The 133,962-nt window shown below is 39.8% G+C and overlaps 5 protein-coding genes and 2 non-coding genes across 18 annotated transcripts; 3 read left to right on the forward strand and 4 right to left on the reverse strand.

Moving 5' to 3' along the window:
* Nucleotides 1-2,737: 2,737 nt before the first annotated feature.
* On the reverse strand, nucleotides 2,738-22,348 carry ZDBF2 (zinc finger DBF-type containing 2). 5 transcript variants are annotated; one of them, XM_030017304.1, is made up of 7 exons: nucleotides 22,253-22,348; nucleotides 18,868-18,979; nucleotides 18,230-18,281; nucleotides 17,646-17,697; nucleotides 16,933-17,038; nucleotides 16,000-16,127; nucleotides 2,738-10,153 (listed from the first exon to the last, which is right to left on the reverse strand). In XM_030017304.1, the coding sequence occupies exons 2-7, from the start codon at nucleotides 18,889-18,891 to the stop codon at nucleotides 7,447-7,449; spliced, it is 3,069 nt and encodes a 1,022-aa protein (XP_029873164.1). In that variant the 5' UTR covers nucleotides 18,892-18,979; nucleotides 22,253-22,348; the 3' UTR covers nucleotides 2,738-7,446. The 5 variants fall into 5 exon arrangements, with proteins under 5 accessions (XP_029873164.1, XP_029873165.1, XP_029873166.1 ...); XM_030017305.2 differs by lacking the exon at nucleotides 22,253-22,348 and adding an exon at nucleotides 21,803-22,148; XM_030017306.1 differs by lacking the exon at nucleotides 22,253-22,348 and adding an exon at nucleotides 20,606-21,796.
* On the forward strand, nucleotides 22,278-47,963 carry CMKLR2 (chemerin chemokine-like receptor 2). 7 transcript variants are annotated; one of them, XM_030017313.1, is made up of 5 exons: nucleotides 22,724-22,846; nucleotides 30,555-30,585; nucleotides 31,190-31,331; nucleotides 33,803-33,945; nucleotides 45,107-47,963. In XM_030017313.1, exon 5 carries the CDS (start codon nucleotides 45,123-45,125, stop codon nucleotides 46,173-46,175), a length of 1,053 nt encoding a protein of 350 aa, XP_029873173.1. In that variant the 5' UTR covers nucleotides 22,724-22,846; nucleotides 30,555-30,585; nucleotides 31,190-31,331; nucleotides 33,803-33,945; nucleotides 45,107-45,122; the 3' UTR covers nucleotides 46,176-47,963. The 7 variants fall into 7 exon arrangements, with proteins under 7 accessions (XP_029873178.1, XP_029873173.1, XP_029873175.1 ...); XM_030017311.2 differs by lacking the exon at nucleotides 22,724-22,846 and having other exon boundaries at nucleotides 29,190-30,585; XM_030017312.2 differs by lacking the exon at nucleotides 22,724-22,846 and having other exon boundaries at nucleotides 29,190-30,585; nucleotides 31,195-31,331.
* Nucleotides 47,964-50,978: 3,015 nt separating this feature from the next.
* EEF1B2 (eukaryotic translation elongation factor 1 beta 2) lies at nucleotides 50,979-55,163 on the reverse strand. Its single transcript, XM_030018076.2, has 6 exons — nucleotides 54,966-55,163; nucleotides 54,425-54,547; nucleotides 52,926-53,049; nucleotides 52,480-52,546; nucleotides 51,698-51,823; nucleotides 50,979-51,169 (listed from the first exon to the last, which is right to left on the reverse strand). Exons 1-6 carry the CDS (start codon nucleotides 55,043-55,045, stop codon nucleotides 51,015-51,017), a joined length of 675 nt encoding a protein of 224 aa, XP_029873936.1. The 5' UTR covers nucleotides 55,046-55,163; the 3' UTR covers nucleotides 50,979-51,014.
* On the reverse strand, nucleotides 52,068-52,201 carry LOC115343434. The gene has a single exon (XR_003924130.1). It is a non-coding gene; the product is annotated as a small nucleolar RNA SNORA41 (small nucleolar RNA).
* On the reverse strand, nucleotides 52,622-52,698 carry LOC115343433. The gene has a single exon (XR_003924129.1). It is a non-coding gene; the product is annotated as a small nucleolar RNA SNORD51 (small nucleolar RNA).
* Nucleotides 55,164-55,453: 290 nt separating the features above from the next.
* NDUFS1 (NADH:ubiquinone oxidoreductase core subunit S1) lies at nucleotides 55,454-70,103 on the forward strand. Its single transcript, XM_030018075.2, has 19 exons — nucleotides 55,454-55,779; nucleotides 56,523-56,590; nucleotides 56,828-56,919; nucleotides 58,384-58,491; nucleotides 59,294-59,370; nucleotides 59,463-59,544; nucleotides 59,648-59,778; nucleotides 60,511-60,696; nucleotides 61,171-61,305; nucleotides 61,725-61,839; nucleotides 62,839-62,984; nucleotides 63,587-63,715; nucleotides 64,932-65,061; nucleotides 65,554-65,714; nucleotides 67,299-67,453; nucleotides 68,055-68,230; nucleotides 68,976-69,110; nucleotides 69,304-69,376; nucleotides 69,744-70,103. Exons 2-19 carry the CDS (start codon nucleotides 56,527-56,529, stop codon nucleotides 69,833-69,835), a joined length of 2,187 nt encoding a protein of 728 aa, XP_029873935.1. The 5' UTR covers nucleotides 55,454-55,779; nucleotides 56,523-56,526; the 3' UTR covers nucleotides 69,836-70,103.
* Nucleotides 70,104-79,702: 9,599 nt separating this feature from the next.
* On the forward strand, nucleotides 79,703-124,168 carry INO80D (INO80 complex subunit D). 2 transcript variants are annotated; one of them, XM_030018073.2, is made up of 12 exons: nucleotides 79,703-80,147; nucleotides 81,516-81,585; nucleotides 89,464-89,559; nucleotides 89,666-89,912; nucleotides 95,557-96,305; nucleotides 99,439-99,547; nucleotides 104,958-105,182; nucleotides 107,202-107,311; nucleotides 109,197-109,330; nucleotides 110,771-110,988; nucleotides 111,388-111,545; nucleotides 112,528-124,168. In XM_030018073.2, exons 4-12 carry the CDS (start codon nucleotides 89,695-89,697, stop codon nucleotides 113,694-113,696), a joined length of 3,090 nt encoding a protein of 1,029 aa, XP_029873933.1. In that variant the 5' UTR covers nucleotides 79,703-80,147; nucleotides 81,516-81,585; nucleotides 89,464-89,559; nucleotides 89,666-89,694; the 3' UTR covers nucleotides 113,697-124,168. The 2 variants fall into 2 exon arrangements, with proteins under 2 accessions (XP_029873933.1, XP_029873934.1); XM_030018074.2 differs by lacking the exon at nucleotides 79,703-80,147 and having other exon boundaries at nucleotides 81,030-81,585; nucleotides 112,528-113,720; nucleotides 114,154-124,168.
* The last annotated feature ends 9,794 nt before the right edge of the window (nucleotides 124,169-133,962 follow it).

A 133,962-nucleotide genomic window follows, 5' to 3' on the forward strand; every position in this document is an offset into this window, starting at 1 on the left:
CCTTTACAGCTTCCATGAAAAAGCAGAGATGTCTATGAAGGCATAGGCAATAGCTACATAATTACATAAAACTATATTCATTATACAGCCAAATGACACTCATCACACCCTACTCTGAGAAAATAAAGATGGAGAACTCTGCATTGCAGATGAATTCTTATTTTAAAATGGAGGAGTGTGAGGGAGAAAAAAAGAATTTGCTAAGCATAGAAAAAGTGAACAGTCTCTGTAAAGTTGGAAGTAAAAATATGTAAAATAGTTTCATTAATGTGTTGTCTTTTAAGCTCTAAAAAGAAAAAAAAAATTGTGCTTACCAATGCATTTCACAAAACACTAATGTCTAAAATAAGAAGAATATAGAAGATAATTCTTGATAATATTGAACAGTTGAGTTCTTTACAGCCACAAAAAGTGCTGTATGAACATTAACTAATTGTGGTAGGTGAAAATATGCTGACTTTGACTCCAACATCATCCTGACCCCAGATTCAATCAAAACTATCACGTGTTGGCAATAACTCAGGAAATGAGAATTTGCTAGAACAGACTGGAAAATTAAAGCATTTGACACATTTGGAAATCTGTAAAATATCTGTTACCAAAAAATCAGTATGTTTATTTTTAATTGTATGCAGATTGAATCTAACACCATTAAAATGAAAAGCACAAGTGTTTCCATCATCATTTGGGTAACTGATTGATTAGTCATCATTAGATCAGAATTTTAACAGAGCTCCTTTCGATGTACGGAGAAATCTGCTGGTAGCCACATACTGCCTTACAACTTTTCTCTTTAGCCTTCAAAAAGAAGCACGTGCACAACCTTTTTTATAATCATTTTTCCCCTCTTAGCAGTAGCTGAAAGGATCAAAACAAGCAGCAGTAAAGAGAAATATTATCCATGTATTAAGCAAATAAAAGTAACATACCAGAAGAATGATGGATCTGAGCTGAACCACCACGGGAAATAGATGGATTTTGACAACTGTTTGCAAAGGTTCAGACGAAACAGAGATAAATACTAAAAAACGAACAAGAACTGAATATTCATTGGTCTAGTTCCAATCCGTACTACATCTTTAAGTCTTACTCCTCACTTCTACCTCCCTCTTCATCTTAAAACTTTAGCGCAATAAAAAGCAAGTCATGCACATGCATTGCATCACCAAGGGATGCAACATGTATACTGAGGACTACACCTACCCCCCTCACTGTTAATTCTTACAGCACAATCTCCAGGTCAGCAGTGTCTATACTCTCTGCATGAGCTAGCAGGGGTATATTTTGATTCTGCAACTTAGTCATTATTAATACTGTACAAACAAGTAAGCTATAACCAACACTTTTAGTTGCACCAGGGCCAACATTAACGCAGTATGACACAGCAAATACAAAAAGCTGGCCAGCTTTAATACACTAAAGTACATTTTTATTTGAGGGTGCGAGAGAGAGAAAAACCTGTTTACGAATGCTAATATTTGGGAAGAACTGTTTTTCGGTTTTCCTTAAGGAAGGAACACTGACAAAGAAAAAGCCTAGGTTTAGAATTGCTGACACTGTTAAATCACATAAGCTATAATAATGATCTGTGTTCATAAGTTTCATCAAAAACGCTTCTGCAATTCAAGAGAATCACTGTGACTTCCAGGACCACAGAAACACAATAATTTTGTGCATCAAACCACTAATCACTCCAATGAATCCAAAGCCAACTAAACCCAAGCTATTAATTTCATCATAGCTCTCAAATATTCCAACTTGAACTGGACCTCCATTGTACTTGACACTCTATAAGCATATCATTAATTGCTTATATTTCCCATGAAAGATGCAGACACCAGACTTAAAATTTGGTTACAGTATCATGTCTCTAACTCCAGGTTTAGATGGTTGAACAATATGTCTTTAATGAATAATTATTTGACAGCACAGTAGTAACTTCATTCAGCCAGCTGCATAACGCATAGCTATCTTCAAGTATGGGTTGAAAACTGCAAAGCATGTCCTGAAATTTTATGACATATTGAAGCCTCAGGAAACAACATGCCTATGCCTTTCAGCCATTTATTGATCCAAACTGACACATCTGTGTGCATTGCTCCTGCGAAAGATCACGCTGGTTTAAACAGGCACTGTTACAAACAGCAAATGACTACTAAATTTAAAGAACAAGGTATTCTACACAGAGTCCTATATTGTTCACTCTTAAAAGGATTTTTGCACACAGCTTTGAAGACAGTTCTGCATGCATTGTAAGATCATGATCAGGATTGTTTTGGTCTATGATTAGAGAAGCCAATCCATTTTACAGAAGTAGAAAGCTACTTAACACTATGACACTTCCAGCTCCTGCCCTCATTTATCAAGTGCACATTCTGAAAAAACTGTTCACGAGTAAGTTCTGCAGGGATCTGGCTTGCCATGTGGTTGGTTCTTCTTGGTTTCCTGCTGCTAAAATGCAGTTAGACACCTCAAATACATCTGATGCTTTTTCAATGCCATCCTAGGATGTCATTGCTTCAGTTGCCACAGGATGGGATGAATCTTGGCTTCACTGAAGTCAACAGAAGACTTCACTGGGTCAAGATATCATACAGTTGTGAACAGCTGTTTAAGTGATGACTGGCCTTCTTCATAGTAGCTTATTCCACAGCATTCTATGGTGTTCTTTCCACAACAAATTATAGCAAATAGTTTCAAGTTAAATTCCACTTCAAGAATAAAGAAACTACAAAAATGCAAATTCAGTCTTTATTTTATTAAAACAAGATTTTTTTCTGCTGAAGGAATGAATAAGCTCATAACTGGAAAACATAAGCAAACAAGGAACAAAACCTTTGCTTCTGAGCATGCTCAGACCTATGCTACTACAAAGTTTTCTGAAAAAAATTATCGGCAATGCTGTGATTCATAGCAGATACATCATTAAAGACAAAAATTCTGGAATTTTAATTGCATTAGCAAGTGAGATACATTTTACTTTTCTTATCTGTCCCCAAAACATCAACAGTTGAAACACTGTTCTATTTCCAGAATAAGCATGAATTCAGATTACTCCATTCTCAGGCAGAGTTACTCTAGGGGAAAGAGAAAGGAAGACAGCTAAAGAATCAAGAATCATCATCCCACTCCTGATTTGCACTACTCAGTGAAGTAAGCAGACTCCCAAGCACAGGAGCACATATGCCACCTTGTCCTCTGCATTTCAGATCAGGACATCATCAGTTTCTGTTACCTGTCACTGATTTACTTCCAAACAGAATATCCTGTCCTGTAATTTACCTCTTCACAACATTAAAAAAAAAAAATCCAAACGCATGACTGAGGAAAAACATGGAAACAATAAATCTGAAATTAAATGAGCTGAAGATACAAAGAAAGAACATCCAGCAATAGCACTGCACAAGTTTGCTAATACCACTGTATTCTTACCAACTCACACTGCGTCAAATGACCACAGACAGTAGAGACAGAGAAGCAGATAAAAAATTACAGCACCAAGCAAGAGTTTTGCAAAATACATTACCAATTACGAGAACATGAAAACCACAAAAACACATATTCTCATTTGGGCACAAATTTAGCATGAAACTTAAACACACCTTCAGATTAAGTCATAGTCTCATTATAAATACAACTAAATACCTCATTTTATCCAAGCCCCAGAGAGGAGAACTTTCATACTACAATTAAAAGAAATGGATGCAAACTTGTCAGAAAGAACTAGAAAGCAAAAGATTGTATGAGAAAAGGAACTGAAGAAGTGCTGGGTGCAAGCTTCAAACATCTAATGTTTTGGGGACTTGCTATTCCATGTTTGGTTAGCACCTGGCACAGTATGAGTCTGGGTCACACTCAAGGTTCACAAAACAAGTGAATAATAACAATCAAGCTGCTTAGAATGAGATTGTTTTAAAAGGTTGAATGAGTACTTTGAGGGAGGAGAGACTTTTAAAATTATGAACTGTATAAAAAACGTAAGTATGAACTTGCAGAAGGTCAAAATCACATATGCATAGAAGAAGAAACAGTAATATTTTTCTCAACTACTATAAAATATCCTGCACCTATCTGCTGCAAATTAGATTCAAAAAGCATTACTTTATTCCTCTTTAGAGAAGCAAGAAAAGATAACTGGACTAGATTAAGACATGCAAACATACTGAACCATCTTTGTCCACTAATGTTAAAAAACAAAAAAACAAATAACCCCCCCAACCCTCCCATCAATTTCAGTGAGAAAGTATTTCAGCTCTGCAGTTTTCCATTGGTGTAGACTTCACAATCACATTTCAAAGTTTCAGCCATGCTGCTAATGAAACAACATGCTATTCAAAAATGGTAGCAGAATCTGTATCATTTATCTAATAGGGAAGTGTTTGACTAATTCCTCAAGACCCCAGAAAACTTCTCTTTTCTCCTTCATGCACATGATATTAAGCATCTCTGCATTTTTTTATGTTTTGCACATATCTTCATCAAGTCTCTTTCCAAAGCAGTTTCTACATTTACTTCTCATATCACAGTCTTTCCTTTTTTCTACTAGTCATTGAGCATGCACAGAAGTTTCTAAACAGTAAGAAGTGAGGCACAGAATAACATCCAAGCTTACAGCAAATCTTATTTTGACAGTCAACCACAGAAATGTTTCCAGACTTGTAACCCAAGTCTTATTTTTTATAAAAATTGTTACATTTCATACTTTTTTGGTTGGTTTTTGTTTTGTTTTGTTTTAAGGAAAATATATAGTTACTTACAATTTTATTTAAATATAATACATTTTTCTTTTTAAAAACCCAACCCTGACAAGGGGGTCTACTATTTACAAAAAAAAAAAAGACATTACAGACTAAAAATATTAGTCATTCTGTAGTCCTCAAGACATTTTTTACTACTCAAGGTTTCCAGGAAAAGTTGTGTGCTGAAGGAACACAAGCTTGCAACGAACAAGTATGGAGAACAGTATTTTTGGCTGTAAACAAATATGCACTAGTGATCTTAAAGTACAATGTGCATTAAGCCTTATTCACACACAAAACAATTCATGCTCTTCATGTGTACAACACTGTGAAAAATACGATGGAAGAAGTTAGATAGGAAAACATTCTTGTATCATAAAAATATGTTAGAATGGGAATTATCTATAGAGTTAATTTAAAGCTTTGCTTTAAAACACACTTTATTTAAAAATCTTCTTTTGCTTTATCTAAAAATTACCCTTTCTATAAAAACCATGCCTTTAAAACTTTGCTTTAAAAAAATCATTTTTATATTAGACAAAATACTAAATTATACAGGCACAATTAGTTAAGAGGACTATAAGAACTCATATTATAATCCTTCATTTTCCAGTGACTTGCAATATGGTCATAAGGTTCTGTGTCTACTGACAACCATAGGAAAATACATCCACAGAAATCAACTTTTATTTAAAAAATAAAATAAATTAAAAAAAAAAATCAAAAATCTGTCAGACCATTTTTGACTTGTAAAGGAACTTAGTTTCCAGCTGGCTTAAGTACATGCACATCTTTTCTTTATCCTGGGAAATACACGCATACATTAAGAAAATCCCCAAATTTTTTTTGAACAAGTGGTTTATGATGACAGTTTTTATATTTCCTTCAGATACTGTATATTAAAATAAAACATTTCAAAGTCCACCTTTATCTTAACCCAAACCAGTGACCCTTGACACTTCAGAAAATGAATCAAGAATTATTTTGTTTTTTCAGGGGAAAACACACAGATATTATGCTCAATGGCAGAGAGAGCAGGGCCTGGTCTTTTCTATGTTTTTCTTGTGTTCTGAAAGATGTATTGTACCACTATAGAATTTACAAAGACCTTTAAAGTAAGACAGATTATATAATATACCAAATTGCAGATTTACAAACCAGAGCCCTGATTGTGATGATGTTTAACTATATGCTTAGCTTAATACAAATGAACAATTAATCTTGGATTTTAAAGCATAGAAACATCTGCAAGACTGGGGTTTATATCTCCTAAACACATTAAATAAGCTGTCATCATAGCTATTAAAAAAAAAAAAAAAAAAGAAAAAACTAAACCAAACCACTACGGTCTTTTTTGCCATAAAATCACAGTAGTTAGAGCATCAGTGGCCAAACATGAATCACTATGGAACATAATTTTAATTCAACTAAATATTTTAAGAGAGATATTTAAATATCTGTTGAAACAGATATTTGAACTCTAATACATTTAGATGGATGCTACTTAAGGTTTATTTAAATATTTTACTGAAAGTTTAAAAAGAAAGTTTCAACTATAGTACGTAAAAATATAACCAATAGTACACCCAATTAAAAAATGAAAAAGCACAGAAACTCCAATTTAAGGTTGAAATTCTAGAACAACTCACTGCTATTTGTTTGTATTATAAGTTTTTCATCCCCCCACTAAGGAATGCGAAATTCACCTATAAACTTGATCAATAAGCTATTTAAAAAGAAAAACAAACAAACAAGCAAAACCCACCCCAAACCCTAAGCCTATATTTCTTTTGGAATTTGAGATTTCACTTTAGCCACCACCATTTGAACAGTGCCCTAGAGAGACATATTTCCTTACCAGCATGGTCCGTTATTGCTTGACAAGAGCCCACAGTGACTTTTTGTCCAAAATAACTGCTTTGGACATGGTTTCAGGAAAAAAAGTCAATATAAAAACATGTACAATTATATTTCATTTCAAGAAAGCACGGAATTGATCTGAATTGTATCATACTGTATTAATTTTAATGCCACTCCATAGGCAAGTATATATTATGTGTTGAAGGACGTGTGCATATACACGAACACAAAATACATACGCAGCTCAGATTAATGCATCTTCATTTAATTTCTAGCATAACAACTGAGTCATTTTTTGCACTTTAGAATTATGTGGAAAAAATGAGAATAGGCACAATTAATTACTACAATTTCTAATTTACCTTATAGTGCACTATTACGCACTGATAAAACCATAAAAACAATATGATACTATTCAAGCTCATTTTTCTAATGTACAGGTGAAGTCTAGTAAATAGGATTCTAAGTGCTTTTTAACTCAAATGCACAACTTCTGCAGCTTTACACAGTAGAACAGTGCAATACATTATGTCCCCATATTCCAGGAACAAAAGCTGAGTTTACAGTTGTATTTGTTTCACATTAGACTGGCTTTACACTCTGCAACTCTAGCACTTCAACTGCTTCATCTATGACCTCCTTTTGTTCCCTTTCCTCTTCCTCAATCTTTCCCAGGTGCTGGCTGTTAAAAAAAAAAAAAAAGTTCTTTTGGTAGCTAGCTCTCACCTGGTAGAACATGACAGTTTCGAAGTAAGGGTACAGCAGAAATTCTTCAAGAGGGTCGGTTCACAGTGCTAGGGTGACCCTGATCTCCACTTACTTCCCAGTTCCTGACTTTGGAAGAAGCTCACTCTGGCTTCTTGGGAAAAGATTCCGATGTGACTTTCTGCCTCTTTTCAGGAATCCCTGTGACAACCGTTGAGTTCAGAAAGGTCCTTTTTGGTTTCCTCCTCACCTTTAATTTTTTAGCATCAGACTTTTCTTTCTTACGGTGCTTTCCCACTGTAGTTTTCCTTGTCTGGCACCTGTGGATGGAGAAAGCAGAAGATTTCTGGGCACGAGGACAAAGTTTCCTTCTCATCCCTTCTTTTTGCTGTTTTTTAGTTCTGGAAGTTTGTTTGCCTGCAGTTACTCTGTTTCCTCTCCTCCCAACAGTACATCTGACAGACATAGGTCCTGCAGCCTTTCTGGAAAAAACTGGTTCTTTATTACTGCTTTCTTTTCTCTTCCATATTGCCTTTGGATTTTCTCTCTCTAACTGCTCACTCCTGATGGAGGTCAGAGGAGTTTTGGTAACTCTACTGTTAAATGGAGTTAATCTAACATCTTCTACCACAGACTGTTGAGAGCTCAAAGGTGAAATGATGAGGTGTTTTGAGTTCTCAGACTGACCAGATACCCAACAATCTGTTCTTTCTGTGGAAACAGAAGATCCATCTGCCTTTTGGCTTGAGGCTGCATCATTCCCTTTACCTGGATCTGGCAGGAACGATGCTGAAGATGAACTATAGAAGTCTGACCAATTCATTGACTTTGATGGTGTGCTTTCTCTCTGTGCATCAGCTAGTTTCTTCATGTTTGCGTCAAAGCTGAGACTTCTGAAAAGCTGTCGAACGTGGGAGGGCTTTTTGGCTTTTTCACCAACTGTACTCTTTGGAGGCATTTTCAAAATTCGATTTGTTAGTGGGTCATAATACTTAAAAGAACACTGTTTGTATTTATACCTTACAGAGTCCTTGCTATCTGTGGAGTTACGATTTTTCCTCATTTTGGGAATATCTATAGGTTTACCTTTACACTGTTTTATCTCTGGGCATGAAAGTACATACACCACTGTCTTGGGCTGTACAGGACTCATAATCTTCCTATAGGACTCAGGAAGTTTAAGGGCACATAGTCTAGTTTTCATGTTTGGAGTTTTTTCATTCTCCGGCCACACGACGCTTGCTTTCTGATCAGCTGGATCAGATTCCCTTCTAGACATTTTTCTTTTTGCTACAGGGTAGTTCAATAGACTTGTTTGGGTGCCATGGCTGACTTTAACCACCTGGCATCTTGAAGCCAGGCGCCATGTTCTTTTCCTAGGCATTTTAAGAATTTGTGGGTTGCATAGTGTATCTGAGGCTAAAGATAGGTTACCAAAATCAGAGCCACCACTTAAGGCATCATTAAATTCTGGCAATGCTTTAACTGATGCACCTTCTGTTCTATTACCCTCAACAATATTGTTCTTTTTTTCATCCTTCTGCTTTTTTTTCTTCATTCTCTTTCCTGTACAGTTGGCTGTGGATTCACTGTCAAAGTAGCAGCGAAAACGACCTTCCCTGAAATCACGCACAAGTTTTTCAATTTTTATATCATCTTCATACATTACTTGAGACCAAGTCTTTCCCACAAAAGAAGGAGGCACATGAGGCAGAGCTGGAAGAACTGGTTCTTCAGTATGAGCTACAACATCCTGTTTCACTGCTTTTGTTTTCTCTACTGACTCACTTTTTAAAACAGAAAAGAGCTGTGTTCCATAGTCTTTATCTTGCAAACTTACTTGGACCTCTTTCAGGACTTCTATACCTTTTATAGCTGCCTTGGGTAAGTCTGTTCCTGCCTGAATAGGTACATCACAGTCAAAACTCATTTCAGAACCCTCTAAATGAGTATGGTCCAGAAGTGATGAAAAAGTTAAACAGGGATTATTCTCTTCTTTGAAACGAGTTTCTTCAGATGTAGTTCCATGGCAGTATTTCAAAATAACATCTTCAATAGTTTCATCCACTGAACTTTCATCACCTCTGTTTGCCTTCACATTTTTGCATTTTGCTAGTTGTGGGGATGTCCCAAGATCTAGGGAGCTGGTGATACCCACAGTATCCCTGAGATGGAAATCAGACACTAAAGTTTCATCCTGAGTTCGTAAACCACCTCGTTTTGAGAGAGATTGACCTGAGGTAATACATAAAGAATTGCTGTGGCTGCACATAGGTTTCTGATGAGAAACTGAAGGGCATTTTGGGTGAACCAGTGCTGGAGCAGGATTCAAGCATGGGTTCAATAACACATCACTATTGCATACCTCCATTCCCGTTTTATCACATCCACTATGTGGAATCAGATTTGATGCTGCCAAATTCCTAACGTTTTTTCCTGGTTTAGGATTAACAGAAGAACTATGGATTAAAGCAGTGACAGAAAAACGCTGAGGTACAGGGCTGACAGCTATAAACTGGCCTTTGTGTCTATGATTTGGAATCTGTGCATCTTTCGGGGTATTGCATTTCTCATTGCTACAAATGCCTGTAGACTGCTGGGATATTCTTACAACATGTTCCTGCCTTCTTTCTCGTTTTTGAATAAATGCTTGTGTTACCAAAGTTTTCTTTGTGCCCTCATCAGACAGGCATGGAGCAGAAGAGCATATTTCATCAATGGACTCCTGGTCTTGGCTGGAAATCTCCTGTCTGTCTCTGTTCCTCTTTTTCTCCATCTCTTCTGGGGACAGGCAAGCAATCCTAGCAGCCTCTGGAGTGACAGGGAGTGGCATGTCATCATAGCTTGGTCTAAAGTGGAGGGAAAAAACCCACCTTATATAAATACTTGAAAAATCTCAAGCATATTTACAACAATATTGTGTCTTTAAAAAAAAAAAAAAAAAAAAAAAAAGAGTAATCACCTAGAGTGCATCACACCTAATGAACAAACTCAAGTTACTAGCTCTGCTACTTTAGCAGAGATACTCCATTTTTAAAAAGAGCAGAGGGGGATGGGGGAACGTTCCACAAAGCTAAAGATAACAATTTGGGCATTAGTCAGTTACCCTCTTCATGCAAACACCCATTAAGAATGGCCAAACACACATTACAATCCTTTTATAAATAGAGCAAAGCAAGAAAAAGTAAAGGTATTTCCTTTGTTTGAAGCTGTGAGCTTATAAAGAGGTTATTTCACTGGTAAAACTATCACTAATTAATATTGAGCTTTTGTAGAGAAATGGAACATTAAAATATGGCACAGTGTAAAAATACTATTGAGTATAAATGCCCGTTTCCCTACAAAACATGGCTGCCCAACAGGAACTCTGCACATGTTGCCAAGGAATTCCGTACTCACTGTTTCTCACACACATACCACAGCTTCTGGCTCACTTCTATAAGAGGCCAAGTTATGATTGTTCAGTCTCACTGTGACAGCAGCAGATTTTTATATATTGTGTAACTGGCAGTTCTGTCTTTAGGACTGCCTGAAATACAAGTGTTTATGTCTTGCAGAATTAACAGAACAGACAGATATGGACTATTTCTCTTACGCAACACAGGAATCTTACAAGGCTTCAATGTGTAACAGCTGAGCAAATCCAATGAAAATAATTTTTTAAAAAGTAAATATAACTGAAGAGAGAATATTATGTTTCATTTGAAAGTTATAACCAGACCTTGTGAGACCCAAATGGATGCTTCCTTTAATACAACACGGCAGACAGTCATGCACCACTTATGGTGCATTCACCTGCTAACAGAAGTACGTGAATAAATGTTATGGTAATTTCCTTGGTTATAAACATTCAGCTTCCACATTTATTGAAAGTTAAAAATCAATCAAAATGTGCAGAAGATAGTCAACGTGTGCAGAAGTCCTTGAAGTACTCAGACATTAGTTATTAATAAAGCCAGCTGATATCAAGCAAACATGTAGTAAGTATTTCTAACTAGCTACTTCGCACTGAAAAAACAATTACAAGAGAACGTATCTGAATATAGCTATGTCTCAGCCTTTTACTGAGAGATGACAACTAAAAGAAGAATTCTCAGCTTGGAAGAACTGTTTTTACTTGAAAAAAATGATAGGTTTGGCCAACGTTTTTAAAAAAAAAAAAAAAAAAAAATTAAAACTGGCATTTGAGCTCTACAGAGTTAACAAGATTTAGTCCAGAAAAGCATACCTCATAAGGATCACCACCAAACCAAACAAACAATACTCTCCACCCCCCCAATAACTCATACTTGAAAGCATCTACTTTAAACCTCAGGAGAGGGCTCAGTAATAGGGCTCATGATCCACCATTAGATTTTGTTCTCCCTCTCTCTCTCTCTCTCTCTGAGCCACTAGCAATTAAGAAAAGTTATCCAGCCAGCCACATATTCATTTCATCACCATTTAATCTCCGCATTTTCCTTAGCTTGCTTATAAACCTTATACAAGAACATGCCAAAAGCTGGGCTTTTGAGAGGTGGTATGATAGATGCAACATGACAAATGGTACCAAGACAGATGATTCTCCTGTATTGACAAGGTCTGTTACCCTGTCAAAGAAGGAAATTTAGGATGGCCTGATGTGATTTTTCTTAACTAAATCACCAGTAACCATTCCTCATCACTTCATTGTCTTCTAGATTCTTATGAACAGTTTGGTTATTCAGTTTTCAGGGAAACACTGTAATTCAAGCAAAGAAGTCTATAAGGAGATCCTCTCTCTGTCCCTACTGATAACTGACAATCGCTACATTTGTTTTTTCCCAGTCCTTCTAAAACATCATACATTGTCTGTGGCCTCTCAAAAATAACTACTAACAGCTCCCAGACTGCCTCACAGAGTACTAAGTATCATGAGTGCTGAAAACCCTATTTACTGAGGTCATATGAGAAGAACAAGAGTCACTAACAGTCATAAACAAACCAAATTTTTTAATGCAAAATAGCATGGAAATGAAAGTTATCAGAAGACCAAGACCCACAAGGTATTTCACAGTGCAGGGACTGAAGCACTGTCCATCAAACAAAAAAAAGCCTTCCAGGTAAACACAAGGGAAGTCATATGAACATCCTGTAGATCAAAGTCCCCTCCAATCACTGCAACAAGTAACAGAAATCACACTGGCTACATAAAAAGTGATAAAGCACTGCATGCTCTTCATAATGAACCAACTTACATTTTACTTTGGCTACTACCATATTATCCTTCATTCACTAAAGTGATGTACACATCAAATATTGACTGCCAATACTTGATCTGAACTAATGGTGCACGTTGTATTAACACACACCCAAAAAAAGATGTTTGTTATTACAGACTCACTACCTGTGGTTCCACAGGTAAAGTCAAGTCCAGGTTTTTCATGAGTCCAAATGCTAAATGCTGAAAAATTCATGTTGCAAAATTTTACCTTTGTTTACTTTCCAGAGGCTAGAATATAAAGGCCACCATGCCTATCTAACTTGTTATAATTTTACACAGTGTTCAATAGCATATACAAGACATGCACATGTTCCCGTATCTGCAAAAACGGTGTGTGGGGAGACTGTGTGTGTGTGTAGGAGTGAAGTATGTGTGAATGCATATACCCTTACATATTGTAATAATATGCAATTCAAGTGAAAGTTAGGAAACTAAAGTAGTAGCTGTCATGGCTCATGCATACCAGAAGCAGGAATCTTGCAGAAGACACGGCTGTCTTGGTCAAAGGAAATAATAAAACAAGAAATTACATAACTGAGATGCCAAATTATATTTTACCTCCTTACTGTAAAGGAAGTTTAACTGATACCTGCCACAGACCTTAGTTTTATTCCTGGCAATGTATATGGAATACAATCACAGGCTGAAAGTTTGAAGAAAAAAATGCTACAACAAAACTTTTCTATTATAAATAATTACAGTTACAGAAGACTGGAAAGTGGTAAATACGATGCTAACGTTTAAAAACATAATGAAGTTATAGGTGGCAACACAAAAGTTTCATAGCAACTAAAAGCTCTTAGCGCTGTAGCTGGCAAGTTAGCTCAAGTAACAACAATTAAAATAGAATAAAATAGCTGGAAGACTATAAGATCTAGTCACCATCAAGGTTTCTCAAAAGGAAAAGTTGCATCTCACTAGTTTCTGGACCATGTGTTAGGCAGTGATAAAGGAGCAGATAAACAAAACATTTACTACTTTGATATGCAAAAGGCTTCCATTAAGGTCCCTGGGAGTCTACTAAAAAGCTAACTAATAACTGGGGGAGGAAAAAAACCCCAGTAAACACTCCTCCCTGCTCAAGATGCATTATTTTAAAAGAAAATAAATAAAATTTTATGATACAACCTGCAATATTCCTTATGTACTCCAAAAATACAATTTTCCTCAAAAGCATATCATCTTTTGGAATACAGTGGAATTCTGGTTATCCAAGAAAAGGGATAGAATTCATCAGAGTACAGATAAGGGTTATAGGATTGACTTAGCAAAAGGAGAAACCTCATATAATGAAACATAAAAAAAAGAGGATAATTTCTATTATCATATGAATGCAATGCAATCAAATACATCAGATGATTAAACAATGCCTGTCAGCTGAACTGCTGTGCCTTAGTGCTGCATGCATTCTTGGTCCACCTAAGCTCTGAGATAAAGCACCTTTGTTCAAACTTCAAAATCTTACAGATCAGAATTAGACCTAAAGAGAAGGCCAAAGGCAGTAGAAGTAATCTTTTAACTTTCTTACTTCAGAGTTCTTCTACCTCTGTGTGAAAAACCTGGCATCTGGATACTGCTGGAAGACTGAATATAGGACTAAATGGATTTTGGTATGGATAAACTATAGCAGATTCCTAGGCTTCTAGTTCACTTAACAACCTATATACAATTTTTTAAAATTACTTATAAGCATATGTCTCTGGGTTGAAGGGAATAGAACTACAGTTCTGTACAGTTAGGGACTTCTGACAGTTTTGCTACAAATTAACCTCAAAAGCAGAATGAAGATTTACTCTCTTAAACGCTCAATGTTATTTCTTTACATGAAAAACTTCTACACTAAGAGTTTGGAGGAAAGAATGATTTTTTTGGTTTGTGGTTGTTTTTTTTTTACTGGGGGGAGGGGCAGAACACCAATGTCCTTTGAAATTCAGTATAAGGCAAAGCTCTGATGAATTTTTTCCTTTTTCCACATCACTACTAGGTATACTGGCTCTGCAAAACAAATCAAGTCTCACAAATATTTCTATCATCCTTTTAAATAACACTCTTAAGATCCCTTGTGTGAAGTCAGCTAAATAGTAAAAACAGGCATTTAAGAACTGAGTGAAACTGTGTATCAATCCAAGTGTTTTACATAAGAAGAGAATCCAATTCTTACCTCAGATGTCAGTTAAGAACATGACTTTTTTTTTCAGTCATTTCTCAGAGCAGTATCGCAACATAAATCTATTCACACTTTCTTTTCCATCTTTGCTTTTCTTCCTTCAAACTCTGTTTAGATTTGGGATTACTCCTCCCCCTTCTCCCTCCAACTTCATCTAGATTTTCTGCATTCTTTTTCTCATTCCATTCCTTCTTCCAACAACTTAGAGGAACATGGGTAGCTTGTTTTTCCTAGTTAGCAGGTTTCGTTGACCAAAGGAATAACCTTGTATTAGCGACACCTCAAGAGAGGGCTTCTTTTTGTTTGAGTGTTGCCTTAAAGTGAATCCTGTATTTTCTCCATGGCAAAAAAATTGTGGATGTTCTTATCTAGAAGGATTAAATTCTTATATTTAAGATGGAAGGATTGATTTATTTATTTGTAGTGATGCATATATGTCCTGGGCTAATTTGTCATAGACATGCCTATTAGCTTGTTCTGTCACATCCCTGATAATATCACTATGACTGCCTTCAGACAAAATACCCTTCGACTTGTTTGTCAGATCTATAGCAGTTGTATCAAGATACACTGTACTGGGTTCAGACTGGGATTTTTGTCTGCCTTGCAGAACATAACAAACAAGGAATGAGATTTAATTGATTTCCCTTCATCTACAGAGAAAAACTTATCTTATCCCTCTTATCACTCTTAAACATGCACATGATAAATAAAGAAAACATTTTTCAAAATCTGAGCATTAATAAATTGGCCAATTAATGTAATTCATGTAAGTATTAACTGAATGTGTGAACTGCAAGGATAATGAAAAAATAAACATATAAATATTCACCTGACATTATCCACAAAAAACAACAAAAATTACAAACTCTTTCAAAACATACCATAAAATATACTGCTAAATATAAAGCCCAAAATTAAAAGAAAATATCTATAAAGCCCAAATTATAAGAATTTGTAAATACATGTCAGACTGTACAGTCTGCTACTATACCCACTAACACATATATTCCTTCTTTTTTCAGGTCTTCACATTTAATTGCTATCAGTAGTGTTGTATCAAATCCTTGAGTAGTGAAACAAAGTTTAAAAGTGCAGAGACAACACAAAAGCAATATACTTGGACAATGTTTATATAAACACACTCCTTTCTACATTGTCTTCAATGTGAAAGTTTCACTTCAAATGGGCAAAATTTACTGCTCAGCAGTGGAACAGAAATAAGAACTCGTAATACTTGCATTCTACCAATACATATTTAAAAACAAAAGCCAGCTGTATTATACCTGTTGTCATGGTATCTGTGGGGATGATGCTGTAAAACATCTTGCAGAAAACGCTCCATCAAGCTACTGGTACCCATACGATTCCTACAGTAGGTGGTAAAATGTCTGTGCTGGGAGCTGAAAACATGCTGGTGAAAGATAAAACAGGTGACTAGTTTAATACTACTGTTAATGCACTGGTCTGTTCCTAAAAATTACTTCCCAGGTTAAATATTACACTGTTGCTATGAAAATATTTAAATAGAAAGAAAAACCTTCAGCCTTTTCTGCTTTCAAGGCCTTGATTCAATAAGCTTTTTAAGCATGCTTAGGGAGTCTCAAATAATACTAAAATGTATTGAAACACCTTTCTGAGTTAGAACCTAAATTAGCAGCTCTGACAGCTGTGCACAAGTCTCTTGTAACTAGTACAAATACTCTAAATGTATCTATAAATTACTATTAAAATATTCTTGAACTTCATGTGAGTAAACATCCTATAATTTGCTCAAATTAAGGAGAATTTTCATAAGCATAGAAGGTTAAAATATCTTTCTAATTAAAAAAGTCTAAAAAAGACAGGAGACTGACTGAGTTAAAGAACAGAAAAGAAAATAGTTGATCAAATGTCTTCAGTCTTGATATCTAACATATTAACCCTAATACTTCACAATATATACAGCCACAGATATAAATCTAATGGATGCAATGCACAGCAGCGTGCCACTTCAGAAAAGCAGACAGCAGTAGCCATGCCGCTCCACCAGCATCTTTTTACCGGTAAGAGATAAGAAGGGTATCTTCTTCTCAGGTGCATACACTGTGCAATTCACAAATTGATTTATTTTTCATTCAGTATTGGGTGTTCAGTGTAGAGACTGATATTTTATAAGCTGATAAAGCCTTTTGGTACTCCTTGCTATCTGTTGCTGAATTATGCAGAAGTCTTCTCACCTGTTCCAGATTACTGTAGTGTACATGGCAACAGTTGCAGTATCCTTGTCTATTTTGCACAGTGGATACTCCAGGCTGAGGATGTTCTTGCCCTCTTGTGCGTAAACTGAAAGAAGGTAATATTACCAAGACATGCTGGGCTGTTGAATTCATGTTCTTAACATGGAAATTCTAAATATCTATCTTATTATACAGCTGGAACAAACTTGCAAGATAAATGTTTCTATTTCAGAATTGTAATGGCAAGTAGGACCACATATTTTAATGTATTCCCAAGCAAATTTCACTAAAGAACATTTTTCTTAAATGCAAAACAAAGGATAACAGGTTAAAGGCACAGCTAACACAAACGCTAATATCAGCTGGCTGAAATCTGAAGAGACCTGTGTCTCCAGAAAAAGGCAGTCATCTTTTCAGTCTTCTGTTTTTCAGTATTTTGAAATAAAATAAAAAAAATAATAAAAAAACCCCGACCAAAGACAAAGAAATCTTGACACCCACACATTAGTTTTGGGCATTACAATGCACCTTCCCCACAGTTTTTAATAGTATGTGGGTACAAGATAAAAAGGACCTCCATCATACACTTGATCTATATTGCATCACGGTCATCCATTACACAAGATAATAGGTAACGTTGAAAAACAGATTCTTCCTGTTTTACGTTGTGTAAGCAGTAAGCTAGATGCCAGTTAAGTCATCACCTAACTTACCTGCTATTGCTATCCTGTCGTAGAGAGCCTTCAGCACCATGTCTTTCAATTCCTGTGGGGGGGAAACCAAACCAAAAACCAGAATATCAAAGAGATGGAATAGAGTTCTACCTGCAATTAGTTACTTCTCTTACATTGCATTTGTCAAAACTACTATTTTAAAGGAAGATAATAAGTTTAGTAAATTCCAAGAAAGCATGTAGAGAGAGATCCTTTTGTCCTCAAAATTCCTCTAAAAGCTTCATAAAATAAGCTTTACTCTTTCATGGTTGAGGTGAGTGGGAATTTTTCTACTGATTTGTCTGGGATCACGACTAGGCAATCTACATTTATATTGCTACATCCACGGTCACCGAGATGAAATGTAGCATGTCTTAAACAGCTTATTACAGGACAAGAAAACTACACCTACATGGAAACTGTGGATGATTCAGAAGTCACTACTTCTAAGTTCCATAATGAAATTTAGGAAATCAAAGTATGCAAGTAGTAGTACACTACAAGGTGAACTAATGCTTCTACTGTTAATTATTACATTAAAAGAAAAATAATTGCAACAAAAATATCTACTTTAAATATCTCACCTTGTGCTGAAGAAGCAGAAGCTTCATCAGATGGTTTGATTCTGTCAAACATCTGCAAGTAAAAAATAAATTAACTGAGAATAAAAAATAAGAAAAACCCACAGTAAAGCCTACGCACAAGTTCATCCTTCAGTCCAAGCTCCAAGCTGTTCAGAAGCACTATATTGTTTCAGCTATAGACCAAAACTTCACTTAAATGAAACTGCATTGTAAAAATAAATTTCTGCTTTACTACATTACCCTAATATTATATTTAAAAATGCATATTAGCTTTGATAGAAGGGGCTAATTCCTGATCTAATTAACAAAGTCAAATACTATACTTATGAATACAGCTTAGACTCTGTTAGGTTATTAACCAATAACATTGTCAAATTTCCTAAGTTGCCTTTACAATAAAGATGAAAGATGTATGCTAATAAAAAACATATAAGACCTAAACCACACAAACTAATTATCCAGGCTGGAAAAGTAATCCTTATTGCTCAAAGACCTGCAAACCAATACTGAATCCTACAATTTTTAATTAAAATATGACTGCAGCAACATGGAGTGCCCAAACACAAAGGGCTTCCGCATTTCACACAGTACTTCTACATTATGGAATGCAAGCATAAAATCAGCTTTCTAGTACAAACCTTAGAGGCATCAACCTTCTTCATCCACCAAAGCTGACTCCAGACTAGCAAAAACCAAATGTCGAACAGGAGGCCATTTGCAGTGCAGGACACTTATCTTTTCTCATCCCATCTGGCAACAATGAAGTTAAAGAGCCTTTTAAAATAGAGTTAATAATGCATGTTTTCCGTGCCCTACGGCACGTAAATTTTTCTGTACCACTTTGCAAACACGTCAGTCAATAAAACAGATAAAACTCTAAGTCCGCAGTACGTCCTTCTTTTTTATTATGGAAGTTGTTTTGACAGTCTTTCCTACATAAATGCTAACCATACCTTCTGGAATAACTTTGTTCCTTCTTTTTTCCTCACAGTCCCTATGTATCAAATATTGTTGTCATTTTGGATGCTAGCACTCAAAATTAAGTATACTTCTACAATAACAGAAAACAAATTCCTCAATGTTAACCAAATTGAAATGAATCTATTTTGAGCATCTTTCACGAACCTGCTCAGAAAGACAATGTTTCGTTTTGCTTATGTTACATAAACTAGTTAGAAATTGTATTAATATATTAACTGGAAATTTCACAGTAGGTTGGATGTTCAAATAATTTTATAAATTAATCATTATATACTCAATGAATACACTATTATCACTATTATAGTATAATATACTATAATCACTAGCATTACAGAAGGAAAACGGAAAGGCCACAATAATTTGCACAATCGCTGTCACCAGTGTCACAGTGAAACTATCACATCCTGTCTCAAAACTCAGGACTTAGCAATTCTTAGATCTGCTCTTGGCTTACCATTTATGTAATTGTGAGATGACAAAATTAAAGTTTAAAATCAACTACTTTTATTTCTTATCCTTTATAAACTGTTTTTATAAGAATCATTCCTTCCCTTCTCCTTTCCTGTTCTCATATATGTAGAAAATATGCTCCTATATGAGGGTACATACCATCAGCTTTGACAGATGCAAGATGTTGTTTGTTTTCTTTAAACTTGCTTTGCTCTTCCTCTGACTATGCACTGCTCATTATAAAATAGCAGTTACGGTCAGAAGGAATATCTTAATATCTCAATTCAAAAAAAAAAACCCAAACCAAAACAAAACCCCAACAAACCATCCAACCAAAACACCAGACTCGTTCTCCTTCCCATAGTGTGTCAATTCATGTAATAGTATTTAAAAAACCCACAAAACAAAAACGAACCCAGCTGCTTTTATAAACCTTCTCATCAGGCAACAGAGAAAAGCTTTCTTGATAGATCAACTGATCTCAGTCACCCTGTTCAGTGTCCTATACACAGCTGGGATCCAAAAGAAAGCCAAGGAAAAACCCACAAGACTATCTTTCATGAATGATGCGCTATGGAAAATAACTTGTTCCATGTGCTCCAGGTCAACTTACCGATTTTTTTAAAGTCCTGATATATCTATCTATATATAGATAGATATAGATATATTCTAAAGATAAAGCTACAGATGTGAGGCAACCGCAGAGGCGGCTACCCCGTTGACATGGCGGCCAGACAGTCAGCAGGGGGCACCGCACCCATTCATCCCCGTCCACTGCCGCAAAACTGAACTGAAGCACCTCAATATACAAACACCCAGTCCCGCCTCAGAGACGCCAGTCAGCGGCAACTGCAGTATGTTGCAGGTTAACTACTACAACGGTTCGTTACTTCCTTATTTCAAGGAATAATTTAAATGGTGGTGTGCTACTGAAGGTTCACTCACCTGCAAGTACAATTCTGTAGATTACACACCCAGGTCGAGACACAGACTCAGGCACATTTAAACCGAGCTAGGAGTGTAGTAACTTTAAACAGGACAGGATTGTGAAAATATCTATACTGAATTACTCCAGCCTGGATCTCCTCGTCACCTTTCTACAGTTCGAGGAGATTCGATGGACCAGATCTTCTCACTGGAGGAGGGGCGTGTTAGGTAAAACTTGTAAAAGCCTGGCTATGGCTTGGTAACTGACAGGAAAACATCTCTGAAAGATCTTCTTCTGATACTTAGTTACAAAGCTGACCAGAGAAAAACCTATTCTCTTTATCTCAGTGTTTTATAAGAACCCTAGTGTACAGGACAAAGAAAAAAATCTGAACTCAAACTACATACAGCTTGCTTACCATCTGAAGTCAAGCTCAAACCACAGGCTAGCAAAGTAAAGGAAATCTGCTATGTAGATGCCTTATGTTGCCAAAATCTGGGCAGTCTAACTGCAATCCTCACTTTACCAAAACAGGAACTACAGCTATAAATCCACAAAGAATTTTTCAGATGTCCATGCAAAGCCTGGAAAATTCTAGTCTAGTTAAGATACTTCCAACTGTAAATATCTTAAACTGTTGGATTAAAAAAGTAAATTATATCTGTACAAGCTTTAGCATAAACATCTTACCACTGAAAAATCATGTAAATTGTAACAAACAAAAACAACTGGCTACGTACAGAAATGTTTGTGGTAAATTTGTAACTGGCTACTTTAGCTGTCACTAATGCCAATGCTTCTTTTTGGTTTTACCGAATTACTCTATGTACAGCAGCTAAAGGATGAAAAGCCTCAGACAATCCCATTTAACAAGCGAAATCCATAAAGAGGCAACTAAAAGGCACGAAATGTACACACACACACACACAAAAATCAGTGGTGCGTTCTGGATAGTATATAAAAGCATCAAAGGCATCAAAGAAACTCTCCAGACAGTATCACTCTTACACTGCAACAGGTAATATATAAATCAAAAGGGGCCAAAAGGCCAGTCAAAACTGCTCCTCCAAAAACACCTCAGGAAAACCTCTACCGCCCCTTCACCTGAGAAGGTCTGTGCTGGGCAGACAGAGAAAAACAAGGGGGAAAACTCTCCCTTCAACAAAGTTATGTCTTCCAACAGCATTAGCACCAATAGGGAGGCGGTAACTTACTTCAGGAACTGCTTTTGCCCCACCACCACACACCACCAGCGCTGGCTCCAGCCGCCGTCCCTGCGCCGCCGCCGCCGCGCCGAGTCCGCGGTTCCCCCCTCGTCGCGTCTCACCGCCCAGCCGCCGCCGCCCGGGGCGGAGCCGCGGACAGCTCCCGGGGCCCGCCGCTAGCCGAGAGGCGGGAAGGGCCCGCTCTGTTTTGAGGGAGCGGCGCCACGCACAGCCGAGGCGCCCGCCCCCACCGAAGAGGCTCCCCGCCGCGGAGGGGGCCGAGGAGAGGCTGGCGGCGCCCGCGCGCGCGCGCGCAAAGGCTTCACCGAGCAGCGCGCGGACCCCGCCCCAACGGCCCCTCCCGCTCGCAGCCGGCCCCTTCCCCCCGCCCGGCCCGGCCCGGCCGCGCAACATTCCCCCTGCTCCCGCCGCCCGGCTCCCTCCCCGGGGCCGTCTCACCTCCATCACTTCCCCGTGAGCTCTTCCGTGGCACGCTGGGGTCAAGGGACGCCATCCGCTGCTTCCTGCTCCGGGTCGGCGCGGCGGGGGCGGAGCAGAGGGCTGCGCTGTGGGTGGGACCGGCTGTTTCCCGCCCAAGCGTGAGGGGCTGCGCCGCCGCTGCCCGCCCGCCTTCGGGCACCCCCTTCCCTTCAGCGTCTCCCTCCGCCCGCTCGGGCCCCTGCGCGCCCCTGTCTCGGGCCTGCTGCGCCTGCGCTGCGGGAGGCGAGGCCGTGCCGCCGGGCGGGAGCCTCCCGCCAGCCCCGCGGGAGCCTCCCGCCCCTGGGCGGCCGGCTGCCGGCGGCCTCGGCCCTGCGAAGGGCGGCAGCTGTCCCTCGCGGCGGCTGCCCGAGTGAAGCGGGGAACTGCCCGGCGCAGCCTGCCGCCCTTTCGGCCCGGGCCGTTTTCTTCCCCTGTCGCTGTGTTACCACAGCTTGAAGGGAGGGAGCCCGAAACGCTTTGCTTTGTCCAGCCAAGGCGCTGGAAACCGACTCCAACAAACCGGGGGTCTGCGTCTTTTTGTCAGCTCCGGTCGGGATTTTTCTGGTTTGGGAGGTAGCGTCTTTGATAAGTTTTATTTCAACAACTACGATAGTTGCTTTCTCCTTCAGAACACGTTATTTCGTACGCTTGAGAGCGGGCTATAGGGTTTATGCTCTTTTCGTTTTCTGTCATTAAAAATAGCTTGCTTTTCATGGTGTACCTTGTTTAGGTAGATTTTATCAGAAAGTGAAAGGTCTCGGTTGGACTTTTTGATTGAATTACTGCTAGATCTGCTTTTCTTTTGCTCAGAAATGGGTTTAAGAATATGACCTTAGTTCAGGTTCTTTTTTGTTTTCAATTGTAGGGTTTTTTTAACGTTTATCTAATCTCCCGTGGGAAACCAGCTATTGCATACTTAATTATGCTGAAGCAGCAGGATTTTTTAAGCAATCTGTGCAGACACAAAGATAATCAACACTCTTATGTGTGAAGACAGGTGCAGATACAGGCTTAGATTGTGCAATGGGGGGGGGGGGGGGGGCACGCAGATCTTGAATGCACCATAATACAGAAAATTTATTGGAGGCTGCTGTAAAAAGGCGCTGTTGTGTGATTATGAAACCATAGCTTAGAAATGTCCACCCACGCTGAACAAGTAATTGAACACGAATCTCAAATGGCAGAACAGCAGGAAAAGACTTCAGGAGGGGACTATCTTAGTTGCTGTTGAATTATTTTGGTATGTGCATAGATAGGAATATGTTTTTATTGCCAAAAATTAAGTACTTAATACAGAACTGAAGTTGCCTGGTGATATTTTGTTGCCTGGTATAATACAGAACTTGGCAAAACTGGAACTCATTTAAAAAAAAAAAAAAAAGAGGAGGGGGGAGAATTTTCAGTTGTCTGGTTATGTATAGCATAATGTTTCTGCCTTTTAAAGCTGATGGGATCCCCTAGTCATTCTACACTCATTTTAGCTATATTTATTTTGTTGGAGATAAGTGAATAAGATGATGGCTTAGTTGAGGCATCTTGGCAGACATAAGATTTCAATACAAGTATACGTGGGGGAATCAATCACTTCGGTGACATGGAAAGGATTTTTGAATTCAGTGTTGGACAAGTGAAAACCTAGTTTTAGATGGAATCTTATGGGTAGGAGTGGAGATTTGTAAGAAGCAGTCATAAAATTTTGCAGATGCAGTATTTCTGTGAAGATTTACGTGCGTGAAAGCTCAGGCAGGTGCCCAAATTACTGCATGTCAGCAGAGCTGCATTGTTTAAACACATGGCAAACACACTTTGAAACATGTTATCTTAGGCTAAAATAGTTTACCTTTATGATGGCTTCTAGCAAGCTGAATGAGTTACTGTGGCTCAGCTAACCCTTGTAACTTGTTGAAACAAAGTAAGCTCGGTTACATAGCTGAGGTACTGACGTTTCTTTTCCAGAATGGCTCATGTAAAACAGAAGTCCTTCTTAGCAAAGAGAAGGCTATAGAGTCTGTCTTATAATGCCATATAACTTGTCCTTGGAATGTTCCTGAATATTTTTGCAAGGATAGAATGTAATATTCTGTCTTTTGGACTGTCATTCAAAGGTAGCAGAACTTAGGCTTGTGTTGCCAAGTATTTCTTGGCTTTCAACTCTTTCTGTACTTATGAACTTGCAGTTACACCTTGATTCAAGCTCAGGTAAGGCATTGAGAGATATCCCTTTCCCTCAGTCTCCTCTTCCCCCCTAGGAACCTACTCCTCACATATGTGCAGGAACACTGAGCAGGGCTGACAAAATTCCTTTCCCCTTTTAAAAATTGTTCTCTCTCCTGGTCTAAGCATCAGACTTTTTTCTCTTTGCCGGTATCTATACTTGTCTATTCAATTTCCATCAACTGTCCCGTACAGGTTTCACTGCTTTGCTTTCTACTTTTGCTTTGATTTGCTGTTTGTCCATTTCCATTGGCCAAATATATGTCAACCTTATACCTATGAAAAACATTAAGAAAAACTGACAAAGGTGAACAGCAGCTATTTTCCTAAAAGGAGTCACAAATTTCTTCCAACAGTTGGGTTCAGATTGCAAAGAGAGAATGTGACAAAAGAAAAACAAGGTTGGTAAAACTAGCTGGCAGAAAGCTCTTGCCTAGATTTTTAGTTTGTTGCATATGTGCTTTGTACATTCTAATTTTAAAAGCCTAATTTATCATTAAATTGTTGTTTTGGTAAAATTCATCAGAGGATCTGAGCTAAGCATTGACTGACTGACAGCAGTTGAGGGCTGGGGTTTGAGCCATGGAGAGAGTACTTTTGCCAAATGTCCATGACAATGGATTGCTAGATCTAGCCTGGATTCTAACAAGCACTGCAACTTTCAAGACAGTCTGAGCACATGTGTAGATTTTATAGCACTTCACATTCTGAGTAAGCTTGGGAAAGGAGGATCTTTTCAACTTTATAGCAGAAGGGATGTTCCGTAATGCCTGGCACTACATTAAAACCTTTAATTACTAAGAAGTGTAAAATTCTCTTAAAAGAATTTTGTTGTCTTTCTCTGAGCAATCTGATGCTGCCTACTGCCCAACATCAGATATCAGATGAATGGAGCAATGATCTGATCTTCTATGGTATTTCAATTTTTTCCATTTAATGTCAGTTCAGTTACATTTAATAATAAGGAGTTTCAAAGTAAAAGAAAATAATTCCTCACCTGTGTAAAAGGCAAGGATAATCTCTTCTCCAAACAGAGCTTCTTGTTTTCTTTGGTCTGCTTTACTTAGACTGTTTGCTGGGGTTGGCAGGTTGTATATTTTCTCTATTATAAGCATTTTTCTGATTTTTAAATGAAAAATATATGTTTTTTAAAAATAATAATGATCTCTTATTTACTGTGGTATGGCACTGGAATTAAATGCAAACCAAAAAGAAAATAAAAGAAAGAGTCCTATCTTACAAGAAGGCAAACTTATGGGCATTCTGCACTTTCTCACTATCTAAAACTGAGCTTTCTTTTTTTGTGTTGTACTGAAGGTTTTATAAATTTTATAATAAGAGCTTTACCTGAGTTAACAATAAAAATATCCTCAATATATTGGATATCAGCTTAACCCCCAAACTTAAGCGATAGTCTAATGGTTGTTCTTTCTATTTTTCATTCTCTTGCCAGAATTACCTTCTTAAGATTAAAAAATTGCAACTTAAATTATCATTTTAATTGCTTAATGATTTAAACAACCAAAAAGCTTAGCAGTTTTGTTATAATTGAAACATGATTGGATAGTGACCAAGGAAGAAGTTTAAAATACCTTTTTAAACTGAGAGGATTATAAAAAGCATTTTTCAAATGCATGGACCAAGAATTTTCTCCTAAAAATATTATTTTACTTTCATGTAATCAGATCTTTTATTCTTAAAAGGTTACTGGAAGTACTTCACCATTTGAATCTTTTTGCATATCATATTAGAAGCAAATCATCCCTAAGCCTTTTTTCGACTATTATTTGAAGGCTGTGCTGCTGCTTTCACGGGGTTATATTTTCTGAGTTTGTGGGGTTTACACTTCTTTTTTTGCACTAAAATTGTTCTCAATAATGTATTTCTGTATACATGTACTTTGGAGAATACAGAGATTTTGATTCTAATAGTGCTGAGCAAAATCCTGAGATACACTGATCACAGAGCATTTTATTACTGCTGTTACAGCTGCTGTTGCTGTTCGTTTGCTGGAAGGTCATCCAGAAGGAACAGCTGATGAGACAACTCTAATGTGTCACTTTAAACAGTATGGCTACAAAATTTATCCAAATACAGTGTTTTCAGAAAGTTTCTGCTTGATGGGTTACTAATAATGTTCTTACATTGATTTCAAATCCATATCCTAGCATTGCTGCAATTGTTTTGAATCTGTCCATTAGCTTAAATTAACATGTTTTTAGTGCTTTCTGTTCTAAAAGAAAATGCAAAGAAATTAAATCAGCAGCTGACAGGTTTGTATGCCATGGCTCTAACACTGCATGAAATTTTTCTTTACTGGACCAAGACCAACTGTGCTGTACCTAAGACAACATGGAGAAAACGTGGTCTCCATGTCCAGATAGCCCTCTTGCGGAGCACAGTAAAATTCACTTGAGTTAAAGCAAAGGGGAAACTCGTCTCCGGATCCTTTTTCCTGTTTGTAACCTGAAAGAGCAGTCTGCTTTCAGAGAACACGTCTTTCATCATAAAATGCTGAATAGTTTACTGTTACATTCACAGTCACTTCTGTTTTCTGTTCATGATTGTTCAGTCAGTTCATCTCTCTGAAACAGCTATGCCTGTTTTTTTAGGGAAGTGACACAAAGAAAAGGTCTAGGTCAGGAAGTAGGTTGGGGGTTGCCTGTAGGTGACTGCTCATGAATTGGAGGATATTCTTTGACCTTCATGTTGTGCATGGAATTTTTTTAGCTTCAAAAATAACAGTCCCTTAGAATTGCTGAATTCTATTTGCCATTGTTTCATATTTATTTTAAAAAATAACACTGATTTTAAAATTGTCTGATTTATATAGTCAGATCAACCCTTGAGAATTGGCTACGTTTTCAAGTATATTTGTTCATTACCAAATTACTTGGAAATATACGATAATTTCTGACATGTATGTGCTAGAAAATGCAGCGGAAAGTCATAAAGGGACTCCATTTCCCCATGCTGAAGGGAGGTCTACAAGACGAGGGCCTTCCGCTATGGAACAGAAAGACTAATAGGTTCTTGTATTAACCGTGGTCAGATAACATGGCTGAAACACTTAGAACAGAATTATTTTCATCTGCATGGCAAAATGTTTTGATTAGCATGTTTTAAACCATCCTTCTTTTTATTGTTATAGATAAGGTACAAAATTAATGTGGATTTTTTAATCAGATGTTAATGTGAGAGTCTTTAAATATTTTAAGTAAGTATAGTAGATGACTATTACTCCCTTCTAGCCTACCTTACATCCTGTCGTAGTAGGAACTCCAAAGCATTTTTGCGAAAGTAAATATTAATTCCCATTTCTCCAGCAGGGAATAATGTATCTCTGATACAGAGAGGTAATGTTCTCAAAGCTTCTTGGAGGGTTATTAATTCTGTTTTTTAAGAATTTTCAAGCTTCCAGCAGTTGAGAACCTGCCTTGACCCCTCAGAATATTCTGAATTAAATGTTTGTATCTATAAATTTTGGTGGAAACTGTTGTGGTTTTAAATAGATGCAGATGAATGTAAGGTGATCCTGAATGTAAAATACGTCTACAGCTTCCTTGTCTGTAGTGTAATTTGTAGGAGTCAGGGAGTTCCAAATATATATACTATTATGTTGAGTCACTGGATGTTCTGCAGTCAATTTAAGATGGGGTCAAAATGTATTCCCAAGGTAGTTAAGTAAGCGTTATTTTCTTCTGCGCTGGCTGTTCTAAATCGTGTTAATTTTTTTCAGTGTTCCCACAATAAACCGCATAAGATATTTTCTAACATCTGAGAGCAAGCAGACTCTCTACCTGGCTTTACCCTGGGAATAATTTAAAGAAAGATTTCTTTATCCTATTCAGGAATGAAGCAGAAAGTTAAACAAGAGAAGTTTTGGGTTTTTTCCAAGGACAAAACTTAATTTTAGACCAGCAATGCTGATAAGCAAAAACATCAGCTTTTGAAAGAAACCTCTTTCTCTCATAGTTTGAAAATATAGAGACTTTTTCATGGAAAATTTTGGAAAGAGAGAAAGAGAACTTTTGAACAAAAAGCCTTTTATTTGATTTGTGTTTCTTCAGCATTTCACATACTATTACTGGAACTGCAGTAGTTCTTTGGATCAGAGTTTAATCTCTCTCTTTTCTGGTCCATCAGTAAAACCGGAAGTCTCTTCCACGTTGTTGGATGTTCTATGTTTCTAATACTGAAGTAATCAGTGTTCAGTTTCTGGTTTGCACTCAAGCTACATAATAATTCCCCTTTGCCTAGTTTCCATCTTGAAATGGAGAAGTGGATGTTTCCTTCTCCACAACCCCTTCTCCTTTTGCAGGGGATTAGAAGGCCTTTTCAATCTCCCTGTTTGTAGTGTTTAAGACCAGCTCTATCACAGTGAGCACAGTAGTCGAGAGCAATAGCCTAGCTGCAGAATAGTGAGGGACTGGAACTTGTAATTGTCTCCTCCCTGCAGATCTGCTTGTTTTGTCTGTTGTTGTTGATCATGACAAGCTTCAACAACTTAGCTGTGAATTGTTAATAAATGAATGCAGAACATGAAACTTAAATACCTCTTGGGTCATTGTATGTAACACCATAATATAATCCTACTTGAACTGTGGATTTGGGGTTTTAATCAAAAGACCTATTACATAAAAGATGGATGACTGAATCTCCAGAGTTTATACTTTAAATGAAGAATAAGATCTCAGTTCTTTGAAAGAATAGGTGTAGGCAGCTGAAGTCCTGAAGACGTGTGGCTCAGGTTCATCTCTGTGCTTCAGGTTTCTGTGAACCTAGGCTGGTTAGGCTTTGGGCAATTTTTGAGACTTCTGACCCAATCTGTATGTTGTAAATTAGATGCGTAAGAGTAAATTCTGGCTTCCCTTTTGAGGGCTTCCCTCCTAAGACCTCTTGAAGTGATTCTGTAGTTCCTGGTAATTTGTGAGGTGAAAAAGTACAAATTGATTAATCCCTATAGCAGTACTAAAGATTGTGAAATATGTAGTGAAACAACTATAGTTTGCATAGCCACATTTTTGTTTCTGTAATCTCTGTAGTTCTCTCTGAATTTTTTTTTTCCAAACGCTGGCATTCCTTTGTACGGGAGGAGACAGCACTTTGGCTAAAATGGAAAAATACTGTTGTCAAGTTGGCTGTTCAATGACTATAATCTTTAGCACTCAGTGACATATCAGAAGGTTTGTTGTTAAGAGACGCTCTGAAAATTCCGTGGTTTTCAAGTGTTATCTGAGCAGCAGCTATAATATCTTTTTTTATTGTCATATGAATACAAAATGTGAATAGCTGTGGTCTGAAAGTTATGTAGAAAATCATTCCTACTTATTTGTGAAAAATGAGAAAAAATGCAAGTATAAAAGCAAAATCTATGGGGAAAAAAAAGACTATTTCTAATAGTATTTTTTCCAGGTATCATTCTTCATAATAAAAAATATATCTTTTTCTTTCCCTTCCTTGTAAATTATTCTCCAATATTCGTGATTTCATAGAATGTAACACCCTGCTGACTTTGTTTGTAGGAGTTACATGATGTGCTGCTTTTAAAGATCCTGCTTGAACTCCTATGTGTATACACTCATATATATATACATATACACATATAGCAATTCATTTTTATGTTTGTGTGTTTTGACCTGACTAAAGTAATAGATAGATGAAGGATTTAGACTTCTGCAGAATTACTGAATTTCTTGAACACATTATACATGAAAATCTTCAGATTTCTAATATCAGCATAGAAAGAGGATGTGGGCCTGCCTAAATGAGCCAAGCCTCCCATCATCAGGTGGTTTGGTTTAAATGTGTTGCTGAAGAGTTTTGTCGTAGTTGCTGACTATGGTATATAGTGGGCACTTAAGCCACAAGTAAACATTACAGCTTTACCAAAAGGATAGGCGTGAATAGTCATTCGTTTCACAGGAAGGGAGGGAATTACCCTTTTCCTGATTGTCAGGTAGTTAAACTCTGTCTTTCCAGAGTGGATTTTAATCGATGAGGTGTTAATTCAAACAATGAGGACAAAGGAGCAGTGAAGATTTTTTCTTTTTTTTTTTTAAAAAAGAACAGACTGTAAACAGCTGAATCCTCAAAAGGTAAGTAATTTCTTTCTTGTGTTGTTCCGCTTAAATTAACCCTGAGAAAAACTAAATACCTTTTGTTTGACCTAATTTGCAAATTCATGGTTGGTACAACTTAATTGAATTAATGCACATTGAATTTAGTCTGGAGTGTTAGTGCTGAGATTATCTGCACACACTAATAGGCAGCTTGATAAGATCCGGTGGTCCCAGCAGCGGGAAATAATTATCAGAACTAGGAAATAATTATCAGAACTGTCAGGCAATTGTTGGTAATCCAGGTAAATTAAACCTACTTTGTTTTTGTTTATTGCTTTGTAATTTGTGCTTTGGTTAATACTGGTAAAGTATTTCTGAGGGTTTTTCCCCTATATCTTTTTTCCATACATCCTCTGCCTTTGTTTTGTTTTATAGGGTTAAAAATACCACAAAGCATTAGAAGTGCTTTTAAAACTCATTTGCTTTTCAGTAGACCTAGTTTATTCACTGCTGGACAACCCAATATCTATTATTTGTATGAAAATGCTCTCCTTTGTTCTTTTTCCGGTATAAAATAGTATTTCTCTGCTCTGCAAGTCCCACATGCAGTGTATGTTCATGAATGTATGTCTGTCTTCAGTATAGCTCTGGCATATTGCCATACTTAATGTAGAGTAAAAACTGCAAAACTTCATTAACTTACCCTGTTGGAAAAGCACAAATGACATGGCAAAATAAAATACAACTTCCAAGTAGAAAAAGAAGACATGGAAGCAAACAAGGTACATTTTTGTTTTCATTAATTTTCTTCCAAGCATATAACTTCCGCAAAATTATCTGAAAAGATCACACTTGTAAAATTATGTCAATGGTTAATGGGTTGCATGACAGTGTATATTAAAAAGCCCTGTAATTTGGTAGTCAACCATTACAGTTTTACTGTGTCTGAGCATAGAAGGAACTAAAACAAGGAAAGGTTTAGGGCCCAAGCTTACATTCTTCAGGGACTTATGACTCCCACTGTGGTTAATCAAAACTGTAGAAGAATAAAATGCTGTATTTAGCTCTAAACAGAAAACAAGCAGAACAAAATCCTTTCAGATTAAATGCAATTTTTTCTGTAAAATTCTGTTCTCTTTTTTTTTCTCCCAGATACATTACATATGCTGGTTATACTGTGCAAATTGGGTAGCTGCTCATCAGAGCAAAAGTCCCTTTCAATTGAAAAGGAGCAAATGTAGGTAGGACAGATTGGTAGAAAATTCTTTTAAATGCAGTAATCTGCTGTTCTTGAAAAAAAATCTCATTGCTATGAAAACTTGTCTCCAGAAAATGCCTTCTGGGTCCTTAGCAGTTGTGATTTCGTATTTGGTACAGTGGTAGGAAGGGTGAGGAAAATTGCTGTGTGAAGTTTAATCCTCCTTTGGTTCTGAAGGATGGAGGAGTTGAACTATCATCCCCAGTACATGTTAGAGTAGTCCCAAGCCTGCTTCAATTTATGGTGAAGGAAACAGCCCCTTAAGGACAATTCCTCACTACTGCAAAATGGCTAGAATCCATTGCACTCTCCAGAATGCTCCCTTCACCAAGAAGGTGAAGAGCATCCGGCAAATGTGTGATTCTGAAATGTGTGATTCTGATTTGCTTGCTGAGTTTTTTTTCTTTTACTGTAGATCATGTGTGAGGGTTATCTACCCAGTAATTTTGTCTTTTGTCCTACCGAAACAGTACTGAGCAAGGCCTTGAATTAACTGCCTTACAATAGCTGTATTTGGCGAAGTACCTAGAGACATACAGACTCTGTGCCATTACAAGCAAAAAAACCTCAGCAGATTGGCTGTTAAATGGTGCCTATATTTACCCTATCCCAATATTTACAAAAGATAACTGCTATTAAAAGAGCTTTTATCAGTGAAGGTTCACCAATCAGTTACCTAGAGAAAACAGAAAATCTTTAAAATGCAAGAAATAAACAAGTGAGGTGCCAAATTATGAGGTCCTTGAGTCTTTCCATAATTTCTCCTCAGACAATCCCCCTGTTCTTCTCCTATGTCATATATTCACAGGACTCATGCCCCCCTGTCCTTTTGTCGTGGTCTAGGGCTGTGTCCCACTGTAGCATAATCTCCGTACTCCTTTCAGTCATAGTTTTTCCCTGTCATGTACAGGCTACCAGCATTTTAAGTTTTATTGGCAGAACAGGAAGAGCTATCATGGAGGAAAGATAAAGCAGGGTAGTTTTGCTGGAAGGAGTTTTTGGTTCCTGTTAAGAGAATCTGTGATCTGTGGACCATAAAAAAGGTGCTTAAAACTGGTAGCCTTGCTAACCAGATACTGAAATTTCAGGTTTGCTGCTTCTCACTAAACACTTCTGTCTTCCATGGTTTTGTTTGTTTGTTTATTTCTTCCTAATTGTCACTGGAATTGATAGAGTTGATATCTGGGAAACTTGGAATAGACTGTATTCAATCAGTGTTGAACATTTTACATGTTTTGTATTAATGACAGAGGAGTGCCACTGTTAGATTATTGCTTCCACTAGAAGATTTGATTTTTGGTAAGGGTAGACGGACATGCTCAGCTGATTTTAAAATGGTATAATGAGTGTGGTACCATCAGAGTCGGGTGAAGCTATGGTGTGTAGATACTAGTGGAATAATATTCCCATTTTACTGAGAAACTAAGGAACATGAAGATGAGGCCTGGCCACAAAAACTCAGCAGTCCCTTTACAGAACTGGGAATCCAGCCAAGTCTCCTAAAACCCAGTTCAAATTTCAGACCAGTGTTGCACTGACTGACAGACAGAGGCACTAATTAGTGATGTTTTGTGGAGCTCACTTCTCTCTTACACAAAAGGAGATTAATCTACTAATCATAAATACAAAATGAATGTATCTCACCATACGGTTACAAAATTATGCTTTCAGTGTGACTTTTTAAGCATTTTTCTGCTCATTCAACATGACTCTCTATACATGAGAGTGCTTACAAAGAAACACTGTTCAACCTCTTCTCTGTGTAACAAAAAGCAGCCTACAACTGTAAGGTCTCTTTCCATTCATCAGCTACCACATCTGTTGCTTGCTTGGACACTGACCAAAATGATTCATTCACATGTCTAACATTTATTTTTGGTGAAATACTGGGATTATACAGAAAGGCAATATTTCAAAACTGGTTCTAGAAAACCAAGGGAAGTTGGAAACAACTTCCTCAGCTGAAAACAAACACAGTGCTATATCATTCTGCAGCTTTATTAGAAGGCAGGCAGTAGCCAAGTGAAGCAGCTGGAATCACACTGAAGTCACTCTGAACTCTGCAGATCATTCTTCCTTCTGCTGCAGAGCTCACATCCCTGATTTACAGTGCGTTTCATTCCAAAGAGCTAAACAAGGTAGGTCAATCTCTCTGTTACATTTTAAATCTTTCCCTCCCTTCTAAATAATGTGTTTCTACAGCTACAACACCACTTGCAGGCAAATCCTGTAAGATAGTGTAGCATATACTGGCTAAAAGCTTTTTGGAAGAAAAACTGTGATACTCATTTATTTCAAAGATTATTTTGAACCACCCCTGCAGCAAGAAAAGATCTGAAATTATGTGTGAATTTAATTTCTAATGACTTTTGAATGTGTTTATACACACTTCAAGAGCTCTTATATCCTGTCAGAGAATGGTAAGTGACCTTGACTTAAATCTCTCCCCTTCCCCTGCCACCTCCCCTTGTGTGTTGGTTTTAATTTTTTTATTTGCTTAGGGATAGTAGGTCTCCTATAGCTATAGCAATTCCCAGTATTATTAGAAATAAGTACATCAGTTCTGATCTGAACAGATTCTAGAACTGAAACTGGAAAATCATTTCAATTTAAGTAGCAGATTAATAAAATAATTCTGAAGAATTACAGCCTTGCAGAATTAAAAAAGGCTTCTCTGATCCAAGCTGGCAGGTGTGTGTGTTTTCCCTAACCACCATGGAATAAGGTAGGATGTGGATCTAGCTTTCATTAAGTGCATGGGAGCGTGTTTCTTAGGAAGTGACAAGAAGATCTGAAGCCTTATATACTACTGCACAATGAGGCAGGGCTAGATTCCACCTCCTATTCAGACTTAGTGATAACCATGTCATTGTCACCTGTAGCCTTTCTAAATGTGATCTTGCAAAGCCAAACAATATCCCAGACCTGGGTTTGTATATTTACAGAAGTTGTATAGATCATCTATGAATTAATACACATTTACTTTCTAGGTGAATAAAATTATATTACTGGATAATTTTAAATGTGTATTAATTCATAGCTAAGGAGAAGAGAGTGAGTGAGGGTACGTCACAGTAAAGGAATTTGTCAGACCAGGTTTGTAGACACTGATTCAGGATTAACTTGCTTATGACTGCTTACTTTCACTAGCATCGTATTCTTGTTTTGCCTCAGCTGAACTAGGAAATGCAAATATTTTGATAACCCAATTTACTTTTGTTTAATGTCATTGCAGCTTCTGCCCAAATGTAAAACATTATCAACCACTTACGCCAGGCAGACAGGATAGAGGTCCTAACAAGTTTACTTTAATCTTAGGGATTTTATATATGCTATGAGTGATATTAAAGTCCACTTCTATTGCACTTAGAATCTCTTTGAGTGTAGCATAGTGGAAGTTATTTAACTCTGGAGAATGAATTTATAGTTAGATTCTCTAATTGCCTTTGTGGAAAGGGATCATAAGTCAGGGAAACTCTGTGTAAGGATTCCTAGGCAGGATTTGACTACAGATTTTTACTGAACCAGTGGGGGAAGAGGAAACCTGTTCATGATAATAATGCAATTTGTATGTACTATACATTATAAATTCTTCCTTTTCATTCTAAGAATTTCTTTCTCTGCTGACAACCCAATGAGCAACTTCTGAAATGCTGTTAGATTTGTGTTTCTTTCTGATAGATTGATAGAGGAAAATTGATATTTGTTTCCTAATAAAGCCATTTGCCTTAAAGAATTTTCTTCTCCTTATGTTTCTTAAAAGCCACTTGAAGTTTGTGATCTGTTCTTTTATATTAATTTTTTGTTAATAACTGTACTATTCTAAGTACTAAGCAGCTATTTTTGCAGAGGACTGTAGTCTATTGAATGGTCTTGTTATTTGCTTATTTATTCGTTTTGTCTTTTGGAATGTGCCAACAGTACAGCTGTCTCTTACTGGGGTGGCTGGTTGTCTGGCTAATTTTCACTCATTATTTCTGATAATGGTTTGATTTGTGTTCATTCAGTCTGAAGCTAGCAGTTTGCACAACAGTGCAGGGCTCTGTTCTTGCTGGCTTTGCAAAAGCAAGCTGAGTGGGAGGAACAGTTTCTCAGGGCCTGTTACCAGAAGAAGGGATTGCAGTGCCTGGGGTGGGCAGTGTCCAAGAGACATTTGGTTTTAGAAGGGAAGGTGTCATCATGAACAGATCAACTATCCCACACTTGCTACTACTTTTACAGTGTGCTTGAGGCTCCTGAGACAAAAAAAAAAAAAAAGTGTCCTCAAAAGAAGCATATAGTACTTACAGGGGAGCTCAGCTAATTCTGTGCTCTTTGTATCTTCAATATGTTCCAGAGGTTGAGGGCCTGGAGACAGGAGCAAAAAGCCCCCTGTATCAGCCCACGGCTGCTCTTTTCCAGAGAGAATTTTTGCTGGCTTGTTGCAGCTCTTACACCTGGCCCACCATTTTACCGCATTACAACTCTTTAGATGAACTGAACAGACCTGCTGCAGATACAATACTTTTTTCATTAGTTGGCACAAAGGGAAACTAACAAAACCCATTGCTACAAGCCAGGTTTGTTTGCAAGGCTTACCTGCAAAGGCCGGCACTCTAGAAGTCTCCAGTCCTTGCCAGGGACATTAGCTAGCAGTTTGCTGCCTTCTACTTCTCTTCCCCAGCCCAGGCTCTCTTGTCCCTTTTTGATACTTCTCAAAGGAAGTATTTCAAGAATCACAAGGCACAAGTATGAAGAACCAGCACCTTTTCCCTCTATTCACAAAAGATATTTGTCTCTTCAGTCTTTTGGCAAGATCTGAATTCTGCCTCCAACTCTACCTTTGAACCTACTATTTGGCTTTGGGCAAGGTACTTCTGTTCCTTTCCCTACTCTTCTTGTGTCTGTTTATTCTGTTTAATTATAAACAAGGCAGGAATTGTCTCTCATTATGTGCTTATAGTGCCTAGATAGAGTGGGGCTTTGATCTCAAAGACTAGGGCCTTTGGGTACTTTCCCAACATAAAATACTTGCTTCTTTCAGCAAGAGTGAGCCTGGCACAGGAGTTTTATTCTCTTCTGAAGCTGCCTAGATGAGAGAGAGAAAGTGGTGAGTAGTAACTTCTGTACCATCAATGTAATATCACTTTCTACTCTCCTATTTCTTCTATCTAGTGATCCTCTTTTAATGAACTCAGCCCCACATCATTTTAATGAGATGTTTTGGAAATGTTAAGAACCATTGTCCATTTAAGAAAACCAAGTAACGTGTTGTTGAGGCCCTGAATTCTTAACTGAGGGTGTTGTACCATATCTGGTGGAGTCAAGTGAGAAGTGATTTGCAAAGGTGATATGGGAAGCCTGTAAAACCAGTATTTCCAAGCTCCTAATTTAACACCTTAATCATAAATGCAATCTATTCTTATCAGTGCTAGGGAGTGTTCCCAATGCCATAGTAGGGAGACAGATAGATATCCAGCCCTCCTGAAATTGTAGTAACAATATGATTTTTTCAGTTTTGCAGGAATACAGGCAGTGCTTATTTTAGACTTGATTTTAAAGTAAATAAAAGAGCTTTGTATGAGTAGGAATGTTAGAGTAACACTGATACAGAAGTAGACATGCTTAATCTACTGTACACAGTGATCCTAGTATATTAACTGTGAGTACAAAATAAAGTATGTTATCAGCTGGAATGTTTTGGTTATATAATAGCCATATTTTGGAATTGGATGTTCTGATATACTCATGTAAGAGTATGTGTCAAAAGTAATATAACCATAACAATATTACAATTGTGCTAGAAGAAACTGCTGATGTAGATTTAATGAGCAGCAGAATAAACCTAGAACAGAGAAAATTTAGAGGGCAGTACATAACTAAGCATACTGTTAGAAGTGACTGGGAAATTAATATGTGAAATAGAATAGGATATAAGAAGGCATGTTTGAGGAATAAGTTGTGTTGCTGATTTTCTCTGGGGTTAGCTCTTAACTCTTCTTGTTAAAAGGACTCTAAGTATAACAGATTGTAAGCTATTTTTTAATCTGTTATTTGATAGAGATTTTGTATCTTGTTGGAGACAGTTATTTTATTTTTTTCTGTAATGACCTGTTGTTACCCTGCAGTAACTTTAGAATGGCTGTTATCTAACGTATGTTTAATTGGCCTTAATCAGTTTGCTGAGGCAACACTTGATAGTCTGAAGGAAATCTCTGCATTCACTCTTTATTCTCTGCTCTCACTTTGCTGTTAGGAGTGAGCTGTGGTTAAAGCATGTGTTTGCTGAAGGAATACAACCATTTAAAAAACATGCTCAGAGCTGCATGATCACGTAATGGTCATATGAATGCTAGTCAAACTCTTCTGTCATCACAAATACATGAAAAATGTAAAAAGCTATGCTTGATTAGAAATACAAGCATTCATTATCTTATCAATCCAGTCACTGAGAAGCTGAGGCACTTAAAAATTTTAAATCGGGTATCTCCATTACTTTAGGTGTGTAGTTATTATGGTGGCTTATAGCCAAAGAAAATACTGCTGGCATTTGTGGAGGAATAGAAAACATGTGAAACTTCCCTGGAACAATACTTCATTAGTGTGCGTATCTTACATGCTGAGGACACAGCCAATATGATACATGGTGTACCTGCTTGGCTTTGTCATCTGAGAGGTGTGCTTAAAGGCCCTGAGGTATGTCCTGGGCCTGCAGAGACAGATTATATATGACAAGCAAATGGTGGAGATCCATGTTTCGTTTCTTTTCAGCGTAGAGCAAACAGGCCAGAATCTGCAAGGGCTGCCCAGGTAGGTGCTGGGTCCCTCCAACACAGTGGGCATGACAGCACAGGGGAGAGCCTCTCTTCAGGAAGGCGAAGGTCTCCTAGAGGTGAAGCTGTGGTTTCTCCACTCTGTCATGACTGAGGGGACAGTGTTATGTTTAAGAAAGGAGGATAAGACTGTGGTTGAACTACTAGGCAGGGACTCTAGGTTTAGCACCTGGTTCTATCAGAGACTTCCTGTAGATCGTTCTCAGCCTTCTCGTCTGTAAACCAGACTGATGATACTTCTCACTTGAGCCCACTTTCACTAAGGGTTATGAATACTGAGCTGTTATAACTGGCTATGTAAATACTTCAGCAGTGCTGACACATAGAATATAAGACCATATTTTAAATCTCAGGTGGCACTGTCTACCTAAACTTCTATTTTTACCTACTTGTAAAAATGCTTAGATTTTTTTTTTTTTTTCCCCCCAGAATGGGGCCACTTGAAGTGTTTCACAGATATCACCTGTCTGTAGTATTTGTTGTCACATGACAGACTTGCAATGGTTACAGCACTCTTTACGTTCAAAAGGAATATTAAAAAAATATATTTCTACTTTTATGTATATCAACGGAATGGAATAAGAGCAGGAGCAAGTGCTAACTACAAAGTTACCAAGTGCCCCCCCTCCCGCCCAGTGCATAACATCTGAGTTTCTTTGTCTTCTCTGGAGATGGAAGTCTTGGTGCTTGCAATCAGCACGAAAATAAATCATTTTTGATGATATGCAGTGGCTGGTTGCAGACATTTATGAGTTACCTGATTGTGGAAATGGTACGCTGCTCAATTGCAGCAGTTGTCTGGATGATTTGTTATATTCAGGCCAGGCCTACTGTAGGTACCTTTCCTATTACAGCAGCATTATTTAGATATAAAGTAGGGGTTTCCATTTGTTGTTTAACGTTTCTGTGGCAGCAAAAGTGCTGGTCTGAAATCATTGCTTTACCAATATTAACTGAGTCTGCTTTATAAGCGTTTGTTAATCCTGCTGTAGCACTTACTTTGTGTGAAAAGTCATGAGGCTATTATCTGGTCAAATGACTTCAATACCACAGATGAAGTGGTGTGTTATGACTAACAGGGTCATGTTTGGCCTTGCTCAAAGAAAGTTGTTTTTGGCATAAATTTTATGAGATGTCTAGCTAGTACATTGTGTATATACATTTCTAACACTGCTTCACTGAGAGGTGTGATGGAGAATTACGGTTATTTGCATTCTTGTCTTGTCTGCTAGAACAAATACATCTATATCATGGCTTGAAAAGGTTTCCACTCACATATCACAGCTATTATGACCCATTCTATGGGTCGTTATGACCCATTGTTGAATTCAGGATGGCTTACAAAATAATTTTGTTACCATATGTCTAATGACCATTAAAACAATAGCCAAGAGATAGGTGTTTGTGTATGTGTCTGAAAGAGAAAACACACGCACAAGCGTTGATTCTGCTTTTGTGTATACTAGCTTAAAGTGCTCATTTCCTAGTAGCTTTGTCTGCAGGCCCAGCTTTAAGTTTAAATTATAGCATAGCTACGATTTAATTTTGTAGTATGGGTGTATCGGGCACTTCCTGCTATAGGAAATCTACATGGAGGCAAGTGGTCATCTTGGCTTTGTTCTTTTGAGGTAGAAATATGAGTCTATGACAGTTTGTAACCTCATCAGTATTCCTTGTGATTTTTAGGATCTTTTCTTATGTCTTTGTAAAATACTTGCCAGAAATATGTATGTACCTCTGACAAACTTGCTCAGCCTTCTGTGTTTTGAATTTTACAGATAAACTACTTGGTGAATTTCATGTTTGTTTTTGAAGCTAGATAAATTCAAAATTTAGCACCTCAAAAGTTCCAAGAAATCTTTTTGAGGGCTCTCAAATGAATTCAATATCCAAACAAATTTGCTGAGACACACTATGACAAGTAGACTTCAGGTGACCTTTTGAGGAACTAGTTGTTTTCCAACATTTGACTCTTGCAAATGACAAAAGTTGAAGTGAATCAATCAAATACACTTTCCTTTAGCCATAGATCATACGCCTGGAATGTGATACGCTCCAAATTACTCATACAGACATTAAAAGGAGGGTTTGTGTAATATATTCCCCTATGAAGTTAACTGTTGAGACAGCCAACTCTGCAAACCATAATTTTCCTATTAAGTCAGGACCCACTGTTGTGACCTCTGAAATCAATTTAGCTGGCCAGAGGCTCTGAGCACTGTTTATCACACTGAACAAACAGATCTTGGGACTACCGCTCAAATATTTGTGTTAACATTCAACTAACACAGACAATGAATAAGCTCTTCCCTTGGACCTCTCTGTAAATTTTGAAAGTAATGAGGACCAAATGTGAGACAGAGGTTGTGTGGGCTCTAGCCCAAACATGTGGCATAAACTAGCAGTGTAATTAAGTTGGACCCTAACTTGCGTGGTGCCCAGAGAACTCTGAACCCTCAGGAAGACTTGGCATCAAGTGAAGTGAGTGGGAATTGCAACTGTTTTGTTTGTTTTCTCCTATTTTAGACTGAAAACCCAATAATTTTAATTCCAAAGCCATTCCACTGACCTCAGGGCTGAGGCGTGGAGAGGTCAAACGACTTCCCCTGGTCAAACAGGATGCATGTGGCATAGCCATGAACAGAGTCCAAAGTACTGGTCCCATGTCATAACCGTAAGGCCATTCTTAGTGTGACAAAAGCTGTTCTGTTTTAAGCAGATCAAATCATTTGTCCAAGTTGTCATTATGGTTCAACTTTATGAAATACTGTAATGGTGGCAGAGAAAACAAACTCTAGGTACTTGTAGTAAAAAACTATGAATATGTCAATTGAGATCCCATTCTGTAATTCCCTGCTGAAGTTCAGAGAAAGACAGTTCATGTAGCACATGGTGAAGTCTCTTCCCAGCAGTTCTGTGGCTTTGTATTTTAGAAATATTTCCTAACTATCTGTGTTTCGTGGTAATTCTGTTTTCTGTCCCAGGATCTAAAAATGTACTAGCTCCAAGTGCCAGCCTGTGATATTCCTGTGAAGTCATTTACTAACTAACTTTTATTTTACAGAAGGGGACAGGAAATGAAACCTCCTGGTCAAATGTTCTGAAACCTATTTGCTTAAAATTAAGCGACTATATTCATAATTAAGCAACTGAATCAAGGAGGCTCAGTTTTCAGAGCCGCTTGTGACCTCAGCAAACAGGAACAGACTCCAGTCAAACAACTGCTGAGCGTACACTTTACACAGGCTGTTTACTATTAAAAAAAAAAAAAAAAAAGACAACATGAAGTCTAAACTTGGTTATATTCATCTGTATGCAATACAACACTGTTCTGTAACCTGTGGCTGACCCCAAGTCCTATTGCCAGGCCTCTAACCACACTATCCTGTTTATTGAAAAATATTTTCCTCACTCTGGATGTTTTTTGCAACCGTGGACCAGCAGGGACCGAGCCAGTAAACTGCACCAAACCTCCCTTACCCTTTCTAGCAGTTGGCCTGAAAGCCAAGTGGAAACTGCTGGCAAAAAGTCTTGTTTTCTCTATTAAGCCTCTGTTTGCAGACAGGTTCATGAGACTCTTTCCAGTCTGGAAATTAGACCATTTGTCAAAGATCATACAGGAAATCAACGACAGAATAAGGAACAGAATTAGATTTCTTCACTTTCAAGACCTAGACTTGAACTGCAAGACAGTTCTGACTCTGAAAGTCTATTAATAAATCAAAACCAAACTCATGTATTTGAGACTATGTGTCTCAAGAGCACAAGGAAACATCCCTGCTGAATGATGGTTAACGTTTATCCCAGAAGAAAAAATCTGGGTCCTTACTGATGTAAACCAGCATAGCACCATTGACAATCCCCTACCGCTTATCTTTTTCAGGGCAGGGCTTAACACTGTGAGTCCTGTTATAGAAGTGCTTCATCTATGTGGATGTCAGAGGTAAAAGTTTCTGGGCTTTGCAAATGTAATTGTCAGTCTTTGCTGAGCCCAAGTCATAGAGATGCCCTTCAGCATCTGTGCACTAGGAGCAATGGCAAGCAATGTTCCTCCTGCTTTTTTGCCCCCACTGCTAAAGAGTTACTGCATTGGAAGACTAGGAGTTAGAGATAAGGAAAAATACAAGCTTGGAAAAATAATTGCATTGTAAAAGTGTGCCTCTTCAATGGAGGAGTTTTAAACTACAGGAGGCTTGGTAAATATTTGGTATTTATTTAGGTATGTTTTCTTTCTCCTGCTATACTTCATCTTTGAAATTCTAAATATAAAATTAACATTGTTGGGCAGTTGGGAAATGTTTGTTATTGTCATTATGGTTTTTTAGCACCATTAGAAAAAAAAAAGGATTTGGGAGCAAATGTTTGAATCCAAGTATTTTTGTGTTGTGCTAGCTCTTGAGAAATGTAAAAGCAAAATTAATTAGTGACTGGAACACAGGATGTTAATCAGAAAGAGTCTGAAAAATTGGATTTTTTTTTTTTTTTTGTTTAATTGCATAAATTTGATTTGAAGGTATAGTTCTGTATATAGGCAAAGACCCTTAAAAATCCAATTATTAACCTGACTGTCCTCTGAAACTGTCCAAATGTAATGTTGTTCCAGATGTTAGTGGTACTGCTCCCTGTTTATACTATTTCTCAGCAGCTGTTAAGCTATTGAAAAAATGACTCAGATGGGTGGTACTGGTATTTGGTGCAGAATCTACTCCCAAGGGGCATGTAATTACATAAAATTATATTTATTGGGCTTCATTTATCAGGACAGCAAACCAAATAACATTCCTTCAGCCTGATGTAAATTACAAAGGGCAAATGTTATCATAGCCTGTTGACAGAACAGGCTGTATTGACTCTTATTAGATTTTTTTTTTATCAAGAGATATAAAATCACACGACTGCTTTTGTTTCTTTTTTCCTCTTTGCCTATCCGCCTACAAATGAGAAGTCTAATCCTGCTAATGTGTGTGCACATGCATATCTTCACTTGTGTGAGTAATCTTTTCAGAATAAGTGAACTACTTTTTTTGCAGGAAAGGTATGTCCGTGAATACAAGCTTGCAGATGTGGTTCTGCAGGCAGTGTACTCTGGAGACCCCTGTCCTGTTGTCCTTAGTGTGCTAAAATGAATGGACTTACAGGAATGCAGGGCTGGGTTCCAAAAGTGGGCAGGCTGAATTTCAGTTTCTGAATCGAGCTAGCGCTCAGAAGTGTACTGGTGAGCTCATCTGTAGTACAGCTAATGGGCTGGTCGCATCCTGCTCTCAGGGACAGGTTTTAGTGCAGCTGAGTCCAGCCAGACAATATAGCTTTACATAACAGAATTTAGCAGAATATTTGTTTTGACCATGGCAGATGCTTTTGTCAGGCTGTGGCCATCTGTGTTGTGCTGCAGCATTGTCTGCACTGTGGAATGGACACATAACTTCGGAGTGCTTTTTCCTCTTCAACCTCTCTTTGCTATCTGTTTTCCCATTCATTTCTTTTTTTCTGGGTTTTTCTTTTGGTTTATATTTTCCTTACCCTCCGCCCCCCCGCCTCCCTCCCACGCTCTTCCTTTGGCATTTTAGAAAAAAATTCCTATGTGAAAAATCATGTGTACTTGTAAGTTCCAGAAGCTTTTGCAACAGAAAAAAACTGAGACCGTTGTTCTGTCTTAAAGAAAAAAGGAGACACACATATTTTCATCTATAGCTCTTACAGCATGTCTTACTCTCCTGGGAAGCTTTCTTTTCTTTCATCTATTACCTGTTTCTCAGCTCACTAGTGGAAGAATACTGCAATTGTATGTATTGTCCCTGAAATATGTTCTGTATGTTTCCTTCTCTACATCCTTTGCTGTGATAAGGAAATCTAATACATTGAATGTGTCTGAAAATCAGCATTCCTTGATACAAAGATAGATACATGATAGAGAGGAGTAAACCCATGAACTTTCAGTTGCTGGAGAAATCAGTGTCTGTGATTTTGTTAACTATAATTTGAGGGGGGGGGGGTGGTAATGTTATAAAAAATGGTTTCCTGGCATTTTAACTGCGCTTTTTTGCCTACATAGATGCCTGGTGCTTCTCTGATTTCTGGCAGATATGATCCATAAAACTTGCTTCAAGTAGGAACAGAGCAGTAAAATATGAAACCCAACTAGAAAAGAATAGACAAATCACACTTCAGTACAACTTTGCATCTGGTCTCTCAGAAATTGATCAGTGATACTGTGCTCAGTTCTCTCTGTTAAGAAATAAATGCAAGGAAAATCTCCTAAAAAGTTCAAGTGTTTTCTTGATTTGAGCATTTCTTGAAATGCCTGTGACCAAAATACTCCACAAGCCTTGTGCTAGCAACTGACAGCTAAACAGGGATAGATATGTGAAACTAAGTCAATGATTTGGGATTTTTTTTAATGACCAAGAATGTAAAGGAATTGCAGGTTACTATTTGCAGTGCAGTAAAACATTTCTGCTTTGACTCTTCCATTTCTTTTCTTCCCCAGAAAGCAACTGTGCAACATGACATTTGAAGATTTTGAGAACTACTCTTACTTCTATGACCTGCCTGAGGAAGATGAATCACCCCAGTCCTCCCTCAGCATTGCCCATATGATTTCCCTTTCCTTTTATAGTGTGGCATTTCTGCTGGGAGTGCCAGGTAATGCCATTGTCATCTGGTTTATGGGCTTTAAGTGGGATAAATCTGTTTCTACACTTTGGTTCCTCAATCTGGCCATTGCAGATTTCATTTTTGTTCTCTTCCTGCCACTCTATATTACATACGTGGCAATGGGCTTCCACTGGCCTTTTGGGAAGTGGCTCTGCAAAATGAACTCGTTCATTGCACTACTTAATATGTTTGCCAGTGTTTTCTTCCTGACATTCATCAGCCTTGACCGGTATATTCGCCTAGTCCACCCAGTCTTTTCCTACAAGTATCGGACTGTAAGAAACACCCTCATTCTTAGTGGAATCATTTGGATGTCAGCTGCAGTTATTGGTGGCCCTGCCTTATACTTTAGAGACACAGCTACAGTTCTCAACAATGTCACCATTTGCTACAACAACTTCCATGTGCATGACAGAGAACTTATCTTGCTGACACATCACATTCTCATTTGGGTGAGGCTTGCATTTGGTTACCTCTTTCCTCTAGTGACCATGGTCATTTGCTACTCATTGCTGATTGTCAAAGTGAAGAGGAGAACTGTATTGACTTCCAGCAGGCTTTTCTGGACCATCATTGCTGTAGTTGTAGCTTTTTTTGTTTGCTGGACACCATATCACATATTCAGCATTGTGGAGCTGTCTGCTCACCATGATGAAAACTTGCATGACTTACTGCAGGATGGCATTCCCCTCTCCACTGGCCTTGGTTTCATCAACAGTTGCCTCAATCCAATCCTCTATGTTCTGATTAGCAAAAAGTTCCAGGCCCAGGTCAAGACAACAGTCTCTGAGGTGCTGAAATTGGCACTGTGGGAGGTGAGCCGCTCAGGAACTGTCAGCGAGCAGCTGTGGAGCTCGGACAACACCCATGCGCCTGTGCACTATTGTGAAACTGCTCAGTGACTGCTCTTGTCACCATCCCTCTCCAAAACAGCTGACAGGAGATTTGGAGGTGTTCTTGACTTCACATCTGCCAGTCAGATGTGCATCTTTGCAGATACAGTTTTATGTAAACAGCTGGCTTAATTGCACTTGCTGCTTTCCTTGAAAGGTTTTTAAAGGACACATCATTTGGGTGTGGTGTACTTGCAATGCACACACAGCCTGAACCGAAAGTTGTCAGCATAAGTGGAATTGCTCTAATGGGGTTTTTGATCAGGAATGGTGTTGTAATCCTGTTGTGTTGGTGCGATTCCATACCTCGTTGATATCAATAGAGCACATAATAAAAGTATTCCTCCTTGCTGTCACTGATAACACTCTTGATTGAGGCATTCTCATCAAAGAGGTTGTGGCCATATATCAATGGGTCATGAGTCTCCTGATTGTCTAGTATTGCCTTAAGTAGGAATCACCTAGCTACATCCCAGCTAAGCAAAGCTATCCGTGGCTCCACTCTGCGGCTGGAGAAGAATCCCAAGACAGGGAACATTGAATCACTGCCTTCTCTTGTCAAAAAAAGAAAAATATGGAAATAAATTCTGTTTTTTCCCCAGCGCTCTTTTGTCTTATATTCAAGCATAAGACAGGAGATCCTGTGTTTCCTGGTCACTTATTCTTGTGCTTTTATTTTATTCTTTATGCACTTATTCTGTGCTTTGTGCACCAATTGGGTGCAAAATACTGAGCAGACGTTTCATGTAGGTATTAGGTTCCTCTGAAAAGTGCAAAGAATTAGTGAAATGGTTTCTGACAGAAGCTGAGATTAAAGGCCCCCTGCCACAATTGTTCTTTTTCTATGTTTAAACTTCCAGGCTCAAAAAGGTTTACAACTATCAGTTGCTCTTTATTGCTCTGTCAAACAAAGGTAAAGAAATAACGTAACATTTTGTTTGCCTTAATGCCAATCTTCAAAAAATGGGCAGAGTGAATTAAATAATAGTCTGTTGCAAGTCTGTAGCCAGATTTGGACAACTTTACCAAATGAGAGGCAATGAGTACATCCAGGAAATGGAGTGCACTCCCATAAGAAAGATGAAGTAGTCCCAGTTATGCTGTATTCTGTTCCAACTTGTTGCTTGCTGTAGAATCACACATGCATCAATGCAGACATATATGCTGAGTGGACCAATTTATGATGCAATACCACATAACTTAACTTAAAGAGTTGAATGTAGGATAAAACTCCACTAGAAGTAAAAGCATAAAGCTTTGGGTAAATTTGAACAGGTTTTTCCTTGTTATTGGCCTAGGTATACAGAGTAAAACTGCCTTTCAAATAATCTACCTAGTTCCTATGGCCTGCCAACACACATAAGCAGCACTTATACTGTAACTGAGGCCTTGTATGTAAATATATTTGCTTTTGTATAAAATATATATTTATATATGCATGCATAAGCACATCCAGTATTGGTAGCTGTACAAATAGAAACAGTCTGACTGTGGTCTGTGACTGTTCCTTTGGGCTCTGGTTTCAGAGTTTGGGAGAGTCAGGCAGAATCAGTGGAATTTCAATGTATTTCAGTTTGGACTGGAAAGTTGGTAAGCAGCACTCTTCCCTTGAGTCATTTGCTGCCTGGTACATAGTGACTCATCATAGTATTTTGGCACAGTGCTGCTGAATGTGCCTAAATCAAACATTTTGCAGTTTTTCTTCACATGTTCCCTGACATCTTTCTAAGAATGATGTATTAGTACTACTCTCCTGACTGTACTCCAAGTGAAGTAATAAATTTTTGTTGTTCCAAAGAGTGTGTTCATTTGCTTTTCTCAGCAGCAATACGCAGTGACTGTCCATTCTTAGAACAGCCCCTTCTCAAAGATTTCGGAAGATGTAAGCAAGCCCTGACCCTTTCTACTACAGGTATTAAAGTTTATGTCAGCTTTCTTCTTGCATGTCAGCTGTGTGAGCACACATATTGCTATATACTGTAAAGAGATTGATTTTCAACTGGAAGAGCATATATATGCTGTCTTGCATAAATTATTGAAGCCTCCCCTGAAGTAGACAACAGAGGTACAGAATAGAATTGAATAAGGCCAAAGTCAGTCCTGTTCTATGGAATTAAGTGGATTAACAATTTTGCAATATAACTACTACCTCATTCACACCAGGATCAGTTACAGAATTATCTCCAAATCATTTCTGCAAGAGTAATGTGTGGAAGATAGATACCTGAACAAAACAGATAACTCTCCAAGTTTCTGTTTCCAAAGAGTGTCTGAAACACCACCAACAGTTCTGTGCTGCTTGGACTCGGGAATGCTCATTCAACCCACCACAGTGGAAAAAAAGCCAGACGAGGAGGATCTCTCATATCATGCTAAAAGTTACTATAGAAAAACACATCATAGGAAATAGCTCTATGATCAACCATTCATTCAAGAAAAATAGCTATTGACACATTTCATAATAGACAGGTTCTGGTTACTTACTCTTACCTGCTTCCTGAACAGTTTGTACTTCTGCACATTGTTATGTAGGTTAGTTTGTAACCAATACTTTTGTTGAAACTGTTTTCCCAGTATTTGTATGTATCTCATATTTAAGTTCTAGAACTTTCTGGTGATCTTTCTGTTATGGGGTGCACTTGGGATAGAAGTGTCTCATTTACTCCAAGATGCTTATTTTTCACAGGCGTGATGGCACAGTAATATACCAGCACATAACCAAATACTACACAAAACCCCCTAACGTAGATGTATGTGGATTCTGTGGAATTCTCTTGCCCACATGCCAATCTACTTTGTAACTGGGGAGACTGTGCTCTCTGGCTTTTTTTTGTTTTGTTTCTATGCAGCAAGTTTCCTTCCAACATCAGGACAAAAAAAAAAAAAACCCAAATGAAATGCTAACAGCTGAAGAGTTTGTACATGCATGCTTCACATAAATGAAACACACATAAAAATCCAGTCTGGCAGGTCAGATGGATGGCTTATAGTGCTGTATTTTAGCAAAGTTACAGTCTATAAATTAAACAATTTTATCCACTTAGAGATTTAATTTCAAGGTCAAGGAAGGAGTTTAAAGGTAAGAAGCACATTGAATGGGAGATCAGAAACAGTGATGGCCAAGGATAATAAAAATTACATTTTTGTGGCAGAATGTTTATTTCACTTTTTTCTGGTGTGGCATTTGCTAATTTCTTGCTTTTCACAGCACTATGACAGTTGCTAAAGCTAAGCTACATGATTTACCAGAAGCTACAGCTAGAGAATTGCCACAGAAAGGGTACTGTGCATTAATCACACACAGGATGAAGCTAGTCTTTTAGAAGTTAAGTTTACGGAAGGTGGGAATGAAGCCTGTAATTATACTTACTTCCAATTCTTTAATTGTGCTTTAAACCTCTAGCAGGCAGAATTTTTTTCTGAGATGAATTATAAAACAAAGCTCTTCTTACATAATCTGAAGTTGGCAGACCTTTCAGGAAAGAGAAACAGGACCTGCCGTGCCAGATAACCACACGCAGATGCTCCGTGAAAAAAAGAACAAAAAGAGTTATTTTAGCTGCTGCTGTCAGTCTTCAGCACTGAGCATCTTCATCTCAGAGTGACCAATGTGGCACATAAAAGGCTTCCATTTCATGGTCACAATGAATTCTTTCAGTCAAACAGAAGGCCCAGAAATGTGAATTTATCTAGAAGCTTCATAACTTGTGACAGCTTTTACATTTGTATCATTCCTACAGATTGTTTTTGGAAAGCAATTTAGTCCATAGGTTCTTCAATCTCTAAAAGATGTCAAAATCAATCTAGAAACCAATCTGGAGCCAAGCAAGCAGCTCAAACTGCTGTTAATTGTGCCACTTTATCTTTGCCTTTTAATCGAAGCCTTATTTTTCTGTTGTTTTTAGCCTGGAGCACGCTTCAAGTTTAGTATGTAAGAAAATTATCCACCTGCATTAGCTGTAGCCGGTGGTGACTGCGCCCCACTAATGCCCGCAGCGCCACAGCGCGGGGCCAGGCGGCCGATGCCGAGGAGTCCCTGTGGCAGGCGCGTGCTGCCCCCTGGTCGCCTCGGAGCTCCCAGCACCTTCCCGGAAGGACAACCCCGCTCCCCGCGGTCCCTGCCCAGGCTCTCCCAGGTGCAGGACGCACCAAGGACCTTGCAATACAAAAGGACGAGCTTTTACCAACACCGTTATTTGCTGTACTAATTAAGAAGCCCCAGAAAAGATGCGAAATTTGAAGTAAACGTTTTCACGCCTCGGAGAAAAGGAGCTCCAAGTCCAAACAACAGGAGACGAGAAGCCACCGTGGTAGTCTCAGCTCCAGGAAGTAGTCCGTTTCATTGTATGCCTCATCATCTCTAGTGCATTGTAGTTGCTTCTAACTTACCTTCATCTCCACTCTCTCAGTGAAGCAGTTGTAGCTTTCGGCAAAAGCCACAGTGTATTTGGTGTCACCACCCTTATTAAGCAAAAAGAATTTATACTACTGTTTATCTGCTAAAAGAAGTTATTTTGCACCATGCCTGAGCCCCGTGCTCTTCCCTTAAAGCCATCACTCCTTCCAGAAGAATTACAGAAATTTCTAAAGATGTGACTTTCCCCCAAAATGAAGCAAAGAGCATTTCAGATTTTTAAAGCCATGTAAGTGTTAAATCTGGATTGATGGTAACCTCTGCTCATGCTCTTGGGTGCTACAGTTGGGTGTTGTAGCAACCCTGAAATTCAGTTTTAGTTTCTACTTTACCCATCAACCAATTTTATATTTGAGTTGGATTACACTATGATTTTGAATTAACCAGACACAGCCCAATTTTTGCAATTACATTTATTCTAGATATATCAAGACTTAAATCTTATTGAAAGCAGCTACATCCATTGATTGTACATAATCTTCAAAAGCTGTTATTCTCTCTTCCAGCATATCTGTTCCAACTTTATCATCTTCAACAACACACTGGATCTGAAGCTTTTTGATACCATAGCCAACTGGTACTAGCTTGGCTGCAAAAGAAAAAAAAAAGAAAAAAGAGCATTTAGTACTTGATTGATGGAATCTCTTAAAAATGCAGATCTAAGATTGAACCAACCAAAGTAGTTTGCAGCAGTACATAAAAACCAGTTTGTTCTGTATTATCAACTGCCTAATCAACAACACAGCATTCATTACAAGGTGGTCAAAAGGGGTTTCTTTTTGTGGGTTCCCCACCGCCCCCCCAAACCAGTGATGTGGGTGTATGGGTGTTTGCTTGCTGCATCAGGAACTGTACAGGGACATGCAGGATAGGAGAGCCAAAGTTTTAACGCTTTTAAAACCTGTATTTGAATCTTAGCCTGGCTGCTGCACTAATACACCTTTTTGACTATGTCAAGATACTGGAGTACTGTAGTATTGTAATTTCCTCACTATTTTAGCTACCTGCATTTTCACACATCACCAAACAGTGACCACAAGTCTACCTATTCATACATTATCTTAAGAGACTGCATTACCTCTCCCCTCACCCTGCTTTGAAATTTTCTCCTACTTACACGATCCCCAGACCAAGCCATCTGCTTGAATGCTTCGAACACACTCCTCTAGTTTGGCCATGTCTGTCTCATCATCCCAAGGTTTCACATCGAGCAAGATTGATGACTTGGCAACAACAGCTGGTTCTGGGGGAAGATGGGAAAAAAGCTAGGAAATTTTCAAAAATTTATGAATATACTTGCAAACTAGCTTTACAAGAACAACTTTTCCAATTTCATGAACAAGAACCTCCTCACATAGCTGTGACAGGCCTCTTGTTCCAACATATGTTTCCAAAGTATTTAAGCTATGCATATCCCAATGTTCGAGATGTAGATACTTATGTTCTTGAGAAATAGTCTCATAAGAAAACACAGATTCAGAAGCTAACATTGTTTGTTACATAGGAAGTCCTTTTCAGAGGATCTGAGAAGGAGCTTAATGCTGTGTAACAGTTTATTTTCCACAGAGGGAATACTGCAACTGCTACAGTTCTGAACAGTTCCAGACCAGTAGCTGTGGAGGGACTTGCATATTGCAGCCTTTTCTCTAAACTTTTAAAGAAAATCCCGGGGTTATCTTTTTATATAGAAAGCTCAGCCTCTGGGTAAGACAAACAAGAGTGTATTAAGCAGGACAAAAAACTGTGTTAAGGTTCCCATTTGCTATGGGAAAGGCTAAGCTCACAGGCAATTCAAGTGAAGCTAATTACTCCCATCTCATTCCAGTCAAGTTTATCTGTTGCAGTTAATTAGTGTTTCTAGCCATCCTGTTCAAATGAGTGAGTTCTTGCCAGACATACTTTTGGACTTCTTTGATTCATACTGGGCCAGACGTTCTTCCCTCAGTTTCTTTGCTTCTTCACTTTCCTGAAAGAGAAATCTAAAGTTACAGAAAAGCACCAAAACCCCACATCTTTAAAGCATTACTAAATTGACTGGCATCTGCTCAGGCAAAAACAAATCATCACAACTGTCAGCCGAAAGATGGTGATTTTTTGTTTTATTCATCATGTAACCAGTCAAAGTTAAAGTAGAAAGTTCACCCCATTGCAACATTCCTTTCCAACTCTTCAGTTTTTACCTTCCAAGCTTTTCTGTTTTGCAAACACAGCTAAATTTAAGAATCCCAATTAGGATCTGGTATTGAGGTCACAAATTTAAGTAGCTTAAAACTAGTTAAGGCAAAAATCTGCATACCTGGGTATTTCTAAAAAACGCAAATATAATTCAAAAAAGTCACAAGTACCTCCTCATCATCAGACCCGAAAAGATCAATGTCATCATCATCTTTGCTATCTGTGGCTGCACCTGTTGTGTCCTCAACATCAGCAGGACCGTATTTCCCCAAAGCCTTCTTCACTCCTGGCAAGCTGAAAGAAAACAGCAGATATTAGGAACCTACTCAAACGTCAGTGTAAATACTGCCCATTTGTCAACGAACCTACAAGTGCATTCATAGTAAAAATGCTGTCCTAAAAAAAAAAAAAAAAAAAGTACCCAATTCTGCTACTTGAAAACAGAACCTCCCCAAAGACAATCCCCAATGCTCCTGACATGCTAGCTGAGACTACAGCAAATCCCATATTCAAAGATTTTTCATATAAGCTGACACGATCCTGGCCAACATTGCTGCTCCACCTAAGTATATGGCTAGAAAAAGCTTTCTTACTGGAATAATTTATCTGCATTACATTCTGTGTAGGAAGTTATCAACTTCTTGTTCATGCTTCCCTAAAAATATTTTCGTAATAGTGACAAAAACCACATTATTGCAAGGTAACTGATCCTGTGACTTTGCAAGTGTCAGTGAATGCTTTACTCTGAAAGCTAGCTCTCAACAGCACGCGAGGGACCAGAACCCCCTGAATTAATTTTCCTATAGCTCATATAGTTCTGTAGTCTTAGAATAAGCCCATAGTACTGTTTCTGTGAACTACCGTTACGAGAGTCATAAAACTAGCTTTAATTTTCAGGAACTAGTAGTTTCCAGAATGGACTTTGTGAAGCAACTTTCTCAGTCCCCTTATAGCATTTTAAGAGCTTTGGAAATGGCCTGGTGACTGAGCCACCCAACTTTACATCCCTACAAACAGGACTGAGGCACATAGAGGAGGCAGTGTAGCAATACTAACACTACCTATGCTGTACCTTTTTAGAGAGGCCTGCAGTCTCCATGGATGTCAATACAGCACCTTTCATGAACACTAAAATCACTAAAAAAGAAAAAAAGATAACATTTGCTTTCATATTTCCCCTTCTTCATATGTGCTTCTGCATTGCAAATCATTGATTTTGTTTTATCTCCCAGGACTAAAGACCTGAACAAACACTTTCCTTATTTATCATCTATGTACTCTGTATTTATCTCTAAAGGCTCCTCTAATACTTTCTAATCCATCTTCATGTTGCCTTTATGGGGTCGATTACTGGTAAGTTATTTCCAGCTTCCAAGATAGTCGTCTGTGAAAATGGCAGCAATAAAACTCAAGGTTTTCTTATAAGCTTTAATAGAAACGTCAGCAACTGAACAGAGACAGAATCAGGTTGCCCAAATTCTAAGTGAAAAGTGTGATGTACTGACAGAAGAAGTCTGCTCTGCTTCCCAAACTGTTCCTGTTCCAACGGCAACACAAAAAGCCACGTGGTACCAGGGAAAAACAGTGTTTTGTTCAAACTCGGAAAACCAAATGCAGCACTTCGCAGGCTAGTTCGTACGTATATTCCAGCTCTGCCACTTAACCATACCTTGCCTTTTGCTTTTCGTACGACTTAATATGATTGTACCACCGAAGAGCATGAAACAAGTCTGCAGGAGGTGGGGCAGCGATTGCTTCAAAGACTGCTATATCAGCCTGAGAAGGGACGTACCTGCGGAGAATAAGCCGAAGTTAACCCCCTTCCTCGGTGCACGCAGGAAGATGTGAAGCAGCAGCCGCTGAGCGCAGAGACGACCGCGCCGCAGCAGCAGCTCGGCGTGTCCGCCTGGCTGCTGCTAGGCCCGGCGGCGAGCACCGCAGAAAGTGCGAGAAGCCAGGCGCGCTCGCCACCGCGGGCGGGCTGCAACGGCCCAGGAGCTCGGCCAGCCCGGCGCTGGGCCGCCCACAGCGGCAGCTACCGGGGATCGGAACACGCGCGTGCCTGAAGGCCGCGCCCCCCCCCCCCCCCTGCGCCGGCAGAGCACGGCCCCCCGCCCCTACCGCTGGTTCCCGTCAGGCCAGCGGGCCTCACGGCGGCCTGGCCAGGCTCGCCTCCCCCGAGCCCCAGCGCTCCCCCAGCCGCCTCTCACCCCTCGATATAGCTCCTGTCAGCCAAGAAATCATTGAGGACCCGGAGGCCGGCGGCGGACTTAAGGTCCCCGAAGCCCATGACGGCGGCGGCGCGGCACACACGCTCCCGCCCGCGCCCCGAGCCCGACCGCCGCGCAAAGAGGCCCAGCAGCCCCTGCGCCGCCTTTATATAGCGGCCGGTATCCCTCCGCCGCTCTGCACGCCCATAGATCCCTCCGCAAGAACGAACCGCGAGGTAGTTCCTCACGGGTTGGCTGCTCCGGCGCGGGGCGTGCGGCGGACGGGACGCCAGCGCTGCGGGGAAGGATCGCAGTGACGAATGTGAAGTTAACGGCAGAGCACAGGAAGCTTTTCAGCGTTACGGGGGTACCGTAACACTTCCTGTACTGCCGTGTCCATTCCGCCACCACCACGCCCCCCAGCCCAGCCCCGCCCCGCCCTGCCCCGTGCCGCAGGCAGCAGCGGAAGTTGCCGGAGTTGGGCGAGGAGCGAAGCGGAAGGACACGGAAATTGCCGAGGGCGGGGTATCCGACGGTGGCCGAGAAGGCGCCGGGAGAAAGGCGGAAATTGTCGAATTCCTTCATTCGCCGACAATCTGACGGAAGTCCCCGAAGCGGCTAGTCCCGAAGATTGCCGAACGCGCGCGTAGCAAAGCGACGCGCGTCGCCGACGCTGCCCGCTCCGGAGATTGCCGAAGGAGGCTACGGGGAGCGGCGGAAAGGCCCGAGGCCGCCGCCGTAGAGGCCCAGGCGGAGGGCAGCCCCTGCAGCGGCGGGGAAGGCCGAGGCGCCTCCGCCGCCCGTCCCGCGCCAGGTAGCGGCGGACGTCCGCGGCAGGGACGGCGGCGGCGCCGCCGTTTTCCCGGTGCCCTTGACGGGCTCAGCGGCGGGCCGGGGTCTGCCCGGCGGGCAGCGGCGGAGGCGCCTCCAAGGTGACCCCCGGCGCTGTGGCGGAGAGCCCCGCCGGCGGGGGCGGGGACGGCCGGCCCGCCGCCGAGCTGCGCCGTCTGGCGAGGCCCCGGCGCCGTCCCTGCGGGAGCGGGGCCCGGGGGGGACGGGGCGGGCAGGCGCCCGGGGCGGTGGTCCACTGCAGGCGGAGAGCCCGCTTGGCTTCTGGCTGCAGGCGCCCCTCGGGACGGCGGCGAAGCGCTTGGGGGGTGTGTGGGGGGGCGTGTAGCTTCGCGTGCGTTCGTAAACACGGACCGGTTGCAGCGGAGCTGCCACCCGTTCTCTATGGCTGCTCGTCCTTCGTCCGTGCTCCTGGCAGCTCTTGCAGAGTTAGTGGCTTGAGCTGGGCTGCCAGCTGTTTATCAGCGTGACGTTCACCATTTTTAACGTAAGGTGGCGTACATACGTACGAAGCATAGGTAATTACAAGAAGAGAACCGTATCTTGCAGTTTAAGAACGTAGCTTCTTATTCTCTTATAACTCTGCACATATAGGTGCATACGTGCTTTTTTGTAACTGGCATAGAAGTTTTTACTCTGGCCGTTTAAAACCTGTCAGCAAACACTTGAACTGGTAAACACTTTGTGCTGTTTCCTCTCTTGCCAAAGCACCATGCTTCGACTGCCTGCTGTCCGCAGGACCTTAGCTGGGGTCGCCCAGTCTTCCAGAGTGTGTGGTAAGTGTCTCTAGTTTATGCGTGTGTGTATGGGGATAAAATTCATGTATGTGTCATTAACTTACTGAAGGCGTTGTATGCGTGCGTTGTTCACTGCTCTGGAATTCTACATTGTGCTGTTTCTAGAACTGGGGTTCTATCAGTACTGTATAATTGTAAGATAAGGTGTATGGGGTCTGATGGTTTTGCATCTAGCAGTAACTGAAAGTTTTTGCTTTCTTTTTCCACGACTCTCAGGGCGTACAACTGCGACAACAGCCAGCAACCAAATAGAGGTTTTTGTGGATGGTCATCCTGTATTGGTGAACCCCGGAACCACAGTACTTCAGGTGCGGGGAGTGGCATGCTGAATTTTTCTTGGACTCCCCATTGTGCTTCTTGCCAGCATGTTCTATTCTATATAGCAAAAAAAAAAAAAACCCAAACCCTTTACATTGCATCACAGTCAGTGAAAACACCCCTAAGGAATTGCAAGAAACAATTTCATGTGGCAGAAATCCTTTGGGGAGTTCAGTGTTTGACAAAGAAGCATCTGCCATGATTGTCTGAAAGAAGATGCATGCAGCATGAATCCCGACAGCAACCTATGCAATACAATAACAGACACTGATAAATTCTGGTTGAAATTCTAGCTCTGAACTCTATGTGACCTGGTAGTCTTTCAGAACCTGTTAATTTTGTATCTTACTAAAGTGGTGTCTCGGGTAAATGAGGGATTGTCTCCTTTTGGTTATTAGTTCTTATGATTCAGAATGCTGATCCTTCATTGCTTTTATTCATCTTGGTGTGGGAAGAAATAGAATCTGGATCTCCCAGCCTGTACTCAGCGTTGTTGCTTTCCAGGCCAAAATTTCAAGTAGATCTTTTACCAGTCTACCTTCTTTTTAAGAAGCCATTAAATGGGGACGTGGTATAGTGAGTTAGAACATTAAAGCACATAGTGTTTATTTAAAAAATATATCCCTCATTCTTTGGATACAAGTTACAAATTTATTTAGGCATTAGAATACCCTCAGCAGGAGTCTAGTGTAAAATTTTCTTAAATGCTATTTTTTATTAGCTTTTTAGTTTTGCTTACATGTGATAATTTGTTGCGGAAATCATCAGCAAAATTAGATCTTGTTAGTTCGTTTTTATTGAATTCAGTGGTATTTAATCTGGCCGGCATAGCTAGTGCTATAGCATAGATCCCATCAGCCATGGGGATTTTACACAGGAAAGGCTGTCTTTATCTGTTCTCTGGAAATTTGTCATCTCTGTCCTCTTAACTCTTCTTCAGACATGTCACGGAAGTATGTTTCTTTGAGTTTGGGGTTCTACTGAAGTTGAAGGTTGACTATGCTCCAGTACCTTTATAGAGAGTATTCATGTTGTTGAATTATCAGAAATCATTATGCCCATTGTTGTTTCCTTTATATTTTTCAAATGTTCCTTTTATGTACTTTTCTGTAAATAGTGCATATGTTCTTTAAAAAGTTATTTGTATTGCTAGTGTCCTATCTATTAGAGAGAATTCTCTCTATTCTTGGAGGAAAGAATGAAAGAGAGGTCAGTTCTCATTTCCTCGATCAGGTACTAATTTTGGAAAAAATATATTTGTGATTGATAACCTGATATGTTTCTGCTTGATCACAAATTTTTATTTATGGTCACTTCTTAAGATGAAAGGTCAAATGTGCTATATTCCTGAGCACTAACACTGTTACTCTTTGAAAAACGGAATAGTGTTTTATGAGGTGAAACTGAAAGGTCTAACTAAAAATTAATTCTCCCTTGTTTCTTATTCTTTATAGGCCTGTGAAAAGGCTGGAATTCAGATACCTCGTTTTTGTTACCATGATCGTCTCTCAGTTGCTGGAAACTGTAGGATGTGTCTTGTGGAAATAGAGAAAGCCCCAAAGGTATTGTATGTGTTTCATAGGAATAGCAAGTTTATGCTGTGCTTAGGGCCTAGTTTAAATCTTGTAAATAATTGTTTTTACTATCATTAGCACACAAATTGTTGTCATTCAGCTGCTCAAAGCAGTGTTTTCCCTTCTCCCCACTGGACCACAGTGATTGCCTATGGATCAAAGTCAGTTCTTGGGTTCTTACAGGTTATCTTACTCCTGGACATGAGCATTAGATAGCTGTGTGTTTTCAGTCAGATATATCTTTGTTCTGTAATTCAGCCTTCAACCGCACATTTTCAGCTGATATGACACAAATGGTAAACTTCAGATACTGTATGATTCAGCTGTAGGATCAGTGTCTGCAGGTTTGTTCTAGCTAAGTAGAGATTGTAGTTACTTACTAGTTTATATTTTAATGCATTATGTACCATTGATGTCTGTTGCAAAATAATAGTTGACTTCAGGATTGAACGCTGTCTTCATTGCCTTATATCTGTTACAACTGACTTTCTTCTTGCTGTAACTGCTTGAATTGGAACCCAAAAGTGTAAAATTTTTAACTTTAAAAATAAATAAATCATAACTAATTTAACCTTTTTTATAGCAGATTATTAATAAATATGGCTTCTAGTGACTTTATTGGTTAGACTTTCTTCTTTTTTTCCTTGCAGATACCTTTTTATTTCTACAACACGTTAAATTAATAACAGATGCCTATGTAAGAATTTGGGGGGGAGGGAGAGGTTGGGGGTTGTGCCCATATTGAGAAGAAATATGTTGTGTTCATGCTTGCTTTTTATGATTATTGTAGCCAGTTGCTGCTTGTGCCATGCCAGTTATGAAGGGCTGGAACATACTGACAAACTCTGAGAAGTCCAGGAAAGCAAGGTGCCTTTCTTTTAGCCTTCTATAGCTGATTAGCTTTACTAGCTGCTAAACGATGTAAAATTGACTTGAACTTTAATTCCTGAACCCAACAGAGAGGGTGTAATGGAGTTCCTGCTGGCAAATCACCCACTGGACTGTCCTATCTGTGATCAGGGTGGAGAATGTGATCTACAGGTACAACATCCAATTAAATTGTGTATGTATTAATACTATTGTCGTAGGTGAAATTGTGCTTTCCAGCAGCCTGGATATGTCTGTTTTCTGTTGTCTGTTCTAGGATCAATCGATGATGTTTGGCAGTGATAGGAGTAGATTTAGAGAGGGAAAACGTGCTGTGGAGGACAAGAACATTGGCCCATTAGTCAAAACAATCATGACACGGTGTATACAGTGCACTCGATGTATCAGGTAATGTCCTTTATTTTTCACTGGAGAGGCTACTGAGCAGGCATATTTATATCAGTTTGTTACTTGTGAAAGAAACTCCATGAGGGTCAGTCAATTTTTTTTAATTTCTTTTCTGACTGTACTGAGGAATTTTGTTTCTGGTAGGGACTGATAGTTTACCAGAGCTACCAGACAGCTGTCATACAGGAAATAGAGAGAGGTGGCCAAAACGTGAAAGTGAAACCAGAATTCTACAGGGCAGAACTGGTCCTGTGGTGTTAGTGCCAGAATGGATTTTAGAAGATTGACTTCCTCAGCCATGGTTGCAAGATTTATTTATTCTTGACAACCTCTAGTAGTTATGTTTATGCTGTTCTGTAGTCCTGAGATTCAGTACCAGCGTACTTGAGCCAGATGGAGAAGAATACAATGTACCCGCCTAGTTCTAGAAAGAACTTGTTAGTTAGCACTGATCCTGGATGCAGACTGTGAAATTCAATGAGCACTGAACTGCTCTGGTTTTTGATTTAACTCCCACTTAGTTTTTGTAGCCCCATCTGAATGAAATTCTGGAGGTGTATAGTCCTGTATGTGGTGGCACTGACTAATGCATCTAAACAATCGTTTTCTTCTTTCAGGTGTATGAACTAAGGCTAATGTTTTATCTTAATAAAATGAGATAAGGGCTGAAAAATGTGCTGTGTTGCTATTGTACATTCCAGATCTGTTTTTCATTCTTTTTGCATCTGCCAGGTTTGCTAGTGAGGTTGCAGGGGTAGATGACTTGGGAACAACTGGAAGAGGAAACGATATGCAAGTTGGTACTTACGTTGAAAAAATGTTCATGTCCGAGTTATCAGGAAATATTATTGACATCTGCCCAGTTGGTGCTCTTACCTCCAAGCCATATGCCTTTACTGCACGCCCATGGGAGACAAGGTATGTATCTTAATTCATACTGAAGATGCAGCTTTCTCTGTCATACGCTTTATCTTATGTCCATCTATGATACCAAGGGTTTTCTCTGATTTTTATTCTCTGCATTTTTATTGCAGACTTTTCTGTAGACTGAATCTAAGATAAATTCTGTTATTTACTCACAGCTTATTCAAGAAAGGAAGAATGTTATAGTTTGTAGACTATTCTTCCCTTATTTTTACTCTAAAATGTTTTGGACTTGTAGGTTGTGCTGATTGCTCAGTAAAAACAATGTGTATGAAGGAAAATTCACGTTCATTAACTCAGTAATTGTTGAGGATGTTACTTAAAATAATGTTGTGAAAACAAGCTCTTAAATGTATATCTAAAGCTAAACCTACAGTGCTTTTTTGTTGTTGTTGTTTTGTTTGTTACGCAGTCTGTGGCTGCTTGTGGACAGAACACTGCAAATGGTTTATTTGTTCTTCTACACAGGAAGGTAGAGTCAATTGATGTTCTTGATGCAGTTGGAAGCAACATCATAGTGAGCACGAGAACTGGAGAAGTGATGAGAATTTTGCCAAGGCTGCATGAAGATATCAACGAGGAATGGATATCTGATAAAACAAGGTGTGTGGGAGGTGTTTGAACCCATGTGTGCCTTTATGCACACATTAAAGGCATGCTTTGTAGAACCAAAAATGTGGACAGTAGCACTGACTTCTGGATTCCACTGTTAATATTGTAAAGCTATAGTGAAGAATAAGTGGTAAAACATGTTTTTAATACTGTAATTGAAGCTACTGAGTTTTCTAATGTTTTCATTTTTGTAGCTTTTTTTTTTTTACAGTAACTTTTTAATTTGTATTGTGGATTTTTTTTTTTGCTTGTTTTTGAGAAGGAAAAGTTAAACTTTCAGGGGAAATATTTCATGTGTTTCTCTTTTCTAATTGTTGCAAGTTGTTAAAAAACCTCAGTCGTAGAAAATATTTAGTATACACAATTATCTTTGTCTTTACTCTTTCATAATATTAGTGGTGTTCACTTAGGTTTGCTTATGATGGTCTGAAGCGTCAGAGACTTACTCAGCCAATGATCAAAAATGAGAAAGGACTATTTGTTTATGCCTCATGGGAGGATGTATTAACTCGTGTTGCTGGTGTGGTAAGAACAATTTTCAATATGTAGTGTAAAATTAACTTCTAAAGCTGGACATATTACAATGATTAATATGAAAACAGTTATACAGAAAAGGGTTTTTTTCTTTAAGGTTAGAGGGAAGCATTTGACTTCTAATCCATTGTATTTCCACTTAAACTTCTTCTTTTGAATATTATTTCCTGTTTAATGGATTAGACCATCTCAAGAACTTTGTCTTATCATGATTTCATTTGGGACATTGGGAGAGAAATTACTTTTATTTAAATAGGAAACTAAACTGTTCCTTCAGAAATTTAGGAGGAAGCAACTTCCCTCAATTACTCTGATCTATCTGAAGACTTCTTTAAATTTATATAATCTGTGCTATCGCCACTTTTGCCATCAAAGCCATTAATTCTGTATTACTTATATCTGAATTGCGCTTGCCTCAGTGCTTTCTCTGTGTGGTGATTGATTCTGCTTCTCAAATGAAGTGCTGCATGACTGCTTTGGATTTTGATTAAAAATTTTATGGGGGACGAAGTAGAATTGAATAACTGTAATTGAACTTTCCTCAAGGATGTTTTTACCCATGGTACAGTAGCAGGGTTTGTTAAGAAAGCTATTGCTTCTCAGATAATGCCTTTGAGTTGAGTTTACTACCTGAGCTTGGGTTATGGAAGTTTGTATTCTGTCTGCACTCTAGCTTCATTAAAATAAAAGCATTCACCGATCTTTCTCTCCTCACCACACCAAATGAGAATTAGCCACATCTGAGCAATAACTCAAGTGGGAGAGACCTGCACAGAATACAGAGAGCTGTTCTTTGCTTTTCATGAGTTCTGAAGGAGCTGGAGTTGCTGCCTTGCAAAAGTCAGACACTGCTGATCAGTTTGTGCTACTCGAGGCCAGCGGTTCCACTGCTGGCTTTGGCACATCCTAATGTTACAAACATTTACCTGGGACAAATGGGAATTTATTTAAATGGTTTCTTTTGCTTATATTTATACTTTCTCTCTCCAGCTACAGGCTGTCAAAGGTAAGGAAGTAGCAGCAATTGTAGGAGGACTGGTGGATGCAGAAGCGCTAATAGCTCTGAAAGACCTCCTGAATAGAGTAAACTGTGATATGCTCTGCACGGAAGAGGTCTTCCCTACTGCTGGAGCTGGGTAAGAGTTCAGGCAAAGTTTGTCTGTAATTAGTACGTTAATAGACTTATGGAAAGATTCTGAAATGACCAAGGATAGCAATTGCTGATGCATTAGCAGGTTTTGTTTGAATTTACAATATTCATTTATAGAGAGTATTTATGGATTGTGAATTGATACATAGCGACTACTACAGCAAGCGTTGCACACTTCACTGTATGTTCCAGCTGCTGCAGTTTAACAGTAGGCTACTGAAAGCCAGCTACACTCTGTTGTAAGTTGGATAATTTAGTCTATTTCTATTTGTGTTCTGAAAACTGTAGTACAATTATGACCTTGTAAACTGTGTAATAGTAGATGAAGTTTGTGAAGGCTGACAATAACTGTAACTGTAGGAATACCCACATTGCAATTCCTTTAATATTTTGCTGTCTCGTATTCATGAAAGGGAGAAGCTCTTACTTTTTATTTGGGTTAGTAATTCAGCTTGAGAAATCTCTTCTTTCCCTTTTTCTTCTTGAGATGACAAAACATTTTGAGCATCTAGAATCTTTACTACATCTTTGTTCCTTCCCTTTCCTGAATTCTCATCCTCTTTCTTTCTTAATATCATTTTGTTATAGCACAGATTTACGCTCTAACTACCTGCTTAATACCAAGATTGCCGGAGTGGAGGAGGCAGATGTCCTGCTTCTGGTTGGCACCAATCCACGCTTTGAGGCACCACTTTTTAATGCTAGAATTCGAAAGAGGTTTGTGTTCCTTGGTGGTAAATAAGCATGCAGATCCATCTGGATTTGATACAATGCTCAGGTGGAGCTGTAGGCAGTAAGTTGAGAGCATTCATCCAGATGGTCTCAGTGGATTTAGTTCACCTTTTAGTAAAGGGAATGGTGATATATGTATAGGAAAAGGGGGGGGGGGGGTGTCTCTTCCCCCTGTAGTGTATAGCTATGTTTTGTTCATTCTCACTTTGACATTTTACGTAAGTTCATATACTCAGACATTTATCCCTTTGTTACATTACACAGACACCTCAGATTTTCTGTCTTACAGAAGTTTGTTAAAGCATATTCCTTAAAGAATTAATTTCAGCATCAGTTTGCTGGTTTTTGTATTGTTGTTGTAAAAAATCAGACTTGCTGATTTTAGAAGCAGTCATTCAAGTAATGTGGCTTTCCCAAACTTTTGAACATAGCTAATTGAACTTTAACAAGATATTTCAGCAGGAGACAACTGAGGTTTATAAAAGCCCTGTCCTTCCTAATGCTGGGATCTTCCAAAATACATAATTTCAAACAATAGTAGCCTTAAAATTTTGAGAGGAAAAAATGCAATGAAATTTATGAATTATTCATATATTTTTTTTATAAGTCTGTGCTATGAGAAACTGCAAAAAAGGAAAAATTTCTAACCAGCTAAATTTTTCTGTTTATCTAAGAAATAGGTGGATTTCTAAAACCATGAGCACTGTCAAATTCAGAATTTTTTCTTCCTACAAATGACTTTAACTTCAATTCTGAAGTACCTAAGAGTTAAGTCAAGCTAAAGAAAATAGTAGCTGTAGGTATGGGGTGTTTTTTTTGTTTTGTTTTGTTTGTCTTTGCCTAACACTGGAAAAAGTGGTTTAAAGCTGTAGCACCTCATTTTGTGCAACCTTTTTTTCCACTGAATTGGCAAAAGTTTGAGGGGAGGAGGGAAATGAATTATGAACTTCTCATGTAAGGTGTGTTGCTGCACTGGTCCCAGAATGTATGTAGAGAAAAGGCCTTCTAAAAAACCCTTAAACTTGCTTAACAGTCAGAATAATGCTAAACCGCATGTTACCAAAACAATGAATGCTGTTTAAATTCCTTTGAAAGAATTTGCATCCTATTTCAAGTTATTGCTAAAATTATAATTAGTGGCTTTGGTTGAGTAAAACTCTGTGTTTCTTTGATTTTTATAAAATGTTTGCTGTGTTTTCAGCTGGCTTCACAATGACTTGCAAGTGGCCCTTGTTGGCTCTCCTGTGAATTTGACCTACACGTATGATCATCTAGGAGAGTCCCCACAGATACTCCAGGACATTGCTTCTGGAAAACATGCATTCTCCAAGGTACACACAACTTAAGAGCGTGACTGTTAAATTTCAGATGTATTGAATAATAATCTGAATTCCCCACAAAGACAGATTTGAAGAGAAGTACTATGTTGTATATGGGGTTATTTGCTTTTAATCAAATGCAGAGATGAGGTAATGACTAGTGTGCACCAAGTATGTGTGAACTGTTTAATATATTCAGGTGTGTAAAACTTCGCAGTACAGGAAACTCCTGGAGTATTTCTTGATATAAAACAGGCTGTTTCAGCCGCTGCTGTTTCCACTTAAATGTCTGGCTATCAAGAGTATAGTTCTGTATTGACAGGGTAGCATACTGCTTTTAGCAGTTTCTCTTGGCTTTATCTCTAAATGAAACAAAGACCATTTCAGAACTGTAGCTTTGCATGGAAGACTTACGTAGAAATTATGGAGTTTATTACATTATCTGTACCAAGAATTGTCTTCAGAGCTGTGAAATGAATTTCTTGATTTTTTTTACTTGCACAGGTCCTCGACCAGGCCAAAAAGCCAATGGTGGTGGTAGGTAGTGCAGCACTGCAGCGCAGTGACAGAGCAGCTATCCATGCTGCCGTTTCCACCATTGCACAAAATGCCAGGACTAAGAGTGGTGTTGGTTCTGATTGGAAAGTCATGAACATCCTCCACAGGTTTGCTTTAAAGCTTTTTTGGGAGCCACTTTTGTTCATGCTGGGCCTACACAAGTTACCACATTGTATCTGTGCGGATTTCTTTATGTACACACAAGGGGCTTATCAGGTTAGAACCTGTAGGGAATATAAAAAATGGAAGTACAAACTAGCAGAAACTTCATAATAAAAATGTATTCCTTGACCTGGCAAACTTTTCAGGCTCTCCATGTGATTTTGCTATTCTATTATATTTAAATGTAGAATGTAAAGTTTAAATTTAGAGGTATAGAATACAAGAGAGCTTGATAACATACCACAGTGCTCAGTAGAATGCACAGCAGACCAGTGTACCTTGCTAAATGATTGCTTTTTAGCTAGGGGAAGAAAAACAAACAAAATGGCAAAAGTATTTAAATAATATGGTTTCTTATAATATTCCTTTTACTGTACTTTAACTGAATAGTTAATAGAAAAGCTTCAAAGCTTTTCATTTTAGGGCTTTTGATCTTAGTTATTCAGTTTATTGGGATATTACTCCTTTTAATAGGCAAGCTTCGCCTGGGACAGTCCTTTCCCACTCTCTTTCTAAAACTCCATCTGTCAAATTGACAATCTCTGTAAAGGAAAAATAATTTCAACAAATGTAGTGGCACTTGGATTCAGAGACTCAACAAAGTCCTTCTGCCAAAAGCAGCTTCACTGATGTAAAACTAGTATAGCAAGAGCAGGGCTTGGTCCTCTGAAGGAAACTTGAATATAACATCCTGCTGTTGAAACTAAAACATTTAATACCAAAACACTGACGAGTTAAAGAACGCTCATGATACCTTTTTCACATGTGGTTTGGCAGTCTTTCATGTTACTAACTTTCATGCTTTTGGTACACCATCCTCTCTACCTTAACTGTAAACAGCAACTTAACTTGCTGGAACCTATATGTCTGACTAGGTCAGACAAACATGAGTAACACTGAAAGATCTGTACAGGGAGAATCTTTTTTCGTTTAAATATAATTGTAAGTCTGGCACCTGATTATGCAGAATTATGCAAAACTGTTTCTTTGGAAAAGAAAAAGACTGCCAGAAAATGAGAATGATTATTTAATTCTTTTAAAAGTGTTTTTATTTGTGAATAAATGAATAGTGTTGAAATAGTGGTCTTAAGTCTTAGATGCTTCAGAGTAGCTGACAGTCCAGTAACTGGTCTTTCATCTTCCACGAGTGCCTTAAATTAAAGGCCTGTTGAGTTCAGTTCATAGCTGAAATGTCATCTGGAACATCAAGGTTCACAAGTGAGTTGCCTGCCAGTAGGCCCTGACCTGGAATGTCTGCCTTTATTTTGCTATCCCATCTTAAACAGGTGAGATTCCTCATGAAAACTTCAAATGGCATTAGTTTGTCAAAATGGAAAACCAGCCTGATATTCTGTCAAATACTCTGTCAAAATTTTCAGCTGCCTTTATGCTTCATTTTTGTCCTGTTACCATTAGACACATCTTACGTCCCTCCTAAATGTTTAGTTAAAAAAAGAAGTTAGGTCTGTTTTGATGGGAGAGGGAGAATTCTGAAATAACTTGAAGTTGTAATGTGTTTGTTCCTACAGGGTTGCAAGCCAGGTAGCTGCTTTGGATCTGGGTTTCAAACCAGGAGTGGAGGCAATTAGGAAAAATCTTCCCAAAGTATTATATCTCTTGGGAGCAGATTCAGGTTGTATAACACGTCAGGATTTGCCAAAGGATTGTTTTATCATCTATCAAGGTACTTAGTAGATGTAAATGAAGAAATGTTGCTATTTAATAGATGGAGAGAAAGCCTAAACAGTGGCATATTCTTACAAACATACCTGACCCTCTGATAAATTCTAGCCTTTATTTTCTGCCAAGAAATGGAACTTCCAACACATAACCAAGATACTGGTTACCTATTTCTTAGGTACAACCGAGAAACTGTTGATGAGTAATAAGGGAATATAAACCAGTTTGGTCTTCTGAAGCATAGCTTCAAACATGGCAGACAAAACAGCTTTGGTTCCCAACTGTTCTATCATAACAAAACATGGTCTTAGCTTAATTCACTAAGCATCCTTGTTCCAGGAGCCCCCCAAAACTGAGTGGCTATAGAGACTGAACTATCATTTACTACTGCTTGTAGTCCATTCATTCTCCCCAAAGTATTAGCCAAGTAAGACCTCAGAACAGTCAGTGTAACAGGTTTTATATTACTGGTTAAGTGAACCTTAGAAACTCCTTTTTTCTGGGAACACAGAAATTCTGTATTGTGTTAGTAAAACATTTATTTTTATTTTGACTTACTTATGTCTTACATGGTTGTATACTGTTTCCTCTTTCCATGTATTTAGGACATCATGGGGATGTGGGAGCTCCCATGGCTGATGTTATTCTCCCAGGAGCAGCATATACAGAGAAGGCAGCCACGTATGTGAATACGGAGGGTAGGGCCCAGCAGACAAGAGTAGCAGTAACACCTCCTGGGATGGCGAGGGAAGACTGGAGAATTATTAGAGCTGTCTCTGAGGTACTGTTGCTGTTACAGATTGCGTCTAATAAAAGTATACTGAGAGGTTGAGTTCCTTATATATTGAAAAGTGTTTCCAAAAAAGAGGTACATTTTCAGGGAAATACATGACTGTAGTCTTAAGAAGTAATGTTTTGTATTGAATCCTTTGTTACTTCTGTGAGTTAAATCATATTGTTTCCCTTTTGAGGATAGCATTAATATTGTAGCTGCTGTGTGCTATTGGAACACATAATAGGTGAAGCTTTGTCTGCAAATTCTGCTGGTCTTCATGAAGCGCTTTAGCAGAAACTGGGGGGAAGATGCAGTTTGTTGCTTTTTAGAAATAAAACAACATGAACTCTCAGGACAGGATCTGGTATCATTAGATAAGGTCAAATATGTGCTTACTAGTCACTGGGAACAAGATGCATTGAGAATTGCATCAACTTTTATGTCATTTGGTGGTAAGCTAGGGAAAGTACAAGTGACATCTGTATGGAAAAATTACTTCTTGTCTTTTTTTTTTTCATTTGTATAGCAAACAGGACAGCCTAGTTTTTTTTTAACATGGGGTTAACTGTAGGCATCAGAAGTCCAACAGAATACTGTGACTTTGCTACTGTGTGTATATTATAATTGCCTGTGTTTTCACGAGTGTAGTTTTTTCCTGGTTTTACTTTAGGTATGTTAATGGATTGGTAATCTAAACCACTATGTATTAAATCCCTAGACTTGATGTCATTTCTTTCTGTGAATCTCTTAGTTGGCTGGTATGACCTTGCCTTATGAGAACCTTGATCAAATACGGAAGCGTTTAGAAGAAGTATCTCCTAATCTGGTTCGATACGATGATGTGGAAGAGGCTAACTACTTCAGCCAGGCAAATGAATTGTCAAAGGTAACCAAACCTGAAGCATCTGAGCATGATTTAGTGCTGTTACATAGCTGGATGCTTTTTAAAGAAATAGGTCTCCTTCACATGTAGTACTACAAGCATTCTTTGACCTGCAGTGAATGCAGAATTTACTGAACAAATGTGTTGATAACGAGTTCCTATCTTAAAGCTGACTTTCTTTTTTTTCCTGCCACAGTTAGTGAAGCAACAGCTTCTTGCTGATCCTCTTGTTCCACCTCAGCTCACAATAAAAGACTTTTATATGACAGGTATGTACAGTATGGCCTTTCCATTCTGAAACCAGCCATACATTTTACTTAGCTTTACAGAAAGATTCTTATGAGGCATTTAAAGCTTTCCACTAAGATATGTAGGATTTGAGTCTTTTGAAGAAACAAAATTTTCCAGTACAATGATTTGGAATTTGCATAAAGCACAGACTATTGGACTGTTTTTTCAACTAAGCAATTTTCTTTCTCCTCTTTGTATGCAGTCCTGTATTAAATCTCTTTTATATTATGTCTGTATAATTTTGAAAATGAACAGTTATAATACACTGACTGGGTTTTTTTGGTGGTGGTTGTTTGTTTTGGGTTTTTTTTTTTTGTTTGTTTTTTGTTGTTTTTTTTTTTTCAGATTCAATCAGTAGAGCATCCCAGACAATGGCCAAGTGTGTGAAAGCTGTTGTTGAAGGTGCTCATGCAGTAGAAGAGCCAGCCAGCTGCTAGAGACTAACCAGACTGCTACCACCTCCATCCAAGTATTTGTTGCAGTTCCCTGCTGTGACCGATTTTTTGTTTGTTTGTTTGTTTTCAAAATCTATTTGCTAGGTCATTGTGTTTTTCTTCTCTTCATTCACATTTTCATCAGTTCAAATAGTCCCATAACGTTATAGGACTGTTGTGTCTGAGAGAACATGCAGCACTCAACTCGCTGTATGTACCCAGAGGCAGAATACATGATGATTGTATACAAATAAATTATAATACCAAACAATCCATTACCTATGTAATTCATATAGCTCACGCTGCTTGCATGAAAAGAACTCAGTAAGCAACTCGGACTCAGTACGTCTTGATTTGCTAGGAACAGGTCTACATGGCAAAAATACTAGGTTGTAACTTCTTCCAGAGTATCCCAGTATCTTAATTTTAAGCACTGGTGAGAGTGTGAAGATGCCATTTTTGCACTTTCAGAGCAAGTTGTCCCTCTTAAGTCAAACATACCTGGTTTATGTCAGTGTTCAGACCTACTACTGCTCTAGATATTTGTATGATTCTCCATTTCATTTCAGCTGAGAAACTACTCATGGAGGAAATAAAAATAATTTTCATGTAATGAAAAAGAAAAGCAGTTTTCACACAGCTTCCTCATATTGAACTGCTTAAAAAATTTAGCATAACGATAAAGGCCTTCAGCTACACCAGTTCAAATACAGAAAAGATCTTGGAATAGTTTCTCTGTGTGCTGATCTATTCATAGCAAAGTGGGGGAAGGGGTTGTGTGTGGTGGTGTCTTTTTTTTTTTAAAGCTTTAGAATTACTTCAGAACAGCGACTTTGTTATGTTGGTTAATGTATGTTTGGAAGAAGGATAGCTTCCTCTTCAACAGGCTACTAGGGTAATAAGGTTTAGAATAATCCTTCCAGGAATCATGCAAATAGGAACAGTATCATAAAGCCATCACTCCAACTTCATTTAAAAAAAAAAAAGTGTTAATTTTGCATGAGGAAAAGCTAAATTTTTCAGTGTAGAATAATACTAAGTGCATGACAGTGCTGCTGTAAAAGCCTTAGCTTTATAAAATTCCTTTTTTCTTCCATGCTTGAAATTTTTCAGTAACAAGCAAGTAATTTTTTTAAAAATTGTTTTCCTTCTGCCCAGGAAGAAAACTCTTCCTGGTTATCCTGGTGTAGTCAAGTGTCTTTACAGTAGCTGACTAAGTCTTAAATGTTGGACATTGTTTGACTCCACCTGCCATCTTCCAGTTACCAACGGGGTCAGTTCTCTTGGTGGTACAAAATAAAGACAACTATTCACTTAATTCAAAGGTACTACTATGCATGTTAATGAGACATCTAGAAATACTGTAGTCTGTTTTTAATGTGGCAGTTCACAGGACCCCGTAGCGTGTATGTCCATGTGTGTGACCAAGTAGAGCCTAAAACTTTCATGTTGTCCTTGCAGAACATTACTTCTTTAGGAGGAAGAGGGGTTTATGGCAGGGACATAGCAGAAGAAGAATGTGTGTGAGAACATATGCCAAAAGCAAGGCAGTTGGCTTTTCTCACAGATGGTAGGTTTAAGAGGAAAGGGTGTAACTGAATCCTATATTCAGTAAAACATTTGGTTCTCAGGTTCCTAGGATGAAAACCGTATTTTTTTTCCCTGAAAATCCATGTTGTACAAACACAGAGGAATAATTTCAGCTGTGCAACAAGTCAGTTGTCACTTCTTCAAAATTTATAAAGGTTCAAAAGCTTTAGAGATTTTTTTTTTTTCTGTAAATGTTATAGCATTATTTAACTCTGGGAGCTCTGGCATGCAGACTTTTTATTTTTTTGAAAGCTCTGCATCCTTCAGTTAGTGTTTATAGGAGATCCTTATTTCTATTCAAAAAGTGTCTAGCCCTTACCTTGAAAGACAAACAGGATAAGAAGTACATGTGGTGCTGTCTGTTCTGTTTTTATCCTCTTTCCCACCTAACTAGTCACCAAGTATAGAACTTTTCAGCCAAACTTGATAATAGCAACAAGGCTCTCTACAAATTTGACTATTGGAAACTAGATAGTAAAGAGAAATCAAAATTAGCATTCTTATCAACTGAGTTTACAGTGTAGCCCTTCCCTTATCTCTTCTGTTTGCTCTGGTGGCTGGAGAGTCAGCGCGCATGTGGACTTTTACCCAGCTAGTAATAAAAGGATAGTAGGGGTCTGCAAAGGAAGGGAGTTGATGTAGGCTGGGCAAAGTATTGGAACAAAAATTACAGAAAAAGGGCTATTCATGCAACTTAGTGCTGTTTATTTAAAAAAAAAAGTTTATGGTTAGTGCTACTACTTGCTGGTTCTGAAGCTGCAATCTTGGATGACAGCAGAGCATGCTTAGAAGGCAGCAATGAAGAGCTGGGATGATGGGATGAATGTCCTCAAAGTATTGCTCTTGACTGTTAAAGTAAGGGCTTATTAGCTAGGTGATACATTGCCTGAACGGTCAGTTCTGCTGATGCAGCTCACTTCCAAATGCAGCGTTGGTGGGTGCATTTATCCAGACTCTGTTGGGGGTGGGCAGGGGTTTTATTTTACTTTTATTTTAAAGTGAAGACCAGAACTGAAGGAGGTTTAATTCCCCAAGTGCAGCCCTAGTATACCACCTGGTGGCCAACTGGCAGAATTTCTCACTGGGATTGCCCATTATGCTCTAGTAGCCTTCATCTCACTTATTCCTGTACACTCCTGCCTGCACCGACAGCAGGACAAAGAACAGGTATGTGTCTGGGAGAGAGATGGATGGGTTTAGTCATTAAGTATCTTCTCAACACAGCACTGCATAAACATAGCTCTTGTGTGCAAGCAATTAACCCCAAACATGGCTTAGATTAAATTTTGCCTTTATGTAGTCTTGCCTTCAGCATAAGGTTATGGGGACTGGAGAAGGAAGAGGGTGTGTTAATTCAAGGTAAAACCCTACTAAGCACTGCCATTTTCAAGCAAGTTTAGGCCAGGTTAACACCAGCAGTCAGATTAAAGAGAAAAGAACTTTGTCAAAATACTGCAGGCAGATTTAAGCATCTAAGTCTAAAGCTGGGATTTTAAAACAATTTTTTTTTTTAAAAAAAACCCTGTTCAATAGCCACCTTCCTGGAAGCACCAGCATCCCTGCAGTTCCAGAGGGAGAATGCTTTAAATTCTGGGCAATTTAGTGAGCTTCTTACCAGACTATGTGGTCCCAAATGGAAGTCAAGTCAAACCGAGGTATGTTCTCAGCAAGACTCTGAAACAGCCAACAAAACCAGGCCATTCATAAAAATAGTGGTAATTGACTCATTTTTTTAATGTATTTTGATGTCTAGCTCAAGGCAAAAAAGGAAGTGTCTAGCATTTCCCCATGAAGTAAAAGATTTGAGATCAGTGCCTCTTCTGAGGCTGACAGATTCTTGCAAGACAGTGGCTGCTATCTGTTTGGTTGAGGGATGTGCTGTATATTACTGCTGAAGCTGATAGAAAAGCAGCTTAGATTCATAGAGCTGAAGAAAAAGCAGAGCAGCAGCCTGGCATCGGCCTTAATCCAAAGAGAAAAGGTAATAAAACCTCATCTCTATCCCTGTCCCCACATGCCTGCTCCTCATAAAATACTCCAACACTGGCTAAGCCAAAACATCCTCTTCCAAAACAAGACAGTCTCTTAATAATGATTTGTTGTGTTGTCCTTTGAATATGCAATTGGAATAAATCACTTTCAGTGATGAAGGGTTGAAAGACTGACTCTTTCAAGGCACTGACAGGACATGAACAGAGAAAGTGCTAACAAGCAAACTGATAGAAGAGGACTTAATTATGACTACCATCGTGGAAAAAAAATAGCAATAAGTAAGCGGGGAATTATGGAGAGCACCTAAAAGTTAAGGACTTCACTGACAACTGAAGTAAGCTTTTTATCAGGAGTACAAGAATATGTTTTATGGGGTAAGTTCTATCAGAGTTACCTGAGACGTTGCCTTGCTCAAGAAGCAGTTTTTAAATTCCTATTTAAAAAAAACCCACCACAACCTATTATTCATTTATTCATAGATGTTAATATAATTATTTATTATTATTCATAAAATGTCAAATGGGCACAAGTACGTTTGGGAATGAAACACTGAAGTTTACAGAGAGTCACAACGAAAACTTTGTGCAGAAACAAACCCTCAATCCTTTACTGGGGCCGGGGGGCAGCAGGGCTCACACAAGTCATGGTCCTCTCTGTTGTGTAAGGTTTTATGCAAAAGACACTTTACAGTAATGCATATTAGCTGATGGAATGACATCAGCAATGTGTCCCAAAGTACCTGGGTATCCCCAACTCCCCACAACAGAGAACTGGCACAGTCCTAAGCGATGTATATAAAACCTTGCGATTCAAACTCTCTGAGTGACTCTGTAATCAGCAAAGCCTGCTACGCTAACCACTGTTAATAAATGTTTTCTTCCGGCTACACACAAGCATCCATTCACAGTTCCTAATGCTGAGAAGCCTACTGAGATTTAGAGGCCTCTTTGCATAGTAAGACACAATAGCTGGTAGAGACATCTCCTCACTCTGATGCTAATACTGAATTTTGAATACACTTAACTAATATTTCAAAGAAATAATTTTATTTCTTCTTGTCACCTGTACACCTCTATGTTTGAAATGGATCAGAGATGAGAACCATGCATCAAAAAGAAACCTACTGAGAGTGAAAAGCTTTGTGTATAACAAATAACTTCCAAAATCCACTGGGATCTCATGACCCTAGACACTAATTAAGCCTTATGCTTTGATGTTAGCTCAACTCCCAACTATTTTTGAAAAATCCTGTCCTGCATGCTTTTAATTTCTGAATTATCCGTCACAGGATGTTCCACACCTGTGTTTGAAGCATCTCATACTGGCTACTCTCAGAAGACCTAAGAGATCGCTGATTTGGTCCAGAGTGGGAATTCTCATCTTTCCAATTTGCAGTGATGCCAAAGTCCCACTCTAACCTGAATGTACATGAATAACTGAACTAACAGGAGAAAGAAGGACTGGTGATAAAGTGTGTAGCTTCTTAACCGCTTACAGTCAATTACAGTTAATGAAACATCAATAGACAGAAGCAGATAGTAAAAATATAATAGTATACCTTGAATTAACAGTGGGCTTTCCAGTAAAATGGGACTGTATTAGAGCATTCTGCTGGGACAGTTTACTCCATTCATTTGTTTTCTATTTAAGGAAGTCTCCACAGATGCCCGTCATGTACTCTGGACAGCCTTCCCGCAATTAATAGACTTACTATTTTGTCTTTGCTGAGCTTTAGGAAGACAATACCATGTATTTAATGCACATTAAAATATACATTGATAATGAAGAACAGATTAGTTAAGTCTTAGTTAATTACTATTTTCAGTACAGTTCACTATCAATTAATTATATTATCATGCAATAGCTAGCATACGTCTGCTCCCAGTTGGTTAAATACTTCTGCAACTATACTCCTACTGAAGTCCACAGCAAAATTCCCATTGCTCCAATAAGCTTTAATGAAGCCCCTAAGACTCAGGAAGACAAGGCCAGTCATCTGTACTTTGTGTTGCTTTGCTATCATATATGACTTTAAATGAAGTAAAGCGAAGTTACTCTGTTCTACATACGGTTTCTCCTATACTTTCAGCTGTGCTATCTGCCACGTAGGAGTGCACTAAAACATGGGTTTGAGGGAGTTTAGAGCTGAATTTATGCTATAACTTGGGTATATTTGCTAGAGAAAAATCCTTGGACTGTAGATAATGGTTTTAGTATGGGGACTCTGATGTTTTGAAAAGTGGCAAAAAGCACGCTGGTTATTAAATACATACTACTGCAGCAGACAGGGAAACTGAAATTCAGATATGCTAGAGACAACCACTGCAATAAAATCTCCATGTTAAAGAATTGTTGAAAAGTAAGAATAAGCATTTTTCAATAATACTAATATGCTGGGCTTTAATGGTTAGCTTGACCACAGAACTTACCACAATTAAATAGACCAATACCACATAAAACTGCTGCTCAAGACATTGCTTAGAAGAATGTATCTAATAATAATTTTGGCTTTTATTTAATGTCATGTTTTTCAGTATTTAAATGCCTAAAACAAGATCTTCTATACAAATGTGGCTCTACATATGAAAGTCTCTAATGAACATCTACACGCTTAGAGTTGTTCCTCCCCTTTACAATATTCACCTGCATTTTAAATAAACTGCTGATCCCTTTCACAAGCATTTGAAGACATGGGAACTGTCTCCTCAGAATGTATGTGTCTTTCAAGGAGTAATAGCAAGATGCTGACATTATAACACTATTTGCGGAAAACTCCAGACTCTCTACCACATGCATAGAGTCTAAGTCATGCTTCAGAAATTCCTGAGGTCTGGACTTGGGGTGCATCTGACCTTGGGAGAGAGTCAAGGTTCATTTCTTGATGCAGCTTCCTCCAGTCACTGTTATACAACCTAAAGCATCTATTCCATTACTTTTATTAGACTCACAAAGCTTATTCACTATGTCACTGCCCTCTGTCTCACTATTAGTACCAGTGAGACACATCAGCGAAGTATGCCTCATTAGCCAGAAACTAGTGATTTAGGGAAAATTAATGTTCTTTGACCACTCTCTGCTCAAGCGTACAGTAGGTTTATTGGCTGGAGCAGTTGGTCCAGGGATGTGGCCACTTTAAAGTTGAGGCAGACAGATCTATTCTGTAACTAAGAAATGGAATTTCTAGAATACTATTCTTCATGTTGTACAGGGGATGTTTCTTGCTTTGGGTTTACACACTGTCCCTGTACAGGAATCTCGGAGTCCAATTTGTTCTCCAACATAATTTCAGAGCACTGCTCTACTCTATCAAAATGATGCATCTCCCAACTTAAGTCTTGTCAATAAGGCAAACAAATCTTTTTTTAAAATCTTCTGTTAATTCCGCATTATAAAGCTAGCAGACTTTGCTTGTCTAGGGTGTTACTGTGTAATATTTTGTTGTCAGCATAACAAAATAATATTTGCAATTTTTAGTAAGTTACTGAAAAGCAAATCCTTTTAATCCTCTCAGGTAAATAAACAAAGTTTGATTAAATAAAATCCTCCATTCATAACATACAGATATTAATTTCTCTGTTGAATGATTACACAATAGTCCATGTAACTAAGGTCTACTGAATTTTTCCTCTTTACTTTGTCCTCTGTAAAAAGATTCAGGATTTTTCACACAAGACACTAAAAAATAGCCCATTTCAGTTTTCCTATTCCAAACTAGATTCAAAATGTTTCGCCTTTCCCTTAGCATTAAAGCTTCTGGCTTTGCAACTAACACACATTAAATAGATCTCAGGATGTCACCAAAATGTGTAATGCTACTATGATGCATGTTTAAATTTAGGCATGCAAGTAATGCGATTAAAGTCAGTATTTGCGAAGTCAAGCACATAAGCCAAATAAAGGGTTTAATATTGTTTCTGTGTTCAGGTTCTCAAGTGCTTTCATAGCCATTTCTCTAACATGTATCATCTGCATCCCATTTAAAAAAAATACTAAGATACCCCTCAGTGTGCTGTACAGATATTCTCATGAGTACCACAGAAAGACAGTATAGACCAGTTGTTCATGGTATGCCTCTTCCTAAAACACTGAAAATTTCTTCATAGTGCAATAAAAAGAACTAACTTGAATTATAGAGAACTACTGAATTACAGTTAAAAGTAGCAATTCTCTTGTTTAACACAGTGCTAGATAGAAGACCACTTAGTGCAGAAACTTGAATTCAGTACTCTAGCAAAACCCTACCGACTTGGTAAGAGTTTTATGCAATAAGTATTGAGTGATTCTTCAAACACTTCTGAATTGTTAATCAGGCCTGCAAGCACCTGCAAAACTGGGGTCTGAGAATTTGGTCCTTTATTTATTTAGAAAAAAAGGAAATATTAGTTTATGCTGCATTTGTTGAATTTCTGAATACATTGAGATAATTTATTCGTAATATTTCAAAAGGAGTTTTTTAATCGTCCCATATATGACCAGCATTTGTAATCCCTGTCATTCCTGTAATGAATTTTAGATATAGAATATAAAAGTATTTTTTGTTTAAATATCCTACAAAAAGAATCATTATACTCCATGCTCCAAAGCACACAATAATGACTGGTAAGATTATGAAGTGCCCTAATTATCGCATTACTTCTATACAAAATACAAAATCTTTTAAAATACGATAAGAGCAACATATTTGATTTTTTTTTTCTAATGTGAGAGCAGAATAATGCATTTAATGGATTAATAATATGATACAGAAAAACACATCCTATGCAATAACTCCATAGAATGCAACACTGGATTATTAAAATGTGCTAGGTAGACTAACCATAATTTTAAAAAATTCCCGCTGAACAAAAAATACACAGTTTGACACAAACACCAGCTGACTTATACATTAATTCAAACTAATTTATCTAAATGAAAAACCCGCTATAAACACACTATACTAGCTAGGGAACCTCACAAAGTATGTTTTGAGAAGGGAATGTATCTAAATTCAGGATTTTTTTTTTTTTTTTTTTTTTTTTTTAAGATTAGAGTAACTGAGCTAAAACAACATATTTTAAATTTGACAGAGGAGGGAGAGAGGTTGGTAACATACTAAGTAATTCAATACATTCATTCATATGACCTTAGTCTGACTGCAGTTCAATTAGGCTATAGCACCTGAATAATTTCTACAATGGAAAAAACTTAAATATTTTTTTTTTTATGTATAGCTCATTAGTTTCCTAATTATTTCCTCTTCCTTCAGGACAAATAAAAGGAACCTTTGCAGTTCATCTCTGAACAGGGCTGTGCATAGTCCTATTGCAAGAAACATTATCATAGGTCTGCTGAATACAGTGATCAGTGTCTTCACCTATAGATAAACCGTAGCATCTCACATTGTTTTGACAGCATTTCATATATTTTTTACAATCTAATAAAAACATCTGCAACAAAGAAAAACACAACGGCTGTTTTATATTACAAGATACTGTAGTATAAATTTAATGCATTTCTCAATTCTGTAAAGAAGTCAGGAATAATAGTATTCATAAATATCAGGAACAAAGCCCCCAAATCAAAGCAGTAACTTAAAAAGAACCAAAAGAGGCTTTAGAAGCCTGCAAAGTGCTTTGAAAACATTAAAACCAAAACTCAACTATTGCCTCCAAATTTCTTGGTATGAGCTTTATTTTTTCACATCCCATCCTGAAGGGCAGACAATTGCTAAATTTATGACAGATTAGCAGAATTTCTCAGATACATATCACAGGTTCCACTCACTTGCATTAAATCCCCCATAGCTTCTCTATATGGCCTACTCTAGGAAAAAAAAAAAAATAATAAAAAAATAGCTGTTTTTTCCTACCAGTACATTCAGTTTTATTTACAATGCCTTGAGAGAAAGACGTAATGGTACAGTTACACCAAACTAGCCCACATCAATCTCAGCTGTTCTACTGAGAGTACAAGTACCAAAAAAATAAGTGACACTAACTTTCACAGTTACACATTAATTTTAGAACTACCACACAACGACAAAAAAGTTATCAACTTCATAAATTACAGGAGAAAACCACGAATTTTTAATTTTTAAAGAAAAACGAAGTTACTAAAAATATATTTTTTACCGTACCTCCTTTTAATTTTTTTTTCCAGAAAGCTGATCTTAACAGGTTATAAAGAAAATTATTTCTTCAGCCACATGCCTTTGTATTTTATCTTTATTTAAAATAAAAAGTCACATAAATGATAAAAAATTTGGTTTTGGCCATGTGGCTCCCTCCCCCAAATTGACACTTTATAAAAACCTTCTGTACTTTTTTTCCCCCTCCCTCTCTCCCTCTCTACTACCTCCAAGATGGTAGGAAAGTTGTTGTTTTGGAGGGCAGAGGAGCCGCTCTCTGATGTTATGTCCTCTCAGTGCCTGTAGTGGTGCTGTAGGAGGCTGCTGGCTCTCTTCTTGAGCAGCCCCAGCAGCCCTGCCTTCTTTGCTGGAGAATATATTCAGGGATTCCCCTTAATAATCACCTACCCTCTGAGCACTTTGTAGTTTTAAAATAATAAAGAGCCCCCAAAGCTTCCTCCCCACAAAAAGCAGGATCTTCTCAGAGCCAGGGGGGCAGCAGCTCCTCAGCACAGAGCCCGAGCCCATTCCCAGTCCCTCTGCTGGGGAGGAAACTCTGATCTGTCAGCCCAACAGAGGGAAAGGGGGGAGAGGAGAGAGAGGAGAAAAAAAAAAGCAGCTGGAAAGGTAAGCCAGGCCCGGCCTGCATCCCCGGGCTCGCGTAGCGCGGCAGGCGGTGCGAAGGGTGCAGGGCGGGCGGGGAGGCGGGCTACGCGAGGCCGCGGATCGGCCGGGGCGGTGTAGGCCGCAGCAGGGGGTGAGGGGAGCCGGGGGGGGTTTTGAGGCTTTCGGGCGCCGAGAGGAACGCCGAAGGGGGGGGTGAGACGGTCGCCGGAGCCCAGCGGGAGGGTCGGGGCGCGGCGCCGCGGCGCCTTTGCCCGGGAGGTGAAGGGCGGCGGGGGAGAACGGGGGCGGGGGGGGGCGCTAGGCCTCAGCGCGGCGCGGCGCGGCCCGGCAGCTCCGCTCCCCGCCCCGCCGGGCCCCCCGTGCCGGGCCCCGGGCCCAAAGCGGGCTGAACCCCGCTGCCGCCGGAGCTTGGCGGCTGGGGGGAGGCGGCGGGGGTGCCTCGGCCGGGGCGCTTCCCCGCACCCCCCCCAGCCCCGCGCGGAGCAGCGGGACGGGGGGGGCCGCGGGACGGGGGGGGCTGGGGGCGGCATTAATTTGCCGAAATGACTTTTAATGAGCGGCGGGGGCGGGGGGGGGGGGGGGGGGGAATGCCCCCAGCCCGGTCCGGGGCCGCGGAGGCGGTGCCGGTCCCGCGGGGCGTGCGGGGCCGCGCCGGCCGCGGCCTGGAAAGTTTCGCGGCGTTTTTAGGGTGCTTCCCCCCCCCTCGCTGCCGCCGCCGCCTGCCCCGCGTCCGCGGGGACGGGGCCGTCGGGGCGAGGGGCGCCCCGGGACGCGGCCGCGGCCCCCCCGCCCGTCCCTTCCCCCCCCCCCCCCCCCGCCGGAGTCCCCTCTCGACCGGGCCGGCGGCGGGCTGATTCGCCTCACAACTTTTTTTTTTTTGGGGGGGGGGGGGGCGGCTTTGGGGGTGTGTGGAGGCTGTCAGAGTGCCCCCCCCCCCCCCCCCCCCCGTAAGGCGCCGGCACACGGGGGCCCCGGCCCGGCCCCCGAAGGTGGGAGTGAGGGTCCGGAGCGGGGGGCTGCCTTGGCCTCGCCTTCGCGCCCCGCCACGTGCTGGGGCCGGCAGCCACCTCGGCCCCGCCGGGGCCAGCGCCTGGGCCGGGGTCCCTCGGCCACCCCCACCGCCCCAGGGCCGGCTGGCGTCGGCGGGACGGGGGCTGCAGCCCGCTGGCCCCGCGGCCGGGGGAAGGGATTGCCTCAGCGGCCCCTACGCAGCAAGGGCCGTGCCTGGGCTTGGGCCCTGGTCCCTCTCGTGTCCCCCGCTGGGGGAGCCTAGCTGTGCCCACGGGTCGGGGTCCGGCTGGGGTGGGGGGGTCCCTGTGAGGTGCCGCTGCACCCCAGGCCTGAAAACGAAAGGATCCTTTTTTGCAGGGAAAAGAACGTCTGGTAGTTGTGAAGTGAGCCCACTGGAAAACCCACCAACGTGCTTCACCCCGCACAGGTGAAATAGCTCTCTGGTTTCTCTCTAATGTGGGAGGCGTCTAGTTTTGATCGAACGTTCCTTAGTATGTCTTTTAGCTCAAAATGCTAATGGCTTTGTACAGGTAACCTCAAATGAATTTTGGAAACGACAGTAGCGCTTACCTTAAAGCCTTATATTCTACTATCTGATTAAAATACGTAGATCTATAGTTAGTTCTAACTTTGTTACTTAACAACATACGATTTATTTTAAGGCTGTTCTCAATTTTTGAGGATTGGTAGACTTAAAAAGAAAACTGGCAAATTTAGGGCAACACATCATTCCCCTGTAGTTGAGTGCCCTCTCCTATGGGCACCCCTGTACTGGCAGTGTTGCACGCTAAGGCTGTACCCACCAGGTACCGCTGCTGACTGCTGCACTGGAGCGCTCGTGTTTTTTTATGAAGCTGTCACTTATAACCTGGTAACATTTTTGCAGCCATCTTCAGCCTCTTATGTGATTTGTTTGTAATATATATGTACATCAGACAAGTTTTATTAATTGTAAAGCTAAATTATTTACAGAAAGCAACCTGAAATTTACTTAGTGGGAGTTATTTTGATGTTTCAATATTTTTATGGTGAGTGAATGAATTTGTATGTAGGGCCTGGTCCTACAGAGTTGCATGTACAGTGTTCTCACAGTACGGTAAATCCTCAGGAGGTACAAATTTATTGTAATACCATATTGAACTTTGATAGCTTATACCTGCTAAAAGGCTGCTCTGTGAGGAGCTCTGCTGTTTTATTTTATTGAGTATTCCTACTGAAGCAAGAACGATATTCCTGTGTTGTGTGAAAATAAGCTTGTTTGTCTTTGCGGTATTGGGACTAAAAATAAGACTAAGGCATTTTGTTTAACCGCATATGCAAGTGCAGGTTATCTGTTACTGGAATAAATAAAAGGCTTGGACTTACAGCCTTTTTTTTTTTTTTTTTTTTTTTTGCTTAAAGTACAGATGCAAGATATGCTGTGGTATGTTTAGTATCTGCTTTCTCTCAGGATCATGGTTTTGATATTTTGAGATAATGTTTTAAAGTGCATTTCTGCGACGTTGTGATGGCCTAAATGTTCCATTTATTGTTGCATCTGAAGGCCGCCTTTCTGCAGCCCTGCTCGCCCTGGCAAAACCTGGGCCTGTTTATAGCCACATTGAAATAAGTGGGCTTCTGTGCAAGCATGAGAATATGCCTGTGAGGATGTGATTGCAGGACTGGGGCCTGAGACCTTCTGCTCAAATAGAGAAATCCTTGTTCAAAAGACTTCCAAAGATACGGAGCCCATCTTGAACCTTAGGTCAGGAATAGCCATGTTTAGGAAATTATTTTATTGAAATCTACAGGAGTGTGCACTTAGCGACAGTTATGAATCTTCCTACTTAACATCTTTTCTCTCTAGAAGTCCTTTGAAGTTTCTGAAATTCCAAGAGTCTTAAATGTTTGGGTTTTTTTAGGCTTTGGGCTGTCTTTGTCATGTTTTCTTTAAGGCACTATTTATCAGATGAGTGAATCAGCTGAAATTAAAATTCCTGCTTAAGTTCATTTTGTGTGGGAAAACAAAAAGTAGAACCTGTTCAGTTTTGGAACAAAAAGAGTTGTTTTCCCTCCTCTTAGTTATGTTTTCTGCTGTTGACTGAAACTTTTTACAAGTCTTCTAAGTTCTTTAGCCATTATTATTATTAGGAATAATACATAAATTTAATTCTATATTTATTGCATTATATTCTGAAGCATAATCTATATTACCAGTATTGCCTAAAATATACTGCTGCTTTTCTGTTAATGTATCGGACATCCTTATGCAATATAAACTGCCTTTTTGCAGAGTTGAAGTAATAAGCTTTCTAAAAAGGCAGAATGAGGACAACGTTGCTGCTTCTGTCTTCCTAGGTAGATTTTAACATATGAAAAAAAGTAGTCCAAAATATGATTCCAGGTGGTAACTCAAAATGTCTAGTAAGATCTTAACATGTTAAGTGCCTTGATCTGTCAGGGTACTTGCATGTGTGTGCGGTACCTTGACTTGTGCGGGGCTCTTCTTGAGTAAGGATTGTACTCTAGTTAATAAAAGTGTTCCCTACAGGAACTCTCGTAGTTGACTTTGGTTGCTTCCCAGTGTTTTCTGTCTCAATTTGGATGCTTTTACTAACAAAAAGACTCTTGTTCCCAGAATTATAGCAGGCTTGGTTTGGTAGCTGAGTGTAGTAGAGAATTGAGCTGTTAAATGACCAGAACTAAACCAAAGTTATGGTTAGATCACAGAACGGGGACAGAAGTTACAACTTTGTGGTGTTGATGTTGACCACAATTAGATGTGGTGCAGCTTCTCTTGATAGAACAGAGCACTTCACAGAAGAGGTACTAGTTGCCTGAAGTCTTAATATGTAATAGAAAAAAGGAATGTTTTTGCTTTCTCTCTAATAATATAGTTTTTACTAATACTGACTGAAAGGTTTTACTGTAAGGTAGCTTTAAATGTGTGTCTTTTTGCAATGATTTTTATTGTCTCTGTTCATCTCTGAGTGGATGAAATTCCACGTTGCCCAAACATCTTAAAATCTATGTATTTACTGTTAGACTCAGCAAAAGGGTCAGACAGTGGCAAAGGAGGGAATTGTTCTTTCTTGGTCAAGTCGAGGAATCAACAAAACTACTAGTTATGCTATGTGTGTTTGTGGAAAAGCTGAGGTTCTTGGAGATCCATGTTCCATTTCTGACCCCACGCTGATGGTTTTGGAAGCATATATAGATGATTGTACCTTGTCTGTGAGATATCATGAACACACTGAGCAATTTAACATAAAGTCTGCGCTGGTATTAGCAAATGCAAAACAACACAGTTAAGACCTCTTTAATCGTGGCTTTTGTTTGGATGCAATGTGTGAAGCTCTGAGCTCAGTCCTCTTAATTATACATCTTTTAACCACTGATATATAATTGCCTTGCAATTTACAATACATTTGGGGATTCCATTGCCTAAAAGGGTCTTATGTACGTTGAATGTCAAGTTCTGAGCATATGTTTAAGAATGTATCCAACCCACATAATTTAAAATATTCTAATATTTTCAGCACGGTGTTTTCTCAAAATTACCAATTAAGTTTTGGGGCTATAATGCTTTGGGCTTTCTAATAGTGAGTAGGCCATTAACTTCTCTGTAGACTACAGATGATGTCAGGTACCAAATTTCTGTATGACATAATGCTGATACTCAGTATGGTCTAGCAAAGATTGCCTCCCCAAGTTCGCTGCTGCACTGTTTCCCAGCCTCTCTGAAGGACTCTCTAACTCTTTTGGGAGAGGGCACGTGGAGTGCAGAGCTACGGCTTTGTTGTTTTGGAGCTGATGTGCGCTGCAAGGGAACTGATTATGCCTGCTTGCCAGTACTAAAAGCAGTTGGGAGCTGGCTTCTTCCTATGCCTGACAGCAGGTACTGGCAGTTGCGCAGGTATGTGCCTGTGTGTATTTAAGTCTTTCATTTCTCTTTTTACAGTCACTTTGCAAACCACCTTCTGTTGTCTTATGGACCACCAGTGGCTGCACTCAGCAGGACAAGTAGCTCTGCTTTAAGTGGTGATGTCCCAGAGTGTGGCTTTGCTCTGCGTCCTGCCTGTCCTGGCTATAAAACCTTGCTGTGAAGCCAAGTTTGTTGTTCTTCACATGTCCAGATAGGGCTTTCGCCAGAGGGAGGAGATTTTCTTCCAGTCAACTGCTCAGGAATAAAAAATTGGAGAAGGGAAGAAATGAATGTGTTATCAAATTACAAATGTTAGTGATAACCTCATAAGAATGCAAGAAGTACCCTGCTGGGTCAGATCAGGGGTCGATCCAACCTAGTGTTCTGTCTTGGGCAGTAGGAGTAAGTGATGCTATTTAGGAAAAGCCTGAAAGCCCAGCCACTTTTTAGTGTTTTCTTCTCTTACTCCTCCACTATCCCTGTTTGTTACATGAGGCATGCTAGCAGGTACATCATTTATGTCCCCACTGTCTATGAACTTTTCTATTGTCTTTTTGAAGCTGATGATACTGTCTGCTTCCATAGTCTCTTTGACAGCAAGTTCCAGCAGTTTGCTACCTGTGAGTAGTAAAAATGAAGAAGTACTACTTAAATATGTTTTGAGTCAAACTCTTACTAGCTTCATCAAGTACCCCTAGCTTTAATATTGTGTGATATGGTATATGACTGTTCTATATTCACCTTATCCCCTAGCATGATTTTTTTAAACCTCAGTAATGTCTTACATCATTTGGCAATGGCACATATTTTTGGATTCTCCTCTGTTCTTTGCCCCGTTGCTTCTGACTAGCTCAAAATCTTTTATTTAGAAGCAGTTGTTTAAGGAAAATCTAGGTTCCTCAAGAAGCAGTCTCTGGTTCATGGGTTGTGGCTAAAGCTAGTCTGAGCATATGCAAGCATAAATTATGCTTCTGTTGAACCTTTCTACAGCTTCAACGTAGAGTATAAATGCAAAACCCAAAACAGCTTCCAGAAAGTTTTGTACCCTGATATTTTTGCAGTGAAGTACAGCTGCTTAAGCATTTGATTTTTCCAGGGGAAGTCCATGTTTCCGTCATCTCTTACTGAATCCTGTGGGACAAAAATAATTTCTCCCCCACCCACTATTTAGCTAACTGTAGTTTCAGTTCTCTTCAGTTAAGCTACATGTGCCTATTCCATGCTTGTGCTACTTTTTATGTAGCAGCAAAAAGCTCTGGTAAGAACTCCTGTATATTTTGTTCAAAATAAAATACTGCATCAGATTAAATCAAAATCAATAGATTTAAAAGTCTTCATTATTTTCATGTCTCTCTCTCCATATATATATCTGGTATGCTATGGAAGTAAAAAAAAAAAAAAACAACCCTCTTTTTAGATTAAGTACAACTTCAGTCTCTGATCTTGGCAGTATATCCACATAGTGCCACTGTCTTTCAGGGAGTCTGTGTAGGAATCTACCAATAAAGATATAATTGCAAGTTTGAGAGAGCTGCTGTAGGGTTGGTTTTTTTTTTTTATAACATTGGCTGCTAGGTATATTAGCTTTCTCTTTGTTCGTTGCACTGTAGTTGCACTAATTGATTCCTATCAGGATTTTTAACATGGTTATATTTGCACGAGCTTCTCTTAGTGTATATATAGATCCAAAAATTCATGTTCAAGCTCATTGGTTTCCGTAAGGGTTATTGTCAGTATTTTTCCTTAAATGTTTCATATGGCATTGTACTTGTGTCCTGTATCTTTCAGACAAGTGAGAAGTAAAGTACTATGCCTGCCTTGACACGGTCAAGTTAAATGCAAAAATAAGACTTAATTATGAGTTAAATCCAAAAATAAGACTGGGGGCACAAGAATAAATCCAGGATTATAGTGGCTGGGAACTGTGGAACAATTTCTTTACAGAAGCTTAACAGAGGCACACCAGATATGTATTTCTCACTGTTTACTTTGGAACCATTCTGAGGAACTCTTTTTCTTTGGTGTGTTGCTTGATAACCTTCAGAAAAGAAATGTTGCTGGGTTGTGCAAATGAGAAGGTCATTGATCCATCAAAAACTCTGCAAAGCATGATAGTAGTAGCTTAGAAGAAGGTGGTAAGTAAAACAGAAAGAAATAGAGAGCAGCATGTGAGTCACCCCAACTGCAAGATGCACTTGTTCTTTCAAGTTTTTCATCCTGTCCAGTATGCCACCAAATACAAACTGTGGTTAACTGTTGAGAGAAGCAATCTCCAGAGGAAAAGGCTTTCTGTCAGCTTCTTTGTGTGTATGAGATGCAATTAGTTAAGACTCATTTGAGTCTTTGCTGCCATAGTAATGGAGGAGGCTGTCTCTCAAACATATGGGACCCAAACTCAGATCACAACTCCCATATTGGGCATGTCACCATGGGATTTATGTTTTTCTTTCATGCTTTTGCTGGATAATACTGAAGTGTATGTCAGTATCTGCCTTAGCAGAGGTGTCTGAAAGGTTTATTTGGTTCTCAGCATACTAAAGAAGAGATAGTTCTCTCTTCCCATTCTGTGTTTTTGAAGGGCACAGCCAACAATGAACTTTTTTGTTCTTAAGACTGATACATTGTGAAGGTTCATACTCCAACGATTAGTTTCAAATATATATATATGTATGTAGTATGTGCTCTGTACTTTCATGTGTTTCCATGCATTGAGAGAAGTTGGGAAAGGTGATTGGAACTGGATTAGATGTCCGTGCTTGTGTTGTGGCTGTCAGGTGTAAACAAAGTACGAGGCCCCTGCCCCTGGGGGTGTGTGCTTGCATGCGTGCATGGAAGGGGAACTATGTGTATAAAGAGGAAATACAAAATTATCCTTAATATTGTCAAATGATTAATGAGGTCACTTGTGCTAGTTATGTTTTGTAGCATGTGTCTCCATTCTGTATGCTGTGTATGCTGCACATGTGCATATACAACTGTTTCATGAATTTTAAGTGTTTAAATTTTTAGTAGTCTTCTGTGCTTCTGCTTCTACAGCTAGATATATGCTAAAGAAAGGCCTGGTTTATGCAGTTTACTGTTAGAGGTGTGATAGGGTGTTTTGTTTTGCCCTAGTGACTTAAAGTTTCTTTTCTAAATCCCCCAGTGCCATAGTGCTTGTCATTTTTCTCAAGGTGCTTTTACACAGCAGGAGGTGAAGGCTTGTACCTTCACAAGAGGAAAATGCATCTTTCCTGCAAAGTCTATGTAGGCTCCCTCCTTGCAATCATGTTCTTGCCTTTTCGGGCCTTGGGAACAAGTTCATTGAGGTGGTAATCTGTACATTTGTCACATGCCTCTAATTTATTACATATATCCTGAATATCACCTCTGTGTACATTCCTCTGCTTGGCATATAACACGTATGAAACTGAACTGAGTACTGAATATACCATGTTCAAAAGAGTTTATTTCAGTGTTTCAGGATAGCCTTTCTGAAGAAAAGCTGCCTTTTGCAGGCTAAGCTGAGTGTAGCAGAGTAGCTGCAGAATATGTGTACTGTTAATTTTATTTGAAGCTACTTGGGGTGGGGTTTGTTTGTTTGTTTATTTTTTGTTTGGTTGGGGCATTTTTGTTTGTTTGTTTTTTTTTTAAGGTGATTGCCAAAGACTCCCTGGTGTTGGGAAATGAAGAAGTACCTTATGATTGCATGGATTTGCACTGTAGGAGTCTATTTTAGCGGGGAAAAAAACCCAGCCTCTTGCTGAAATGACATTTCAGCCCTCCTGGCATCAATGGGAGTACTGCCTCTGATATTATTAATGCCCACATTTACCTAAAATAAGTACAGTAAGGTAGGAAAAGCTCTGAAGAACCATGATGACCTCAGGAGGGACTGCATATTGATGCTTGCAGAAGCTGTGAGCAACTGCAAGATCTGAAGACTGCTTGTCAGGTGTGGTAAAGAAAGCTTTTTTTTTAAAAAATAACCACTTTCTTGCACTGCCTGATGGAATTAAAATTTTGCAGAGCAAGGATAGTCACCAACGTTTTTGTAAGCAAAGATACTTGAAGTAAAACCTCTGCAATCAAATAGGTTAATCATCATTCAACTTGGTTCCTGAAAGCAGGTGATCTAATCTGATGCTTAACCTTTTTCAACTTGTAGCACCTAATGACTTTCTGGTAGATGAGTGGAATTTTGTTTAAGTGCAGTGGCAGTAGAATTTTTTTTCCCCCAATAATTTCCTTTCATGGTTTCCAAAGATCTGTGACTACTGATTGAAAACTATTGTGCTAGTGGATTTGGCTTATTGGATGCTAGCTGAACCACAGGTTTAGTGGCTACATCTGGCCACTTTACTTATTAAGCAGTAATAATACCTATTTTATTCTGACTGACCTTTTTGATATTTTCCTTAGACAATCTGCTTCATCTTGATTCATCATCATTCCAGGATAGTGGTGTCCTTGGGGCTCTCTCTTAAGATTGATATGGTACAGAAGATTTAAAATCAGGTATTGTTTTGGGTCCCTCTTTCCTGCTGAAATGAAACACATAGTCTAGAACTGAATGCATTTTTTTTTCCTTATGTGATTTGTCTTAATATTTTGGTTCTTTCAGCTGATGTTCACAAGGAATAGAGTCACGTGATGTATGAAGGCAAACACATACACTTCTCTGAGGTTGACAATAAGCCCTTGTGCTCATATAGCCCCAAACTGTGCAAGCAGAGGCGACTTAACGGCTACGCCTTCTGTATCAGACACGTTCTGGAGGACAAGACTGCCCCCTTCAAGCAATGTGAATATGTGGCCAAGTATAACAGCCAACGCTGCACCAACCCCATCCCCAAATCTGAGGACCGTAGGTGAGTTGTGGTTACCCATCTGCAAAGAGGGAAGCGGCTGGAACATAGGCGTGAGTTTTCTTTTAAGGTGCTGCTTGGTTTCAGGATGAGGGACGAACTGGCCTGAGTCGATTGAATTCCAGGATGTTCCTTTGAGGGTTTTGTTTTAAGACCAGTAAACTTTTATTTTATTTTCTGTGGGAGTCAAGTACTTAGAAAGGGGGCAGTAACTACTCCCAAGGAAGTTTTTGGGAGAGTCCATTGCTTTTCTCAAATTCACTATAAACTGTGGATCAAACCTGCTATACAATACCTGCTGTTCTAATGAATTTGCTTTGTCACTCACAATACATGCTCTCAAAAAGGCCTGCTTGTTTGGCCAGCTGTGCCAAAAGCACACTTCCATCTGCTTTTTCAGGACAAATGGTTGAAAATGCATACCTTCTGGCCATAGGGAGCAGTGACACATAGGGACGAATCCAGAATTACAATTCAATGTTTGTGATTTGGTACTGATCTGTAGAGTTGTATTACTGGAATAAAATAAATATTACTTGATAACAGATGAGCCAGCTGGGAAAGTGCTGTCCACTCCCTTTCTTCTTTGCTTCCCCCCTTCCTCTCCCCCTCCCTGCCCAAATGAAGATGCCCAAGGTGCCCAGGTATTCAATGACTTGCAAGAGATAGTACTTGAGGTTGCTGGAGAGCTGGGAATTCAAACCAGATTTCCTGAATCACAGCCCATACTGTAACCACAAGAACATTCTTCCTTGCTCTTTAAGACTGCCTGAACACCAGTCTCATTGGTGTTGCTTGGGCTGAGATAGCAGAATTTGTCTAATCTTGGCTGCCAGGTATATATGACTTTAATTTTTCAGAGTCGTTGCAGGTTTTGCCAGTAACATAGTATTTAATTAATGTGTGTGTGTTAACTATCTGAGGCTTGTTCTGTTAGAAACTATTTTTTTAACCTAAAATATAAACAAAATGTGCCAAAAAAGAATGAAACCACTATTCACTGACCTTTCACATTATTAGCTGCCATTCACTAACCTTTTGCATTATTAGCAGTGTTCCCACTGTGCCCTACATATAACTTCCTTCTCAGCTCACAGCTCCCTCTCTTGTCTGAAACAACAGTTGGACTGTGCTCTAAATTAACTTGCACTTCACCTGCCATTTCAGTTGAGGAGACTGATGAAGTGAGAAAAAAACATGAATGTTTGTCAAAAGCTGTAGGGCAAATGCTCAAATGGCACAAGATGAATAACTTTAAGCTGTAATTTGACAGTCGGTGACTGTTTCTTTGCTACTGTACAGTTGAGGCTCTTTGGAAGTAAGCTTGCAGAAATGATCATGGAAATTGTTAGCGCAAATGGTATGCTGTAATTTCAGATGCAAGTGCTGACTGAGCCGGAGTTGCTGTTTACTGGAGTCATACTTAAAAACAATAGAAATAATAGTACTTAATGCCACTTTTTTAGGTCTCATATGTTTCCATGGAATTTGAGATTTTTCTTTACACCTTGAATTGAGTTCACACTTTGTTCTTTTTTATTTTTCTCAAGTTAAAGTGAAGTGTGGTCATGACATCTGGTGTATGTTATATTAGAATAATTCAGTTGCATGTCGAGTGTCACATTACAGTACTTGAAGAGGACAGCAGGTGTCTGAAGGAGAAAATAAACTTTTAATTTCAAATGAGAGGATGTGATAGTTTGAAAGAATATTTTAAAAGACTGCTTCTCAGGGCAGAGTTTAATTTTAACAATAAAATTTAATGAATGCTAGTGATAAGACTGTGCCTGCTCTAAACTTTTTTTTTTTTGGCAGGCAAACCTGTATCTGTTTCTTAGGAGACTTTTTTCACACTCCGTTCGAAATAAAGATGTTTGCTACGTTTGAGTTCTTCACTCGTAGCTTTTAATTTTCTGTGTACAAAATTACTGTCAGATGGTCATTTTGTCACAGTTTTAGACATGTAACTGTACAAGATCAGAAGCAGACTTTATGATGCTCTGACAGCTATCTTTTTATATACTTTTAAAGATTATAAAAATAAAATGTCTTAACAGGATGCATGCATTGTATGCCAAAACCTTCATAGTCTGTCCACAGATAATTAAAAAAAATGATTACTTGACCCCAGACAAATGAAATGCTACCAGCCACAAAGATGTTTAATATGCTGCCATATTATTAGATTTCTTATTAACCATTAACATTCTACAAATTAAATCTATTAATAGTGCATGACTTCATTGCCTTATTTGAAGTCTAGTTTCTCTGTTCACTATCTTGTTTTTTTAAAGAATATATACGGGATGATACAGACATGGGTTCTGGATCTGTATTTCCTCTGAATAAATGTCTCCTAATCCTTTCTTATCCGAATGCATACAGAGATAATGAAGTTCAACTTAATTTTTAAGTATAGGGTTATTACAATTTAGCAGGGTTAAACACCATTTTATCTCTAATTCTCCTCTTTCAAAAGAATCTTTAAATATTTTGTTAATATGCAAGATGCTCTCTAGTTTACTTGGATCTTCCTTTAAGTGACAGAACTCGATGCCAGTCTGGGACGTACTGGGAAGCAGAATGCAGTTATAGGTGGAAAACCTCACTGTCTGGATTCGTGCCCTCTCAGTGATGTGGGAAACTGTCCAGCTGAAGCCTTTAGAGCCCGTCACCTTATGTGTGCTTCATGTTACCATAGGTTTAATGGATATCAACCACCACTCTTACCGTATGTGCTGGCTGCACTCGACCTCACCTGCACAGAATAAGTGCCTTTGGCACTGAGAAAGGAAGGGGGGAAAAACTATATTAGATACTTGATGTGATACTGTCTGCTGAACAGAACTCACAGGCAGGTTATAGAAGTGACAAACTGAGCCACTAAGACAGGCACATAGATTTGGCTCTTATAGAACCAGCTTGATCCTAAAGGGTTGCATGCTCAGAGCCATGTGAAAAGAACTGTGCTACTTGCAGGTGCTATTCCAGTCTTCCCAGTGATCTGTCTTCCATGGAGCATGAACTGCTAATGCCTTCCCTGGCATTACATCTGATCCAAAGAGTTTATTGCCTTAACTCAGCTGGTTATAGACTGGTTCCAGCAGAGTCGGTTAATGTCTGCACCAGGCTCTGCAGCACCGCATAAAGTCAGAGCCAGTTTGGGCCAGGGCCAACTAAAAAGCCATCCTGGAACCTGAAGGATGGGGAAGTGGATTTGGAGTGTGTGCCTGCCTGGCTCCGCGTGGGACTAACTAGAGCCTGACAAGGCCAAGATTGAGTTGGTGCTGATAAATTATGCCTAGCCAAAACTGCCTGCGTGTAGTCCTCTCTACCCAGAGAAGACTTAAGTGCTCTTCCCAGTTTCTTCTTGTTCCTTTTAGTCCAAAGTGTATCGGCCTCCGTTATGCTGGAAGACCGAGTTGATAGAGCCAAGTCAATGTGTACTGGAGTCTGCAAGTGCATGTGATCGGTATTTTCATTATGTTGTAGCCTGGCATCTGTGGGTTTGTGTCCAGAGGGTGATGCCTGCATAAGATGCAGTTGGCTTTCAGTGATACTGTATGGTCAGAGCCAAAGCTTTATACTCTGCCATATAAAAATGATTCTGTTAGAGTTAAATGAACAAGCAAACCCCTTAATAGCCTAAAACTCAGAGAATGTTAGCAAGCTTATTACCTTTTTGTAGGTTTATTCACCTTTTCTGTTTTTTTGCTTTGTCTTTGTTTTTCACGATGAAAACAGACTAGCCAGTTTTACCTCCTCACATCAGCACAAGCACAAGGTGGCAATCTGAACAATATAAGGGAAGCATTCACATTGAGTAAAACTGTCATTTTATTCAAATAAGGGGGACAAAAATTCCCTTGTGTTTGTTTTGTCTGTTTATTTTTTTTTCTTCTGTTATACTAAAAGTGCTGTTGTAACTGATCTCAGTCTTGTTATAAACAAAATATTTAAAAAGTGCTTAGTTTTAATTATGGGAATAGTGCTCTTGACTTTAAGGGAAGCTTTACTGAGCCCTAATTATATAATTTTATTTTTAGAAGTACATCTCTCAGTATGAATTTACAGTATTCCAGTGTGTTCTAACAAGGACTCCACACGTTGCTGGTTTTCAGCTTGCCTCATCTAGATTTATTGCTTACAACTTAATGTAATAATGAAATTATTTAGACAATAATAAGTAGCAGTACTTTTCAGCCTTTTCTGATTTGTGAATCCTTATGGGTGTGGATCCCTTGGGAAACTACACATATGGAGATCATTAAGGAGCATATATGAATTTGCTTTTTCTTTTTTACCTTTTATGGACCCTTTAGAAGCAGTTCACACATTGCTTTTTTAGGGGTGGGTCAACAAGTTGAAAGTCACTAAACTGAAGTGTTAAATCTTTTGGGGGGTTTGGTTTGGGCTTTTCTGCTATTTTTTCTCCGTGAAGACCAGGAATAATTTAATCTATTTGTTCAACAAAACTTACTTTTCTCAGATTCATACTGATCAGATTTTAAAGAATACCTTCATTGGTATTTCCTTATCTTGTCCATAAATACCTTGATGTAGACATCACTCTTGCCTCATATCTTTGTTTTCATCTATAAGCTGCAGGTTATAGATGGGATCCTGCAAGGGCAAAAGTCTGATTGCAGGAGGGCCGGCCTGTGTAAAACAGGAAAAGGATCAGATCATGGTTCCTACATTCCTATCACCTGCTTGTTTTAATCAGACAAAAATTGTTTACTTCTGAGTATGTTATCTGTGGCCATAAATTGTAATTCTTCTCCTTTTACTTTTCATGACAAACTTTCAAAGACTTTTTTCCTTTTTTTTTTTTCTTTTAATAACATGACTTTAAAAGCCTTTTTTTATATTAGAAGAGCTTAAAATCCATGTTTGTGGATTGTATGTTTACATATTCCTGGCATTGTGTAAACATTTTGTAGCAGCAGAGAATTTCTTTTAAGCTAGATTTTTGTTTGAAGAACATTCAGCTAATCCTCTGGCTGCAAAATTGATCATGTTAAACTACTGAAACAGAATTTAAATATTTATGCTACTTGTTCATTAAGTGCAAATAGCGACCCTTCTCACCAGGTATCTGTAGTGAGATTGTCCATACAAGAAACTGGTCCCTACTCCAGTGGAATTCATAATAATAACTGTGTGTGCTGATGAAAATGTTAACTACTTCCAGTGAAAGAACAGTCAAATGAAAGGAAGTAGTCTTCAGTGTACTTTTTCTTGGGAGCTTTTGAAATGATCAGAGTTGATGGCTTGAGTTCTTACTGTTCTATGTATCAGACAGTCCATTTGTTTTGTTCGCTTTGTTTTGTGAATATGTACCATATTAGAGAGTATATATTTTGAATGGTTGTGTGTTAATCTCCTATGAATAATGAATTAAGACTTTAATATCTTAAGATTGCAAATTGTCACTTGTATAAGTTTTTGTTTCCTGTTACAGGTTGGGAACACCACAGTTATCTGTTGTATTAGAAGCAGTTGTGTACACTTATAAAATGTCTTGTGTTTTGATTTATATTTGCATGAGATCAGTGTGGGGGGGTTTCCCTTTAGTGATGTCTGTTTTCCTCAGATTTTACTTAGAGGAGTTGAGTTAATAACTGACTGCTTTTACTTTTCAAAGGTACTGCAACAGCCACCTGCAGGTACTTGGCTTTATACCGAAAAAGGAGAGGAAGAAAAAGAATGATCCCATAGAGGAGGTAAAGGTCAGGCATCAGATGGATGCTATGGCCTTCAGCCTGACAGTGCCCAGCCTGGCCTTGAAGATGCCCAATGGGCTGGATGGGATGTCCCTCTCCCCTCCAGGGGCTAGGCTTCCTCTCCACTACCTGGAGGCAGAATTAGAAGACCCCTTTGCTTTCAACGAGGAGGATGATGACCTAAGGAAAGGGGCAACAGTGAGGAAAAAGTTGCAGAGCAAGTTGGCTCAAAACCGGCAGCGCCAGAGAGAGACAGAGATTTTAAAAGTTCGCCAAGAGCACTTTAGCCCCCTTCCTGCACCTTTGCAGCAGCAGCCTCTGCAGCAGCAGCACTCCCATCTGCCACCTTCATCAGCTTCGTTAAAGCCGACAGGGCTACCGCAGGGCATAGTCTGCAAGTCACCTCAACCTCCGAACACCAGCCTACCAATGCAGGGAGTGGCACCCACCACACACACTATAGCACAAGCCCGGCAGTTGTCTAACAAGAGACCTCTGCCTCTCCTGCCACCCGCTAGGGCTCCTGTCACGGACCCTCCAAGGACTGATCGGGTCCTCATGAAAGCCACAGCCTTCTCTCCGCACTCATCATGCATGAGCCGGCTACAGAGACTGGTGAAACTGTGCACTCGAAAACAGCAGCTGGACACTGATCTGTTTCCACATTTAGGTGGGTAGATAATAGATGCACTGCTGCCTTATTTTCTAACCTGAAACCAAAAGACAAAAAGGGAATGTCTTCCTAGTCCTGTCCTGCATTCATGTGTGGTCCTTACAAAATAACCCTGAACTAGGTAATCTCTTGGTGTTTTCTTTAGCCCTGTTCTCTATGAAGGGAATGCCTGGACCCATCACATATGGTTTATGGCATTTTGGTTGTTTGTTCTTCTTAAATGTTCTGTTAAGCATTTGAGAAATCAAACTGAAGTGTAGAAAACATTGCTTGGATGATACAGATGTTGTACAGAAGGCTTGCAACTCGAGTAGTAAAAGTGGCGCTAGCTGTACCTACATGAGTGGACAAGGTTAGGTTGAATGTTAGATATGTGACAAGTGCATGTTACAAAATGAGTGCAAGTAAAAGTTTGGAGATTTGGCTCATCGTTCTCTGCAGATCCAAATTTCCAGTTGACTTGACTGGGAAAATTGGAGCGTAAGATAATTTTTCTTGACTGGGCCTATTTGTGTACAGAATGTGGATGAACAAAAGCAAAAGACTGCTGTAGGAGGGCAGTGCTGTTACAGAAGGTAATTGGAAGTGGAGTCTTGTCCACATAGCAGCGCAAGAATAGTCTCCTCCTTACTTATTATCTAGAAACCATAATAATCAATTGCTGCTTGTGAAAATGTAAGTAAATATAACCAACTTGCTGCTATGGTAGTAGTGCTCTATAAAGCTTTAAAAAGGCAGCTGACCTTGTGGCTTATTTGTCTGATTGTGAATATGGACCTAGGTACACCTAGCTGTTCTTGTTATCTCCCTCACCCTCCAAAGTTACCTTACTTTTCTGCTTAGTTTTAGACTGTACTTTCCTAAGAAATAAAATACTGACAGGGAAAAGGGAGTCAGTGTGTGATATTAGAGCAGGAATGCCTTTTATGATGTTTAAAAAAAAAAAAAGATTTCAAATAAATCTGGACGTTCTTCATATAACATCTTATTTAATTGCAAACATCTGTAATTTTTGCTATTTCAATTAACCTTTTTTTAATTTGCTGTTAAGATCTGCCCTTTGGCACTCATGGGATAGCTTGACTATTTGTTCAGAAGATAATTAGCATCCCATAGTATGTCTCCGAAGGACATTATTCATCAGAAAATTGCTTTGATGGTCCTATATATAATGCAGGTCTTTTGTGGAACGGCAGCTCCAGAGGCACTTCTGAGTGTCACAGACCCCAATAGCTTAGAAAGTGACCTGCGTTTTGAAAGACTGTAGAAAGATCACTTTCTGTGTTTAATGTTTTACATTCTCAAGTGGTGAAGAGAATACATTTTCCTAAAAAAAGAGGCATAGTAAAAAAACTGATTAGACCCATAAATGTACAGTAATGCAGATTGCATAACTATGTGTGTGCAATTAGAACATTTTGCATTTGGCAAAGTAATGGAATTCACATATTAATTATGTGAGAGTGGAAGATATATTTGTTATTTTTTCCTAATATGCCTTAATATTAAAAACCAGTTATGCTGGTTCAGAGAATTTCAGGATTTCTTTTTTATGATAGAGTAGCACTAGAGATGACTGCACAGAATCTTTAAAAAGTTGCAGCCAGTTTTATGTGTACCCACATCAGAGCCATATAATTGGATATTAATGTAACTGCAGTCTTCAGTGTGAGTATAGCGGAGTCTGGATTAGATTTTATTCCTTCATTTCTGCAGTGCCCCTTAGAAGCAAAACAACGCAACCTCTGATTTTATTTTTAAACTTTGGGTAAATAATTTGTTACATGGTATCAACTGTGGACATCTTTATCCAACAATTAAGTTGTTTTTTCATTCCTTTGTGGAAGGGGCAAGAGTAAAAAACATTTAAGTTGAAAGTATAATTCTGGCATTTTATCAAGTGTCTTAAGATACCTTAATTTAGTTCAAATGTGTATCTTAAAAATAGGAACAAAGAATAGAATTTTCAGGATTCTGAAGTTCCTGAAAAATAGGGTTTCTGATATTTCTGGTTTATGTTAAAGTGTTGCTTCTAAATGATGAAGGCACTCCTGATGATTGTATTCCAAGTGTGTGTGTGTGTCTAACTCTGAAAGGAGGTGACCAAGTACTGATGGATTTCCCAAATTCAAAGCATCTGACTTCTTCAGAATCATCTCAGATATAGTCGTTTAGTTGATTTTTTGGCAAAAATAAAGTGCTCTTTAATTCTATCCCAACTGCTGCTCCATGTTCAAGGAGCACACAAGAAAGTGAAAAAACAATGCTGGCTTGTAAATGCAGCTATGGGATTTTATCCCACCTGCTGCAAGGAATTGGCAAGAATTCCACTGGATGTGGGAGAGAGAAAAGGTAAAACTGCAAAAGATGAAGCTCCAGCTAAAATGTTCCACCTGAGAACTTACTGGACGCTGTTTCTGGCTGTCGTGTTCAATGATTGTGTTTAGCTTGACCAACTGAGGCTGCTGGTGCATACAATAAGTTGATCCTACTGTATCATCATTAAGCAAAAGCATGCTGCTTAGTAAAAGTGCAGGAGTATTTGCATCTCTTCCTTTAGCTCTCTTTTCACGCTAATGTAGACATTTGGCGGGCAATTATAGAGACTGAGCAGAGGAACATCCTGTGTAGCTGTGCATTTCTCTGTCCATGCTGCTCTGTCTTATGGTTTTCCTATTCTCCCTGTGTTTTGGCAGAGAGCAGGGGTCGGAATATAAACGGAAATGAAAGTGGCCTATTTAGATCATACAGTCTTAAAAATTACCAGGCAGTCAGTTCTTTGTAGCAGGGACTTCTCTCTTACCTCATTTCTGAAGATTCCATGTGCTTGGTATGAAAGCTGTAATGTTTTTCTGTAAGAAAGCTGGTGATTTTTCTCCCACTGCTTATGGATAAAGAAGCCGATAAGGATTTTAAAAGGAAAACTCAAATTTGACAAAAATCAGTGCGTGCTATAATAGAGCTGTTACTGTAACTTTTCCTGTGTAATTGAGAATATTATATGATTTAATCAAACATAATTATGCTTGCGACTATACTACACATTCATCTTTTGTGCCATAGGTTGCTCAGAGACTGACATGAGGTGTATACACTTTTCATCTAGCTTTCATGTTTTCAATTCCCATAGGGCTGGATTGGTCTGAAGACAGTGGAGAAGAGTTGGAGGATTCAGAGCAAACCTCCCCTTACCAGGTTGCGTGGTCTATCCGAGAAACCCTTGGCTATGAGAGACATGAGTGAGTATGATTCTTTAGTATTCATGCTGGCCTTGATGGAATAAATTGTGTAAATATGAGCTTAACTTCAAGTGGAGTCAGTGGAACCTAAGCGCTTGTTCGAGTGCTTTGCTGAAACAAAGGATTGTTTGAATACATTTGTTTGTAAGAGCTATGAAACAGCTTGTCGCCTTCTGTCCTAGTTTCTACCTAACTTAGTGGCCTGGTTTTGGCTGGGATAGAGTTAATTTTCTTCCTAGTAGCTGGTACAGTGTCTTTTGGATTTAGTGGGAGAATAATCTTGATAACTAAAACATCAGTGTGTTGTTGCTAAGTAGCGCTTGTCCTAAGTTGAGGATTTTTCAGTTCCCCGTGCTCTGCCAGCAAGCAGGTGTGCGAGAAGCTGGGAGGGAGCATGGCCAGGACAGCTGACCCCAACTAGCCAAAGGGATACTCCATACCATAGAAGGTCATGCTTAGTATGTAAGTATATAAGCAGAACAGGTATTAGCTGCTGGTACAGAAAGGCTTATGGTGTTCTCCATATACTGCTAGGTCATGAATCTGAACTTACAGCAGGATATGATAATATATGTCTATTAATGTAAATTTTAAGGTGCAAAGTTAAAGCAAAGCATCCCAAGCATAGTATTGTAACGAAACTGAAGCATGTTGATAGCGAAATTGGGGTCTCAATAATATTTTATTGTAGTTTCTATAACGTGATTCTCTTTCACTGTGCAGCTGGACTTTCTGATACAGCTCTCTCCCATTTGTTTAATTTTTAAACCACCATTAGAGTAATGATGTTAATGAAAGGTTATTTTGTTGTTACATGGAAATTCTGAAACTTACCAGAACTTCTTACCGTGTCTAAAGATTGTCCACAAGGTGAACAACAAAGCTGTATCTCTGTCATCAGGACAGACACCAGGATACTAAATACTGAGAGCCTTCAGTGTATCAGAGCTTATTAGCAGTGTGTAGACTTACCTTTTTTAAAAGAAAGGGTTTTTTCTGTTACAAATGACCATTGTTTTTTAGGGCATCAGCAGTCAGAGAGACACACATTACATCACAAACATTAGTTTTAACTTAAAAGGCAATTTTTAAATAAACTGTTTTGGGAAAACATGAACAGACTTTCAGACTTTTAAATCATACATAATTTTCAAAGCAGATATATCTATTAAATAACTTCCATTACACTCTTCTGTCTTTGACATTTGATCTGGTTCTTCCATAGATTCCTATTTTTTTGTCAGCTTTTGAAGGTCATCTTTGTGTGTTTTGTCTTCTATTTGTCTTAACTTCCTTTGGATTCTTCCTACTCTTTTCACATACTGAGAGAAAATAATACCTTGTCTTGACATTTTCTGTTCCATTCTAGCATTTTATGCACTTCAATTAAACACTGTCTTAAATTTATCTATCATGATTAGTTTTGTATGGTACTGGCTGCTTTTGTACTTCCATCAGCCTGCCCAGTGTTAGCTCTTCAACATCTTTTCTAATTTTGTTTATGGATAAACATTGATACATTCACTTGATGTCAGCCTTCTAAAACTTTAATTCCTATTCTGTAAGCTTCTGTAGAGGTTTTTATTGCCTGAAATGTTTCACTTCGACACTTTTGCAATGTGGTCTGTCTGCTGCTGAAGATGAATTAGTTCAGACTATTTCTTGGGTGATCTGATTTGTGAAAATGACTCTGTCTTGCTAATCTGGCGGTGCAGACCGGTGGCTCCTAACTTAGCCAATGACTTGTTATGGCTCTGAATTTTGGAGGCTAATTTTACCAGAAAACTAATGGAGATTGTTTCCCAAAACCTTTAGATTCTGAAATTACATACCTAAACTTATGGGAATTTACTTACTGCTTTTCATAGTAAAATTAAAGCTATTTTTTCTCTGCTCATTTGTGTCTGATCTTTCGATCCCTGTGTGAAAGGGATGACTCTCCACCAGCAAACTCCATTCTGTCCTTTTCCATTTGTCTCTGTGGAAGACAGTGGGAGGGATGCTTCTCAGAACAGATGCGTAAGAGAAAGCGAACAGTTAATTTCTGCATTACTGGGCAGCTTGTTCTCAGCATTTCTGGTTGTATGATTGTGGGGGGAATCCTCTAACTTTCTGTTGAACTTTCTGTGTGATACTCTAGCTGCTCTTAAACTCTCAAAAATTGACCAGATTGGTTTAAAATTAATGTCTTAACAGTAATACATTTTTGAGCTCACTTGCCTTCTGGCCTTTTAATCTGTAAAATTCATATTGTTGCGATCATCTGTGGAAACACAGGCCAAATGTCTGCTTTTATTATTCTGTCCTTTAATTTTGGAAAATCGGGTTCCTGTGGTCGCAGGATTCCAGGATGCAGCGCTTCGAGGCAGGCACAGAAGTTTGAGTTCAAATAGTAGCGCAGAAGTTGGCACCAGGCGCAGTGCAGGCAGGGCGGCTGGCAGGGAAGGCTGCTGGGGTGGGAGGAATTGCTCACGGGAGCAGCAATTCGGGGGGAAAGCAGGGGCTGTTCCCTGCTGCAGATTAGTGAAGCTTCCCCCCAGTTGATTCGATTACTGGGTCTTGTAGCTTAGAAAGTACTGGAAAACAAATGACTTTAAAACAAAGTAGTTTTTCACTTCCTATGCTGAAATACAGATAAAGTGAGCATTTCAAGTAGTGAGTTTGAGAAGGGAGTGTGAGGATTGGAGTCCCTCCTCATACCAGCTCACTCAAAGGAGCAAATATCAACACTGTATTGTCAAAGCTGGATTTAATAACTCCCAATAACGAGAAGAACTAAGAGGAAGAGGGGAAGGTTCTTCAAATCCCTCCTTACAGAGGATTTTGAAGTACAGTTGCTGTGGTGTCTCAGAGTAGAGAGCATGTTCTCCTGGTTCCCTGATGGTGCCTGACTGCTCGCGCTACCCTTTTGCTTTTCCTTTCTGTTGCTTCGTGCTGCCTTTGTTTTCTTCATGAACACTCAGCAATAATTCCCCTGATGTTTACACATGACAGTCTTGAAAGGGAAGGGTTGGGAAGAAGCATTTTGGATTATCAAATGGTTTGCGTGCTCTTTCAGAAATCTTTTAAAACATGAAATGCTACACATTAAGTTGAACTTCAGAAGTTATATATGCAGCTTAAGGGAATAAACTAAATAGAAGTTGTTAAACTTATTTATGAAATGACAACAATAAAAGTACCTTTTGCTTTCAGTCCTTGCCTAGCAAAAAAAAAAAAGGAGGTGTTATTGTGATATTTTTAGGTTTCTTTGAACATATAAATATGCTTTGGTTAATCTTACTGGCCGGGAAACAAAATTCTGAATAAGCTTTCAGAAAATGTTTGCCTCAAAATAAGCCCTTGTCCATTGCAGGCATGATTTCTTTCTACATCTTGTATATATGTCTTCATCTACTTTTTTAAAATGATCTCATAAACTGCAGTTCAAAATATTTTAACATAAGATGACTTTTTTCTGTCTATTTCAATGGCAGGGAAGTAAAAAGTGTCAAATATAAAGACATTTGCATGAAAAAACACTCTTTCCACCCAGAAGAAACACTTTTTTTCCTCTAAGGAATATTCTTGTCTTTTCTTAAAGTTAATTTGTAACCATAATTAAAATTAAATCAGTATGTCTGCAACTTTGTTAAAAAATCTTGGCCCAGATCTAAGACCTTGAACCTACCTACATCTAAGTGATCCCATCCCTGTATTCGTGTTTTCTATTAGTACATTGGAAAAATGAAAATCTATATTAAATAGCACACAATTAAATTTTTCTAAACAGGTTGTTTTTCCCAGTAGGCATTCTTTCCTAAGAGATCTTAAAAGTGTTTTTTCTTTTCGTTTTCAATATGAAAATATTTTAAACATTACATATGTTAAATATTTTTAATAGGTTGTGTTTGCTGCTAAGCACTTAATTGCAGAGGTTAATTACTTGTAATTTATGCTTCCAGAAAATAATCTGTAATCTGTTGTAACAAGCAAAATACATAGTATGGTTGACTTTACATAAAACTTTATAAAAATGTGCATTTGAGTCAAGGCAGTGTTCGTTCCTGCAGAGTTTTTGTGGGCAGCCTTAGTGGAGATGGATGCAGTCTCTTAAATTTGGCCTGCATGTAAATGGAATAAGAGTTTCCAGAAAGGAAAGTAGGTCTTAGTCATATTGCTTTTCAGGGACAGCTATTCTGCCTGTGTTTCTGGATCTTTCTTACTTTATTTAGTAAATATCATGGCTGGTATTTTGCATCTTTTCTATCATCAGCTAGTTGTTGGTCTGCTTTGCTGTGCACAGGTTTGGATGTCAGCTCATTCAATCTCACTGGCCAAGCTCTGCAGCCTGAACCTTGGGAGCTTTTGATTTGCTTCATTTGTTTAGACGAGTTTTCTTCCCCCTGCCCTTTTTTTGTTTTACAGATAGGAAAGTTAGGAAAAAGTTTCTCTGTTCTATAAGGAAAAACTTAAAGGAAAAACTGAGCAAAGTCTGCTTTGCTTAGATTCAGCGTGTGGTCTTTGTTGCTCCGTGAACAAAAAAATAATTCTGCAAACCAGTGCTTGTTGTGGAGGACTTCTGGGTAGCTTCATGGACCTTGTTGTTTTAACAAGTCCCAGTGATGATTTTATTAAGTGTCATGATTTTTACTTCATTTAGCCAAACGTGTTGACATGGTTTGATGGTCTTGTTGATATGTGCCTGGATGTTCAGAAAGGCAAGATAAATGGAAAAAGGCTTTCTCAAGCAAGAAAGAATTGGATCAGTCCTTTATCTGGTCATTGCTTAGCCCTGGTCTGATTTTTCCCTCAGTACCTTTGCAGTTAAATGTGAATTTCTTCTCCATGGCTGTACTGTAATTCAACTTTAACTCTGCAGCAAGGGGAAAGCAGTATCAACTGCTAGCTGTTGTGAGTGTCTATTTGGTTTAGAAAGGAGTACACCACCTGGTGGAGTAAAAGGAATTGGAAAAAGTCAGAAGTTTTGGTACTTCTTAGGATTTGACCATCTTCTCCAGCATGACCTTTCTTCAATAAATTTCCACTATGTAGTTCCCCACCCTTGTCCTCTCCATTAATTGCACTTTGATTTAAGAGTTTGTCTCATTTGCTGAGACATTTACAGTAAATAAAGGTTAACAGTATAGATTTCTTTTGAACAGCAGGCTCCAGACATTTAAATGTGTCAGACTTGATGATAAATTGATGTAATCTCTAATAATGACATACTAAGAAGGGTAAGTACCTTTAGAATTCAAAAGGGATCCTGCTCTTACCATTTCTCAAGCATCCGTGCCTGATTTCAGCCTTTGGATGTTTGTGGGGCTAGAAGATGGATGCCAACTTAACAATTCTATTAAAATGACAAATTAGCTTCCTTGAAAAAAAAATATTTAAGGCCCATTTATTTTTATTTTCCCTCCTTTAGGTCCGATGATGACAATGCAGATGACAGGAGTTCCAGGGTGACCAGACTTTGCACTTACTTTCAGCAGAAATACAAGCACCTCTGCCGCCTGGAGCGGGCAGAATCTCGTCAGAAGAAATGCCGGCATACACTCCGGAAAGCCTTGCTGCAGGCGGCCAGCAGAGAGCCGGAGCGTGCTGGGCAGCTGATACAAGAACTCCGAAGAGCTACGTGTGCTCATACCAGGTTAGACCTTCCACTGTGACTGCAGTCTGGAGTCCGGACAGGGTGGAGATGGGCAGAGTATCCAGCAGCTGAAATGCTGAACTCTGAAACTGGTAGGCATGCACAAGGCAGAAAAACCATGACACATAAATGCCTGTCAGTGGAGTAAAATAAACACGGCATACAGTGTTTTCCATGAAGACAGGCATTCTCCAGCGTTGTGTTTTAAAATGTGGATTGTTTGTTCAGCAGTATCTGGGCCCTATTTCTTAAATGCCACAAAAGAAGTTAGTGGCCTGCTAAAATTTATTCTTATTAATTAATCTATGTATTTTGGCTGCCTTCAAATATCTGGTACTTTACTAAGCCCAGTTCTTCAGAAGTTGTGCAGTCTGGTCTGCAGTTCACTGCTTCAATTCAGATTTCGTTTTTCAGAGCTTTTTTTGAAAAGCCTGTACCTCCTGTTAATTATCTTCCCAGCAAATCAAACTTAAGCTCATGTTTTTTGTTAGATCTAACTCAATCTAACATTAAATGAAACTTGGCAACAAAATAAGTATCTTCTAACAACTCTGAAGGTTACCTTCTGTGGGAATTCTTTCTAGATAATGTCAACATCCCTCCAGCTCTTGGCATACTGAGAGTTGGTTGATTCATATTTGTGCAGAAACAGAGTAAGTCTGAACCCTGGTGTTATGTCTGGGGTATCACCAGCATCCTTTTCTTGTTGTGGTTTTGCTTTACAGGATGTGTGACTCTAGGGGGTACGAGGGCTAACATGAGAGGCAGGCTGGAGTACTGAGAGTATATTCTGGTTATGGGATGCTTTTGTTCCTGGGCAGTGGGCTGTGGTTCATCACAGTTGGAGGGTTTATTGTTGGGGAGGTGGAATGATACTGAAGAGCTGCTCAGAGGTGTAATGTAGAAGTATATTACTAGTTTACAAAGTTGTGTAAATGTCTCCAAACTTAAACTACAGCAAAACCTTGCCAGAACTGGCAAACTCTTGCTGGTTTTTTTCCATTATTTTTGCCTTTTATTACCCAAAAAAGATGACATTGTTTTGGGTAGGCTGGCAAAGCCAGGTATGCCTGTCATCACTGTTCTGGTTAATTTAAGTAACCACAGAGTCTTTTAAGTTACGAAATTTTTCACAGGAATAATATTGCTAACTAAAACTTTGCTCAGTCAAAGTGCAGTCGATGACAGAAATGGCTGAAGGAAAACAGTCAGGCTACAGACAGCTTTTTGTCAACCTAGAAAACAACGTGTGCAGAGGTGAAAGTCAGTCCTGGAATCACCAGCTTTATCTACATGAAGGTGACAAATGCCTTGAGAGCAGGCTAACACCAAGCGAGCTGTGTAATGCTTGCAGTACTCATCCACACCGCTGTCTGGTCGCCTGCTTGCAGCTCAGGCTCAAAGCATTGAGACTGTGCTGAGGAAGCGCTCAGCTCTGGGCACCTGCTGGTGGATTGGGCTGTAGCACGTTGATGAAGGAGGGCTTTTACCCATGTTGAGCACGCTCAGGCTCTACCACTCCAGAGCTCAGTCTAAGTTTGTCTGAGCACATGCTTGCATGTAAGCTCTGGGGATGCTCGGCATGTTTTGATTTATGAACAGGCTTGGAAGTGCACTTGACTGCCCATGTAGGCATACCCAGTACATTGTATTCTAAAGATTGACCTCATTTTAAGGGTCACCTGTGTTGACACTCACCTACTGCTGTCCTTGGTTCTGTTGCAGGGTGTTGTAATAGTTACATGGTAGTAGCACACAGCACCTCTCATTACAATTAAGGCCCTGTGAAATAAACAATAATCCTGTTACTGCAGTCACACCTTCACCTGTCATTGACATCTATTCTGTATCCCTGTGTAGAGTCTGGTAGTAGTGTGCACCTACCTGGATTATGACACACAGGTGTGTTACAGTTTTTCATCCTACTGTGCCACGCCACATTCCGTGCACTAGTTGTGCTAAGTAACCACCTGAGACTGGGTTTTTGTCTCTAAACTCTTCTGTGCTTTTTTTTTTCAGCACAAGCCAAGCGAAGCAAAGAGATGCAGAACCAACAACCTGTAGTGGGACTTCGAAGGGAGAACAGTGCACTAACAAGGCCCTTCCATTCACCAGGCATTGTTTTCAGCGTATCCTCTTAACTCTGTTTGGGAGTTGGATTCAGATGTGGAAGCTGTTCTGGTTTAAGGTTTTTTGTTTGTTAGGTTTGTGCATTGACAGATACGTTTTCACAAAGAAATACCTATTTGTTAGTGTCTCATCAACTACTTTGCTTTTAATTTGTCTGTGTGATTTGGGTCTGTAGACAGTGAAGATAAGTAGTTTTCCACTGGTATCTATCATAGTCACATCATTTTACTTTGTAAGCTACATTTAGTAGGCGCAAGAAGCCTTTACAAAAATGATCATCTTTCACAGATGACTTGGTACAAACCACCTGGCTTTCAGCCTCATGGCTTTCATACAGTTCTTGGTAGGTTCCAAGAGACTAACTACTTATGAAGGGTTTGTGGGAACAAGTTTTTACACATAGTATAAAAAGATGGCTTACCCTGACTAGAAAGATGGAAATCTGATACTTTGCATTGTTTAGAGAAGCAGAATAGGAGGAGTCACAGAATCCATATTCTAGATGAGGAAGAATTCCCAGTGCTCGGGATCTCAAGCAGAGCCTGAAAAAGATGTTAAGAGTCAATGCATGAAGATCGCAGAAAGGAGGGAGCACATTAGATGTGAGGTTTGATTCTGAAGACTGTAAACAGGCAGACTTCTGACGTGGAATACTAAGAATTCTGCAAGAATTTTGTCTTTTTTGTTTAGCTAAAGAATTGTTGGCGCTTTTGTTGGAGTGACTCCTTTTGTTGGAACTTTTGGTTTTGGTATTTTAAATGACTAGCGCTGATCTGTTCCAGTTGTTATCAGACTGCAGCACCTTTTCAGTCTTTTTTGTTTGCAGGTGCCTTTTTTTTATGTTGGTTGATTTTTGCAGGCCCCTTAAAAATAGTCTGCAGAGCAGTTCAAAACCTGTCTATGAGAGAGCACCATGGCACACAGCTGTGTTTGGGATTTGCCTCATGATTCTGATTTTTTTTTTTTGAAGTGGTGTTGCTTGTTAGTGTGTGTAGAGCAGAGAAGTCAAGACTAGTGATTTTGCATTTGTGCCCATTTTTTTGCTCTGCAATTTCTTCTCAATGGAAACAGTGTCTCCTAAAATGAACAGGCTCTTGGTTCTGATCCATCCGTCCAAGTCTGCCGTCCGAACTGTTCTGCAGGTTTTCCATTTTCTTTGTCCTTTCTTTTGCATTTCAGCATTTTCTGAACATACATAGTGATGGTGAGGTTTAAGAACTGTTCAAGATGGAAGGAGTGCTTCTCGTGTTGTTTGAAAAAACACAATGAAATATCTGTTTGATTTGCTGTAAGTCTGGAAACATTTTCACTCCTGCAGGGGATTTTTTTCTCAAGGAAATCTCAGCAAGCTTACATTTGGATTTACTTGACCTTTCTGTCTGATTGCACATCTTTTTTTCAGAGGAGCAGGAAGGATCTTGAAACTTCTTTCTCTGTGCTCTAAAGATAAATGCCAAGAATGTACCTTAAAAGACTGAATTAAGAAATACTCTTTCTTTAATGTTTCAGTATGGATTGTCATTAGTCTGTAAGGAAATAATCCTGTTGACTACGCTGTTCCAACTACTACTATTGATCTATTGATTAAGACTCCAGGAAAAGGCTTCTTTTTGCTAAGAACTCATTAGTGAAATGGCTGCTCCTATAAAACTATCTCAATATATAATACAATCATTAGAAATTCTGCATGAATGCAGTTTTTCACTTTAAAAGTTGGGTTTGAGCCTTACCTAGCTTTGAACTTGAATAACAAAGTTAGGGTACTCATTAAAAATAGCATCTATGGACAGGTAGAGTTGAAGACTCTGATCTTCATCAGATTGATAAATCAAAGGGCGTTCCTCCATCGTTGCCTCGTGTTATTCCTGATGCAGAAATGCACAGATATCTTATTGAACCGTTCTCAGCAGCTCTTCTCAAGTTGCACAGCCAAGTTTGCGGATGGTCAACAGTGCTCTGTGCCAGTTTTTGACATTACACACCAGACACCTCTGTGCGAAGAACATGCCAAAAAAATGGTAAGTACAAAGCCAAAACTGTAGTTACTTGTGTATTGGGATGACCAGGAGTTTTAACCCCAGTCTTTCTATGAACTCTTGCTTGACAATTAGCAAGTTTATGAACGTAAAAGCTCATTTCCTTATATTTTTCTTAAGGGGGTAAAACATGCCAAACATTTCCAATTAGTATAAAGTATGTTGTGAAAATCTTTTACATACTTTTGAGGATATAATAAAGTGTGTGTGAGAATATCTTTCACTGGAAGAAATTTGATTCCTCTCTTCAATTGAGAAATAGAAGATCATTGTGAGAGATCCCGTGGTCGTTTTATTTGGGCTCACTCCTGGCCCTTGGATCTGAATATAGTATATGTGGTATGGTAAGAACACTGCATCTCAAGCAGTCTCAGTACATGGAGCCCAAAATATTTTCTAGAGGAAATGTAGGTAGCAATTACAAGCATACAAATAATGGTTTTTGCTGCTTTATTTAGCTTTTGGTAATTATTGGAATTCATCTTTAACCTTCTTCAGGGATCCGTGGATCCCAGAAGAAAAGCATTTAAAATGATGCCCTCTGCTCTCCTTCTATGCCTCCCATCTTCCAGAGCAAAACTTCTGGGATAATTCACAAACCCACTTCTGTCTTGCCCGTCCTTCAGGGCATTAGGCATAAAACTGCATTTTTGGTTTGTTTTTTTTTTCCTTTGTTCTGTTGTTGGGTTGTTGTGGGTTTTTTTGTTACTGTTTTTGTCCAGCTTCTCCAATATTTGAGAATTACGGAGTTTTCTGGGTTAAAATGCGAAGGTCTGTGCTACACAGATTTGTATGGGATTTTCCCCCTCTCCCAGGCAATCTTCAGTGTGTCTCTCAAGGTTTACTTCTGTAGGACATACAATCCTCTGCCACTCCCAGCGTGATGGCAACTGAAAACTGATGATGGTTTGATTTATTTTTCAATTGGCCAATGATTGCTGTTGAAAAGCAATGAGGCCTTAGTTGTTTACCCACATCCTTACCCTAGCCCTACAATATTAATTCCATTTCCTCAGTGCTCCCCCTTTTTTATGGCAGTGAGTACTTGAGGATGCTAGCTTCAGCTGCTGCGCGCTATCCCCATTACTGCCACCTCACAACAGTGTTCTGTCTTTAATACTTACAGAAGTGCTGCCGAAGGTTACAGTTTTGCACTGATTTAGTTAGGGTTTGCTATGGTGATTTTTAAAGTCACACTGCGTGATCTCCTGTTTAGCATACCTCATAATTTGGTCTATGTGATTTTTGCCATTGGGATCAATGAGGAAGGAAATAGCGTAATTTTTGTAACCTTGCCTGAGTGTAAGTTAGCAGTCTCTCTTGCATTACATGTGAATGTCTGTGGAGTGACCAGGCGAAAAAAGCAAGGAAAGTGATACTTGTTCTTAATATGCTCCCATTGGTATTGTTTTATTCCCAAAGGACAATTTCTTGAGAGGGGACAGCTCCCGTAAAGTTCAGCACCAGCAGCAGAGGAAACCCAGGAAAAAAACGAAGCCACCTGCACTTACTAAAAAACACAAGAAGAAGAGAAGGCGAGGCCCACGCCGGCCCCAGAAGCCCATTCCTCCTGCAGTGCCCCAAGGGAACCTCACCATGCCTGCCAGTGTCTCACTGCCAGTAGAGATGCCCCACATACGGTCAGTAGTAGCCCTGCCACAGTTTGCCCACTGCTAGCTTGAATGTTGTCAATGAACACTGTAGAAAGGTGTGATGTTGCTGTGCTGATCAGCATCTGGAGCGGGGCTAGAAATTGCGTCTTCATGTGACTGTTAAAAAAAAAACCTTAGAGTGGGTCATTTCAGATTTGAGCAATTATTGGGTTTGATGGATAAAATGTCTTGCTCCTGATGCCGCATCTGATGTATTTAATCAGTAGGCTAACTGTAGGCTTCCTAAAGAAACTATCTAAAAGCATTTTTTCTTCCTAGATGATGGAGAAAAAAAAAAAAAAAAGGTGTGGGGAAACACCCATTATAGATGGATAAGCATTTGTAGTTGTCGTTGAACACCAGAGACTAATGGTACTTTTTGTCCAGGAGCCCCTCCACACCAGAGCTGAGTACTGATGAGCTGCCTGATGATATCGCCAATGAAATCACAGACATTCCACATGACTTGGAATTGAATCAGGAGGACTTCTCTGATGTCCTGCCACGGCTGCCCGATGACTTGCAAGATTTTGATTTCTTTGAAGGTACCATTTTATTTTATTTTATGCTAACGTGAACACAGTCAGTGAACTGAAGAAGTGAGTATTTCTAAAATGCGTTTTGAGAGGTTGCTCGCTTTCCTACAGAGGTAATAAATTTTAGACAGGAAGTGTGCATTTGCTCTATTGTTTGTTTGTGAGCTCTGAAGTAAAGCAGACTTTAAGGAGGCTGATGTGTGTAGTTCTCTGCTTGCTCTTATAATTACTGCTCTGAAAATCCTAATTGGTTTAGTATTTTAATAATTTATTTTATGTTTTTACTGCCTGTCAGTGTTGCAGTTTAATCAAGAGTATTCTCAGTAATGGCATCTTTCTGCCATCGAGTGGGGCTGGAATCACAGTCAATGTTGGCTTTTGATAAAAGGAGAAGAGAGTGAGAATAAAATCTTTAAATACATTTTTGAAACTAGCTTTTGATCAGAACTGTGCCTGAATTTGTGGATTCTAAAGCTCAGTACTTATCACATGTAACAAAGAAATTGGAACAGCCCAGAGCTGGGGTATGTGATTTCTTTGGTCATTTTCTGATATGAGGTGACATCAGACTGTGTTTGAGTTGAAATTAACCTAAATTGTATTGACTGTGTAAATTTTAGGTCCAGGCTGTAATGTGGTAAGTAGGAGGGAGTTTGTGGACTATTTATGTTATTGCAGCATTGAAAAAAAACTTATTTAAGCGTTTTTACTTTAAGTCTAGTAGATTTGGGAGGCATCTTGTAGCATGTAGAAGAGGAGGGTGGAGAGAGGGAGTTCCATTGAAGAGGAAGTTGTAATTTCTCATTTTTCTTACCTTGCTTACCTAGTGAACGCTGGTGAATGAAATTTTCTGTGTGCCACAAGCCATTCTGGAAGGTTATCATACAGTGCAGCTCTGTACTGAACTGTCTGTACATCTGCATCCTTAGAGTGCCAGTGCCAGGCTCACCTGAGGGGTGCGCCCTAACTTCTGGTGTCCCTGTTTCTGCAGGTAAAAATGGAGATCTCCTTCCAACTACAGAAGAGGCTGAAGAACTGGAACGGGCCCTGCAGGCTGTAACTTCTCTTGAGTGCCTGAGTACCATTGGAGTACTTACACAGACAGATGGTGTGCCAGTTCAGGAGCTGTCAGATAGAGGGATAGGGGTGTTCTCTACAGGTGCTGGAGCTCCAGGAATGCAGTCCTTGAGTCGAGAGGTTAACACGGATCTGGGGGAGCTGTTGAATGGGCGTATAGTACATGATAATTTCTCCGGTCTGGAGCTGGATGAGAACTTGCTCCGTTCTGCTACCTTGTCCAACCCACCTACGCCCCTGGCAGGGCAGATCCAGGGGCAATTCTCAGCCCCAGCCAACGTCAGCCTTACTTCTGCCACTCTGATAAACCAGAGTGGCCTTGGGGAGAGAGCCTTCCCAGGACAGTTTCATGGACTTCATGATGGCAGCCATGCCTCCCAGAGGCCCCACCCTGCCCAGCTGCTGAGCAAGGCAGATGACCTGATCACCTCACGACAGCAATACAGCAGTGACCATTCACACTCCTCACCCCATGGAAGCCATTATGATAGTGAGCATGTGCCGTCTCCCTACAGTGACCATATCACATCCCCTCACACCACATCCTTTTCTGGTGATAACTTGGCAGCTACCTTCTCAGCAGAGATGCCCATGATGGCACAGCACTTGCTCCCAACTCAGCTGGATGTGCCACTTAGCGGGGTGGTCAACCCCAGAACTCACTGGGGAAATCTTCCTGTCAATCTTGGGGACCCCTCTCCGTTTAGCAACCTTCTTGGTGCAGATGGACACCTCCTGTCCACCTCCCTGTCCACACCACCTACCACCTCGCACTCAGAGACCACACAGCCTGCCTTCGCCACTGTGACCCCCAACAGCTCCAGTGTGCTTCCGGGGTTACCGCAGACCAGTTTTAGTGGCATGGGTCCTGCCTCCGCTGAACTCATGGCCTCCACCTCCCCTAAACAACAGCTCCCTCAGTTCAGCGCAGCCTTTGGGCACCAGCTGAGCTCCCACAGTGGCATCCCCAAGGACCTGCAGCCCAGCCACAGCTCCATAGCTCCTCCCACGGGCTTCGCAGTGACCGGTGCCACCGCTACCAGTACCAATAATGCATCCGCGCCCTTCACCACCTCCAACTGAGCTTGTCTGCCTGGCTCTGTGCAGGTAGATGGGGGACCTGTGTTTTCTATCTTTCCTTTTTTCCTTTTTCTTTATTTTTTTTTCTGTCCTCCCTTCCCGGTTTTTTTAAGAGGGGGTTGAGAAGAAGACCCCTGCTTCAGTACTGACCAGGGTTAGCCCTCTGTGAACCTTGCTGTAGCGTTCACATGTGCTTGTTATGCACCGGTGCTCATTTATTGCAGGCAGGTTCACCGTTCCCCAGTAATTCCTTAAGGATACAGCACAGTTACTGGATGTAATTGACCTTAGCAGTAAGACCTAGAAATGGGAAGATACCTCAGATTACTGATGCATGTTACTGTTTCCTAGGGTTCGGATCAGTGCTTGCCATCCCATTAGCATCTGGTAGAAGGTTTTCCAGTGGGCAGAAGTCTCTTGATTTTTTTTATTATTTTTTTTTATTTACTTTTTTCCGAAGGTAGCATCCGGCATGGAAAACTTGGCTGCACACATTGATTTGAGAATGGTGCACTGAAGTCCTAAATCAAGATCGTGGTTCAAGGATGAGTTTGGCAGTTTCTTAAAATAGTTTCTTGACCTCCTCAGTGTGCGTGTGTGTGTTTGGGGTGCAGGAGCAGCAGTTCCTTTTCTTCTTTTGGTGAAGAAGTGGGAGTTGTCCCCTTCCAGAGCTAGTCACTGTTCTTACTGCATGCTGATTTTTGTTTCTCTATTACGATGATTTTTCATTCATTGAGCAGCAAGGGGATCAGTTGACTGGTTGCCCAGAAATCTGAAGGCTGATATGAAGTTAGCCCAGGAAAAAAAAAGAAAGAAAAAGAGAAGGATTGAAATAGATTCTGAATTAGTGAAGATTCCTGTGCAGAAATTCCCTCCCTTGCTGAATTACTGTGGCCTTGCAGCATTGATGATTTGCCTTTTCAAGTGTGGCTTTGTCCAGAACTCCTTGCCTGACAGGCTGACAGGTATTTCCCAGCTGTAACTGGAAGAATTTGATTGGTATTCTGCCCATCCACACAAGTCTAGGTCAGACCCTTTGGTAAGTTTCAAATGGACACATTTCTCAAATTATGTCTAGCTGCTTTTTTTTTTATACTCGTCGGCCCCCCCCCCCCCGCCCCGAGCCATACAGCTTTTTTGACACTTGTAGGGTTTGATGCTCTTTATGGGAAGCTGAATGTATGTAAGAAACTAGCAGGTACCTATCAGCAGTCATGGCTAACCAAAAGAGAAATCACTAAAGCAAAAGAGAGAGGTAAGAATTCCTTCTGTCTGCAGGACAGTTTTGCTTTTACTGCCCCCCTCCTAGAGATAGTATTCAGACTCTTCAGTAGTAATTTCAGTTCTTGAAAAAGGAGTCTGCTAGCTTTTAGATTTTATTTTTTTAATGTTTTTTAATCCAAGAGAGAACAGCAGCAGAAATTCTGAGGTGTTTACTTGCATCTCTTTATCAGGAAGGGAAAAAAGGAATTTGCTTGTGACTTTATAGGTCTCAAACTTGCTACTGTACTCTGACTTTGACTGTAAAAGTAGCTCCTACTTGTTATAACAAGTCTCTACTCTTCTTGGTTTGTTTCTGAGATGCACATGAGAGAGAATAGAAAATCCCACATTTCAGTCTCTTACTGTAGAAGACAGATTTCATTCTACCTTACAGTAAAATGCCTACCTGCATGTATTCTAGTCTAATTCAGGAAATTAAGAGATACCAAGCACATGTAATAGGGAGGCCTAATAAATTGTTTGAGCAAGGGATCATTGAACGAAGTTTAGTTGCTGTAGAAATTGATTTTGTTAGCAGTCAGGCCCACCCCAAAATCTCTGACCCAAACCTCTCCTTCCATCTTGCTAAGGAAAAGAATTTAAATGGGATAGGTCTTGTGTCTTCTTACTATCGTAGCAATCATACTATCCCTCTTTTCTTGAAAGATTTGTCCTCCTTAAATATAAAGGAATATGGAGATGGATATGTCCTTTTCTGAAATTGCAAGTGTATGTGGGTGGAGGAAACAAAAATTATTTTCATGCTTCTGTTGTTATGAAGTCCTTATTTCATACTTGGTAAAATAGATCTTAATAATATAAGCCGAATATTTTTAAGTGGTGATTTAAATATGTTTGTAACATTTAAATGTTTTTAAATCATGTAAAAAGTTGAATTGAAGCCTATGAAATCCTGCTTGTGATTGTCCTGCTGATTGAGGAATGCCCAGTGGTATTGTGAAATGAGGCAAATCTGACAAGGCATTTATTTATTTTTGTATTATGTTCCCCATACTTTGTTGAGGAGACAACTGTTTGATTTGCAAATGATTTTCGTTGTGTCCGTATACCTTCTTCAATGTGTTTGGATGACTGGCTGAAAAAGAGTGGAGAACTAGTATACCAAATGGTTAATTCTTTAATCTGCTTGTGTATTCATGTCATTTTAGAGGATGTTAATTTCTGTAAATTGGTTTCAGGACTTTGGTCTTGAAATCATTCTTGTGCCCATCAAACTTTTTAATGAAGCTGCGGCTACTGCAGAGTATGTTTGCCCCACATCACATTTCTCTTTCTTAGCAAATGCCAGGGGGGAAGGGAAGAGAGGAACTGAGAGCCAAGTTCTGCTTGGTCGTGTTGGTATAAATTACAGAGGAGCTTTTTAGTCTAAGGTCACTGTGAGTTTGTACTGTTCTAACTCAGAACAGAATCCAGCTCCTAATCTCAGCATTGATTTAGACAGGGAATTTCAAAACCTGTCAAAGCTATGCAGGTCCATAATTCCCATTTGAAATCAATGGTCGTTATGTACCTGCATTCCTTTAAGGCAGCCTAGGATATCAACTCTCTTCCCCCACTTAAACTTCAATCTTTGTATATCCCTTGATGACTCTTCCCTGAAAAGTGACTACGTAACATTTTTCAATGAGCAAACTAAGTTTGCAATAAAGCTGCACTTTTAAAAATAAACTTCAGTTTCTATACATTTGAAATAGGAATCCCTCTGTCCTGTCTGACACAGAGTTCTGAAATGGGCCACCACTCTTGCCTTTTCCTGGTTCACCTCCTGTTCTTTCACTGCCGCCGATTTCATGGTTACAGTCTACCAAGCAGTTACGGGTCTTGGTCTTAGCTTTACAAGGTGGATCATTCCAGGTGGGCTTCTACACCCACACAACCTGTTGACTTCAGTGAATTGGTGTCTTACGGTTGGATGTGAGAGATCCAGTCTGAGAGGTATGTGCAGCCAGAGATGTTTCACACCTCCTCTTCTGGGAAATACTGCAGGTCTGGTTAAGGTAGTCCTCGAGGCTCTTATTTATGTTGTTCCCAGGTAGAATCCATGCTCTCTCGCAAAGGTTTTTGAGTATCATCTCCTCATATAGCAATTAGCACTCTATCACCCTTTTGCCAAAGAGCCAGTGTAGCAATTTCAGTCCATTGATTTGAGATGGTCGATACCTGTCGTGCCCTTTACATGTTAACAAATGAAATAAAGCTAGTTGAACCTAAATGTTAATTTCTTTACACAAGATTTGAGTTTTAAAGAATTGGAAAAAAAAATTAGAATAGAATACCAGTAACTTCATTTTTGGTAATAATAGCACCTCAATTAGTCTTTGTACAAAAGTACTTAACACAAGACGAACTTTGACAGTGTACAGAGGCTCATCAGGAGCAGCCTTGTGCTGGCATTGTGGGTAAGGCATTCTGTAAGACATGCTTTGATGTTTCCTTTCACTTGGGAAGACTTTATGCCAACTTTGAGAGGAGCCATATGCACTTAGATATCTCAAGGTTGATTTGTTCTTTGGCCTCATAATTACTATGATATAAGAAGATGTATGTATGATGCAAGAAGATGGAAAAGATGCCGCCTTTTGTCACCTCCTGTCTTCCAGTTCCTCCAGGTTCTTGCTTAGTTCTCTTCTCGTTAGTAACATGCTTCTTTTTATGGTTGGGCATAAAGGCTTTAAATCGATAATGCTGAGAGGTAGCACAGTTGCAGGTCTGCCTCAGGCACTGTGGAGAAGATAGCAACAGCTAGATTTCCTACTTCATTCAGCAGGTTAGTGAAATGAGGATTTGCCGTTCTCATTTGGAAAGCATTGGAAAGCCCCGAGAAGCTTATCACCTGCTAGGCAAAAATCAGAGATGGTATTGGAAGTACAAATGCAAGGAAAAAAATGTTAAAGGAGAGTCATCCATAATAGCAAAGAGAAGCCAAGGGAAGTGGCGCTTTTTAAAAAATTTTTTTAAAATTTTATTTTTGAGGGAGATGGGTATTGAAAAATTGGGAAGTTCTGTTCTGAGCTGTTAGGCACAGTGTGATGCCACTGGCTTCAGGGGCATGGCCAAGGCAAAGGGCCTAGGATTGAACCTGCAAACCAGTAGCCAAATTCAATTTGAAGCTTCATTTTGCTGTAACTGCATGTAAATGCAGTCTGGCATTGCATCTGCTTGCCAGGAAAGAAGAGTCTCATGAAGGAGTACAATTAACAGTGGACAGGTGGCCTTACCTGAGAAGCTGGCCCTGGTGGTTACATACAGGTGGTGTTAGTCTGCTTCTGGGTTCTAGCTCCTCCCTGAGGTCCTGCAGCATCGTGGCTGCTGCATTTCCCTGGAGGCATGGGCAAGGCTCCAGGGGTATTTCTCTGTCTCTGTGCTGCGGTGAGCTGAGTCCACTGGTGAATTCTCCAACAGTATGAGCCTTTGGGCAGGGAGGAGGGAAAATTTTTTAGAAGAGCCAGCTACCTGCAGTTGAATCTTTCAAGAGTAGTAGGGTTCAGGGAAGGTGGTAGGAGATGCTTTCAGCAGACAAACAGTAGAACATTTACCTGCAGTGATCGTCTGCAGTGAGGTGTTTGTATGGGTGTCTGGGTAGCTTCCCTGGTGGGTTGTTTACTTTTGCTTTTGTATTTTTACCGTTACATGTGAAGGAGTCTCCTGTGCAGGCCTGTTGCAAGGTCCAGTGGTGGTGAAAATATTAACGGAAGGAATAGTTTTGGGTTAATGTGCTGACCAGATCTTTAGGTCTTTCTGATCTTCTGGTCACAGTCTTGCTGATCTTCTGGGTCACATTTCATGATAAGGTGGTGTGGGCTGTTTCACGTACCTCCTTTATTTCCTTTCTCTCTACATTTTTCATCATTCTTTCCTTTATTCTCCCATTCTCAGATACTTACCCAATGTAGGTAATGCCAACCGGTAAGTCTTCAGTGGTCCTGGGCAAATCTGACTGTAAAATGAAAAGGAGGAGAGATTCCTGCAATTCATAACATATATTTTTGGATGCTAGAATGACAGTGCAATAGATCAAAGTATTTCTCAGATCAGTGAGTAAGATGATGTTTCACAACACGCTGATATGTCACGAACTAGATGCTGAGGGTACAACATTGAGTGCACAGGCTAGCAGTGAATGTGGAGGCATTTTTAACAAGAGTTTACCTTCTCACAATCTCCTCTTCTTTTGAGAAGTGCATCAGTAGAAAGTCACAAAGAAAAATTTAAATTATTCTTTTTAGTACTCACAAGCCCAAATAAAAGTAAGGAGTATTGGTGGAAAAATCTACATTTGTGTTTACTAAACTTAAACTTGGATTTTAGGAGAGGTCTGGTCATGAGAGACCTTAGCTCTATCAGGTAAAGTTTTGGTTTTGTCTTTAAAACTAGACAAAACCACTGTTATTGGGCAAAAAAAAGTTTTGTGGAGGAGAAGGAGTTACAAAAGATGTGTCTTAGAACAACTTTCTCACTCATGTCTTCAGCCTTTTTTTAAAAAAAAAACAGTAGTGACTGTTTTAGGAGCTTTTCCCTTTGCTGTTCTGCTACTTCTCATGGTTGTTGGGTTCTTTGCTTTTCCCTGTTTTATTCTGCTTTCATTTACTCCTTCTCTGGCTACTGTGGAATAAGGTAGCAGAAGCATGAAAGGAGAAAGTGGGCTTAGCTGTAGATTGACAGCAATAGTTGGCGAAGCCTTTCTTTTCCTGTCTTCTTGAAGTAAGTGTTGGCACCTTTTCAGTCTACTCTGGCTCATAGAATTCGGTTTGGAAGTGAACAGGATGAAACTTGGGCTTTTGACCTTAAAACTGTACTTACTCGATGTAGAAAAATGCATTCTTCCTACTCCTTCCCCTTGCTAGTCCCCCAAACACACACACAGTGAGATGTCCAGCGTACCCGTGTATCGACCACATACACGTGCTGAACTTGGTCCAGTAATGCTAATGTTTTACCTGCTTTCTGTCATCGTCAGCCGGTGCCCACAGAGGTGAACTCTGGATAGGTAACATTCCCAGATATCCTCTGGAAAACTTTAACTTTGGTGCAGATTGCTCTGATGTAGCTAACTGCAATGGCGCTGGCTTCCACCTTGGAGTGGACAGATTTACCCTGAAATAACTCTCCAACCTGTGTCTTAAACGGTGTAGTTTGTTCCGGTGCAAATAGATTCATTCTGAAGTGACAGACAGTTCAATTCTCATGCAAAATAGCTACATCCTACCAGAAGGGGTTGAACCAGTTTCTCTGAACAGTGATGACCTTCACTGTACAGTTTTGGGTATGTCTCAGGGATTCCTTGTGGAAATAAGGGCAGTTAACAAAAAAAAAAAAAAAGTAAATAGTTTTAAAAGTAAATAATAATTTAAGGTAGAGCGTCACCTAAGTGAGAGCGCAAGAAGGAGAAATCTTTGTTCAGTTTTATAGTCCGTGGTGTCTGGCTTAGGGACTCTTTCTCTTCTCGGGGCTCTCATCTCAAGTTCAACATACAGAATCTTTTTCATCACGCTCAGCTTTAAACTTTTTATTTAAAGATACCCTTCCCCAATGAGCTTTCAGAATACTTATTGTAGATTTTAAGAGAAATGGTATATTAATTTATGCTATTAACATCACCTCATAAATTATAAGTTTTATACTAAAGCTGTATTGAGTGTAATGAATTATGTTGCATATGTGTTTTTAATAGCTATAAAATTATATACAAGCTTTTTTGGAAAAACAAACTAGTGAAGCACCTTTTTACACTGGATCTTTGCCGTGTCAAGGTGTACAGCTATTCTTTGCTACCTTGCAGATATCTATATCTATATATAGATATATATATATAAATAAAATAAAATGGTATCCTGTATCAACAAGCATAGAACTCTTTTTAACCCTTATATTACTGTTCCTATAACTCTTTTTAAATTTTATTTTGAGTGTTACATTCTGCAATAATTTATCCGTGGTTTGTACCTATGATTAGAAATTTAGTTACAGGGTAAATAGATCAAATTAAAAAAATCCAACTACTGTAGCTGGAAGTTGTGAACCAAGTTTGTAAGACCTTTTCTTTTTTTTAATGTATTTATTTCCAGTTAGCTCTGTGAGTTGGAATTTGAAAAGTCGGAACATTAGGAATCTACAGTGTCTTATTCAGGAATTTTTCCCCTCCTTTCCTCACAAAGGAATTCCCACTGTGACTTATAAATAGAATTAGACTGCTTGTGTGCATGTATGTATTATATATACACACAAAAATATGCATTGGGGGGGGATGTATGTGCGATACGAATGTGTATATTGTATGTAGGTCATAGTTTTGTAAAGAGAAAAGTAGTCGAGAGGTGATGGAATGTATTGTAGAAATGTGATTATTTAGTAGGGGGTTGTTATGTCCTCACTGTTGTATAAATAACTGAAACTCTCTACTACATAATCTTCTGTTATAAGGCTAACTCTGATATCATGTCAATTTTACTGTTTTTTAAATGAGTTGCATTGAGCCCTGTTTAAAATGCCATGAAAATACCAAGCTCCCAAAGACAGCCTTTAAATAAAACAAATAGGGGAGGAGGAGGGCTGGGAGAAATGAGTGATGTTTTTCAGGAGAAACTGAGATGGGAAGGTTTGCGTTCAGTGGAATGGGGAGGCATGGGAATTGCTGTGTCTTTGCAAATTAATACCCGAATCTCCTGTGGTCTGACTTGGAAAATGTTGTCAATCGGTGTACTTGTGTTTTCAAATTAGGTTGTAAGGGCACTGTTTGTGGAGTGACTGTCTTCAAAGTAGATTTTTTCTTTCTTTCCTTTGCATATATTAATTTTGCCCCAAATCTGCTGTTGTGGGATTGCAGAACAAAATACACTTTCAGTCCAGGGAGTTTCACTTGTGCTGTGAAATTCTGAATTTAATTATGGCCACTTAACTTTTTTTTTTTTTCATAATTGGAGAAGGAATATATCTTTATGGGAGTTCTCACTTGAAATAGTGAGAAGTCAGAAACATTCTTACAGATTGGCTTACTCTTCATACTGTTCTATTTAGGCTGGAGAAAGTAACCTAATTGTTATTTATTAATACAGTATCACTTTTAATGATGATGATCCTGGTGACTTTAAAAATCTGTTGAGAAAAACAGAGCTTCCAGTATTGCACAGACATTTGAATTTTTTGAAGGCTTTTTTTAAGCAGTTGCAAATCAAAACTTAATTTTCAAAAATTTGTTTTTATATCCCCCTCCCTATCAGTGTGTTGATACCCCCCAGGCATCTCTTCCCCTTTCCCCCTCCCCACAATTTGTTTCTGGCACATATGCATACAGGTGAAAGGGCAGGGAGGTGGAAGTTGTCAGAGGCCTTTCCTTCTGCTTATTTGGTGGTAATGGGAGCTAGCAGCATAAATCTTTATGCCTTTATGGGGAAGAATAAACCCAATTTTGTGTATACCTGTACAGAGAGATATATCTGTATATGAGATGTTGGTAGCACTTTGCTGAATGTGGACTTGCCCTCATGATGTACAATAAATATGTATGGATGCAATCAACCTAAATCTATATATACATGCATACAGATGTATAGATGGAATATACGTTGTATCACACACATGTACATTAGTTGTAACATGAGTAAGTGTGTGAGCTAAAGAGAGAGACTATCCACGTAACATGTGTAACAGGTAAGCACTTGTGCCAAACAAGGTTGTTCTAATTCTTTTGAGGGATTTGGATTATGTCAGTGACTGATCTGCGCTTGGTCACCATTGACTTGTGTTACCTCAGCCCTCACAGTGGAGTTCCCTTGGTACGTTTCTGCTTTTGTTTATTCTATATTAGGCCTCTTGCAATGCCGACCTCTTCTGCTGCTCTGCTCCCTTGCCTCCATTCCAGCTCCTCCTTACCCCTGCATCTCTACAGTTTCTCTTGCTAGCAGCAATCAGCTTTAATGGCCCAATCCAGCTCTGCTTAGGCAGTAGGGAAGTTGTCTTGGTGACTGTAGTGGCAGCTGAATTGGGCCCTGAGCACTTGCTTGAACATGCAGAATTTCCCAGCTATTCAATTGTGCTCCAGTACGACTGTGATTGATTTGCAGATGACCACAAACTTTTCTTAGAACCTGATGCAAAGCTTCCTAGCATATTAAATGGTTAACCCAGCATCGTATTTTGAGAGCTAAATGTTCAAAAAGAGAAAAATGCACCCCCCAAAAATTGTCTTCAATTTTCAGCCCCAGGGAGAAAAAGGGAGTTTGGTTTGTGTTTCCCGTAATGCAGGCAGTAAGCTAAGCAGAAGGCAGCCCTGTGCTCTGTTCTGAGCAGTGGGGTTGTCATCAAACATATCAAGAGAAACACAGCTTGTTACATTTTACCATTAAACAGATTTTAAAATGAGCTACAGAGTTGACCATTAACATGCTAGCACTTTGCATCTAACTGTGTATTGAATGATCTTGCTTATCCAAGTAAATTGTGGTTTTAAGTATTTTATTTTCTGTTTTCTGACTAAATAGAGCTTTTATATCCTTTTAGCAGAAAGCAGCTGTCAGAAACCTGCTCAGTCACATTTAAGCACTGTTGAAACTCCTGACTAACTTGGGCTTCAGTTTCAATGGAGAATGCTGCTCCAGTTCTGTCCTAGAGCTGTACTGCATTCCATGTTTTCAGTATGGATATGGCATGATTTTTCTTGGCCGCAATTCAGCCATGGAATTTTGTCTTCCTTGCATTTCTATTAGAAAAAAGGTAACTGGTGTCCTGTTCCATCCGAGCTTTCATGCAATCATACACGACAATTTCTATAATACATATGTTTGGGCGTGTGTATGGGTATGTCTGTGTACTGTGTGTGTATAATACATATTTATATGCACACATATATTATGCTGTTTCAGTTTATGTATGTGGAGAATGTACCTGTTGGTTCTCTCCTGATATATACTCATGCATACGTATATTAAATATGTATATAGAGTGTAGATGTCCTGCATATACATGTGTATATGTTATGAACCTTGGTTGGCAATTTTTTCTCACTTTTTGCAAATTGCTGTCCCTTATGACATATTTTCACTGAAGCTGCATTATATAGAAGAAATGGAGAAATGTGTTATCAAAGTTTTATTTTAAAAAGGAGACTCTTAATTATCTAAAGCCATTTGTAATTGTCTTGAATTTTTACTAGAAGGGTTGTTATTTAAAAAAAAAAAAAAAGAAAAAAAAAAAGAGAAAACAAAAAACCAAAAGCAAGCAGACAAGCCCTTACTCCCGCCTTCACTTAGATGGACATACGAAAGAAATGGAAACACAAGTTCCTGAGTATTTATTTCCTTCAGGGGTTTCTGAGGCATACGGTAATTGCATTCTGCCCCATCCCCCCTTTTGTCCAAATATAATTAATGATTCATCGTTTCTTTTACACAGCTTTTTCCCTCGTTACTTTACTTTTGTAAATCATTGTTCACCTCCTACATTCACTAGTACTGACATCACTAAGGAGATTTCATGTCCTTCTGTCCTTTTCAGGAGAAATACCAGTGCATCACTATTGTGTTACATTTTAACATACTTTGTGGAGGATGGATGTTTTTATTGAAGATATCTGTAACAAGTCTTTAACTTATTTAATGTGAGAAGCCTTCATTGGAATCTATCGTTTGTTTATTTCCCATGAGTTTCTGCAACTGTTTTCTCACCAAGATATTAAGCAGTTACCTTATTTGATGCCTGAGGTTTTAGGGTTTGGGTTTATTGTTGTGGGTTTGGTTTTTGGTTTTTTTCTCTCCAATTCCCCAAAATGTTTACCTGCAAGTGGAGCAAAACAGATGTCAGAATCTCAACCAATATCCTTTTTGCAGTTAAGGTTAAATATCCTAGATTTAATAAAAGAGAAGGTGGCAAATGGACAATCTGAAGTGCTTAGAGGGAATGCTCACTCTTTAAGGCTGTCTCAGAGAAGTTTGTGTTTGGTGTCATTTTAAAGGTAGCTTGATCACGCTTTGATATCAGAAACAGCCTTGTAACAAAGAGCCTCGTACAGTTGTTTGGCCACTAGAGTTTAAAATGTAAACAAGTTGCAGTGGGAAAGCAAAGGTGAGGCAGAGTATTTTGAACCAGTGAATTGTAGCTTGCAAATGTACCTGATTTTGAAGTAACTGCATGGTAGCAAGGATTAGCAGTCTCTTACACCCCTTCCTTCTTCCCTCTCATCCCTGACGTGTTCAGCATACCGTACATTGGGAAAAATAAACAACTTACTCCAGCAAGCTAAATCCACTTAATGACTGCTTAAAGGGAACATACAAACTTGCATTGCTGCATCCCGTCTCATGATATTAGCTGGAAGACTAGCTAATACGCACAAAAAGCCCAGTCCAGGTTGCTTCTGCGGATGCATCGCTTTCGAAGAGTGCGGTGCATGGGGATGCCAGAGAAGAAGGGTCGCTTCCTACGGGGTCCCCGGCAGCGATAGCAACTCACACTACTGCTTCTAGTGCTGGAGGCTCACGGACAGCATTCCAGGGGCGGGTAGGAAAGCTCGTGTTTGTACTTTCCCTTTAAATAGGAAAGGTTGGCTCACATGTTCCTCATACTTCTCAATGAATGTACTGTATTACCATTTAAAAAAAAAAAAATCAATGAAATGATAATAGATTGGTCTCCTTTTGTTATCTGGTCCTTGTTTAATTTGTTTAAGGGTTTTTGTATACAAAAGTTTACATTTTTATGTATATTTTTCTTGTGTAAAAACTGATGTAATATGTGTATAAAACACTGTATGTATTATCTGTATATAGTGTGACAAAATGATTTTCTTTCTTTCTTTTGGATGTATTAATAAATCTTGCTGTGAAGTAGCCGTGTTTACTATGATGAAAACCCTCTTCTCCAAGCCATTTTGCTAAGTCAGAGATGTATCAGTGTTGCCCAGGCTGAAATCTAATCCGTAAAGTCATTTCGTTTTTCTTTTAAAACATATCCTAAGTACAGTTATTAAACTGTCCTTTCCTTAGATAGCTGTAGAGTCTGATTCTGCTCTTGCTTATTCTCTATTGCTTTCTAATGACATTTACCTAATTAGTTTTGCAAACAAGCTGGGGTCTTCAATCTCAGTCCTGATTCTAATTATAGTGCTTTCTAGCTCTGGATCACTGGCCTGGAGAGCAGATCCTCTTCTACTTGTTTTCTGGTTTGAGTTTGCAGAACTGTACTTGAAATATAATTTAAGGACTATAGAATAGAATTTTGTCTTACATGTTGTTATGTTTGCTGAGATTTAAAAAATACATACCTGCTTCATCACCGAAACTGGTAAGTTGGAGTTTGGCATTATTTTGAAGATTAGCATGTGGATGAGAAATGATGGTTGCTGAGGTGCTGTGGGGCTCCGGTCAGCTCTCGGGCAGGATTGCGAGGCCAGGGCATGCATGTGGTAATTACCTGGATTGGTCAGACGCTGGGAATCAGAACTGCCTTGTTCGGACACAGACAGTTTGCACACTGGGGAAAAGCTGCCATTCCTGCCACCTTGCTGCGGCTGGTGCGAACTAGCCTGCCTTGGCTGGCACTAACCTTCCAGTGCCAGGTTTGCTCTCTGAGAGCGGCCTTTCCACAGTAGCTTGAAGGATGTCCTCTCTTTAGACAGAACTATGCCTTGGACACCTTGCAGTAAGTAGATGGCTGCTGCACGTTCCTCTCACCATTTGTTTTGTGAAGTCTTCCCCTTTGCTTTCTGACATGAGGGTGTGTACTTCAACTGGTGTTTGCTTTGCTAGTCTCCATCTCCAGTGTGTTTGAGGTTGTGACTTGCAAGGGAAAAGCAGTCGGTGTCCTAGGTGAGTCCATCTTCCAGGTTCTGTTTTTCATAAGCAGGCTCACTTAATGCTGCCCTGATCATCAGAGTAACTATCAGCAGAGATTGATGAGAAGGGAATTCAGTAATTTGACTTCTTCTTAATGAACAGTGGCCCAGCCATTCTAGACAGTGTAATTAGAGCAGCATTTCACAGTGCCTGGTTGCAATTCAGGCCGAGGGGTAAGCGGTGTCAGTGAATGATGTAGTCTTACATGCTAACATGCACTGCAAAGGTTTCGTGGCAAAGGACGAAACTGGTTTGTGTGTTAATACCTTGCCTTCCTGAGAGATGGGAGTACACTGAAAGTGCCACCTCCAGACATCTGTCAAGACAGAGTGATGACAGAGAAGATCAGACGCTTAAAGTAAACAAAAGGACAGTGCAGCAGCATAAGTTCAGTGCAATATGACTGGAGAAAATCTACCCCAAGCTTGTGCCTTCTAGGGAATTTTCAAGGTTATGGGCCTGAGGCATTTGGACACTATAGGGGTAATAGTGATGAGGCAGTTGTTGGCTGTTGTTGGTGCGATTCTGGTTGTGCGTGTGGATGTTGCAAAGCTGATCCTTCAAAGTGCTGCTATCTCAAGTAGCACTCAAAGTCAAAATGGTGAGAGGTGGAAGAATTGATTCTTATGGAGAAAACAGTTGTTAAAAATCTGCTTTTAACAAAACACCAAAAGTAAGTTGCTCTTTGGAGTAAGATTCGAGGCCGCAATGGGGAGTAAGAAGGTGGAAGTTAGGAAAATGGGGGCTTTTCCCTGGGGATGACTCCCTGGCAGAAGCAGAGTTGCCTGGTCTGGTCTCAAGCTGGAAGTTCTCCAGCGTGGGCTTGACAAGAGATGGGCTGAGACTCCTCTGCTGACTAAGGCAGAGACCAACTGAATCACCTGGGGGTTTTTTCTAGCATTTCCTCAAACAACAAAGAAATGCTGCTCTTAGAAAATGATTGCATGGCTCTCAGTCTGAAACTTTACAAATGTAAACAACCAGTCATTGTTCTAGTGCCACATTTCAAAACACAAATAGGTTTTGTTTGAAGTATCAATTCAGGAAGAATGTGGCACATCTTTATTTGTGTTTTAACAGCCCTTTCGAGCTCCAACAGTAGCCTTTTAATAGTTGGCAATTATTTTCTCAGGAAAGCTCATTTAGTTTGTACTTGAAAAGCAGGTGACATTTTGTTACAAGAGCAAGTAAGCGATTGGAAGGAGAATCCTTCACTGAATTAAATTAAACCTCTCTCTCCCCTTCCATAGTCACGGGCAATTGTCTCATCTGCAGGAAATAATGGGGGCCATCTTCCATACCCCCCCCCGGAGCCTACACCCCAAGCGCAGGGCTGGTACTCTGCAGCTGTCAGGTCTGATTTGGAGATAAAGGATGCTTGTTTTAAGGGGCTAAGAGGTGATTGTCGTGCCTTGATTTACTGCTATTGCTAATTTATGACTTACAGAAGGTGCCAGTGAAGAGTCTTGGTACCACTGAATCTAGTAAGAAAATTGAAGTGTTGTGCTAAAAATGTCCCTGAAAGCAAAGTAGCTTTGATATTCAGATGCATTCTTGTGCTTCTGTAGGCGAACAGCGGTACAAACTTTCTACGCCTGCGTCCAGTAACTCCCTTGACAGATGTCCTTAGGACCAAGAGGCTTGCGTGTCCTGATCACCCCTCACAGCTCACTTGCGATGGCTCACATAGCCACCTGCGTGGAGGAGTCCTGTAATGTGAAGTCAGTCTGGCTCTGATGCCTGTTTCTGCTCAGCTTGTGCACCAGCTTCAGGCTCTTGCCTGTTTCAATTTAAAATTTAAAGCCTTTGCTTTCATGCTGTGCAACTCTTGGTGGAAGAAACCCCTTGTAACCAGCCAGCAGCTGTCCCAGGGGGCTCTTGCTAATGTGATCTGTGGGGCCCACTGCTGTGATGCCTACCAGGTAGCTGATGCTGGTTAGGCTGCTGGTACAGATGTAAATGCTGTCACGCTGACCAGTATTTTCTCACAGCTCCCTTGTGTTCTGCTAGCCCATGTTTCCTGGGAGGGTGTCATGGACTTCAGCCACTTCCAGCTTCCCCATTGCAGCCATGCTGGATGCAGTGGTGGCCCTTTGCAGCAGGAGAGAAAGTGCTGTGGTGAGAGGGAGGGGAGAGGGTCTTCCCAGCTGCAGGCTGGTGCTGTGAGCCTGCACTGTGGCCCCAGGTTGGGCAGTAAGGCTTGCGAGGAGCGCAGCTGGCGTCTGACTCAGCACCCTCCCCTCTCTATATAGTCCTTCATCAGAACATCTGTGTGGTACCTGGTACAACAGGGTATATGGCTCATGCTAAAAAGAACTTCATGGATGCAAAAAAAATATCTTGGTTTCTCTTGGGTTTTAAGTGCGTTGGAGCAGTTCTTTTCAAGCTGTGGCTTTCTTGCACCGAGGCTTTACATGTGCTGAGGGTGGCAGTGCTCATGAAGAAATGCATTGGGCCCAAACTCCAGCTGAAGGGGTAACAGCAACTCTGCCTCAGCATGTGCCAAAGCATAGGCAAGAATAGAGAGGCTGATTTATGCCAGATTTAGGCCAGCACTCTGCCAAAGTTTGATTTCGAGCTGTGAGTCTCAGTTACAATACTGCCACATCAGCAGAGTTGGTCCACGTTTGTGCCAGTAGAATTTGTGCAGAACTGGACCCTGGAAGTGTTCACAGATACTTTCCAAAGTTGACTATTGTCACCATTTCTACACAGGGCACACGGTACCCAGTTACAGCTTCCCTGTGTCTCTCCGTGGTGGTGCTGATCCCTTCCAGTGCTGGGAAAGCTGCCTGAGTGTGGGGGCCTTACAAGTTTCTACAGCCAGTTTTGGGCAGGTCTTCAAAATAATACCTTTGTTGTATTTTATTTTCCATTTGCTAATGAAAAATGTTCTTCGCCATCACCCCATTAGGATGAATCCAACTGGGATGGGGAGAGAGGTTTAAAGGGTGACTCTTCAAGTGCCTAGAAGCATACAGATGGGTTAAATCCAAGACACGTGAGGCATCTGGGGTTCTTCTCTGCACATTCCTGTTGCCTGTTGGTGCAGACATTTAAACTTGCTGCCTGAATTAAGAGACATGTATTTAGTAAAGAGCTTTTCCAGTCCAGCTGGGCATTCAAAGTCAGAAAAACCACTTGACTTTTATCTAAGAGAACTTGGTTGCTGGTTTGTTTGGGTTTTTTTTTGCCCCAACCAGTTTAATGCCTTGTTTAATCCTGCAGAATTTAATTTTTCTGTTAACCAGCATTTGGTCGGTGGAGCCAGCCAGTTTCCTCTGTTATTAATCTCATTTTTTCTGCTCTCCCTTGGGTCCTACTGTTTAATGTTAGCTTTTGGGTTTGTTTTTTTTTTCTCCTCCTTTTTTGTCCAGTGCTTTGCCCATTCCATACAATGTTTTTGTCTTGCCTTCTCTATCTCCTTTCCCCTCAGACTGCAACTAAAATTGTTGCTGAAGAGATTCTGGTAAGCAAAATTAGATTCCTAGAACTCAGAATTGTTCCTTGTCAGACCTTATCCTCTTCACTCCTCTCCTTTATCTCTACCAGCTCTGCCCAGGTACAAGGCCTTGCTTGGCAGAACTACTCCTAATACCCCTAATTAAGAAATTAGAATCAGTCAAGGTCTCATACAAATATATATGTTGTCTGAGATAGGCCCTTTCAAAGATGAGGGAGATGAGGATCTTGACAAATAATCTCTCTTAGAAAAATTCAGCAAAGCTGCTGTGGTATTTTGCGTGCCCTGCAACGCTGGCTGCCTGTAGCAAATTTCCTGTGATGACACACTAAAGTGATGATGCCTTTATCAGACACCGTTTCCCTTTAAAAATGCTTAAAAAGCTAGCAGTCCTGCTCCTGTCGGTTCCCGGTTTGCTGTGATGTCGGCTGCTTTCACACAGCCCTGTGCTACGGGGAGCAGAGTGTCTCACAAAGACCGTGCTGTGTCTCTTTGAGTAAGTCCCTGCTTTTGGGCAGACTTTGCCCACAGGCAGCACTGCTGCCATCTGCTTTGCCAGGTGAGAGAGACCCGGACTGGTGGGTGGCAGCTTAACTCTTACTCAATTAATTGAATACTTGCAGGCACTGTTTTCCTTAATTTCCCCCCAGTAACATGGGATATTTTTCCGCAAGCTTTCTACCTGTCTCTTCGTGCTTCTTCCTCGATTTTATGACTGATGCTTTTAGCTAATGCCAGAATCTGTATCTGGCTGCTCTAAGCTGAGTCTGTGAGAGACAAACAATGCATGAATCTTCTAGTGGCTCTAAATGTAATCTAAACTGTACAGAAAATGATGGAGGATACCAGCAGAAAAGAGCAAGTGACTCAGTGTGACTGAATCTGTTCAGCATCACTGGGTGACACAAAAAGACACTGTCCTTATCTTTCAGTTCTGGTGCCTGCATGCATTTTGGAAGCCTATCTCACAGGCTCTCCATTGCCCCATGCACCTCACCGTCCCTGTGGCACCTGGCAGCACAGCTGGCTTCTCTGTCACCTTGCATACTCCTCGCTCCACATCTTCCTCCTTGTCTGTATGCTGCCCAGTGGCTGTCTCCTCTGGTGGACACCCTGCAGATGTTGCTGTCTTACACTCCAACATACTCCGGTGGATCCAAGCTCTCGCTAGCAGCTCTCCCTGGTCTGCTTTCATCTCTTGTCCAAAGCTCCAGTTTGCAGTTTGTGGAGCTATGACAGACAGTATTTTTCATCCTCTTGCTGCCTCATCAGCCCCCCCAGCCCACATTGCTCATCCTGTCCTGTACGGCGTGAGACTCCCTGGCTGGAAAACTGGTAGTTTTTAACCATCATATCCCTTCCATGTTACTCTCTGGTCCTGTAACCGACATGCAGCGTGTAGTGCATAATTCTTAATACATCAAAACTATAGAAGAAAATCCTCTTTTTACTTTGGTCATCTCTGATGCCATAAAAATGAATCCACTCATTCATATAAGTCATAATTTAGCCTTGTTTTCCTTCTGCCTCCTGTTTTTCCAGTAGCTGTTTGGGACCTGATTTGCAGTGGTAGGTGGTGTTTGATGGAAGGGATACACCAACGAGAGCAAACGGCTTCAACCTCTTGCACTCAGAGTATTAAGTTTTATGGCTTTCCCAGTGCTATAAAACCAACACATCCTATTTTATTTTTCATTTTGGACATCATTCTGTTTATTTTTCTTGCAAGGTTTTCTACCAAGATAAGCATTCTCAGAGGTTTTTGTTTACTCTGGGAAAATGGCTTGGCAAGGGGAAGTATTACTGTGCAAGGGTTGCATTGTGAAATTGGTTTATGGCTGTAATTTTTATGTGAAAGATGCCAGACTGTTAACAATTGAGAATTACGTTTTCTACTTCTATTTTCAAACAGGTAATTTGCTAATTATTTACCACGGGAACATTCCTTGCTAATGGCCTATCTGAGTCCATGGCATACTCATAATAATCCTGCTGTCATGATCTATGCAGGAGAGAAATGCCGTTCCCGGGGTAGAAGTGGAGAAGGAAGGCAGCAGCGAGAGGAGGGCAGAGGTCCAAGAGCTGCCCTGCTCTCCTCGATAGTGGCCCCGGCTGCCTTGCTGGTGGATGCGTACAGCATGCAATGGTCAGCAGAGACGCAGTTTCTCAAAGGATGTAAGCTAGCATTCGTGCTGTTAACTGCAAAGGTCTGTTTGCCCCAGCTGCAGAGCAGGACCTGGGTGGATGCCTGCTGAGTTGCTCTCCAGGTGGAGGCGGCCTGCTTGCGCCCACAAAAATGCGCAATGCTGGAAGAGCATAACCATCACAGATTCAGGTGCGGCTAAGGCAGGACTGTAGTATATTTTTGCTTGAGATTCAGGCTATTTTCTGCAACCCAAGACTGGTACCCGAAAGCCATGTTTTTGAATCATTCCAATTTTACAGCTGTAGTCCGCGTTGAGTCTCAGACAGCACCACAATACCATGGTCGCCTGTCAAACCCACTCCCTGATGGTGAGACCTCTCTGTTGGATCAGAAAGCTTCAAATCAAAAGGTTTGCATTTTCTCTTTTCTTCACTGATGAACACTTGCTGGCAGTGCAACACAGCTCTCCCATTTAGTCCCCCCGTGTCTGAACTACACCCAAACGGAGCCGTGTCCTCCAGACCAGCACTGGTGCCGACACTACCGCTGACCTGTGCCAGGCTGGCAGGGCTGTTTGAAGGGACCTTGGTCAGAAGTGTGGTTCCCAGCAAGCGTGTGGGAACTGCTGAACATGGTGTCAGGCCCTGGGAAGGAGCAAGCAGCGAGAACGCAGGCAGACAGCCAAGGGCAGGGTAAAGGTGCTGCAGCTTGCCGTAGAGGGTGACTTGACCTACTTGGTCCATCAGCTTTAGTTTTGCATTCCTGGTTTTATTTCATTGCCCAAATTCTGCAAGGAGCAGCAGGCCATCATAAGAGGTTTTTGTAATATAAGTATTGCCTGAGTTTTTAATAATCAACCCGAAGTCGTTCCTGACCTGCGCTGGGTTTATTCCAGAGCAGCCATGACGGCGCTGCTGGCGAGCACCCGGCGAAATTGAAGTGACAGTGCATAAGCTGCAGGGCTGGGGCTAAGCAGGGGATGCTGAGGAGCAGGACAGAGCCCTCAGTTCCAATTGTTCTTTTCAAACCCAGAAATTACATCCTGCAATATGTGGTATAGTCTGGAGGCTCACATGTGCAGAACCGATGCTCCCCAAGCAGTGTGAGATAAGGGAGAGCGTAGGGAAGTGGAATATCTTTATTACTTTTTGCAAGGGGAGATTCTCTTTCACTTTTCATTTCCTCTTGCGTTTCCTTTCTGTATTTGTGCTTTAACATTAGGTTGGATTCTGTCTTGATAGCATTCAAGTGAAGGCTTACATATTTCACCAGGATTGTCTCTTTTGTTTTCAGGACTGAAAGTCCCAAACAATATGAAGCAGTCACAGCCACGTACACATCTGGGGTCCTTTCATCCGCTCCAAACAGGCACTTTCCTTTATTCCTATTCACCCTCATTACTTAATTTCCTAAAGAGGCTGCAGCTCTTTAATGCCTGAGTGACGTATGTCAAAATGTCTCGCTAGGCTCTTCCACTATGTGATAATTCAGTATATCCTGTTTCCAGAGCTAAGGAAATACATTTCCTTCACTTTAGCTCATTACTCTTTA

Source organism: Aquila chrysaetos, chromosome 6 (genome assembly GCF_900496995.4).
Source record: "Aquila chrysaetos chrysaetos chromosome 6, bAquChr1.4, whole genome shotgun sequence".
NCBI lineage: Eukaryota > Metazoa > Chordata > Aves > Accipitriformes > Accipitridae > Aquila > Aquila chrysaetos.

Bases quoted from the DNA above. Each gene is read 5' to 3' on its own strand.
- ZDBF2 (XM_030017304.1), bottom strand. From the start codon at position 18,891: ATGAAGAAGGTTGATGCCTCTAAG. The intron at 18,282-18,867 runs GTTTGTACTAGA...TTTTACTTGCAG, and splicing joins AGAAGGTTGATGCCTCTAAG to ATGTTTGACAGAATCAAACC. The intron at 17,039-17,645 runs GTAAGTTAGGTG...ACCTTCTTTCAG, and splicing joins CGACAGGATAGCAATAGCAG to TTTACGCACAAGAGGGCAAG.
- CMKLR2 (XM_030017318.2), top strand. From the start codon at position 45,123: ATGACATTTGAAGATTTTGAGAACTACTCTTACTTCTATGACCTGCCT.
- EEF1B2 (XM_030018076.2), bottom strand. From the start codon at position 55,045: ATGGGCTTCGGGGACCTTAAGTCCGCCGCCGGCCTCCGGGTCCTCAAT. The intron at 52,547-52,925 runs GTACTTGTGACT...TTTCTCTTTCAG, and splicing joins TCGGGTCTGATGATGAGGAG to GAAAGTGAAGAAGCAAAGAA. The intron at 51,170-51,697 runs GTAAGTAGGAGA...TTTCTTTTGCAG, and splicing joins TGGCTTGGTCTGGGGATCGT to CCAAGCTAGTACCAGTTGGC.
- NDUFS1 (XM_030018075.2), top strand. From the start codon at position 56,527: ATGCTTCGACTGCCTGCTGTCCGCAGGACCTTAGCTGGGGTCGCCCAG. The intron at 59,779-60,510 runs GTAATGTCCTTT...TGCATCTGCCAG, and splicing joins CAGTGCACTCGATGTATCAG to GTTTGCTAGTGAGGTTGCAG. The intron at 69,111-69,303 runs GTAACCAAACCT...TTCCTGCCACAG, and splicing joins AGGCAAATGAATTGTCAAAG to TTAGTGAAGCAACAGCTTCT.
- INO80D (XM_030018073.2), top strand. From the start codon at position 89,695: ATGTATGAAGGCAAACACATACACTTCTCTGAGGTTGACAATAAGCCC. The intron at 105,183-107,201 runs GTTAGACCTTCC...TTTTTTTTTCAG, and splicing joins GCTACGTGTGCTCATACCAG to CACAAGCCAAGCGAAGCAAA. The intron at 109,331-110,770 runs GTAAGTACAAAG...TTATTCCCAAAG, and splicing joins AAGAACATGCCAAAAAAATG to GACAATTTCTTGAGAGGGGA.